This window comes from Hyaena hyaena, unplaced genomic scaffold (assembly GCF_003009895.1).
Source record: "Hyaena hyaena isolate Hyena2069 unplaced genomic scaffold, ASM300989v1 scaffold_1085, whole genome shotgun sequence".
In the NCBI taxonomy this organism is placed as follows: Eukaryota; Metazoa; Chordata; class Mammalia; order Carnivora; family Hyaenidae; genus Hyaena; species Hyaena hyaena.
Window position 1 is genome coordinate 399,380 of NW_024081718.1, and position 144,179 is coordinate 543,558.

The 144,179-nt window shown below is 35.3% G+C and overlaps 1 pseudogene; it reads left to right on the top strand.

Annotated features, from left to right (window-relative positions):
- The first annotated feature begins 17,700 nt into the window (after positions 1 to 17,700).
- On the top strand, positions 17,701 to 77,920 carry LOC120223992 (annotated as a pseudogene).
- The last annotated feature ends 66,259 nt before the right edge of the window (positions 77,921 to 144,179 follow it).

Genomic DNA, 144,179 nt, shown 5'->3' on the forward strand with positions numbered 1-144,179 from the left:
CTCACAATGGAAGTGGAGTGCTATTAGCAGGAAGAAAAGGCATACTCAAGCCCAAAACTATTGCTATCTTCCTGGGTCAAATTCATTATTTTTTCATGGATCCCAAAAACTTTAGAAAGGTTTGAGATTAGAATAAGCTTTCTGGAGTCGCTGAAGACTGAATTTTGTCAATTTGTGTCCATCCTAATTCAAGTACCAGAACTCTGAGCCAACTCCAGGTAGAGAGGTCACAATGCTAGCATTCTCCCTGGCTTCTGTAAACATGTCATCTTGTATACTACTCTGTGAAGGGTTCCAAGCACCTTAATTCCTTATTATTTTCTTCCTAGTTTTCATTTAAATTCCAGTTAGTTGACATACAGCATAATATTAGTTTCAGGTGCAGGATCCAGTGATTTCATCACCTACACACAACACCCAGTGCTCACCACAATAAGTGTCCTCCCCAATTACCCATCACCGTTCAAACCACTGCTGCCCAGCCCACCTCCTCTCCACCCCAGCTTATTCTCCATAGTCAAGAATCTGTTCCATGGTTTGCCTTTCTCTCTTTCTCCCCCTATGTTCTTCTGTTTTGTTTCCTAAGTTCCACATATGAATGAATGCCGGAGGCAGGCTCCAGCAAGCCCAGGGGTCCCTGAAGGATGGACGGTGTCGGGGAGAGAGAGAGAGACAGAGAGACAGAGAGAGACAGAGAGAGACAGAGAGAGAGAGATTGAGAGAGCCCCGAGATTCTTTCTGATCACCAGGCAGGCATCTCTGTCCTGTTGGTTTTGGTGTCTTTATTTATTGGCTAAATGATAACATGAGATCAGAAAAAGGAATTTTTACAATGGATACTCTGTGATAAGATGCTTTGGAAAGTGTACAGAAGCAGGTTTTACAGAAATATTCTTGCAGAACTACTACAATTATAGTGAGGTTGAGTAAATCTTATAACTAAGGAATTAACAGGGTATTCTTAGTAAAAAACAGGATAACATACATATTTGTTCTAAGTTAATAATGCTAAGGTTAGGTCATAGGTTAAGTGTATAGATGGGCTGAGTCATTCTATCTGGCTCACAAGAGGAAGAATGTTTTTAAACTGGTTAATAAGTTGTTTGTGGAAAACTTTTTGACTTAATGCTGAATGTGTAAACACAATGGAGGCCCTAAATGTGTTGACCTTTGTTTTTGGGTTATGTTTTTGCTACTCTTATCTATCATCATCCCAGCCACCCCTGTAAGGGAGGGTGTTTGTGGAAAGTAGGCCTTGGGGAAGGGACTGCCATACATCACCAGTTAGAAGAAGGTGTAAGTATTAACTTAAGTTCTGCCCTTATCTGTTCCTTAACTCTAAATTAGGCTATTTGTCAAGGGGCCAGGCTCAGTCTTAACTCTTGTGTTCTTAACCCCCTTTATTATCTAAGTCTTGGATCTGCAAGGCCCATAGGAAGAGCCTTTTGACAATCATCCACAGAGCTTTCATCTAAAATCTCTTTTGAAAAAGCAGGAATATGCTTTTCCTTATGAGGTATCTGTGTTCGGCATATGGGTCTGATATGGAATATTGTGAGGCCTGGTCAATACCAGCAGGCTTATTTCCAACATGAGACAGTAGTAGCAGAAAGAGATACCAGTTTTCATTTCTCATGGCAGGAGTTGTGCAAACACTGTCATTTCCTTGATGTGACTGCCATCCAGAGAGGCCGGTGCGGTTCCCAGCAAGTGAAATCATATGGTATCTGTCTTTGACTGTCTTATTTTGCTTAGCATAATACTTTCTAGCTCCATCCATGTCATTGCAAATGGAAAGATTTCATTCTTTAATGGCTGAGTAATATTCCATTGTGTGCGTGTGTGTGTGTGTGTGTGTACACATACTACATTTTCTCTTCTTTATCCATTCATCAGCCAATGGACATTTGAGCTCTTTCCATAATTTGGCTATTAATAATGTTGCTATAAACATTCAGGTCCATGTATCTCTTTGATCAACATTTTTAAAATCTGGTGGATAAATACCCAGTAGTGCAGTGCTGGGTCATAGGGTAAGCACCTTAATTCTATCTGAAGGCTATTACATTGGATTTATTTTTTTCAGTGACTTTAAAAGATGAAGTGTTTAAGTCAAACCTAGTTTACAAGTATGTGAAGATAATTATGTACCTATTTACACATGATGGAAGTAAAATCAGAATAAAGATTCCACATTCAAAAGTTGGTAATTATTTTATAAAAATAGGAATAATAAATTTTATTTATAGATTAGCTACTATATGCCAGGGACTGTGTTCAGTTCTTAGATGCATTAAAACAATTAACACTAGAATCTTACACACAACAAGTCCGCTGTGGATCTGGGTGACTCTTTAGGGCAGCTGCCCTTGATCTTTTCATTCAGTGATCCATTCAGACAAAAGGGGCTAGGAAAGAGGATCGTGTGTGTCTGTGAGCAGGGAGAATCATGGACACTGGTGAGCATGAGGAGTCTAACGACGCAGTTCTCAGTAAAGCTTGACTGCACCAAACTTGATTCCTTTGTAGGCATAGGGCTCGGCTGCTCACTTTTTGGCTTGCAACTTAGTTCTAACCATGAATTGGTGATCAATTTCTTTCCCAGCCTGCTTCATACACAATTTTCAGGCATAATCCCCCGGGTTCTTTATTCTCTTTATGTATATAAACACAAGGACCCTAGAAATCATATGTTAAAGATGGATCAGACTCAATATGGAAAAATTCTGGATCCCTGAGTCAGTTCTCAGATGGAACCAGCCACAGTGAGGAACACCTGTTACATACATTAGTAAGTGAGAAATACATTTGTATTTTGTTTCAGCCTTCATAACATTTATAGTTTATACAATATAGCTTCCTCATGTCATCAGATATACATATATTTTTTTTTCAAATTTAACACCTCTGAAATAAGGATGCATCTGACAATCAGAACTGTCTTGAAATTATTTGGTAGCACTAGCACTATTTCCTTCCTTATAAAGTATTATTAGTTCTCATAATCAATAATGTCTTATATTTCATGACATATGGTAATTCACAGGTTATCTTGATATTGAAATCCATGATCTTACTCATTACCTACATTATCTATCCCCTGAAGTGATGGACTGCATTTCATAAGATAACTTTCTGGTTCATGATATTTTTTGTTATTAGATTTTGCTTCAGAGTGTTTCTTCCTTCCTGTTCAGCAAATCCCCTGGAAAATAGAAACATTATTGTAGACATCTTTTCTAATTGCATTCCAGTATGTAGGTGCAAATTAATTTGTTGCATGTATTTTCTGCTACTCAGAAAATCCAAAGCCCATGACATAAACTGAAAATATTCCCCACATTTTCCAAAATTAAGGTGCCATGTGCTCCTTATTCCAAACGGAATAAGATTTGGCTTGAATTAAAATGATTTCTACCGTAGATTAGAGTTGAAGTACCCATAGTGTGGCCATAGAGTTGAAGGCCCATTGGTTAGCATGATAAGAATATGGACTTTTTCTCCTGCGATGTATTAGCTTTGTGAACTTGGAGGTGGTTGGCCACTGACCCTAGTTTATGGATCTATAAAATCACAATAATATTTATTTCATAAGATTATTGTGAGGATTAAACATAATATGTTAATAATAGTTGCCCAGAAAATGCTAAACCTTCCTCCCTATCCTTTTTGGTTTACTGGATTTTCAGTTGAACTTTTACATTTATCTGATTTATGACTTAAATAGATGAAAGTGAATGCAAAATTAGCTGCAATCTCACATTGCTTGCTTCAATGAAAAAAGTGAAAGCAAAACTAAACCTTTTCCTGTGTGCCTCATTAGCTCAGTAAAATCTAATTTTCTCTAATTTCTTTCACTTCCTATGGGAAAGACCAAGTGATCATTGGAATTCATAGTCACATTTCATGATCTTTTCATACCTTTATAGATTTTTGCTTTGTGAGACAGAACCTGAATTTGAGTTCAGTTTCAGACCACATAGGTGAGGGGAAAGTGAAGGTACATTTTGAGGAAAAATGACCGAAACTTCATTTCTCACTTGTGAAATTTTCTCAAAGTTGCTAAAATCTCACAAAGGAATTGGACACATTCTCATAGCTATGAACAAAGAAATAGGCCATTTCCAAAAGCAGAGGCCATAACAATTCCTCTGGGGCAGCTATCCTTCTATCTTTCTTACATGGGGAAAAATAAACTGCCAAATTGGATGGCCAGATATTTGTGAGAAGCCTCCTACTTACTGTGGGCTAGCAGATATAACTAGAAAATCCATTCTTACAAATAGTTATGATGCTATTTTCCCATAGTGCCAGCAGTTTACAACCATCTCAGATCCTATAATGCACTGGTGCTAAGAAATTTGGGAGTGGAAACATTCTTTTTCAGAATTTATTAATGGAAGAGCTGTCACAGAAAAATTTTCCACTGCAGATCTGGAGAGAGATGTCACTGTGTGCTGTGTCTGATTTAAGAGCAAAACAATGAATATAATGAGCCTTAGGAGGAGTGTTAATGTAAGGAACTATGTACATTTCAATAATACTGGAAGCAAGAAGCATTAGTAAAAGATGGCAAAGAGTATTATTTTATTAGATGAGGACTTGAGAATCTCACCATTTGGATATTAAGAGATGTAAGACAGTCAAAGACTGAAGAGGTTGTGCTATTTTTTAAGTAAAGTTACTATCAAAGCATAATATGTAAAATATATAACATGACATATAATAATTATGTATATAGACAATGCAAAAATTACTGTACAGATCAACTACTTTTCATGACTGAAAAGACTCCTGAAATCAACAATCAGATCAAGAAATAAAACATTATCAGATATCCTCCATTATCCCTTTTAGAGTCACTATCTCCCTTCAAAAAAACACTTTCCTGACTTTCACCTAGTTTTGCTAGTTTTCAACATCATGAAAATGGAACTATATAGTGTATACTATTTGTGATGATCTTGCTATATTCAATATTATATTTTGAGATTAATCCATTCAGTGTTTTTTCATACTCATTGATTTCTAATACTGCATTAAATGAACACATAATGCCATTATTCTATTATTAATAGACATTAGGGTTATTTCTGTTTTAGAGTCCTTACAAATAGTATTGCTATTAATATCCTTATGCATACCTTTTGGTGAACATATATGCACAATTTAGGAGTATTTACCTGGGAATAGATTACTGAGTCATAATATATGTGAATGTTTAATATTTAAATTTAAACTTTAAACAAAGTTTCAAAGTGGTTATATCAATTTGTACTTCCATCAGCAACAGGTTATCAATACCATAAAAAATTAAATGAAAACAAAACTTACTCAGCTTAATGGAAATGTGATAATGTATTTAATTAGGCTTTTATTTTGCATTTCCTAATGCCCTTTCTTATGCTAATTGACTTTGAATATACTCTTTTGCAAAGATCTTGTCCAAAATTTTAACCTATTTTCCTATTTTATTGCTGGCTATGTACTAACTGATTTGTAGTTCTTACATGTTCTAGATATAAAATTATGTTTGCGATTGGAATTTACTGACCACTTTAGGGAGATTGATATCTTTACAACACTGAATCTTTCAAATTATGATTGCAGTCCATGTTTTCACTTATTTTGGCTTTGTAAAATTTCTCTAATAAAAATGGGCAGATTTGTAGAAAGAGGCTTTGCCCATCTTTCATTACATATTCTTAAGTATTTGTGATCTTTTAATACTATTGTAAATGGTAAATACTATTGTAAATGGTAATACTATTAATGTAAATTAATCCCCCGAGAACTGTTGAATAATGGTAGGGAGTGCTTGTGTCTTTTTGGTCCAGTCTTTGAAAAATTCTTCCAAATTTCAGTAGAAATTTTATATTTCTTAATATGTAGAAATTTTTGTAGATATAATAATCAGGTCAAGGAAGTTTTTCATACTTCTTGAATGCTGTTTGTTTGTTTTAATATAAACGGCATGTTTATCAAATATTTTTATATCTATTAAGATAATTATATTTCTTTTTCCTTCAATATGCTTGTGACTGTGGTTCATTATGTTGGTAGATTTTTGACACCTAACCCAAAATTCTACATAAGAAATGCAAAGTAGTTATGGTGTAATCAGGTTTTATATATTATTGGATTCTATTTGTTTACACTCCACTTAAGACTTTGCATTATGTTCATAGAGAGCTTGGCCTCTAATTTTATATCTTTTAATGTCCTCATCAAATTTTGTTTTCAAAATTATGCTGGCCTCATAAAATGAGGTAAGAATTATTTTTCATTTTCCATTCTCCAAAACAATTTTTTAAAATATTTATGTTATTTGTACCTTAAATGTTTGACTAAATTATCACTGAAACTGTATAGGGCTGGTAATGTTTTATAATAATATTTATAAATTTAATTTAAGAGATATAGGATAATTATGGGGCTTTTTAATCCTGTCTTTGTTTTGGCAAATTAACTTTTTTTGCTTCTTATTTCTCTGTTCCTCACTGAGATCATGTTTTTTTTCTAGCTGAGAATTTCCTTTAGTATTTTTTTTTCTAAATGTTTTTATTTATTTCTAGGAGAGAGAGAGAGAGAGACAGCGTGAGCAGGGGAGGGTCAGAGAGAGAGGGAGACACAGACTCTGAAATAGGCTCCAGGCTATGAGCTGGCAGTCACCACAGAGCCCGACGCGGGGCTCGAACCCACGAACCGCGAGATCATGACCTAAGTGAAAGTCGGACGCTTAACCGACTAAGCCACCCAGGCGCCCCCCCTTTAGTATTATTTTAATTGTTTAAGTACAGTTCTGCTTTTTTCATTTTTTAAGAACTTTTTCTCTAGACATAGAATTATAGTTTGGTAATTATTTTTACTTAGCACTCTAATGATTGCATTATATTTTTCTCTGGTTGTGATAATTTTTGTTTAAAAGATAGTTGATAGTGTTATATGTTGATATTTTAAGGTTAACATGTATTTTTTCTCTTTCTCTTTCTGGTTTCAAAATGTTATCTGTCTATCTTTGGCTCTCAGAAGGTGGACTAGGGTTTGCCTAGTCATGATTTGCTTTTATTCATTAATGGTTGGAATTATAGATTTCTTGGATATATGAGTTGAAATTTGTCATTGGTCTTGGAAAATCCGAAGTTGCTATTATGTCTTGAAAAATTGCTACCACTTAATTCTCTGTGTCCTAGGAACCATATTACAGATACGTTAGTTATTTCATTGATACACATGCACGCATGCACACACACACACACACACACACACACACATTTAATGGTATTCAATTTTGCTTTCTATATTTTAATCTATATATTTTCTGTTGATCAGAGTTCTCTATATTCATTATTGAATTTTTCAGTTCTAGTATTTTAATTTGATGATTTTATATAAATTCCAGTTATTTGGGAAACTTCTATTTTTCATCTCTCTTTTCCATAGATGCCTCCATTTTTCTCTTTAATATCTTTGCCTGATAATTCTAAACTCTGTTTTATTACCAGTGGGTCTGTTTTTATTCTTTTCTATTGACTTTCAGTCATTTAGTCTTTCTCTTGGCATGTTTTGTTATTGTTTTGAGTGATACCAGACATTAAATAGAAAACATTTTTATAGCGTCTAGATCAGATTACTTTTTCTCTAGGAGATTTACTCTCTCCTTTGCTAGATGGATAAAAAGGAAGCTGACCACCGTAATCCAATTAAGCACTGACTTTGCTTGAATGTAAATAAATAGTAGCTTTGGTAAGACTTCCACCTCTGGTCTCCTCAACCTATTACTAGGTCACAATCTTTGAGAGGTTCTACCTTAGATGCTTGGTCTTTAAAGTGTCCTGTTTCTCTGGTGATCTCTGAATTATTACCTCTTAACTCTTCACAGCTAATCAACTGCTGAAAACTCCATCCACCTAGCTCAGTCAGGTTTGGTCTACAAATAAGCCCATCAAAGTTATCTTTCATTTCTGTTACAATGTTTTTTTTTTTATCTCTACCATTTCTTTTTGATTCTTTCTTATGATTTCCATCTCTCTGTTTACATTGCCCATCTGTTCCTGCATGCTGTCTACTGTAGCCATTAGAGCCCTTAACATATGAATCATAATTGTTTTTAAATTTCCAGTCTGATAATTGCAACATCCTTGTCAGTTCTGGTTCTGAGGCTGCTCTGTCTCTTCAAATTGTGGTTTGTTGGGTTGTTTGTTTGTTGCCTTCTGGTATACATTGTAAAGTTTTTCTTGATAGCTGGATATGGTATACTTCAGAAAAGGAACTGCTATAAACGAACCTTTAGCAATATGGTGGTGAGATGTTGGGGAGGGGTGGGTTCTACAGTCCTATCTTTAGGGCTCAGTCTTTTAGCCTATCTGTGCCTCTGGACTATGAACTTCACAAGTGTTTCTGAGGTTTTTTACTCCCTGATTAGGTAGGAAAGTATGGCTAGAATGGGTGGAGGCTTAGGTAATTCCCTTCCTTAGATCACTGGGGCTCTGATAATTTCCCAGCAGGTTAGGCTCCAGTTAACTAGTTTTCTTGTGGGCAGGCCTTGTTAAGAAGAGTGCTCTGGCATATTTGAAAATGGTTCTTTTTTTTCTGTCCCCCTGCCTGAAGCTCAAGGGGATTTTCTCTGATTCTCAGGCTACTGGAGGAAATTCTTGTGGGAACCCTCTTATGACAGGGTCCCCCTGGAGTCTTTAACTGTCAAAATTGTCTGCTTAGAGCTTCCAGCAGTTTGTCAGTTACAGCTCAGGTTTTCCAACCTGCTGCGCTGGCTCCCATTCTCAGGTCCTGAGTCTGTGCTCCAGGCAGTCCTGACTCCTGACATTCATCTGTCTCTCTCAAAATTTGGGAGCACTGGCTTGCCTGGGTCATCCCCTCTCTTATGGATCCAAGAAGTGTTGTGGACAGTTCAGTCTGTGCAGCTTTTTGCTCGTCACCATGGGGAGTGGTGACTTCCACCTCCTTCCATGCAGAACCAGAAACTGGAAGTCCTTAGTTTCTATAGGAATCCATCTTGGCTTTCTAGACCTGTCTCTGACTTTAGAATAAGCAAATTATCAAACATGGAAAAGTTGAAGTGTCTGACTCTGTCCTTTGTCTCTCCTTTTTCAGGTACAACCTGACCTCCAGCAGTCTAATGTGTGTTTCCTTTTTGTCATTCTGTCCCTGTGAGACTTGCTAACACTCAACTGTTTTCCAGACTCTTGAACGCTATGTCTTCCTTTGCGTGTGACTTATGCCCCACACTCAGACAGGAGAAAAAAAGAAACTCCAGAATGTTGCCATATTATCTCCAAAAGGTTTGTTTTTTTGAGAACTTGGTTCCCTTAAGTCTGAGGGTGTTTCATCTATCCTTTAATATTTTAAAACACACACACATGCGTTTAAGTACATTTAAAATTGTCTTTGACTTTCTAATCTTTGCTAGAAACATGGAATTGCGTTTTATAACTTTTAGAGATGGCTACTTAGATTATTTCTAACATGCTCATGGACACGTTACATTTTTTTCTCAGATTATACGTTCATTGTATCCAAAAAGTTCACCAAGTCTCATTTTCATTATACAGTTAAAAATATTTACAATTTCCATCGTGATTTCTTTTAGAGCCAGGCTATTTAGAAGGGTTTACTGTTTTTTAGTCATAGGAGGATTTTCTAGTCATCCTTTTAATATTGTTTCCTAGTGTTCTGCTGTGGCCAAATTATTCTTTTCTCCTCCTCCTCCTCCTCTTTCCTGTTCTTCTTCATCTTAGTATTATTATTTTAGATAGAGAGAAAGACCATGTGAGCAGGGGAGAAGGGCAGAAGGAGAGAGAAAGACAGAATCCCAAGCAGGCTCTGCACTCTCAGCATAGAGTCTGACCTCAGCAACTATGAGATCATGACCTGAGCTAAAGTTTTGGCAAATGTTCCAAGCATACTGGGAAAGAATACACACTCTTCCGTTGTTAATTGGTGGTATTCTTTTGTCAATTAGGTTCAGTTTTTTTTTTAAGTATGTCATATCATCTTCTATATCCTTACGGCTTTCTTTTTATATGTTTGCTCTATTACCGAGAGAAATATCTGAATAATTTCCACAGATTTGTGGTAGTTTCTACTTATCTTTTATTTCTATCAATTTTGGCTTTACATAGTATGAACCTATGTTATCATATGCATGCACTTTTAACTGATGATTCTGACAGATTGACCCTATCATCATGGTGGGGTAGCTCTCTTTAGCTCTAGTAATTCTATTTGCTTCAAAGTCATCTTTGATGCTAGCATAGCTATACCAACTTACTTGTTGCTCTTTTATTTAATTCGGTATAGTTCCCATACTTTTGCAATACACTGTGTGCTTTTTTAAGATTTTTAAAATTTAAGTTCCAGTCAGCACACGGTGTAATATTAGTTTCAGATATACTCTACTGTGATTTATTGCTTCCATACAACAACACTCGGTGCATTTTGCAATGATGTGGATGGACCTAGAGTACTATGCTAAGTGAAATAAGTCAGTCAGAGAAAGATAGATACCATACGAATATGCTCATATGTAGAATTTAAGAATCAAAACAAAGAAGTATAGGAGAAAAAAGGAGAGAGAGATAAACCAAAAGAACAGGCTTAAATATAAAGAAAACATGGTTTTTTTTTTTAATTTAAAGTATACTTATTTACTTTGAGACAGAGAGAAAACACAAGTGGGGGAGGAGCAGAAAGGAGGAGAGAGAGAGAGAGAAACTCAAGGAAGCTGCGCAGAGCCTGATGTGGGACTCAAATTCGCTGTGAGATCATGACCTGAGCCGAAATCATGAGTCATACTCTTTTTTTTTTTTTTTAATTTTAATGTTTTATTTATTTCTGAGAGAGACAGCGTGAGCAGGGGAGGGTCAGAGAGAGAGGGAAATTCAGAATCTGAAACAGGCTCCAGGCTCTGAGCTGGCCATCAGCACAGAGCCCGACATGAGGCTAGAACTCATGAACTGGGAGATCATGACCTGACCTGAGCCAAAGTCGGACACTTAACCGACTGAGCCACCCAGGAGCCCCTCACGAGTGATACTCTTAACCGACAGAGCTGCCCGGGCACCTCAACAATGTGTGCTTTTTAATTTCAGGTATGTCTTTTTAAAACTGCCTGTATTTAGATACTATTTTTTAATCCAGAGTGATTATCTTTTATTTGATTATTTATTTCCTTAGAATTACTGAAGTTATTTATGTATTTGGATTTATGTATATTTATTTTGCTACAATTTTTTTCTCTTCTTTCTTGCCTATTTTGAATTGATCAAGTTATTTTAAATTTATGTTTTTCCCTATGAGATTTTTAGCTGCAGACTTGTTTCCACTCCTTTATGACTCAAGAGACTACAATATGAATCTTTGTCTTTGTAAGATTTGCTATGTAGTGAGTACTTTCACTACTACCCTCAAGATGCTACAATTTTAAAATAATGTGGCATCATAGACCCCCTCCTACCTTTTGTTCTATTGTTGCTAAACATTTTAATTATACATATAATTCAAACAGCAAACATTATTAATACTTTATATATTTAGGCTTTGTATTGTTCTTGGTATTTTCTTGCATTTCCATGATTCTGTTCAGGATAAGAAAGAAAAGCTATGAATTCAACATAGGAGATAAATCAAAGAAATTGAGAAGGAAAGGAAAGAGTATTAAAACCCATTGATTTACTGCTACATGTCAGGGAGTATGTACTGTGTTAGTGACAATAAAATTAATCATTCATTTCCTGTGTACCATAAGCCAGCCACTGTCCTAACTCTCTATATTCAGTGCATTTTTAAAGCTTTAGAAACACCTAGAATTTGGTTTCGTCCCTTATGTATACATGGAAATAAAGAAAGTTCACTTTTCAGTCATTATATATATAGTGTGTCCTTTTATGTGCTAGGAACTGTTTGAAGTGCTGGGCATAGAGCAAAGAAGTAAACAGGCAAAATCCTGGTCATTCTGGTGGCTATCTTCTGGCCTCAGGAGACAGACAATAATAACAACCAAGTTGGTATATGAATGTATATGTCAGTATATGAATAAATAGTACATGGCATGAGGAATGATGGTAAATGTTATGGAAAAAAATATATACATTTGGTTTACTATTTTATATAGGATTGTGAGATCACCAAAGAGACAAAACTCTATTTAATCAAATTCATGAAGAAAGGGTTGCCTGGGTGGCTCAGTCAGTTAAATATCCACCTTGATCTCGGCTCAGGTCATGATCTCAAGGTTCTTGAGATTGAACCCCATGACGGGCTCTGTGCTGACAGTTCAGAGCCTGCTGGGGAATTCTCTCTTTCCCTCTCTCTGACTCATCCCCTGGCGCTCACTCGCTCTCTCTCTCTCTCTGTCTCTTTCTCTCAAAATAAGTAAATAAACATTAAGAAATTATATTCCTGAAGAAAATATCAAGCTTTAAAATACATCTGCCTGCCAATTCATATAGTCAATCTTTTCATGTTCTACATGAAGAAATAACAATACAGATCTTTTAAATTTAGTTAGGGCGCTTGGGTGGCTGAGTCAGTTAAGCATCTGACTTCAGCTCAGGTCACGATCTCACAATTCATGGATTCCAGCCCCTTATCAGCTCAGAACTTGGAGCCTGTTATAGATTCTGTGTCTCTCTCTTTCTCTGCCCCTACCCACTCATGCTCTGTCTCTTTTTCTCTCTCAAACATAAATAAGCATTTAAAAAAATTTAATTTAGCCAAAGTTCACTTAAGAATCTCTCTGTTTTCTTGTAATCAGAATCAATCAATACCAATTAAAAATGCATACTTTGATCACAAAGACCAGTGAACTTTGCTTTTATGTAGGGAAGTGTCAACCAATGAAAGCCCAAACTGCAAGCTGTGTAATAAAATATGTGTGTTTATCTGAGGTCTTAGGGATTGCAATCAAGGAGACACAGATTCCACCAAACTCAAAAGTGAGCTCCAGAGAGACACAGGAGGTTAAAGATTTTGAAAAGGAGGAAATTTGCGGCTGTTGCTTTGAATAAAATGTGAGTGGTATAGCTACAGTTAATACTAATCCATATGTGATTGGTTGCTAGGGCTACTGTTAGACACAAAGTCCATATCCATTTTAACACATAGCAGGTGCCTTGGTTTTTAGCCATGTTCAGTAAACTTCTGAGAATTTGAGACAGAAGACATGCATCACCCCTGCTTCCTCAATGTCCTCATGGTTTCATTTTCTATAATCCCTTGGGAAAAGCTTTTTCCATTTTTTTCTTTCTATTATCAGAAGAAATATAAATTGTGGGTGTTTTTTAAAGTTTATTTATTTATTTTGAGAAAGAGAGAGAAAATAGCCATGTGCTATCAGCACAGCTCCCATTGCGGGGCTCAAACTCACAAACTGAGATCATGACCTGAACTTAAATCAAGAGTTGTACGCTAAACTCACTGAACCACCCTGCTCCCTTGTAAACTGTGTTTTAAAATGTCTTCTATTGCTTGTATGTTTGTTCTCGATCTCTCCCAAAACCTTTTTGGAAAGTTGTTTGTTTATTTATTTTTTTAAAATATTTTACATGGAAAGAATCTTGTTGCTGTGGAGAGGCGAGAGAGGGCAGAACTAATATAAGAAGTGAATCCCATTGAAGAGTAATATAGTGTGCAATAGGGAGAGTTTTCAGATAAAATACAGAACACCCAGTTGAATGTATCAAATAATGAGATGAACAACAAATAAGTCCCAAATATTGCCTGGGACACACTTATACAAAAAAAGTTTTTGTTTTTATCTGAATTTCAAATTTAACTTAAAATTCTGGATTTCTATTTGTTGAATATGATAACCCTAGCAGTGAAAACAACTCATAAAATGACCCAGAAACTGAATCAATTTAGCAGAAAGAAAACTTAAGAATTAGAAGGAAAAGAGAGTCCCATGAAATGGGCCATCTTAGTACTTTCTGTAGCTTCAGGAGTTTCAAATGTCCAAAAGTACTAGATGGGATATTGGAGGTTTGGGGAGGAAGGGATGGACACAATCAAATCTAGCTTTTGGTTGTGAGGGCAGGAAATTTCACTTGAAGTTTGAATTATTTTTACATTAAAAAAAACTTTATAATAACATTCTTTCCTCTGAAAGCAGTATGTTGATTGAATTTCCTAAGTTTAATTAATTGATTCAGCTTTACTATCTCTCTCTTGTCTTAATCTCTTTTCATAAATACTTTGGGAGATACTTTCAGGTTTGTTTTTTTTCTATTTCTCAGAGGCACAAGTGCAATGTGCACATGACAAATCACCCTTGAAGACCACCTACCTACCTGATTTCCAAAAGATTCTAAATAGAACAATTTTAATAAAGATTGTTGATCATTGTGGTGACTGTTTTAGAATTTAATTATGATAGATTTTAATAACATGGCATTTTTAGAAAACATCCCATATATTTATCAATTGATATTTTCAAATATAAATAAATATATATGTATAAAACCATGCAGAAGTTATACACATTGAGTAAACATGACTTAATGATATTTGTGGGCAAACTCTTTCGTTTTTGAAACTATATGGTAGAATTATAATGGTATGTTATGTAAACAGAGATTTCAGGTTAAAAAGTGTTTATTGACATTGCTGAAGATGTAACAACAACACAAAGCAATAAGGAAACACAGAAATAATTTTACACAATTATAAGTGTATATTGATACAATGGTGAAATGACTAAAATGCTGGCACAAATTACTATGACATGCAGTATTATTTGCTAGTTAACTATTCATTGGATATATTCATTGATTATGTTTATCACTTAGTTTTACTGAAGATAGCTGAGAAAGGTGATCTAAATCTATAATTAAGCTTAGATTATTCATTTTTTATTTTCCAATGTCATAATGAATTTCTTATTTGTATAAAATTGTATCATATGAGTTAAGCATTTACATTTTTTCACAACTAAAATAAAAATACACAAAACGATAAAAACCAAAGTGACTATAATTATTAGTAACTGTCAAGTAGGCATTAACAAACTTGTTTTTACAGAGCAATAGAGGCTTTGGGTACACTAAGCTTGTCAAAAATGTTTAAAGGCAGTTTGCATTTATATTCTAGTGCACTGCTTCTAAAGGTCATTTTTCTAAAGAAAAAGACAAAAAGACAAAGAAGATCCATTTATTCGCATATTACCCTCTCATCAAAACCAGGACCGAATTGCCATAGGGGAATACGATATAGGTGACATTTTCTAAGGCAGTGATATCTATTTTACCTGGAACTTGAAAGTCTCAGACTTAAGAGGTAGAAGGAAAAATAATATCTAACATTTAATATTTTGCCTACTCTGTGCTTGTATCCTTCAGATTCTCCACAGGAAATAGATTTCACACTTAAACAGAGTATATTTGAAATATAGTTGAGGAAATATTGAGGGAAAAACTATTTACCAAATGTGGGCAGTTAAGGAACACCGGGAAGGCTGGCTGAAGCACATCAGGGCTAGCAAGAGATGTGAGCTGCTAAGACCCAGATCTGAAGAGGCAAGAAGATGAAGCAATTACTAGAATCTGGAAAGCATAACCGTAGTAGTAAGAAGGGGCTTTGAGGGAGCAGCTGCAGTGTTTAATAGGCTTTTCAGGAGTCAGAGGAATACATAACCCAATCTCCACTACCTCTTTCCATCACACCTTTTGCAGAAGTTTCCCACTGGTCACACCCAGCCCTGGGGCAAAGGAGCTCTTTGAAGCAGTCTATGTAGTTAACTTCCCAGGAAACAGAACAGGATGGGAGGGATGAGGAGAATTTAGAGACAAGCAAACAAAAATATCCAGCACCACCCACCTCTTTTGTTTTTCACTATCTGCTCTTGTTCTCTTTTCTTGATGAAAAATTTATGTACGCATACAATATGTTTCATGTTATCATATTTAATTACAGATGATAGCGCTATAGATATACTCCCACCTAAAATATAAAATTTTAGCCACGGCCATTGCTTTTTGTAAAATAGTTTTTTTTAAGTTTATTTATTTTGAGAGGGAGGGAGGGGTAGAGAGAGAAAGAGAGAGAGAATCTCAACGTCTGACAGTGCAGAGCCTTATGTGGGACTTGACACATGAACCATAAAATCGTGATCTGAGCCAAAATCAAGAATCAGAAGCCTTAACCGACTGAGCCACCCCAGCCACCACCACAGACATCTAGACACCCCAGGTATCCCAGCCATCACTATTTCTTAACAAAAGGAGGAGGGAAAAAAAACAATTAATATAAAATTTACCTTTAACTGTCATATTTCTGTAACTTCTATCTCCAACATGTGAGAGGTAAGGGAGCTGATTCATTTTCAGAAGTGTCAAATAAATGCTGTGCTGTCTAATTAAGTATAGGTTTACAACTATTGGAAATATATACAAACCTCACCCCACCCCCCCACCAAACCCCGGAGTCCCAAACCCTTAGACACTTCACTTCCTGGTTCTTCTTTGCCTCTAAGTTTTGTGGGAGTATTTTCATGAGCTTTGCAATGAGCATTCACCAAAGAACAAAGGGAGGAGGGACTGAAAGTCTCTGTATCACCTCAGTGGATGTACATTTTTTCCAATCAGACTACTTTTTACCTTCCAAGGGCAGAAACAATGTCCCGGTAAGGCTGTAACCTCTGCAGTACTCACCCAATATGGAATCAGGGGAGGGACTTGCACCCTAGTAGATAAATTGTCTGCTGTAACTGTGAGCGTGCCTGTCCGTCAGACACCCGTTCTTGTAAGAATGTTGATTAAAACCTCTCTTCACTCTGTTCTGCATCCCTCCTTTGATTGGATCGGTGAGCTTATTTCTCACAATTATCCACTTAAGGCCCCCCCTTACCCTCTGGAATTACCTAAAATGGATGAGATTCTCTACCAAATGGGGTGGCCCAAACCTTTTTTTCTGGGTTCAGAATTTTTTCTGTCTCTATCTTTATTAGACCACTACAGTGTTCCATTGACTGTTACTGAGTAAAGGGGCATGAAAAGGTACTAAAAGCCAGTGAATCTTCTGGTTCCAGACATTGTCTTCCTTATCCCATTGTGTAGCAGGCACCAATTTTCTCCTTGATAATGAAGATCAATCACTTCACCAGAAGAGTGGCCCTTTTTCTGCATGGCATGAGAAGCACAGAGAGCAATTTCAGTTTCTTATTTAAAGGAGTGTTACTGTGTTCCCTGGTACAAGCATTTCTTCCTTGGACATTAGGACATCTAAAGCCACTAAAATCAAAGTCACAGAGAAAAGAAGCAAAAATTTTTCCCGTGAGCCACTTTGTGTAATAGTGAGAACAGTCTCACCTCTAACCTCTTAGTTTCTACATCCCACGTATCTAGGTTTTTAGTGACGATAACATCATATAGTGGATTTTGCTTTCTGGCATATGCTACATGATGAATGAAGAATGCTATGACTTCCTTCCCAGCAATAACTGTAACTGAACTTTTAGCAACTTGTTTCACTATTCTAAAAGCTAGTTGTAATTGAATCCTAAGTATATGCTAAGTAAGTGAATTCCATGGATGCCAGCACATTGGTATGTGTAATGTCATAGAAAAGGATATCATGGATATGGATATCTGACAGTCCCTGGATAATGTCACTGACATAAGGTCTTACAAGCAGGAAGGCATGTTTGCATCCTAGAAATATATCTAGCCCTGTGTGGAGATAGATACGATGATAGGGGCCAATGTACTCAGCCTGCTACCAGTTGGCTGGCTTCTATCTTGGAAACTAATAGTGTATCAGGTGATCATAATTAACCTCTGGGGTCTGGCAATAGCCAACCAGATCAGCCTTGGTATAATCTTAAGCCATAGAATTCATGCATAGCCTTTGTGCTAACCTTCAGGAACTACCTGATATATGAATCTGTCAAGCAAGCAGAAAAATACCTGGGAAAGAATCAATGGCACCCATCTGAAAGATCATAGTCCTCATTCTTTTATTTAAAGCCTTCTCTGAAATGGATCTTTTCTGATGCTCAACTATAGTGAACCCAGTTATCTTTAACATTGATGCCTATACCCAGAAGTCCATTCAGTTACTTATTGCCCAGAATTATCACCATTCTGGGAAATTATATTCATTGCAAAGCTTTGATCCACCTTCCAACCCATTAGCCAGCATAGGTATTTTTCTCAGATGGTCTCTCTTTCCGCATGAAGGGGACACATCGATCCATGGCTCCAAGTTCTGCTCACTGGGAAGATTTTCCTTTATTGTAACTCTCAGGCTTTCCCTAAGCACAGCTATATTGCAGCAGCCAACCATTTCCAGGTAATGTCAACACGCCGTGCAGGTGTCTGTTTTTCCTGTGACACAGGTGATCATAGGGGACGCCTTGTGCAGTGTCAGTAGTGATACGAAGGTGAGGCAGTAAAGCAGAAGGATCAGCTACTGTGACTGTCTAAGGTGTCCGCTTGTGTAATGTACTTGCTCCTTCTGCTCTGGCTTTGTTATGTTCTTACACAGTTCATCTCCAATTTCCAGTAGATGTTGGAAATATATCCTCAATTTATGATTTCGTGAATTAGATAACACCCAAATCAACTTGGGCATTTTCTTTTACATGGCGCTTTATTATTAGGAGTTTGGATTCTAGAAACACTCCAGGAGCAGTTTTTCAAATGGCCTCTGAGGGTGGCAGGTGGGACATTTTATTTTATAAGGGAAATATGAAGATTACCTGAGTGAGGGGGCTTCTTGATGTTGAACCCTTGAAAACTTTTATTCCTGGGAAAAAAGAGCTTGGCCTTGTTTTAAACTTGAACCAGAGCCATAGTTTTTTCTTGAGGCCCACCAGAGTCTCCACGGCAAGTCCCTGGTTTTGTTTTTTGTTTTGTTGTTGTTGTTTTTCTACTCCAGGGAGTGGCAACTTTCTCTATAAAGGTACAGATATTTAGGCCTCATGGGATGGATATCCAATCTCTCCATCTTAGTTGTAGTACGAAAGCATCTGTAGACAATAAATAAAGGAAGAAGTATAACTAAATGCCAGTAAAAGTGGTTTTATCAACATGGAAATTTGGATTTCACGCAATTTTCGTGTCATAAAATTTTCTTCTTTTGGTATCTTCAACTATTTAATAATGGAAAAACTCTTCTTGATCCATAGGCCACACAAAAGCAGATGGGCCAGATTTGGCCAGCAGACTGCAGTTTGGCAACTCCGATCTACTTGGTTGTGAGGTAGGGCGGCTTCAACAGCAGGCTACACCTGCTGAATATGCTGCTCTTGACTCTCAAACTCACAGTTTTATAGGTTACCCTGTAAAAGTGTTGAATGAAGTCGCATACCAAAATGTGGTGTGAGTTGCCTTTAAAACTCAAAGACACCAGGAAGCATGGTGACTCTCTCTTGTTGGTAGATGATAGAACAACTTACCTCTCACTTAAGAAAGGATATTCTGCTATGACAAAGAACCATAGAATCTGAGCAGTTCTACCAATGTGGCAGGCCCCTAACATTTATAGAATTTATCTCCCATTCTCAGATATACATGAATCCTACTGAGCCATCTAGAATGTTTACTGCTCTCTGAACACCATATCTGTCTGGCATTGTATTCTCTATATAAGTGAGTAGCAGAGAGGATGTTCTGAGATATATCAAGAAGATCAAGGTCCCTCTAGACTATAGGAAACCAAAGAGCTGAAGAGCTGACGTAGGCTTGTGACAGCACAGTAAATGTATACTGCTGTCAGTGATTGCTGTCAGTGATTGCTTAGAGAAAAGAATTTCTTCAAATGCCATTTTATTAGCTGCACATCTGCTGATTTACTTTAGTGATGGTAATCTATCTGGAACTGCGGAAGTATGGCAGAATTTATTCATCTTCCTTTGTGTAATAGATTATATAAGCATCCAGGCATGATACAGTGGTTAAATAGGGTTAGGAACCCAGGTCTTTCCATGTGTGAATGGAATATTCCTGGGTGTTGGATATTTTTATATGGATAATTCACCACTAAGTCTGTATCTTATTTAGCAGGAAGAAGAAAGTGAAGGATATATCCATTCCTTGTAGTGGGATATGTTGGGAAATAAACACATTGCTTCTATTAATATCCCATTTTCCAAAACGTGGTCACCAGGGCAGAACTAGCAACAAGAAGGAAGGCTGGGTAACATATCTTTAGCTTGGCTTCCTATGTATCTAGTTTTTTGTTTTTATTTTTTTAACATGTATTCATTTTTGAGAGACAAAGAAAGACAGAGTGCAAGCAGGGGTGAGTCAGAGAGAGAGGGAGACACAGAATCCAAAGCAGGCTCCAGGCTCTGAGCTGTCAGTCCAGGGCCTGACTTGGGACTCAAACTCACGAACCGTGAGATCATGACCTGAGCCAAAGTCAGCCACTTAACTGACTGAGCGACCCAGGCACCCTAATTTATTTTTACATAGAAACATTTTTTAAAGAATTCCAAGTTCTTGTCCGTATAGTCAGGATTCATTCACAGATTAGACTAGGTTTTAACACAATAATTATATATCTTATTGGATAATAGAATATTAAAACTGGAGAAAATTTGATATGATTTAATCCTACATCTTTTGCATAAGAATAGAGTGAATCCCAGAGAAAAAGAAAAGTTATTTGACATAGCAGAACTATCTCCTGGTAGAACTGGGACTGTATCTCAGTACTCCAACTTCATAGTCTCTCCACTTGCTCCTGTTTCTCATCATGTTACACCCCTATTTTGTGTACAGATAAAAGGTGGGTGGTACATAGTCTGGCAGCTAGAGTCTAACCCACAGGAACCAATAATCTAATAAAAAAAAATGTATGCAATTAAGAATAAAGCAAAACATAATAAAATAAACAATTTTCATAAAATACAGAAACAAACAAAAAGTATTGTATTCCCATTTGTGAAGGATAGGATGTAAAATGCATGAGATATCTTTTGTATCAAGCACATCTTTGTAAGACTATATTAATTATAAGTTTAAAAATAAGAAACGAAAAACTACCTTTGTTCTCTAAAATATTTCAAAATATTTTACATTGGGCTACATAGTACAAGAAATGTAAGCACCAGATTTCAATAAGATAGAATTTGGGGTTCCTGGGTGGCTCAGTCTGTTGGGCGATCGACTTCAGCTCATGTCATGATCTCATGGTCTGTTGGTTTGAGCCCAGTGTCAGGCTCTGTGCTGACAATTCAGAACCTGGAGCCTGCTTCGGATTCTGTGTCTCCCTCTGTCTCTTCTCCTTCCCTACTTGTGCTCTCTCTGTCTATCAAAAATAAATAAACATTAAATTTAAAAAAAGACAGAATTTAATTTATAATAATGTATTGAAGACTCAATTAGCAACATGTCTTTATAGTCCTCCAAAAATGCTGATAGAGTATATTTACATGGTCAGCATCCACCATGGTCATGCACTATTCAAGGTACGAGTCTAAAATGGTGAATGCCACAGAATTTTATCTCCAAGGAACGAAATGGAGTTTAGAGACTTCCATGAGTCAATACACATTAAGTGGATATATTGTGACTGGCATATTGGAAATGCCATAGGAGTGTTGATATTTCAGTATTGTTTTTCAGTACTATTCAGTAGTATTGTTTTTCCTCATAATGAATATTCACATCTATACAATTTTGTTGGTTTTTGGCCACTGCTAATCATCAAGACATCCACAATGTTTCTTTGAGTAATGCTTATGTCCACATGTAAATTTTCTTATATGGATAAATATATTCATTCATTGGTCATTTTTTACTAACTTTTGTGTAATGGCAACTGTAAATATGTTATGGATTCTATGTACTTACAGCAGTCATATGGGATAGGGGGTTCATTATAAAATAATGAATTATAAAATGTTGTAAATACAGTGTATATCAGATTTACAGAGAAAGGTATGGCTAATTTTCTTTTGGGAATAAAATTTATCATATATTGTTCTGGAGTGTGGCACATGAACTGAAACTTAAAAGACCATCAGATTCTTGCCAGACACATAGGCCAGGAAAGGGAGGAGAGGGGTAGGGTGAGAGCAGAGCTTGTATATTCCACGGGATGAGGCAACACTGAGGAAAAGCACAGGGAAGCTTTAAATATTTATGGCATGGGATACTGTTCTGAACAGGGAATGCAAACCTGGTTCTTGAAATACCTTATATACCAAGGTAGGGAGTTTGATTGCTCCTTTAATCAAATAGAAACCACTTAATGGGGAGTAAAATGACAAGGCTTGTCCTTTAGAAAAATTCTATATCTGTATAAGGTAAAGGTTAGCGATTGGCAGAATTGAGAGCAAGGAAACTCATTACATGACATTATTGAAGCTTAAAAGATGAAAAGTCTATGAAGCAAGATAGTAGGCCCTGGAAAAGAAGATTTTCTTAAAGACACATATAGCGACCAAGTCTCAGATTGAATTTAAGACACATTTTCAGTTATTTGGGAAATAAAATATAAAGTGTAGGATATCTTATAGATAAATTTTGCTGCAAATTTGGATAAAAAGTAAATAAACAAATGCATATAGATGTATGTGTGTGTGTAGGTATAATTGCAACATCTTAAGGAGCCCTAATATATTTTATTTTCAACTATTGAGAGCATAGAATGTCTTTCAGTTTTGTCAAAATAATTTTTGGTATAATGTGCTGGCAATCTTTGATCTAAAACATATTTTATCTGATTTTCCTCTAGATTTTCATGATTCATGGCAAAGTCATTTCAGGTGTACAGTTATTGCCACTGATATTTAATTTAACATATTGTTAATGAATTTATTCTAAATGTTGAATAGTTGGATTTTGCCCATGGAATTGATAAGATATGACAAAGCAGGTCACAGTTGCCATCATTGTCATTGATCTTTAATGCTGACTTGAGGAATCTGTCCTTTTGGAGGAAAGAGAGATGTTCAGCTGAATGCTCATCTGATATTGGCATTTGTAAGAAGACCAGGTAACCACTTTGTCAATTACAGTCCACAGAAATACTTATTCTTCATAAATAATAGAAAATGTAGTTTCCAAATTCCCAAGAAATAGTCCCAGTATCCCCTCCTGTTCCTAGTTACTTTTTGATTTGACTGTATAGGAAATATATTGAAATATTTAATGAAAAATTACACTCTGAAATCTAATGTGGAAATTGGGGACCAAGTTTATGTGTAAGACTTTATTCAACAATCATTAAGGGGTGCCTGGGTGGCTGGTCAGGTAAGGCACTCAATCTCAGCTTAGGTCATGATCTTGGCTCAGGTCATGATCTCACAGTTGGTGAGCTCTCTGCAGAGCCTGCTTGAGATTGTCTCTCTCCCTCTCTCTTTGCCCCTCCCACGTTCACGCTGTCTCTCTTTCTCTCTCTCTTTCTCTGTGCCGCAAATTAAATAAATAGATTTTAAAGAAATTGAAATTGAATATTAAAATAGAAAAATGTCGTTTTCACCTGGGATATTCAAGGAAGACTTTATTGGATTAGATAAAATTTGAAATAGATTTTGGAGGAAGGAAGAAATTTTTCTAGGACACATCTCGTGTATAAATCATCCTAGAAGCTGAATCAATATGTAATAAACACAAGATTAAATCAGTTGGCAATATTTAATAAATTATAATTTTATTGTATTAGAGTGTTCAAAAGGGAAAATTTAGATAAAATTGGAAGAGCAGTGGAGATTAGATTATATAAGCTTTTGAATTGCAGACCTTAGAATTTTAATATTGTTTAGACAACAAGAAGTCTGAGTAGTTTTGTGAGCAAGGAGGCAACATGATTAAAGAGGCTTTTTAATATTATACTGGTGGTATTTATGCAGGATAAATTGATAGGGGAAGAAAACAGAGTTTGGCACATCTGTCCAGAGCATTTCAAATTTCCACATATGAAGAGATAGGGCCTAAACATAACACTTGTAAGAAATAAATGTTAAAAATAATTCAAAGCCGTCAAATGATATCATGATTAATGTTTACTGAAAATAAAATAAAGAGTAGGTGTTCAAGTATGGGTTTAAGGTGTTAAAACTGCCAGGCCATAGACTTTGTGCTTGTGAATAATGGTAGGAAATAAGATTATTTAAACATATTAGGACTGAGTTATTCACTAGAAATAAAAGTTAAAATGTCCTTAAGAATTGTATATTTAGAACTCAAATAAGTGGTACTGGAAATATTAAGATGAGAAAGTACTATGACATTTTTGTTGGGGAAAAAAAGGGTGTGATAAGCTGAAAAGAAAGAAATAATCAAGAAAAGAGGTACACTGTAACTGATCATTTTCCCATCCTCCAGGCTACTCAAGGAGTCTATATATTCATAATCAACAAAAGGCTTTTATTTTTGTTTTCAAATTCTTGTCTATCAACTCACATATAGTCATAATGCTCATAAGTCATGACCTCCAGAAGAAGGAAGAAAAAGACAATTATTCTTTTTTTAAATTTTATTTTTATGATTTTATTATTGAGACAGAGAGAGACAGAGCATGAGCGGGGGAGGGACAGAGAGAGAGAGAGACACAGAATCTGAAGCAGGCTCCAGGCTCCCAGATGTCAGCACGGAGCCCAATGCAGGGCTCAAACCCACAAACCGTGAGATCATGACCTGAGCTGAAGCCAGACGCTAAACCAACTGAGGCACCCAGGTGCCCCAAAAAAGACAAGTATTCTTAGCAGTTAATGAGGTAATGTGAAGTGAAGAAATAATCTGAAAAATAAGAAAATTAATTTGAAGTAAATAAATTAATATGCCAAAAGGCATAGTCATAAATGATTTATTTAGCAAAATATAGTGATGTCAAGGAAAAAATACTTCATTACAGTTGGTTTTCACATTCTAATACATTTTTGGTTGATTTATTTTAACAGAAGGTGCCTAAGTATGTTTATTTAGTGACAATTACTAAAAAATAATAAAATAACAAATCTTTTTTCATTCACCTTTAGAAGAAATGCAGACTCAATTTCGATAAATCTAATAAATAGATGATATGATGTCAACAAGAAAGGTAATAATAACAGAACCAGTCTTGTTAACAAAATACCAACTGATAAGACATTTGTGGAATGTGTTAGGTTTTTTTTTAACCCAAATTTAGCATCTTTAAACAATATCTATTTATTATTTCCAGAGTTCTGTAGGTCCAAAGTCCAAGCTCTCTTAACTAGTTTCTCTGCTAAGGCTCTCACAAGGCTGAAACCAATGCAGGTAAGCTCTTTTTTGGAAGTTCTGAGGAAGAATCCATTTTAAAGCTCATCCAAGGTGTCATCAAAATCCAGTTCCTTGTAGTTATAAGCCTGAAGTCCCTGTTTCTCTGTTGGCATCAACTGGTGGCATATATGAGCCCCCAGAGTCAACTTTCTAGTCCTTTCCATGTAGCCTTCTACATATTCAAGCTACCAATGGTATGCTTCGTGCAATTCCTCTGACTCGCTCTGCTAGAGAAAAGAAATTTTTAAAGGGCTCATATGGTCAAATTGCAACCACTTATAATCTTCTTTTTGATTAACTCAAAACTAACTGCTTAGTAACCTTAACTGCACTGACAATTCTCTTTGCCATACAATATAACATAATCACAGGCCCTAAAATTAGAGAGAGAAACCATGAGCAGAAGGCACATTTTGAAATTTTGCCTACCACGTGGAATATTTGTTTTACATTTATAAAAGACTTAAAACTTTCCAGATTTCTTGAATATAAGATTTTTATGCATTTTTATGACTTTACTAGGCATATTTGCCCTATTGGCTTTACAAACCCCATTATCTTAGGCGTTAAATCTTCTTCTGTTTCTTTTTTGCTTTGTTTGTTTGCTTGGTATCTCATGTCCTTGATGTTTTGCTATAACTCAGAGATTTATTGGATGTTTATTTCTGTTTTTGAAAATACCTGTGCAGCAGGTGAAAGTTATGGGGATGAAGGTAGTATCCGGTCTTCTGGGTGTTGACAGGCCCCCCTCAAGGTGGTTAGTACTCCCTTGGAGCACCACCTTCCAATTTAGTCCAAGCGTCTAACTCACTGCTTTAGTCTTTGGCCAAATGCCCTGGTCAGCTAAGCCTAAGAAAGGGAAAATTGTGTGGCTGCTCAAAAAAGTGGCTTTCTGTGGCTCCCGTAACTCTGCCTCGAGCCTTTGAGGGCTCCCAAACTTTCTCTACTTAAACACATTCTTCTCTTGCTTATGATTTTTCCCCCCAGAAGTGTTTCTCAATATATCCAACGTTACCAGCCTTCTAGCTTTCTGGAATTCTTCAACTGGTGTCCTTCCTTGTTTTGTTGAGATATGAGTTTATCCTGTCATTTCATAGGGTTTTAAAAGAGTAAGAGTATTATCATCTTGATCCTATTCTAGCGCTTTCACTTGGTAAAAAACAAGCAAACAAACAAAAACACCTTAATGTAGCAAGAGCTACAAAGATGTATAAGACATGATTCTTTGCTTTTGAAAGCAAAAAATATTAGGTAATTAATTCACTTGTTTGAGTCATACATTTAGTAAATACATACTCGATTTCAAGTTACCAGACATTGTGGTACTTAGAAAATGAAAATCAATGTGGGCACAGTCCCTGGTCAAACAGAGGTTACCAACTGAATCTGATATGCAAAAATAGACAAGTATTTATAATTAAGCAGGATAAGTATCATGATAGGAAGAGAGTAGCAAGCTACAGAAGTACACTGTAGATTACAATATCCTCGATGAGGTGGGGAGGGGATGGTTGCAAAAGAACTGCCCTCCTAATCTGAGATGTGAAAACAAATAAGAAAAGAGTTTGCCAGTCAGAGTGGCTAAAATGAGCAAATCAGAGAACTCTAGATGCTGGCGAGGATGTGGAGAAACGGGCACCCTCCTACACTGTTTGTGGGAATGGAAACTGGTACAGCTCCTCTGGAAAACAGTGTGGAGGTTCCTCAGGAAACTAACACTAGAACTCCCCTATGACCCAGCAATAGCACTGCTAGGAATTTACCCAAGGGATACAGAAATGCGGATGCATAGGAGCACATGTACCCCAATGTTCACAGCAGCACTCTCCACAATAGCTAAAACGTGGAAAGAGCCTAAGTGTCCATCAACAGACGAATGGATCAAGAAGATGTGGTTTACCTATACCATGGACTACTACATGGCAATGAGAAACAATGAAATCTGGCCATGTGTAGCAACATGGATGGACCTTGAGGGTGTTATGCTGAGCGAAATAAGTCAGGCAGAGAAGGACAAATATCATATGTTTGCACGTATAAGAGGATTAGGAGGAACTTAACTGAGGAACAAGGGGGAGAAGAAGGGGGGAAATGGTGGGGGAAAGGGAGAGAGGTAAACCATGAGAGACTCTTGAATGCTGACAAAAACTGAGGACTGATGGATGTGGTGGGGAGGGGGGTATGGGCATGGAGGAGGGCACTTGTGGGGATGAGCACTGGGTGTTATGTGGAAAACTATTTGTAAAAAAAAATAATAATAAATAAACACACGCACACACACACACAAAGAACAGAAAAGAGTTTGTCTGGTAAGGCTAATATTCTAGGGAGAGATGTTTTCTCTGAGTTGAAGAGCCATCCTTGTAGTTATATAAGTTTCTGTGACTCCCGCCTTACCATTTCCAAAGTAAACCTTGCAGTCTTCCAGCAGATTTTCAATTAACCCTCGGATGGGAACTATATTCCCATTCAATTAGGTCCATGCCAAAGAAGATACTGACATGCATGATATTGACTTCTCCTTAGTAATAGTGGTTCCAAAAGTGAACCCATACATTCTTTTAATAAATTATTAAGTACATGAGAACAATTATATGCTAAGTTTTGTGGAATTCTATGAATATGTGCTTATAAAAACATAAGAAAAAATACAAACAAAAAAGAAATGTTACCCCTAAAAATTTAGTCAGACAATAAATTATAATGCCTTAATTAATTCTTTTGCTTCACCTTCAGTTTTTAAAGAAAATAAAATTTCCGAAGATATTATAGAATTCACTGAGAGGATCACAGTAGTTCCCAAAGGAATCAAATTACATCCTAACTCTATGGCTGAAAAATAAAATCACAATTCTTTAGTAATCCAAGAAAGGAAATACCTTTATAGAAGAATTTCATCAAGTAAAGGTTTTCTTTCCTTATTGAATCTGAGCTGTATTTAATCAAGGCCTGCGCAGACTGCCAAGTTCCTTTTTTTATGTTTAACAAGGAAAAAGGCCTCCAAAAATAGACTTCTGTTTCTTAGTACACTCTCAGTCACTGACGTTTCAAAACTCAACTAAGATTGTACTCTAACGGATTTATTCAAGTGGAGGGCAGAATGAATATTCCATACAACTAAAAAAGATAACATTAATTTAACAAAAATGATCAGCTTACGCTCTCTGTATATTAAAACGGAAGAAAATAATAGGTCCTTTTAAATAGATTTATTGATATATAATTGATATACAAAGAACTGCACATATTTAATGTGTATAATTTGATGAGTTTGGACATATGCAAATACGTGTGATACCATCACCACAATTGAGGTCATAGATATTTCCTGGAGAGCTTTCTTTCCTTTGTTTTAAAGTTTTTAATTTAATTTAATTTATTTTTGAGAGAGAGAGAGAATGCAGAAGGTGCATAGAGAGAGGGAGACAGAATCTAAAGCAGGCTCCACGCTATCAACACAGAGCTCAATGCAAGGTTTGAACTCATGAGCCATGAGATCATGACCTGAGGCAAAGTTGGACAGTTAACTGACTGAGCTACCCAGGCACCCCCAGCAGAGCTTTCTTTCTTGTGTCTCTTTGGCTGTGTGTGTGTGTGTCGGGCAGGGGTCTGCCCTCTAAACACATTTTGAAATGAAACAGATCTGTTTTTTCATCTTTGTAGAAATAGAAGATCGCTCTAGATGATCCAATATCCTTATAACAGTGCAACCAACAGTTGGACTATCTCTTGATTACCTTTCATTGCCAAGTTAAACTGTTTCCCAGCATCCCACTAAGAGTATACTGGATTGCAACCGTTAGAACGCACCTAAATGAACATATGTCTGAATGAGCTCTGTAACAAAGACAGATCAGATATTGAGACTCACACAACAAATGAACTGCAGGTTTAACTGCCTGAAGCAATAGTACATATGACCTATTTGATGGCAGTTATATTTATGGAACCAATTCAAACATGAAATTATCCAAAGTATCTTTTTGAATGAAGAAATCACAAGAATAAATTAACATGTCCTCGGGATTTGGTTTAACCTTGCAAAAATGTACTGACTGTTCACAGATCATTTTTTCATATGAGAAATATATATGGTTAAGTAGGAATCAAATTTAAAATGCAATAACAATGTCATGGTTCTTCCCAAAAAGAATATAGTCACAAATAACACTACAAATAGCAAACCATCACCAAGAGAGAAACATTTGAACCACATAATGCTTTGGCAGATTTCATTTCATTGTAATTCATCTATCTTAAACCATTAATTGTAAGATGGACCATTATTTTGCCATTTATACCATCATTAAGGAAAAAAACTCTACCAATTAAATAATGGCTCAGTGTTTTAACAGTAGTCTTAGTTGACACACAAAACAGGCACATTAACTTTTCATCTATTCAGGGCATTTGGCGATGGGACCTGCCCTCACTGAGCTGCACTGATGTGAGCAATATTCCACTACCAATCTCAACAATGAAAGTTAAACAGCTTCCTGAGAGCATCTTTCTAAGATCCTATAAACATTGGGTTGTTGATGGCAAGAAAATGAGGAACTATAGCCATTTCTCTAATGGTAAATGTTCTGCGAGTATCAACTTTACTCCCCATTGATCACTTTTCATGCCTTCCTGAATACATAGTAACTTTTCATTTACTGCCAAATCATGGAGTAATTCTTTAAAGATATTTTACTTTATTTTTTAAATTTTTTTAATGTTTATTCATTTTTGAGAGAGAGAGAGAGCAGGAGAGGGACAGAAAGAGACAGAGACCGAGAATCTGAAGCAGGCTCCACGCTATCAGTGCAAAGCCTGACACCAGGGCTCAAACCCATAAATTGTGAGATCATGTCCTGAGCTGAAGTCACTCAAATGACTGAGCCACTCAGGCGCCCCTCTTTAAAGGTATTTTAAATGGTAATTAATCTTAACATGTATTGTAACAACATTGCACATAATTTTCTGTAAGAGCAGAATATGCAGCAATGACTAAACCTGTCCATGTACCAGTAATGAAAACATCATAACTGCTACCTGGTCAAAAGTGATTCTAAGCAATTATAATTCAGATGTCAACTTCATATCCACACACACGCACATCCACACACACATACAGACACACATCCACCTACGAAAAAAACTATTATGAACAAAATGTGTCCTGAGTTTCTTAATTTTGGTTTGTCTGAAGTTCTTTATTATAAATTTTCATTCTCACTCCTAGAATTTGTTATTTGGTTACAAAACCTTTATCTAAAACCCTGTTTTTCATTAGACAAGCATTGAGACAGAGCTGAGGAAGAAAACATTTTAAACACTTCCTAGACGCTGAAAGCTATTGGATATAAGGGGTTTTTTGTTGTTGTTATTGTGTTTTTGTTTTTGTTTTTCTCATTTTGGGGGGTTTTGGATTTGGCAACCAGGGACTGGATGGCTTAAACAAAAGAAATGTATTCTCTCACAATTCTGGAGGCTATAAGTCCCAAATCACAGCTTAACTGAGTTGGTTTCTGATGAAGATTCTCTTCTGGTTTGTAGGTGATGCCTTCTCTTTAAGTGATGTCCTCATTTTCCCTTTCATTGGTACATGTGCAGGGGAATAGAGAGAGAGAGACAGAAAGAGACAGAGAGAGCCTCTTCTTATCAGGATACCAATCCTATCCAATCCTATCAGATCACGGCCTCAACCTCATGACTTGTTTAACCTTACTTAGCAACTTCCTCAGGATCCTCATCTCCAAATACAGCCACAATAAGGGTTAGAGCTTCGACGTATGAATTTGAGAGGAGGAACACAAAATTCAATTCATTACACCACTAACAGTTTAAAATGTCTACTTCCCATGTAACTGTAATGTTACTTAATCACAACAAATATTGATATACTTCTAATGTTTAATAGGATAACTTTCTCCCAAAGCCAAATATTTATCTCAGCCACTTCTGCTTAGGGAAAGTAGAGCTTGTGAAGTTCAAGATCAAGTTGAAAGACTTTACTGTAAGACCCCACATGTTTGATAAAGGGACACAAACTGACATTTGCTTCTTTTAGACTTGCACGTGGCTAAGACCATCTAAGACCTGTGTTTTGTTAAAGTAAGAGCAAGACAGGGGCTTGGTTCTGAAAAAATTATGGCAAAAAGAAGAGAAGAATGCTCTCTTCCTCTAAGCGGTTCACTCCATGGAGAGAAAGGAAAGAGAAAATAACTGACTCACACATGCTAATTTCTCCTTCCAGCTTCATAAATCAGATAAAGGGATGAAAATACCAGAAGTCATACTATAGTGGAGATGCTTCCACATGAGAAGAAACATTAAGAGGGGGAAAAAAATGCATTCTTTCCAATAGACTGACCTCAAACAAAATGCTAAACATTTTATCTATAATGTTTTGCTGTCAATAATTAAGACAGAAACAAATTGCAATAGCAATATTACCAGATGAAGTAATATCACAGAGAATAACTGAACTAACATAAAATCTCTATATCACTCTGTTGGTTGATGTACCTATAAAATACCTATAAAATGTTCCTGTTGCAGAGGGCACATAATGTTTTGTTTTGTTTCGTTTTGTTTTGTATCCAACCTCTAGATTTTGTAATAGAACTCTTAATTTTCCTTTGGGAAAATGTCCTTCCCTCATGGCCTGACGTCTTGGAGACTGTCAGTTAAAGTGACCAAAATGTGCTCGTATAAATATGTAAATCAAATACCAAAGAGGCTCTTTTTAAGGGCTTTTGAATCTTGAGCAGTGTTCCACAAGTGGAAAGCAGCTATGAAGGGACTGCTACCCAGATTCATCACCTGTTCTAATTCTGGTGTGGTTTTTTTTTAATGTTTATTTATCTTTGTGAGAGAGAGAGGTGACAGAGGACCTGATGCGGGCTCTGTGTTCACAGCAAACAGCCCAGTGCAGGGCTCAAACTCATGAACTGTGAGATCTGAACTGAGCTGAAGCTGGACTCTTAACTGTGTGTGATTGTGTCCCCCAAGTGCCCCTAGTTCTGACGTTTTTCAAAGATAGGTTGTTTAGCTTTTGCTTTGGTTCTTTAATTATTCTGCAAATTTTAATTAATTTTTCAATTATTCCTTGCTTAAATACCTCTAGTGCTAGAAACCAATTATCTCATCTAATATTTATCTTTATAGGTTAAAGACACCCTCTCTCTTTTTGAACTGAAACTTGGACCCCATAGCTTCCTCCTTTAGTTTGACTTCTATCTTTTTAGGGATGGAAGAAGAGATCCAGATTTTCTTCATTGTTGCCATTTATTTAAATTATTAGAAACATGATCTTTTCTGTATTAGTTCCATATATGTCCCTAGAACACCTTATTATAGGAAATAATTTGTATCTTACCATCTTTTTGTAATATTTACTAATCTTACTGCTCTGAAAGTGAAGTGTGCAGAATTGACTATAATGGTTTATATAAAGTGCTCAATTGAATACATACAAAAATGAGACTAATACCAATTCCTTGTCTCAGGTCTCTCCTTCAGTGGGATTGTGCCCCAGAGTACAAGCTAAATTATGTTAGATGTTGGCTTTGAATATAATAATGCATTATTATTTCATAGCTACTTTATGTATAATTATTTTATAATATTTCAAAGATGTTATCAAGTGAAATGACTTGATATCTTCACGTGTGCAGTTATTTTTTATTCCTAGGTGACATAATTTTACCTATTCATTTGTACAGAAAATAATTTTAAGTTGGAATTTAACCAAAATATGAAATAAAAGAGCAAACTAGGTGAATGGGAAAATAGTGGTAATGAAGTGAGAATAGGAACAAATGAGGAGAGGCAGAGATGGTAATTAAGAAGTTTAATATAATAGACTCTATAAATATGTACTTGCTATTTCTTCTCTCATCATCCTTAAAAGGCTAAAATTATGTAAAGTAATAATTCTGACAATCTGTCATTAGATTTTTAATATATATGAATGTACTATGTATAACAATATTGGCATGGGTACAGAGTTAGTATAAATCTGAAGTAGATTCTGATGTTAAGTTGTATATGGTAAGCCATAGAACAACCACAAAGAAGATAACACAAAAAACATATAAAAATCATTAAATAATTAAAATTTTACAGTAGAAGATATTCATGAAATGCAAAAGAAAATAGTAGAGGAAATGGGGTGCCTAGGTGGCTCAGTCAGTTAAGCTTCCTACTCTTGATTTTAGTTCAGGTCATGATCTCATGTTGATCATGGAGCCTGCTTAAGATTCTCTCTCTCCCTCTCCCTCTGCACCTCCCCTGTTATCTCTCTCTCTCTCTCTCTCCCCCCCCACCTCTGTCTCTCAGGAAAAGAAAAGAAAAAAGTAAAGGAGAAACAGAATAAAAAAAAAAACTAATGAGATATAGAAAACTAGAAGTAAAATGGTGTGCAGTTTGGCAAAAAAAGAAAAAAAAGAAATAAAGGTTTCCAGATTGGAATGGAAGAACTAAAAATATTTCTATTTGCAGATGATATAATCTTACATACAAAAGATGCTGAGGAATACACACACACACACACACACACACACACACACACACACACCACTCTTAAAATTAATAAGTCAGTTCAGTAAAGTCATTAGTAAAATATAAATACATAAAATTCCTGTTTTTATACACTAGCAATGAACAATTCAGGAACAAAATCAGGAAAATAATTCCATTTAGAGCATCATCAAAAAATTAATTAGCAATAAATTTAACAAAAGATATGCAAACTCATATTCTAAAATTACCTCTGTAAAAATGAGCCTAGGTATGGTTCTCTTCGGATTTATACTGCATAAGATTTGCTGACATTCTATCTATCTATACATTAACTTTTTCATCAAATTTATGAAATTTACAGGGAAGACATATTCAAATATTTTTCTTTCCCTTTCTTTCTTTATGAGACTTACATTACATGCACTTTACTATGTTTAATGTTGCTCTGTTCATTTTTCTTCAGTTAGATAACAACTGTTGATCAAATCAAAGTCACTGATTTACTCCCCCGCTGTCTTATATCTGCTGTTCAGCAATTCTAATGGATTTTTTTTTGGCTACTTCAATTTAAACTCTACAATTTCTATGTTTTCTTAAGTATTTTTCTTTATTGTTAAATAATTCAAAAATACTTTAAATCAACAGAAAAACTACAGTGGTGCTCAAAAATATTTGTCTAACACAAAAGAACACAGTACAGAAGGAGCTGATAGAAAAAAGAAAAAATGAACATAAAAATCGAATGTGTTTTTGTAATCTGTAAAATTGCCAAAATAATAAACAATTCAAAGTATATAATTCAAAAATATAGTTTAAAACATCTATGGAGGAATTAGCACAGCACATTTATTTAACACCAAATGAGGCAGTAATGAAAAAACAGAGAGCTAAAAAACAGGAGATCTATACAAAATTAATACTAGAATGGCAGATGTAAACCCAACCATATCAATAATTACATTAAATGTGAGTGGACTAGTCATTTTAATCAAAAAGCAGAGATTATTAGATTAGATAAAAAGCATAACTTTCCTATATGCCATCTACAAATATACATGTTATATTCAAACACCGAATAGGTTGAAATGATAGAAAAAATATATATATTCTACATATAGAATCTATAAAATAACTGAAGCGACTATCACAGAAAATAGACTTGAGTTTCTTGAGAGAAATACTCCTAGAGAAAAAAAGAGGGACATGTCATAAAGATAAGAGTGTCAATATATCAAGAAAACATGACAATTATAAATATATATGCACCTGAAAATCTCATAAAATAAGAATTATAAATGTCTTCACACCTATATACTCCTCCTCTAGGGAGGAAATGAGATGGATTCTGCAATCTCTCTACCTATATGGCTTTGTGCTGTGAGCTCTTTACAGTGAAGGAGAATATTTTCCTTTGCTAATGTCTGACAAGTGTGATTTCCCATACAATTTGCTAAGCAAAAAGGATACAGAAGTAACTGAGGGTTGAAACTGTGTCCCAAAGTCGTAAGCATAAACGGAGAAACCATTTCCTTTTACTTGACTTGGAAATGATCCGTCCACATGGGGATCTTTTTGTATAATTTATGTGGAATTTTTAGCCAAGGGCTAAGACATGTAAAGTTTTTTGGTTCATGCATGGTCTTATCTTTCATTTTCCGGTACTAGGAGGATTCACTCTGCTTAAGCTGAGTCTAACTGTTCCAGGACAATTGTATATCTTGGCTTTTCATAATATATGGCACTGATTTTTTAAAGAGTTTATCCTTTTGTTCTCACGAAAATACCCAGCTTTTGAGATTTATAAGCTACATCATTTTGAGATCTGCCTGCCTTAATGAAGGAGTGTGTTTAGCTGATCTTCAACATCACGTGTTTTTGTGAAAACTAATGTTATTATGTCATTTTTCTAGCTAATTTTGGCAACTACAATTTTTAAAAAATGAAACTTACAGGGGGTGAGGTCTGATACAGAGTATAACATATTGTCAGAAGTCTGTTTTGAGACCCAGGAAAGTAATCTTGTGTTGTTTGTTCTATTCTCTTGATATGGAGCTAATTTTCTCAGTAATAGCTGCAATGGAAATAACAAATACAAAAGCTTCATTTCCCCATCCTTCAAAAAGTCTTTTAGCCTACTTTGAAATCCCCAAAGAATATCTAGAAAATATCTATCAACTGAAAAATGTCAAGGCTAATGCTCTGCTTCAAAATTAAAGCACAGAGAAAAGACCCGCAATACAGCTAACTTTCGTTTCTCTGGAGCATTCCTGTTTGTGTTAACTCACCAGGGCTCGTTCTACTGTTGAGGGTACTAACACAGTTAGCTCCCACTTCCACACACAGTGTATCCTTACTTGTAAGTAATGGAGGAAGAATATAGGAACTGGGTGCATGGAGTGGACACATACTCAGACCTCTGTTCCTTAAAATAAATTAAGAACTTTGAAAGTTGCATTGATAATTCAAACCAAGAACTATGGCTTATCTATGCACCTGAAGAGGTCACATGTTGAATACAATCTTACGGCTGTGAAGCATACATTCAAAGTAAGTGTCCCAGCATCCCCGGAAAGCTGATTATAAAACGCCAGATTTCAAAGCTAAGTAAAATAGTGACCATCTGAATTCTCTAAGCTTAATAAAACCTAACTTTATTTCTATTTCTAAGGCATTCCTCCTTAGAGTTCCCTAGTCATCTCTTTGGTGTTTCTGGTCATGGATGCTATCCATTCAAATTCTCAAAGTAGTCATGAGGGAGGAGCCAAAGGGAAGCATTTAAGAATTCTACCTTCCACAGCAGACTGTAAGTGGTAATGGTCCCCCACCTCTTGCTTATCTTAGCTGGTATACGTACAGTGTTGGTGCTCTGCTCAGAGAGCTTTGGATGTCTTTTTTCCCTTGTATATGGGGTATGGATAGGAGCAGGAGCAGGGCGATGGTCACATTTTGTCCTTTTATTTCCAAAACTCAGCATGTGCAATTCTTTTCTAGAGAACTGCCCTTAGGTTATGATAAACTCCTTTGCCTGTGTTGTACAAAGATCAGGAACCACCTGGGAATTTATATCTTCCTCACCTGAGATCAGAACAATGAGGCATAACTTACATTTCAGAAACTGCATGTAAGATCAGGCTGAAGCCACCCTTTGCGTGACTTTGCCTGCGATGGGACCTCATTTAGAGTTTCCATTTCATATCCTTCCCTGTCCTGCTTTACCTACTACCTGTCAGCATTTTCTGAATAAATGTCCCACTTGTCAATCCTCGTCTCAGGATCCGCTTTGGGGAATCTCAACCCGTGACACAAACTAGCACTTTGAAATTGAGCAAAAGAGCAAAGATGTTTTGGTGGAGGGTAGAGTAGGGGAAGAAAGGGCTAATGCTTCAGCTAGCTAAGGACAAGGAAAGTGCGAGGTCTTTTTCTATTGTGTATCTTACTCTTTGCCACATTCTTCTCCTGTGCTGTTTTTGTCCTTCAACACACTGTGCCTCTAAACTCCCCATAGAGTTCCCTTGTGGCAACACCATCCTTCCCCACCCCCCCACCCCCATCCCCACCCCCGGTCTCTTTTCATTAGGACTTAATTTGTTCACTCTTCTGGCCAGAGCTTTAGACACTCTCCCCTACTCTGATAAAGTAACTCTAGGAAAAGCCTATTCATAATTGTTATGTATTACTCATCTCATATATGTATAGGTACACAAAAATATCTATAACATATATTTAAAAAACTATTAAGATAAATAAAAATGACTCAGTGCTTACCCTAAAGAAAGGTAAGACATTTTTAGTATACCAAGATAAGTTCACAAAGAAGAACCTTTCAAATATTGTAAAAAATGTATGAACAAAGTGCTACTGAATGTTCAAAGATAGAGAGAAAAGGAACATTCAGTGTTAAGTTAGATAATATGAAGTACTGACTCCCACTTTCCATACATAAGTAAATGAACATACATAATGTAAGCACTTGTCTGAGGCACACATCAGGTACATACCAAAGCCAAGAATTATGGCAATACTTTTTGTGCCCAAAGGCAATGCTCTTTCCTCGACATTACTTTAACGAAGAGCAGCAAAGAATGCTTGAAATTTAGGAAGTTGGGTAGTGGATATTTATATCAGGCATTGAGCTACCTACCTTATCTATATTATTCATTTTGCACCAACCCTATAAGTATTATTTAATCCATTTAAAGATTTTTTTAAAAAAAAGAGGTGACTGGGTGGCTCAGTTCATTACATAAATAAAGATTTAAAAAGAAATTCAAATGAAGTAATACTTGCTAACACTCACACAAGTATTAAGTGACAGAGATAGCTTTTTTTATTTTTTAAAATATTTATTTATTTTGGAGAGACAGGGCACAAGTGGGGCTGGGGCAAAGAGAGGGAGACACAGAATTTGAAGCAGGCTCCAGACTCTGAGCTGTCAGCACAGAGCCCAACCTGAGGCTCAAACCCAGGAACCGTGAGATCACAACGTGAGCCAAAATTGGACAAAGATAGTTTTACTTCTAGGTCTTTCATCCCAAAACCTGATATTTTATCCAAGTTTGGAAGGTTATATAGAGATTGAAAGGAGAGTCTGCCAGACTTAGTGGAGAGTAGGGGCAAAAAAAATGAGAGCAGTCATACTCTGGTTGTATATATAGAGAGGGGATGTTACAGGTCGCCTAGGGTATCTCATAAATGAAGAGCAGGAGAATGGCACAGATGGGTAGAATGCTCTACAAGGGTTTAAAGAGATTGGACTTCAATTGATGAGCAACAGAAGGTCACTGAAGGTGTTAAAAAAAGAGACAACAGAACCAAAATGGAGTCACTGGGTAAGGCCCACATCACCAAACCAAGACTTAATACTTAAGCTAATGGCAATTTCAACTTCTCCCAGGAATGTATTCTTAACCAGTCAGTCTGGAATTTCCTGGTCAACATGAGCAAGGAAATCTGCCTGATAGACTCCTACTGTCCCCAAAAGGAAAGTGACCTTGCCTAAATCAATCCACTCTTTGAAGGAAATCTTGAATTATGAACATTTCTAACTCAATAATGTAAATTCAGGAGCATTGACCAATGAGATGTTTCAGTTTGTTTATAAACAGTTAAGAACACAATCAAGTATCTTAAGGGTGTTGCCTAATTGAGGATCTTGCGTGGCTTACGATGGTTAAGCATCTGACACTTGATTTTCCCTCAGATTAGCATCTCTCAGTTCATGGGTTCAAGCCCTGTGTCAGGCTCCACACTAGGGATGGTGCGGAGCCTGCTTGGGTCTCTCTCTCTCTGTCTCTCTGTCTCTCTGTCTCTCTCACTCTCTCTCTCTCTCTCCCCTTTGTCTCTGTTCCTCACTTGCTCACCCTGTCTCTCTCTCTCAAAATAAATAAATAAACTTTTCTTTTTTTAAAGAGGCACTGCCTAATTACACACCAGCCATCTAGGCTTTCAAGGCCCAAGGAAAATGATCACCACAGACAGAGGTTGTTAGAGATGTTCCTTTTTAGGCATAAACCACCCCTATTAAGGTGGCGTAGTTCATGGATTTGCTTGCAGGGATTGTAGCATTAATTTATTCAAGCCATGGGTCAGTTAGCTTTTAGCACACTCTAGTAGTAAATCTTCTAAACTGAAATAAAACGCTCTAAATTCCTTGCATGGATGTGTGCTGCAGGCTCTCTGTGACTGGAGACAGATATAAATTAGATAATCATAAGAACGTGAAGGTGTAAATGTACTATGATTTACATAGGTATTTGTGTCTAATTGGGTGACTGCAAAAAGAAAGGTGAAGAGAAGGTACGAGGTTTTCTGGCCATAAAATTTGGCCTCACCTGAAACAGTCCATTCTTTGCTAGAATAACTTGTTTGCCCCAGCTTCTTCTGCCCAAAAGTGCTCTATTTTTCATAGTTTTTCTTTTATTTGCTAGATAGTATGCTGTCCAATCATGAATCATTAAATAAAGCCAATTAGATCTTTAAATTTACTCAGTTGATTTTTTTAAAAGAAAGATTTCTAACCAAGAACAAAACATGATCAGAGATGAGTTTTAATATACTAACTTCTTATAGTTTTCTGGTAAGAGATGTATACATATACTCATACTAATCACAGAAATAAGTAATATTTACTATTTTAGTCAAGGTGTGTTTTTAACGGGGTAGATTGAAGGATCAAGTTCATTTCCTATCGCATCCTTTAAATCATACTATATAGAATATTGCTTATTTTATCTTTACCCAGGACAGGCTGTTCTTAACCCTCAGATGCAACTTTTTTTCCTGATGGCATCATGGCCGATAAATAGCAAAATGCAGCTGTGTCAAACTGCTTGTGTTTCCAGAGGATTTAAGCCAGACTCTAAGAATGAAAGCCCATCGACCAAACACAAACCACCATGTGGGAATTCAAATCTAATCTGTAAGCAAGGTTATCAATGACCAAAAAGCTTGAAGTTGAGCATTCTGGGCAGCAGTAACATTTAATGTAAGGTGAAAGACCAGATCATTGACAAGAGCATTTATTTACCATAAGGCCAAAATTAAGATCATTCTTGGGAAATCAACAGCCTCAGGGACCAGGCAAGAGTGTTAGATGTCCCAAGCCACTGGCTGGACTTAAGATGAACTTCCGGGTTCTTATCCCTCAGGTGCATATGGGGTAGTAGCTAGGGTGAGTGGAAGCAGTTAGAGGCATGAAGAAGCTTTAGGCAGACAATCTAATTAGAAAAGTCAGGGAGGAACATGGGCCTCAATATTGGAAAGAGGATAAGACAGCTATTATATGGTGCTCTGATCAGATTCAAGGTGCTGTTTATAAGACATAGAATTTGCTCCATGTGCAAAAAGGACATTTCCAGACCCAGATTTCACAAGAATATTTACTCTCATGCCAGGAAGGACAGACATAATCAATGGCCATGACTTTTGTAAAAGATACCGGGTCAAACAAAGATCTAAATCCATTTATTTATTTAAACTTTATTCATTCTATAAAAATGGATTGAATACCTACTATATACTAGGATTTCTCCCAGGTACTAACAATTCATCAGTCCAAAAACAAACAAAAAGGCAAACAAACAATGGAAGAGAAAGCTTTCTTCTCTCTGGAAGCTTACATTCCAGTAGGGAAGATAAACAGTGAACAACTATAGTGAACAAGTAAAGACGTAATGAATCTGTTACTGCTAAGTGCTTTGGGACATAGTAATTACAGTTACAGTGACATCCCTCGTTGGTACAAGAGGCCACAATGCACATGTGAGAGAGGGGGACAGAGGAGAATGTAAAATCCCCAAATGACTGGCACCAAGGTTGAGTGGAAAGAAAGGTCTTTAAATGTTTCTAAGCAATCCAGTCATCAAATCACTTGGGGAGCAGAAGGGAGTGTATTATATGTGTATCAGCATGCCTGCCTCACTGTCGTTTCTGAAGCTATAAAGGTACTGATACAGAGACCTGAGAAGGAATCCACTTCCTTCCCCTTAGGGACAGTATGGCAGGGTTGGTCAGTTGCTTTAAATATGAGTATTATTTCATTTTTTTGTGTGAAACTAAAGTTTATGGTATTACGTATCTAGATGGATAAAGGTTTGTTTGTTTGTTTGTTTTAGGCTCAATTACAGAGCCTAAGATTCCAAATTAATTGACGCTTATGGTAGGTTCATTAAAGTAAGATTAATTTTCACTGTGTTATAATCCATGTCTCTAGTTTTGGAATAATGGAAGCTCCTGGAAATTGCTATCAAACTTTTAAAGCATTATCTACTATTGAAATATGTATTTCTAAAGCAGAATCTCTGCCTGTTGAATGAGTTAGCCTTACCATATTACCATGAACCTTCACACATTGATTAAACACTAATGTGACCCCAAGGCAGTTTCAACTAAAAAGGTTTTTTTTTCTTTCTATAGGCTTCATGCCTCCAAAGCTATTAAGCTACTTTGTTCTTCTGTTAATTATCTGAAATGTTATTAATCTGAAGCCTAAAACTCTTAGAACTTCTTCAAAGCTACTCTACAATGACAATGGAATAGAAGTTAAAAATATAATTAAGAGATTGGAGAAAGAGATTCTCATTGTTAATTTCCAAACTTTTAGACCTTAATACGTATGCCATTGTCTTCTTTTGTCTGATTTTGTTCTTGTTCCTCCAAATCATTTTTAAGAGGTGAAATTACTGTCTTTTTCAAAAAGATTGGGAAACGGTCACTATTAAAATAACAAATAAATTGCTTTCATACTGAAGCTTACATTTTTAGCACTTTTGTGCAAAAATCTATATAACCTATAATTTCTATTATTACCTTCCCAGTGGAACCGTCACCCCACTGCCTTTGCACCACTAAAATTGGATGGTGCCCTCTATAGAGATGAAATTCTGGTGGCCCTGATACGGAGTTGTCACTCTCCTACACAGGTCATGAGTCTCAGGGAATGCAGAGATAAATAAAATACACATGCATTGTGTGTATTTGTCTCAGGGAGAGATAAAAATCAGAACAGTCAGAGATTCTGTTTATTTAGCTCAGAAAGAGACATAAAGAACAGGGAATGTGGATGTTCCGTTCCTATAAGCTATAGACTAGGTATAACATTTAGAGGCTAATTAATAGTTATTTTAATAGTCAACAGCACAACTTTTAACATAACAAATGGTCCTTAATGAATGCAACCAAGTTTTATGGGCCTAGTTTGGTTGGCTTCTTGTGTGCATGAAACCTTTAAATATTTTGACAGCTACCCATATTAACAAATGTTTCCAGAAAAGATGAATAGTCTTAGATGTGAAGGATGTTTTACTTATATCATCCTGGCCTCATAATGTATTAGGAAGATAGCCATTAAGTTCTAATCACTACCAAATCAGTTAGTAAACACAATGAACTTGACTTAAAGAAAAAAAATAAGGTGCTTGGATTCAGTTGTAGGGTCTGTCCCTTGTTATAAGGGTGACACTGAGCAATGGATTTCACCTTTATAAACTTATTTTTCTCATTCATAACATGGAGAAAATAAGAGTACTTATTCATGGTGATGTTATCAGTAAAAAATAAAATAATGCCAACAAAATGTACTTGGTACAGTGTAATCTCTTGACAGCCCCCTGTGCTCTCTATTCCAGTTAAATCCATTCTTTTTATTTCTCTGAATGGCCCATTCTTATTATTCCTCATTTGTTTTGTTTTGCTGTTTTGCACTATGAAGAATACAATTCTTTTCTATTGTAAACTCCTATTATTTATTTATTTATTTCTTCTTTTTTATTTCCCATACCCTTTTTTTCTAAGAGTTTAATAGTTTTAGTATTTACATTTAGGTCTTTTGTTCCATTTTGAGTTAAGTTTTTAACATTTATTTATTTTTGAGAGCCAGAGAAAGAGCACAAGTGCATGAGAGGCAGAGAGAGAGAGAGGGAGACACAGAAATGGAATCAGGCTCCACACTTGGAACTGTCAGCACAGCTCCAACCCATGAGCCCTGAGATCATGACCTGAGCTGAAGTCTGATGCTTAACCTACTGAACCACCCAGTGCCCCATGTAAACTCTTATTTGACAATGAAGCACCAAGTTACACATCACCTCTGTTATAAAACTTTTATTGAGTCTGCCTCCTCTTCCCGTCCCAACAGGTAGAATTGACCTCCTGCACACATACACATTCTTGGTGTGTTGCGCAGGTTTCCCTCATAGCAATCACAAGTTTGTGTTTCACTTTTTGTTTACATTTGTGTTTCCTTCATTAAATATAAACTGCTGAAGCCTTAGCAATACTTTATATTCATATGCTCTTTGTAAGAAAAGTGCCTGAAATATAACTAATATACAATAAATGTTGAATGTGTGGCAGCATGAATTTATGTGTATTATCAGCTTCTGCAAAGTCCAGTGAGTGCTCAGAGAGCTTACTATGCATGGTTACTGTGGCCAGGAGCTTCATAAAAGGCATGGTATGTAACCCACTGATACTTGTATTTATAGACAAAAAGCAAATAATTGAAAATTAGATAACTTTCTTAAAACCATGGCAAAATTGGGATTAGCATTGAAGGTTCCCATGGTTTAAAGCCTCTCTCTCTCTCTCTCTCTCAGTGAGAGAAAGAGAGAGGAGATATAGATACCTATACTCACACATAATATATATATATATATAATATATAATAATTATGTGATAATCTAATACATATTATGGACTGGATTGTCTCTCAAAATTCATATACTGAAGCCCAGGACCTCCAAGTACTTCAGAATGTGGCTGTATTTTAGAGATCACACTTTACCTTTAAAGAGGTTAATTAAAGTAAAAAGATGACATTAGGGTAACCCCTAATCCAATCTGACTATTGTCCTTACACAAAGAGGAAAATCAGATGTACAAAAAGCCATCATGGAAAGAAAAGACTGAGAATATAAGGAGAGGGTGCCATTTTCCAGTCAAAGAGAGAAACCTCACAAGATTCTAAATCTGGTGATACCTTGATCTCGGACTACCACCTTCAAAACTCTAGGGAAATAAAGTGATGCTGTTTAACAGAACCTAGTCTGTGGTATTTTCTTAGACAGTCCTGGAAAATTAATGTATTTACACACACACATGCACGCACATGCATGCACACACACGCACACATATACACATATATTTTTAATTTGTGTTAATATGGCATACATACCTGGTTTTAAACAGTCAAATAGTGTCACAGCACTTACAACTCAAATCAATGGATTATCTTCCTTACCCTGGATTTCTATTCCTCAGAGACTATCAATTTCAACTCTTTTAGCTGTTTCCTCTGTATTTTCTCCTTATTTCTAATAACCATGCTTATAATATTATCATATTATTTTCCACATTTCAGATGTAGACATTATTAAATTTATACCAGAAAAGATGGACTTTTCTTACATTCTTCTCTCATCCTTCTAGAATATGTATTCCGTAATTTTGGCTAAGTAAATATGCAGTGTTCACATAATTATGACTCCAGCAATGTTATTCTGGGCTTAGTTGCAGACTAGCAGGATACTAAGTAGCAATCCCGCAGACACTTCCATCCATGAGAATCAGCAACCTTTTCTTCAACCTGCAGAGGCCATGCCTGCCTTGCTTAAAGATCCCATAATGTATTTCCCTGAGACAGTTAGTTACCTTGCAGAACAAAGTAATTTCGCCTCATTTGTCCCTCCCAGTACGGTGCTCATTGGCTTTCAACTTATAATGTTAATTAGATCTCAGTATGTTTCAAGAGATCGATTACCAAGTTAAAACTACATGACAGGGTTACTAATCAAAAGTATTACAAGATTTTGCTAAATTGTATCATCATAAATCTGGAGAATAGGTGTGGGAAGGTATTTTCATAATACTGAATCAGAGAGGGGAAAATAATTTCAGAGATATTGTGGGTCAATCTACCTGCACACCCACCCCCTACCTCATGATAAAAGTCCATGAGAAAGTCTTTTCACCATGATTTTCAGAAATATATAAATCGGATAAGAAGAGAATTGTTGAGATGTGTATAATGGCTAATTTATGTAGACCAAGAGAGTAATGGGAAATACTGCTAATGAAATGGATATTTATTTTCGATAGTGATGCTGGAAGCATTCAAGAGGCAGCTCTAATTTATAGGATGAATATATATTTATTTACTCAGCACCAGAATGGTCTGAACCAGATCAATCTTTGGTGGTTACTTATTGATCATGGTGTCCTTAGCAATACATTTTATGGCTACTCAGAAAGTCTCTGGACATATTTCATGTGGGCCAATCAAAGACCTGATGTGAGCCACCACAATAGCCATGCCCAGGTACCCAATTCCCAAACTTGTATCAGATCATAAAATCCAAGTCTGTTGAAGTACTCTGGGTACACGTGGGTAAGGAAACTCCGCTAATATAGTAAAAATATACTGAAAATTTCTTTTCTAAACTTCTTGTGGCTATTTTCTGAGTTTACTGTATATTAAGTAAAATGCCCATACTATTTGAAGATGACTGAGTACTAATTCTGAAGTAATGCTAATTTTGGAGGATCCACAATATCACTGTGGACCACAAAGATAATGTGGTCTTATGGATGTCTGAGGATAAATGGATTGAATCAACAATGATCAGAATCCCTACAGAATTAGAGATGTTGGGACAAGAAGTGTCAATTAGGAATCCCTATGATTCTTCTTTCCTTCCAAAATAATAAATCAAAAGTAATAATGGGGGGGGGGTTACAGAGTGTAGCACTGGCATCAAAGATTTGAAAGATGTCAAGGACATGATTCCTAACCCTTTCCTCACTTAACTCCCGTTTGTGCAGAAGACAGATGTATCCTGGAGAATGATAGTTGGTTATTAAGAATGTAAACAAAAGCTAATTGCAGTAGTGTTGTCTATTCTTCCTGTTGTGTCTTTATGGTGGGAAATCATCAAGGACCTTTGTCTCTGTTACACTTGTTTCTATTACCACAAGGGAAAGAACACCAGTAGTTTGCATTCAGTCAACTGAGATAGCATTGTATCTTTGTTCTTATGTTTTAGAGCTAAATCAACTGTAGTGATCCATGCAATAATTCTATTTTACAGAGACCTGATCATCCCCAAATCTCAAAGTAAATGAAACTGGGCTATTGAAGGGATTGGTAAACTATGGTCTATTAACCAAATTCAGCCTACTAGTTTTGTAGGGCCTGTAAGTTAAGTATGATTTTCATATTTGTAAAGGGTTATAAATATACCCACCCACCCACCCACCCACACACACACACACACACACACACAAAACCATGTGACAGAAACTAAATGTGACCCACAAACCCTAAGATATTTATTCTCTGGTGCTTTAGAGAAAAAAATTGCCAACCCATGGTCTACTATATCAATAATGCCATAATAGCTTAATAAATAGGAAGTTTCAGTTGACTTATAATACAAACTTATGCCATGACTTATAAAATAAATCCCATGAACAAACAGGTCTGACAACTTTGTAAACTTTCAGTGTTTCTAATGTTCCGGGTATTTGGAAAATCCACTCTAAAGTGAAATATACTCATTAGACCTAAGAAAGATGCACAAAGATTTATAAGGTCCCTTTGGGTTTGGGACAAAACATTTGGTTCTAAACCGTTTGTTAAATAATCTCAATGGCTACCATCTTTGAGTAAAGTCTAAGGCAAGAGAACTCTCTTGGTCTTCTCCAAGTCACAATGCTACCATCTCTGTACTTGGCTCTATGAACCAGAAGATCCAAAGTTGCTTAAGATTTTGTGGAAGAGTGGAATGCTCTATGGAATCAGGGCAGATAAGGGCAGGATTGAATAAACCACAGGCTGTGGGGCATCTCTCTAATTTCATGAAGTTGTATTGGAACATTACCATGTCCATTTACTTACATATTGTCTTTGACTACTTTTGTGTGTTCTACAATGGCCAAATTCAGCTGTTTTGACTAAGACCAGAAGGCCACATATCTGAAGTATCTACCATATGGCCCTATAAGGAAAAAGAAAGAAAAAAGCTAACCTAGGATAGACAGATCATAGAGAATCCTTTTAAGATTTGGAGAAATTTACTTGTCAATATCACTCTCCTTTCAGAAAACAGGCTTGGTTTACTTTTAGTCTCTACTAGAAACTACATGATTGGATACCAAGTGACCAAGTGAACTAAGACGCCAATAATTGGATGTTTTTGGAATTGTTGGTCATAGTTAACTCAAAAATGACCAGTAGCCGACTATCATCAGGTGAAAGTGGCATCTGGAGGACTTGCTTCTTGCCGGAATTGAAGGCATGGCAAATTGTACTTGAATATGATCTATACTCACAATGCACCTGCTCCTGCTTCTCTGCCCACTTCCCCAATCCCCATCTCATTCTCATGGGAATTCCCCCATGACAAATTCACTAAGGAGAAAATGAGCAAGCCTGGTTAACAAATAATATGCTGGAAGGAGACTGCTATAGCACTACAGTTACAGGAACATGGGACCTCGAAGGAAAAGCAGAGAAGGAAATTCTTCAAAGGGAGGGAACTTAAGGAGGTAGGTTTTGTGGTTAATTTTTCCTAGATGAAGCATCTCTCTTCCCAGAAAGGAGATTTCTGGTGGAGATGCTTGGAAGGAGATATAATCTCATTTGTGAGTGGTGACTAATTGGGAGATATTCAGGGACTTGGGGAAAAGCATATATGAGATAACAAGGAGTTCTGAGAGTTACATGGACAGATCTCTCAGAGAGGGCCTGGAGTGTGATAAGTTTTAAGTCCAATTTTTTTTAACATAAGTCTAAGTTGCAAAGAACGTTTTCAATAAATAGATAAAAAGATTAACTCACCTGTGGATATCAGGGTTTTTTTTTTTTTTTCTACATCATGTCATTATTTGCTCAATTAGCTCACCAATGAAGTGGGCATATTGGCAGGGATGGAGCAGTTTCATAGGTCTTCAACTAGACTGTGCTCATCAAAGCTGAACTGACTGCTTTCCCTACTACCCAACACACCAAAGAAGTGATTAACTCTAAGCCTTGATATTCTGGAAGGCCTCTATATAATCAGGTATCAGATATACATATATCTAAATTTATACCTGATATCCATAGCTTTAACCAGAGATAGATATGAAAACATATATATCTGATATATTTTATATTTGTGTGTGTGTGTATGTGTGTGTGTGTGTGTGTGTGTAATCAGGCACTTATTATCAAGTACTATGAGAAAGGATTAGTCCTCCTTTTTTATAGGTTTTGATTTTCCTTCCCTGCCAGACATGTCTCCAAAGAAGACATCATGCAAACACATAGAGAGATGGAAGGCGACTACAAACAAAGAGAAGAAGTTTGGGGATGACCTTCCTTGCTGGCATCTTGATCTTGGGATTCCCAACTAAGAGAATGGGGAGAAATAAATCCCTATTCTTTAATACCTTTAGTCTGTAGTATTTTGTTATGGCAGCCTGAACAAGCTAGAACAACAGTTGAGGAACCTGAATCTTGGGAAATTCCTTTTTTAAAAATTTTATAGTGGGCTGCAAGCAAACACATCCAAAATTTGTCCCAAAAGGAGATATTATCTTTATTATATATAATAGCAAACAGACCTGTCTTCTGTTCAGGAGGGGCTACCATTTCCATCTTCCAAGACTTTTTGCTATACAAACATCCTAGATGAAATAGTCCAAAACAAAAGCTCTCAGTACTGAAAAAAGCAACTGTTCAAAAATGCAAATGATCTGGGAGAATTATCTTCCAAATACAACTAACACAAAAAATCTTATATTACAAATACTCCCACAGCCATATACATTCTATTTTCTCTCTTCTGTTACCTTTGCTCTTTGTTGAAACATACTTTGTCCTGCTATTCCCCAAAATAATTTTTGTCAATTTTTTAATTCTATTCATTAATGTCACTTTCTCAGGAAAATCTTTAGGTGCTCCTAAAGACATGGCACATCCTTAGGAAATACTAGTTCAATGAATATGTGAGTAACCTATAAATAATGATAAATTGTCTTCCACTGTTCAATATTTAAATTGATTCTCTCTTGTCTTTTTGCAGAGCCTAGAATTTCCATACTATTACAAGTGTTAGTGATTTTTTAAATTGATCCTGTGATTTGAAGGTCTGTAGTGTATATTTCCCGAGTATATTTACCATTGCTTTTAATTAGACACTTTCCTAAACTCTTCCTCTGGACTCCATTATCAATCATGACTAGTTGATAAATTAAGATCCAATATAGTACATTTCTAATTGTGTAGTCTTACATTCTTTGAAATCTTCTGACTGAGACTGCAATAAAATTTCAAGACTACTACTTTTTGTATTTCACTCTGAAAACTTATTTACACCTATCTCATGCAATAATTACATAAATTTATTGAGTTGGTTAATTTTATATGCTAACTTGACTGAGCCAGGGGATGCCCAGGTAGTTGATTAAACAATGTTTCTGAGAGTGATTCCGGAAGAGATTAGCATTTGAATCAGTGAACTGAATGAAGCAGATGGTCCTTCTCAATGTGGGTGGACATCAAATAATCCATTCAGGTTCTAATAGAACATAAATGTGAAGGATGGTTGAATTCACTTTGTCTAACTGCGTGAGCTATAACAGCAATCTTCTGCCCTTGGTGCTCTTGGTTTTCAACCTTGAGATTCAGATTTGCTGTTGTACCATTGGCTCTCTGACTCTCAGCCTTTCAAACTATACTATAAGCTCTCTGGATCTCCAGCTCACAGATGACAGATCATGGAACTTCTCAGTCTCCGTAACCATGTGAGCCAATACTTCATAATAAATCTGTTTCTGTATATTATAAGTATATATCCCCTACTGGTTCTGTTTTTCTGGAGTATCCTGACTATTGCATACATGATACCATTGCTAGCAAATATAATTATGATAATAAGAAAAATTTCCAAGGGCGGCAAGATGGCAGAGAAGTAAGGACCTTCATACATTTTGCTCACCCCTATTTCTCAAAAGGAGAAGACCTGAAGCAATAGGAACCCTTACAGAATCGCAGGAGTTAGGAAGGAAAAGGATAAGGAGACAGAGTCCGCTGAGAAAACAACCTTATAGGGCTACCTAAAGAAACAAGCCAAAGTATACATGGTGGAGAGTCCCAAACACCACTATGAGTAGGGAAATAAAATAACCAAAGACTCAACAAGAGAAACCAAGAGACACCATTCTAAGAACACTTCCTGAATTGACAGGCCCTTGTCAGTCAAAGAGCCTTCTTTAATATAGCAGTACTCGAAGGTGCAGAGTGCATAACAAGCTCTTAAAACTGACAAGACACAGAAAGCTAGCCAAAATGACAAAACAGAAGAACTTTCTTCCAAATAAATTCCAGGAAGAAATGACAGCTAAAGAACTTCTCAAAACAGATATAAGCAACATAACTGAACAATAATTTAGAAAAATAATCATAAAATTAATCACTGGGCTTGAAAAAGGCATGGAAGACATCAGCAAAACTATTGCTACAAAGACTATGGAGCTTAAAAATAGTTGTGATGAATTAAAAAATGTTATAATGAGATGCATAGAAAAATGGAGACTTCCAATGCATGGATTGAAGAGGCAGAGAGGAGAATAAGTGAATTAGAAGACATAATTATAGAAAAAGAGGAAGCCAAGAAAAAGAGAGATAAACTGATCCAGGAACATGAAAGGAGAGTTTGAGAGCTGAGTGATACAATCAAACAGAACAATATCTGTATCATAGGAATTCCAGTAGAGGAAGAAAGAGGGAAAGGTGCTGGAGGAGTCTTTGAACAAATTATAGCAGAGAACTTCCCTAATCTGGGGAAGGAAACAGACATTGAAATACCAGAGGCACAGAGGACTCTCTTCAGACATAACTTGAAGCAATCTTCTGTACGATATATCATAGTGAAACTGGCAACATACAAGGACAAAGAGAGAATTCTGAAAGCAGCTAGGATAAAAGGGCCCTAACATACAAAGGGAAACCTATCAGAGTGGTGACAGACCTATCTACTGAAACTTGGCAGGCCAGAAAGGAATGGCAGGAGATCTTCAATGTGATGAACAGAAAAAATATGCAGCCAAGAATCCTCAATCCAGCAAGCCTGTCATTCAGAATAGAAGGAGAGATAAAAGTCTTCCCAAATAAACAAAATTGAAAGAATTCGTCACCACTAAACCAGCCCTACAAGAAATCCTAAGGGGGACTCTATGAGGGAAATGTTGCAAGGAACACAAGGTACCAGAGACACCACCACAAGCCTGAATCCTACAAAGAACACAATGACTCTAAATCCATATTTTTCAATAATAACACTGAATGTAATTGGACTAAATGCTCCAATCAAAAGACACAGGGTAGCAGAATGGATAAAAAAACAAAATGCATCTATTTGCTGTCTACAAGAAACTGATTTTAGACCGGAGGACACCTTCAGATTGAAAGTAAAGGGATGCACAAATATCTATCATGCTACTGGAAGTCAAAAGAAAGCTGGAGTAGCTATACTTATATCAGACAAACTGGACTTTAAAGTAAAGACAGTAACAAGGAATGAAGAAGGGCATTATATAATAATTACAGGGTCTATCCATCAGGAAGAGCTAACAATTATAAATGTCTATGCACCGAATATGGAAGCACCTAAATACATACAACAATTAATCACAAACAAAAAGAATCTCATGGACAAGAATGTGCTAATAGCAGGGGACTTTAATACTCCACTTACAGCAATGGATAGATCAACTATAGAGAAAATCACTAAAGAAACAATGGACTTAAATGACACATTGGACCAGATGGATCTGACAGATATATTTAGAACTCTACATCCTGACGGCATGGAATTCACTTTCTCAAGTGCACAAGATAGATCACATACTGGGACATAAAGCAGCCCTCAATAAATATAAAAGAATTGAGATCATACCATGAACACTTTCAGACCACAATGCTATGAAACTCGAAATCAACCACAGGAAAAAGTCTGGAAAACCTCCAAAAACATGGAGGTTAAAGAAAACCCTACTAAAGAATGAATGGGCCAATCAGGCAATTAGAGAAGAAGTTAAAAAATATATGGAAACACATGAAAATAAAAATACAACAAGGCAAACTCTATGGGATAAGGCAAAGGCAGTCCTAAGAGGAAAGCACATTACACTCCAGGCCTGTTTCAACAAATTAGAAAAAGCACAAGTACAAAACCTAACAGCTCACCTAAAGGAACTAGAAGGAGAGCAACAAGAATACCCCAAGCCCAGTAGGAGAAGAGAATAATAAAAATCAGGGCAGAAATAAACAATATAGAATCTAAAAAAAACCAGTTGAACAGATCAATGAAACCAAGAGTTGGTTTTTTGAAAAATAAACAAAATTGACAGATCTTTAGCCAGGCTTCTCAAAAAGAAAAGAGAGAGCACCAAAACAGACAAAATCATGAACGAAAATGGACTTATTACAACCAATCCCTCAAAAATATAAGCAATTATCAAGGAATATTATGAAAGTTATATGCCAACAAACTGGACAACTTAGAAGAAATGGACAAGTTCTTAAACACACACTAACTACCAAAATTCACACAGGAAGAGATAGAAAATCTGAACAGACCCATAACTAGTGAAGAAATCGAATCAGTTATCAAAAACCTCCCAACAAATAAGAGCCCTGGGCCCAAGCGCTTCCCTGGGGAAATTTGCCAGACGTTTAAATCAGAGTTAATGCCCATTATTCTCAAGCTATTCCAAAAATTAGAAATCGAAGGAAAACTTCCAGACTCATTCTATGAAGCCAGTATCACTTTGATTCCCAAGCCACACAGAGACCCAGCAAACAAAGAGAACTGCCGGCCAATACCCTTGATGAATACAGATGCAAAAATCCTCAACAAGATACTTGCAAATCGAATCCAACAGCACATAAAAAGAATTATCCACCATGATCAAGTGGGATTCATTCCTGGGTTACAGGGCTGATTCAATATTTGAAAATCAATCAATGTGATACATCACATTAACAAAAGAAAAGATAAAAAGCATATGATCCTGTCGATAGATGCAGAAAAACATTTGACAAAATACAGCATCCCTTCTTAATAAAGACCCTCAAGAAAGTCGGGATAGAAGGAAGTTACTTAAACATCATAAAAGTCATCTATGAGAAGCCCTGAGTTAACATCATCCTCATTGGGGTAAAACTGAGAGCTTTCCCCCCCCGAAATCAAGAACATGACAGGGATGTCCACTCTCACCACTGTTGTTTAACATAGTGTTGGAAATCCTAGCATCAGCAATCACACAACAAAAGGAAATAAAAGGCATAAGAATTGGCAAAGAAGTCAAACTTTCACTTTTCTCAGATGACATGATACTCTACATAGAAAATCCAACAGACACCACCAGAAGCCTACTAGAACTGATCCAAGAATTCAGCAAAGTTGCAGGGTACAATATCAACATACAGAAATTGGTTGCATTTTTATACACCAGTAATGAAGCAACAGAAAGAGAAATCAAGAAACTGATCCCATTCACAATTGCACAAAAAACCCTAAAATACCTAGGAATAAACCTAACCTAAGATATAGGAGATCTTTATGATGAAAACTATAGGAAACTTATGAATGAAATTGAAGAAGACCCAACGAAATGGAAAAACAGTCCATGCTTATGGATAGGAAGAATAAGTCTTGTTAAAATGTCATTACTACCCAAAGAAATCTACACATTCAATGCAATCTCAATCAAAATTGCACCAGCATTCTTCTCAAAGATAGAACAAAATATCCTAAAATTTGTATGGAACCACAAAAGACTTCGAATAGCCAAAGTAATATTGAAGAAGAAAAACAAATGGAAGGCATCACCATCCCAGACTTTAGCCTCTACTACATAGCTGTAATCATCAAGACAGTATGGTATTGGCACAAAAACAGACACATAGACCAATAGAGAACTCAGAAATGGACCCATAAATGTATGGCCAACTAATCTTTGACAAAGCAGGAAAGAGTATGCAATGGAAAAAAGACAGCCTCTTTAACAGATGGTGCTGGGAGAACTGGACAGCAACATGCAGAAGAATGAAACTAGAGGGGGCGCCTGGGTGGCTTAGTCGGTTAAGCGCCCGACTTTCGCTTAGGTCACGATCTCGCGGTTCGTGGGTTCGAGCCCCGCGTCGGGCTCTGTGCTGACTGCCGGCTCAGAGCCTGGAGCCTGTTTCAATCTGTGACTCCCTCTCTCTCTGACCCTCCCCTGCTCATGCTGTCTCTCTCTCTCTCTCTCCTAGAAATAAATAAAACATTTAAAAAAAAAAAAAAAAAAAAAAAAAGAAGAATGAAACTAGATCAATTTCTCACACCATACACAATCCCAATCCCTGATTGGGATTCTCTCTCTCCTTCGCTCTCTGCCTGCCCCTTCCTTCTCCTGCTCATGCTCTATCTCTTAAAATAAACTTTAAAAAAGATATAAACTATTTCATGTGCTGGTTAATAATTAATTATTATATTTAATGTTTTAAACACATCAGAGTAGAGCAATATGCGAAGCATGGTGGTAAAATATACAGACAGGGAGACAAAGTGAAAAGACGTCAGTGTATAAACTTAGTGACTTATGAACACAGTATTCAAATAACATTGAATAAAATTCAATATTAAATAACATTAGGGATTCTCACAACAGGGAAATTGAGAAAATTCAAGAGTTTTGACTGTAATGCTTTTAATACAGAGGATGTGGAGTTCATTGGACACTAATAAAATTTTAGATGGCTAGCATACTCACACATACAGCAGTTGAAGCCAACACGAGAATGTATTCATAATGAGATTACCTTAAATATTTGAATTTATGACAGTGTTCAGGGCAGCAAGACACACCCATATCATTGAACTATGTGTGTATTTGTTAGTTTTATGTTTCAAAACCCAGTTATTTAATCAAATGCTAATTTAGAAATTCTGTAGATATGATTAAATAATCAGTTGACTTCAAGTAAAGGAAATTATTCTAGATAAACTGCATGGGCGTGATTCAATCAATTACAAGTTAAACTGCAGTTTTCCTTAAGAAATCTGACCTATGGATAGCAACTTACAGTCTGGAGTCTAAGTGTTCCTGCCTACCCTTCCTGGAGGCCTGCCCTATAGATTTCAGACTTGCTTCTCCAGCCCCTACAATCTCATAAGTTTATCCTCCACAATAAATACCTTAATGTAAATATCCTGCAGCTTGTTTCTCTGATAAAACCCTGACTAATACAGTGCCACGTGTTTCTGTGATAAGAATGATGGAGTGGTGTCTGTGTGTGTGCATGTGCATGTGTGAATATGGATGTATCTTCATTCACACACATCATACTCATCATACTGAGAAATTATTAACAAAGCTTTTATGTTTTGTGAAGTTCAGGGCTGGGCTATGAGCTAGAGTAAATATAAATTTAGTCTTCTTATCTCCATAATACACACAAGTTGAGGGTTTGTCAATATTCCAGTAGAGTCTTTTGAACATTTATCAGTCAGCATTGGCAGTTTTGACAGGCAAACTACTTGCTGAATGCCAAATGCAAAAGCACACAGTTGCCATTCTTAGACAGGTTATTACTTTGAAATGATTATTATTTAAGATAACTTCCTCCATATATTTAATTCAGACTCTCTACCATCTCAATTTTGAAGTGCTTTGATGTAAATTTTATCTGCATGCAGTATATGTAATATTAGTGCTTTTAATAAGAAGATTTTTGTATTCAAAGTATTTTTGATTATTCTTAAGACATCGAGGTATGAGATATACTACAATCTGTTTATATAGATGTCGCATTAGTTCTTTAACATGCCAAATGGAAATTCTTACCGTTGATGATTACATAGGCATAAAACATTTTTCTTAAAATATTTCTCCAAAATCCATTCCAAGTGTCATTTTAAATCAAAATTCAAACAATGTCAAGATTTTTCAATAATCAGGCTACAGATTTGGGGGTTTTTTGGTCTACGAGTAGAAAAAGCTCACAGCAAATTTTATTGAAAAGAGAGTTATAGAAAAAAAGACAAGACAACTGCAGGCACGCATACACACATACATAGAATGGAACTATCTCTACATCATTACATATGCATTGGCTTGATTCACCCTTGTTATGAGTTTGTATTCTTAAGCGAAAGATGAGAATAAACTCATCAACTAGTGAAAAAGTACATTTGCATGATATCAAATCCTGTAACTCATTAGAGTTTTCTTCATCAACTCATCTGAATAAGATATGATGATGATGATGATGCTGATGATGCTGATGATGATGTTGATGAAAATGAAGATATAAGACAGCAATAACTATTTTTGCATAGTAAGGCTAGTCTATAAGAGTATACTCCAAATAGATGGAACGGAAACATTTACTCCACATGATTTATTTATCTACACAGCTGCATGATGTTGATGGGAATGAGGAATGCCAATTTTATTGTTTGTTCATAATTTTAGGGCTGCCTCTGGTGATTGGAGCCCCAGTTTGATTTTCCCCCAAGCAAACTAGGATGGAATGTACTCAAAGATAAAGCGAAAGAACAATGGAAGATTTCTCAGCATAATTCAGAACTAAATTCATTTCTAAATAACTACTACCTGAAATGATATTGGTGAGCTTTATAAAGGAAAAAAATAATAAAACAAAAAAAATGTACATAAGAAAACAATCAATGTTTCTAATAAAAATATGAATTACTATACTGTGTAATGAAAAATTTAAAAATACATATATATAGTTGTGTAGGAAATGTATAGAGAATTTTTTTGTATAGAGAATTTTTTAAAGATGGCTTTATTTAAATCAATATCAATTGCCATACTTTAAAACCAGGAATTCACAAAATGCTAAGTATTTGCAATAGAAAATTGTAATCATCATCTACATCACAATAATTACGCAGATTGTAAGTCTACACTATGTCTTACTATATTTTAAACTAAATTGAATAAACAGACTGAAGAACAAACTAAAGTCAATAAACAGAAAGAGTTTAATTATCCCCTGTCCCCAAATAACAAGAAACAATAAATTCAGCAATATGCTTGGGTAGATGGGTAAGGGGAATGGCAGAATGGGTGAAAGAAGAGGAGAGTTGAGATTAGTTACCAACTCCTCACGGCAAAGATAGAGCATAAATATGGTCTTACATTCAGAAGGATGATGAGGACTTTACTCCACTAATAAATCTTTGCTCTATGTTAGTGATAGCCATCAGAAAATTCTTAAAAGATGCTTCAAGCAAGGGTTCTGGAGCAACTTGGAGAAGAGTGCAAACCTGAATTCCAAGCAAGGGCAGATCTGGGAGTGTTCCCTGGGACAGGGTGAAGACCAGATACCTCTATCAGCTGAACAGCATTTCACAATAGGACATTGGACCTTGAAGGATTCTGTTGACCAAGAAAGAATTCACTAAAACTTTAAACAAACAAGCATTTATTTAGGCCAGTAGAATTGCAATTTGGAAACATGGATTTAGGTAGGAGCCTGAATTATGTCCCAAGGAAGAGAAAAGGGACAGAGTCATAAGGGAGAAAGTTTAAAAGTATAGTTTTGTGTAGGTCCTCTATGCAAAACAAGGATTAAAATAAGGTCAATTGGGATTGGCTGGGTTAATGCGCAGATGAGGGACTAAAGCTTGTTAAACCTGAATGGCTTCTTTACAAGTGAAGAATTTGGATGTTCTAGTTGCCACGGTGAGGAGGAAGTCAAGTCCATGGTGAGGGCTCATGGCTAGTTTAAGGGTTCAAAAAGTTCAAAGCTCTTCTAATGAGGACATACTTAAGTTCCTCCTCCTCAACGGCCTTCCCGCCTGATTATTAAGAGACTCTTCTCTAGCCTTGCTTGCTCTCTTTTGAAATCTCTTTTTATAATTCTCTTGGACCTAATGAGTAGTTTGGTTTTCTCCTAAATACATACCTAAAATAAGCAGTGGTGCTTTAGGAAAAAGATGCATGTCAAATTTAAAGAACTGGAGTTTCATTCTCATTAGAACACAGATCTGCTTTGTGACCTTAGGCAAGGCAAGCCCTAGCAATCTTGTCCCTCAACAAATGGTGAGAAGCAGTTACAAAATTTGTCATTCAATGACACTACTGTGAAGATTCTAAATGCTTACTAGCAGAAAAATAAATGCCTTTAAAAAGAGATGGAATTACACTTCGAGACCTAGGCAAAACAGAGACTTTGGCATTTCTCTCAAAGCAATTACAGAAATTTCAAATTTTAACTTCTTTCAGTTCAAAATATTCATTTACCACACAACTAATACACGTTTTCTGTAGAAAAATAGAAAATACAAACAAAAATAAATTCACAAGAAATTCTAACACACAGAGCTACTTATTTTCATATATGTGTGCACATGTAATTATGTATATGCATGCACATTTATGTACAATATATTTTTTATTTCACTATATGCTTTAATAGTATTGTGTAATATATATTTTATATATGAAAAGATGTAATGTAAGCATAGCTTAAGGAACAATAATGAAAAAAATTCTTGTGACCCTTTCATTAAGCTTAAAAGTAGAAACATCTGTGTCTATAAACTGGTAAATGGCAGAGCTAAGTCCTTCCAAATATATCCTTATCTTGAGAAATACATGGTTTACCCTTTGCATTTCATACATATTTGAGAATCAGCTTATCACATCTTATAAAAAAACTCTACTAAAGTCATATTGGAAATAATTTTGTATCTAATATTTATAATATTGAGTCTTCCTGTTTAAAATGTGATATAACTGTCCACTTGTTCTACTTTGAAATTTTGAATATTTTATTTTTTCTCTCAAGATTTTGAACTTTGTCTAGGACTTATTTTTATTTTTAGCTACTGTAAATGTACTTATTTTAATTAAACATTTTATGTTGAGATGTTTATGGCCTCACATGCTATTATACTGAAATAATAAAGATTTCATGTGTTTTTTGCCAAATTATCCTTAATGCCAAATAAAGAGGAGTCAAGATACCTCACCATAAAGCATCCCCATGTCACGGTTTCCCAGCTTCGTCTAATTCATAACTTTGGCCAACCACTAACATGTTCTTCCATTTTTATAATTCTGTAATTTCAAGAATATTATATAAATAGAATCACATACTATATAAATCTCTGGGGTTATAACAGTTGCGTGTTTAATTTTATAAGAAACCGCCAAAACTTTTCTGATGACTGCACCATTTTTTATTCCCAGTATCAAAGGACGAGTGATTCCAGTATCTCTGCACCCGCGCCAGCATTTGCTGCTGACAACATTTTGTATTTTAGCCATCCTAATAGTAATATAGTGATGTCTCAGTGTGGTTTTAATTTTCATTCCCCGAATGGCTAAGAGAGTTGAACATTTATTCATGCCCTTATTTATCATCTGCAGTCTCTCCACTGAAATGTCTCTTCATATCTCCTACCTATTTTATAGTTGGATTTTTGGCTTTACTCTGGAGTTTTGAAGAGTTTATATATTTTCAATACTAGTCCTCTGTCAGATATGTGGTTTGCAATTTTTTTCTCCCAGTTATAGCTTATCCTTTTATTCTATTAACAGGGCTTTGTGGAGCAAAAGTTTTTAATTTTGATGCAGTCCAATTTATCAATTTTTCTTGTTATGGATCATGATGTTGGTGTCAAGTCTAAGAACTCTGCCTGAGTTCTTGATCTTGATGATTTTCTCCCTTTTTCCCCTACAAATTTGTGATAAAGTGGAAGGCTCCATTTTTGATGTTTGAATGCTGATAATTTTCAGACACACCACATCCATTTCTCCCTATGCTCCAGATCTGGGTAAGCAGTTTAAAAAGACCAGATGTTCCCTCCTTTGGCACTGAAATTTCAATCATACATCCACTTGCCTGGACCATGTGTGAGAATCTGCACCCCAGCACAATTTCCTAACATAATATATCTCAAGGGAGTAGTCCCTCCTTGCCACTTCCAGTCACTTTAGACCTGCACGGAAGCCTTCCCTGAGATGAATAGAAAGCTTGATTATGTGAGTATAAAACTCTACAATTTCTTCATGTGTGTAAGTAGCATTATTAGTCTGGACATCTAAACTAAATTTTAGGAAGGAAATTGTAGTGGCTTATATTATGTGTCAATCTGGCTAGGTCACAGTTCCCAGATATTTTGGTCAAATGTGTCTAGAGTTGCTGTGAAAGCATGTGTGGTTTATTTTTTTTTCTATGACATTCACATTTAATCAATAGATTTTGAGTAAAGAAGACTATCATCCATCAGGTGTGTGGCCATTATCAACTGGTTAGTTGAAGGCCTTAAGTAAAAAACTGATCTCCCCTAAGAGGAGGCTACTCAGACTGCACACTACCTTCAACCTCAAGCTACAACTCGTGCCTGCAGCCTGTGGATTTGTCCTACACATCATGGACTCGTTAGCCTCCTCAATCAAGTGAGTTAATTCCATTAAATAAATCTCTGTATTTCTCTCTTCATTCCTCTTCTTCTGCCCCCCATCTCTATTGGTTCTATGTCTCAGGAAAGCTCTGGATACTATAAAGTACAAAGGTCCATACGTTTATATATGAGTAACTTCAACAAAATTTTATAGCTTTACATTCAGACTTATGATTCATTTTGGGCTCTATTTGTATTAAGCATGAGATTCACTTTCTGGCCTATGTGTGTTCAGGTGCTCCCACCATTTATTCAAAAGGCTATTCTTTTACTACATTTGCATCTTAGTTAAAATCTAGTTGGACATATTTGCATGGATTTATTATTGAATTTCTTATTTTGTGTCATTTTGGTATGTTCTCATTTCTACACCAATGTCATAGTTTCCTCATCTATTAAGGCATGTAGTAGAGTTTCATGTGAAGTAGAATGATCCTTCCATTTTATCCCTCTTTTTCAAGATTATTTTAGTTATTCTAGGACCTATACTTCGTCACATACACTTTAGAATAAGTGTTGATATTTATAAAATACCTCCATAAAATTTTAATGGAATTATATTAAATCTATAGAACAAGTTGAGGTTGATCAATATCTTTCCTGAATCTTCAATTTTAGGGACATGATAAGTCTATTTATTGACATCTTCTTCAATTTCTCTCATCAACATTTTATAATTTTCAGCATCTAGATTCCACATTTTGTTGTTTATTATAAATTTTCCATTTTCTCTAAAGTGAATGCAAATGGTACTGTGTTTTTGTGTTTTTACTTCATTGTTAGTATACAGATATAAAAGTAATTCTTGCATGTGTTTTGTGGTTTGTGAACATTCTTCTGTAATTGTGTATTTTATCTGATTTTCTTATATATACAGATTTATTTTGACTACTGTTTTTTTAATCTACCAAGCTTGCAAAGTCTTCTAATTCAAATAATGTTTAAATAATTGGGGAGAAATTTTCTATGTAAACAATCTGGTCATTTGCAAATATGACAAGTTTTTTGTCTTTCCCATTTTTACACTATTATTTTCCTATTTTTATACTCTTTCTATTTTTTTCTACCTAGCTAATATGTATAGGCACCAATACACATTCAAACTGTTTAAAAGAATTGATAATCCAGGCATTCATGTTTTGATTGCTTTTTGATAATAGTTTCAGCATTTTATTATTATTTCTAATGTCATTATTGACTTTGTTTAAGGAATTCTTGTCTATTTCTTATTTTAAAAATTCTTTTGTATGTCTTGTTTGTTGAATTTTGTTAAGAAGTTCTATATTATTTCTAGTTTGTACATATTTTTAGCTATAAAATTTTGGATTTTGTGAAATGTTATGTTTGCAACTATGGACATGATCATATGTTTTTTCTTCTTTAAATGTTATTGTAGCTAATTACTTCAGTCTTTTTCTGATATTTGGTTAAGCTTGCATTCCTGGAATAAACTTTCTCATGGTATATTATCTTTTTAAAAATTGCTGTATTTTCAGGGCGCCTGGGTGACTTAGTCGGTTGAGCGTCCGACTTTCGCTTAGGTCATGATCTCTCGGTTTGTGGGTTCGAGCCCCACGACGGGCTCTGTGTTGACTGCCAGTTCAGAGCCTGGAGCCTGTTTCAGTCTGTGACCCCCTCTCTCTCTGACCCTCCCCTCCTCATGCTGTCTCTCTCTCCTAGAAATAAATAAAAATAAAAAAAATTGTTGTATTTTCTAATTCTTTGTTTGGGGTATTCCATATGTCCAGGAGCAGGCTAAATATGTAAACCCCTCCTTTTTTATTAGTCCTTACTTGGTTTCAAAATTAAGGTTTTATTATTCTCATAAAATACTTTGGAAGTGTATTTTTATTTTTCTCTATTCTAAAGGAATTTGTATAAATTTAACTTATCTGCTTGTTGAATACTTAGTAGAATATCCTATAAAGCCATTTAGGGAACACTAAAATTTAGATTTATTTTGCTTAAATGATTATGATTCCTTTGGGTTTTCTATTTCTTTTAGAGTCAGTTCTGACATATTACATATTTCTACAAATGTAAATCTCCAAGTAATTAAAAAAATTATTGACAAAAAGTATCCATCAATTCTTTTTATTAACTAGAGAACTTTGAATTATTATATAATATACATACAGAAAAGTGCATAAAGCATAAATATAATTTAATAATTTCCCAAAGCACACACTGTATATTCAAAACCTACATAAAGATAAAGAATGTTTCCAGCACCTCAGAGGCTTACAACTATAAATCCTCCTTCCTAGAAAACTTTATTACTCTAAATTTTGTGGTTATCACTTATTTTTCCCCATATACTCTTAACACCTAATTAAGAATTGTTCATCATTACAACTTAGTGATGTTTGTTTTTGAACCCTATATAAATAGGATCATACACTATATTTATCTCTGGCTTTTTTTGTTCAATATTAGCTTTGAGAGATTCAACCATATTTTTGGGTGCTGTAGTACTTCACAGTATTTCATTCATTCTCAATTCTGTATAGGATTATATTTTATGATTTTGCATAATCTGTTTATCCATTCAAATGTTGATCACAATTTGAGGTTTAGTTTTGGGGTTTTATTGACAGTGTTTAAATATTTTGTGTCAAGGAGAATTAAGTTGATTCTTAGTTTTGTCAACTTACTAGTTTTTTGAGTTTAATTGGTCACTTAATTTCTCTAAGCTATTCCATAAAATAGCTTATTTTATTTATTTCATTATTCAGACTGATTAAATAAGATAACATAATGTAAGATAATATTCTTTTTCATTATTATAATGTAGTGTCTTCTTTTATGCACTTACAAAGTGTATTATCTTTTGAAGATTTTTGAAAGTTTTTCTCTTTAAAGAACTTTAAAAATATGTATGTCAATATTATGATGTTTGGTTCATAAGGGAGTCTGCAATATAAATATGATCACCAAGGGGCGCCTGGGTGGCTCAGTCGGTTGAGTATCCAACTTCAGTTCAGGTCATGATCTCGCGGTTCATGAGTTCTAGCCCTGAGTCAGGCTCTGTGCTGACAAGCTGAGAGCCTAGAGTCTATTTCAGATGCTGTGTCTCCTTCTTTCTCTGTCTTCCCCTGCTCATTCTCTGTTTTCCTTGCTCTTGAAAAGAAAGTAAAAAAAATAAACAAATAAACAAACAAATAAATAAAATCACTTATTTCCAACTTACGTATCACTTTTCAAATGACTACAAAGTTACCCACACTTTTTACTTTTTCATTAGTTTTAAATGTTGCTAGAATATGACAATTACATGTTTGAAGATATTTCTTCTCTTTTAGAGTTACAGGTATGTAATTCTTCAGATCTTTTCTAGGTTTTTGAAATCCATTTTTCTGTAATTACATTTACCTGTCTATCTCTGAATAGTTTTCCTTTCTTTTGGAATCCCTGTGTACCTCTAAATCTCTTTCACTCCACCTCTTCGCCATCACACAAAACAAAAATGTAATCTCAGTAAAAATGCTGCATAGTCTTTGTAAATGTAAATGTAAGACTAGGCCCCTAGATCTAGAGTGACCACGTAGCTCAGTTATTTGGGATAATCCCCATTTATTTCTGCTGACCAGAGTTATTATGAATAATGCTTTTACTACTCAAATCTTCCAGTTTGAACAATAAATTACAGGATTACCCTACCTAGTCTTCATTTCAACATTTTGTTGTTGACAAACCTACTATTTTACTAGCTGACATAAAATGGCTACTAACCTCCTATGTCCTCTTGCTGTCTGAGATAAGTCTGGAATAATCGTTTTGATTCTATACTCCAACACACTAAAAAGTAATTAAGTTCGTCAAGAATCTAATGAGATAAGTCAGAGGTTTTATTATCCTAGTAAGAAAATGAATCACAGAGGAGCTGAGTGACTGTTGGCCAAGTTTAAAGTAGAAGAGAAGATGAATATCCTGATTTCTGATTTTTAGTTCCCTGCTCTTTCTACTAAAGATCAAGTAACACATATAACATTTGAAAATAATTGGCTGAATGAGTAGTCATTGTGCAGATCTGAGATAAAAGCTATACTTAAAGAACAAAGAAAAGATAATTCTCAACCATTAAGGCTTGGGTGAATGAATTATATTCTGTAGCACAAGCAGAATTATCAGTACATTTTCCATTTTTTAAATATTTACATTTGGTAACAGTATAAGATTGAAAAAGATCTTGGAGTCCAAATTGGCTACTCTAAAAGAAGGCTGCACTTACTTATGCTAATGTTAGTGAACATATGTTATGATTCAATAGAATGTTTGATTAAGCAGAGTTACCTTTCCATTAATTTATTGATTTTACCCATCGTCCTGTGTGCTACAGGACCAGTTTGAGGCATTTCTACCATCCCTTGCTCCATGTTCTGCCTCCTTAAATCCCAAGCCATACTTCCTTCATTTTCACCCAGTGTACTTTGTTATTATGATCTCTGTGAAGATATTCCCCTGTTTGGCACCTTATGCTTCTGTTCCTCTTTAGTTTTTTATTCCTTCAAGTTGGCTATTTGCCAAACAAAAAAATGTAGGAGGTTTTGCTTCCATACTTAGCTGATGATAGGAAATCTGCACCCCTATAAAACTGGACTATATGTGTCACAAAAGTTACCCTGACATGATTTATTAGGGGCACATATCATTTGAAAGGTGAAACATATAGGAGTAAAGCCTAGAGTTGCCAGATAAAATGCAGGATGCATAGTTAAATTGAATTTTAGATAAAGAACAAATAATTTTCAGTATGTCTCAAATATTGCATGAGACATACATATGTGAAAAAATCACTTATTGTTTATCTTAATTTCAAATTTACCTAGGTGTCCTGTATTTTTCTTTGTTAAATCTGACAACTCCAGAGAGATGTAAGGTTGTTAAAGTGCTCATAATGCTACCTTTGTTTGTGGAATAGAAGATTAAAATTTCTCAACACAAAAGTTAGTATAGTGGAGATGGGCAATTATCTTTTTTCTTCCTTTTCTTCTTTTCCCCTCTTTTCTTATTCCCCTTTGTCCCATTTTTTCCATTCTCCATCTCTCAGAAATAATAGTAATAGTGATAGTAATAGTCATAGTAACAGTAACAGTAATAGTGGTGGTAGTAACAGTAGCTGCAGCAGTACTAATATTACTAATATTAATAATGCCTCCCTTTGTATACTTTCAGATGTACTTGATTGTTAATGATTTAGTGATTTTTCCCCATATATATATTAGAATTGGGGGGCAAGGAAAAATAATCACAGAAATGTATTTAACATTTCTTTGTTTAGACCTATTCTTCCTGTAAAACTAAAACTTAAGTAGGGCAGGCAAAATGAAGTTGCGACATAAACCAGATTAATTCAGAGACCAGAGCTTGCTACTAATGATCGAACTTGTACAAGGGCTTCATTTCTTAGATGAGTCACTATACTGTCTTCATTTATTAAGTAAAAGGAATTTAATTAAATGTATTCACTCTGGCAAAGTATGGAGGAAATTAAGCAGACCATTCTTGTACAACTCTATGATGAACTGAAGAAGAAAATTGAGGCAAATGTTAGAAGTTAAACCATTTTTCATTTCCTGGCCTCTATGATTTTAGCAATATAGTTCAAAGTGTATGCAGACCTTAGGTAGCCATGTAATCAATCTTATTTATACTTTTAGTAACGGGGTAGTTCTCTTAAGTGTTTAGTCTTAAGTAATATTTCTAAAACATGAGAATTCTAGTAGATGATTGAGAATCATAATGTGAAACACACTGATGGATTTTGTGCTGCAAAGACAGAGTGATTTTTAAATGTTTATTTTTTATTTTTAAGAGAGGGAGAGAGGGAGTGAAGGAGGGACAGAGAGAAAGGGGGACACAGGAGCTGAAGCGGGCTCCATACTGACAGCAAAGAGCAATGTGGGGCCCTAACTCACCAACCCTGAGATCATGACCTGAGCTGAAGTAGGTACTCAACCAACTGAGCCACCCAGGTGTCCAGGAGAGTTTTAAATGGGAGATGTAAAATATTACTTTTGACAAGACTCATTTTGTTTAGATCTATAATTCTATAATATTTATTACACAAAATGTAAATGTGTCTAGCCTGTAATAAATGTTTTACAACGATTATTTTATTTTTATCTTCCAAAATAGTACCCTTAATATTTGAAGAAAGATTGATCCTAGAATGTATTACCAAGCGACTCAGTGTCACTCAACTGTAGACTAGTAAAGCTAGTATGTAGACATACTTGTGTTTATCTCTGAGGTATAATAAACATACAATAAGCTTCACATGTTTAATGAATACAATTTGAGAAATTTTGATATAGGTATATATCCATAGGAAAAACAATCATCACAATGAAGATAATGCGTATATCCATTACCCACAAACTTTTCCTCATGCTCCTTTGTTAACTGTCCCTCTTACCTCTTCCCACCACCCTTCATATCCTCAGGAGATTGTTGATCTGTTTCACGTCCTATTGATTAATTTGCATTTGCCAGAGTTTTATATAAATGGAATCATACAGTGTGCAGTATCTTTTTTCTGGCCTCTTTCAGCAAAAATATTTATTTTAAGATATATCCATATAATTATGTTGATCAATTCTTTCTCTCTTTCCTCTCTCTTTGTATTGCTAAGCAGTATTGTGTACCATATGGATATACCACAAATGTCTACCCAGAGTCTGTTACCAAATATTTGTGTTGTTTCCAGTTTGGGGCTATTATAAACAAAGTATTAAGAACATTTGAGTGTAAGTCATTTAATGGACACTGTTTTCAGTTTTTCTGAGTGAATCCAAAAGACTAGAATGTCTAGACCACAGACTAGGGGTGTTTTTAATTTAAAAAAATGTTTTAATGTTTATTTCCTTTTTGAGAGACAGATACAGAGAGAGAGAGAGAGAGAGCATGCGCAGGGGAGGGGCAGAGAGAAAGGGAAACCCAGAATCCCAAGCAGGCTCCAGGCTCTGAGCTGTCAGCACAGAACCCAATGCGGGGCTTGAACTCATGAACCATGAGATCATGACTTGAGCCAAGTCAGACGCTTAACCACCTGAGACACTCAGGCACCCATATTTTTAATTTTTAAAAGAATTGCCAAGCTGTTTTTACAAAGTGCTTGTAATGCTCTCCATTTTGACTAACAATGTTTTAGAATTGAAATTGTCGCAGCACTGGGTGGTCAGGCTTTCTGATTTTAGGCATTCAAGTAGGTAGGTAGTTGAGTCATTTACATTTTAATTAGAAAACCCTTAATGACTGACAATGTTGAATAAGCATCTTTACGTGTCCTTTATATGCTATCCATATAAAAATCCATAAAGCATTTTCTTTGGTAAAATAAAATGTCTGTTTGAAGCTTGTTCATCTTTACAGGATTAATTGTGCTTTTTTTAAATTATTGAATTTGGAGGTTTCTTTATATATTCTGACTAAAAATATTTTATCAGACATGTTTTTAAAAGTATCTTTCCCCAAATCTGCAGCTTGTCTTTTCATTCTCTTGGGAGATACTTTCTCAAAATAAAACTCCCCAATTTTGAAAAAGTCCAATTTATTCTTTTTTTAATCTTTCATGTGTCATGCTTTTTGTGTATTTAAGAGATATGTGTCTAACCAAAGCTCACAAATATTTCAGCTAACAGTCTGTTTCTTGATTTGTCTTTCTCTTTTTATTTTTTCCCTTTGCTTGTTTGTTTTGTTTCTTAAATCCCATATATGAGTGAAATCATATGGTATTTGTCCTTCTCTGACTGACTTATTTCACTTAGTATTGCACTCTCAAATTGTATCCATGTTGTTGCAAATGGAAAATTCATTTTTATGGCTGAATTGTGTGTGTGTGTATGTGTGTGTGTGTGTGTGTGTGTATGTATCACAACTTCCTTATTCATTCATCAATTGCTGGACATTTGTGCTATTTCCATATCTTGGTGATTGTACATAATGCTGCTCTAAACAGCATTTGAATTAAGATTCCTTGTTTAAATACTCAGTGGTGTCATCCCCAAAAGCAAGGGAATCAAGAGCAAAAATAAATGATTGGGACCTCATCAAGATTAAAAGCTTCTGCACAGCCAAGGAAACAACCCAGAAAATTAATAGGCAACCAACGGAATGGGAAAAGATAGTTGCAAATGACATATCAGATAAAGGGTTAATATCCAGAATCTATAAGGAACTCACCAAACTCCACACCCGAAAAACAAACAACCCAATGAAGAAATGGGCAGAAGACATGAACAGACACCTCCAAAGAGGACATCCAGATGGCCAACAGACACATGAAACGATGCTCAGCATCCCTCCTCATCAGGGAAATACAAATCAAAACCACACTGAGATACCACCTCACACCAGTCAGAGTGGCTAAAATGAGCAAATCAGAGAACACAAGATGCTGGCGAGGATGTGGAGAAACGGGCACCCTCCTACACTGTTGGTGGGAATGTAAACTGGTACAGCCCCTCTGGAAAACAGTGCGGAGGTTCCTCAGGAAACTAACACTAGAACTCCCCTAGGACCCAGCAATAGCACTGCTAGGAATTTACCCAAGGGATACAGAAATGCTGAGGCATAGGAGCACATGTACCCCAATGTTCATAGCAGCACTCTCCACAATAGCTAAAACATGGAAAGAGCCTAAGTGTCCATCCACGGACGAATGGATCAAGAAGATGTGGTTTATCTATACCATGGACTACTACATGGCAATGAGAAACAATGAAATCTGGCCATGTGTAGCAACATGGATGGACCTTGAGGGTGTTATGCTGAGTGAAATAAGTCAGGCAGAGAAGGACAAATATCATATGTTTGCACGTATAGGAGGATTAGGAGGAACTTGATGGAGGAACAAGGGGGAGAAGAAGAGGGGAAATGGTGGGGGAAAGGGAGAGAGGCAAACCATGAGAGACTCTTGAATGCTGACAAAAACTGAGGACTGATGGATGTGGGGGAGAGGGGGGATGGGCATGGAGGAGGGCACTTTGGGGATGAGCACTGAGTGTTATGTGGAAACTAATTTGACAATAAACTATTTGTAAAAAAAATAAAAAATAAAAAAAATAAATAAAATAAAAATAAATAAATAAACTAAATCTAAAATAAATAAATAAATAAATAAATACTCAGTGGTGTCATTGCTGGATCATGAGGTAGCTCTAACTTTTTGAGGAACATCCATACTGTTCTTCAGAGCGGCTACACCAGTTTGCAGTCCCACTAGGCTTTCTTTTCCTCCACGACCTCACCAACACCTGTTGTTTCTCGTGTTGTTGATCTTAACCACTCTGACAGGTGTGAAGTGATATCTCATTGTAGGGTTTTTTTTTAATGTTTATTTATTTGTTTATTTATATTTTGGGAGACAGAGAGAGACAGAGCATGCAGGGGAGGGGCATAAGAGAGAGAAGGAGACAGGATCTGAAGCAGCCACTAGACTCTGGGGTGTTAGCGCAGAGTCTGACTCGAGGCTAAAACTCATGAACCGTGAGATCATGACCTGAAATGAAGTAGGATGCCTGACCGACCGAGCCACACAGGCGTTCCAATATCTCATTGTAATTTGATATCTATTTTCCTGTGATGGCAAGTGATGATGAGCATCTTTTCATGTGTCAGTTGGCCATTTTACTTCTTCTTTGGAGAAATGTCTGTTCATGTCATCTGCCCATTTTTTAATTGGATTATTTGTTTGGGGGTATGGAGTTTTATTAAGTTTTTTAATGTATTTTGGATACTAACCCTTTTGAATTCCTATTTTAATTACTTGTCTGATGAATGGGTCATTTAGAAGTGCATTATTTAGTCCATAATTTGGGGGCTGTTCCAAACATGTGTCTGTCATTCTAATTTAATACCATTTTAATTTAAAAGCATATTTCTATTGCTTGAATCATTTAAAACTTATTGACAGTTGTTTTATAATTCAGAATATGACCTATTAAGGCAAATGTTTCATGTATACTTGAAAAGAATGTGTGGTCTGTTTTTGTCCAGTAAAGTATTTTAGAAATGTCAGTTAGTTCAGTTTGGCTTATAATGTTGTGCAAATGCATATCTTATGATTATTTGTCTAATCATTTTGCTGATTAGAGAAGATTAAAGAAGATTAGAGAAGATTAAAATTTTTTTTAATGTTTATTTAACTTAGAGAGAGGGTGTATGCATGCAAGGGACAGAGAGAGACAGGGTGACAGAGGATCTGAAGTAGGCTCTAGGCTGACAGCAGAGAGCCTGATATGGGCTCGAAATCACAAACCATGAGATCATGACCTGAGCTGAAGTCGGATGCTTAGCTGACTGAGCCACCTAGGTGCCCCAATTAAGAAAAGATTTTCTAGGGGTCCCTGTGTGGCTCAGTTGGTTGAGTGTACAACTTTGGCTCAGGTTATGATCTCATAGTTCATGGGTCCAAGCCCTGCATTGGGCTCTGTGCTGAACATTTGCTCAGAGCCTGGAGCCTATTTCAGATTCTGTGTCCCTTCTCTTTCTGCCCCTCCTTCACTTGCATTGTCTCACTCGGTCTTTCTAAAATATATAAATGTAAAAATTTTTCAAAAAAAGAGAAGATTTTTTAAAGTTTGTAGATTTGTACACGAAGATTTGTCTATTTCTCCTTGAAATTCTATACATTTTTGCTTCATGTATTTCTAAGTTAAGTTATTATTGGATACACAAACTTTTAGGTTTGTTAAATTTTCTAGATCAGTTTGCCATTTTCTCATTAAATGAATTCCTTTCTTTCTGATAATTTTCTTTCCTCTGAAATATACTTTGTCTGATATTGATAGAACCATTTTACCTCTCTCTTTTTTTAAAAAAAATTCTTTTATTTCTTTTGAGAGCGAGCGAGCACAGAGCAAGAGCAGGGGAGCAGCAGAGAGAGAGAGAGAGAGAGAGAGAGAGAGAGAGAATCCCAAGCATGCTTCACATTACCAGCACAGAGCCTGACATGGGGCTAGGTTCTATGAACCACCAGCTCATGAATGGAGCCAAAATCAAGAGTCAGACCCTTAAATGACTGAGCCACCAAGGTACCCCAATTTAGCTCTCTCTTAATCAATGTTAGGATTATATGTATTTTTTCTTAATTTTATTCTTAAAGTATTTTTTATATTTAAAATTATTTTCTCATAGGATAAATTGAATCCTCCTTTTTCAGTCAATCTGAAAATTTTTGCTTTTTAATTGGTGTGTTTAGAACATTTGTCTTTAACATTATTATTGATACGTTTTAGTGTCAGTTTACCATCTTGCTATTTTCCTCTGATGTCTTCTTTGTTTCTCTTTTCTTCTGTTCTCTATTGAATTAATTATTTAGTTATTATTTTATCTGATCTCTTTTTTCATGTGTGAGCTACAGCTCTTTATTTGTTATATTAGTGGTTTCTTTAGGATTTATAGTATACATCTTTAACATATCACAATACACTTTTACATTATATTATGCTGTTTAATGTATAGTAAAAGAGTCTTATAATAGTATTTTTCCATTTCATCCTTCTCACAGTTTGTGCTATGATTTTCTTACATTTTACTTCCCTCTATCCTATTACCCCAAAATATATTACTATTGCATTTGCTTTAAAAAAAATGATTCTGTTTGTAGGTATTTTAAAAAATAAGAAAAATTCCGCATGTCTACCATTTCCAGTTCTCTTTATCCTGTTGTGTACATCCAGCTTTTCATCTGCCATCCATCCCTTTTACTTGAAGAACTTTTTTTAAAAATTTAGTTATTTATTTTGAGAGAGACAGAGGGAGCATAAGTGGCGGAGGGGCAGCAAGAGAGGGAGAGAGTGAACCCCAAGCAGATTCCTCATTGCCAGCACAGACCCCGATGTGGGGCTTGAACACACGAAGCTGTGAGATCATGACTTGAGCCGAAACCAAGAGTCAGATTCTTAACTGACTGAGCCACCCAGGCTCCCCAAAGAATTTTCGTTAACATCTCTTATAGTGTAGGTCTATAAATGTTCAATTATTCACTTATATATATCTGTAAAAGTGTAGCTTTGAAAGATACTTTTGATGTGTAAAGTTGCCTACATTGAAAATTCTTTTCTTTAAGTACTTTAAAGTTTTTTTTCCCTATTTTTTTTCTAGCTTGTATTGTTTCTGACAAAGAAAAACTACTATTATCTTTATCTTTGTTCATTGGTATGTAATGTGTCTCATTCCTTTTGGAATTTTAATATTTTTTCTTTATCTTATGGTAAATAATTTTCTTATAATGTACACTGTTGTATTCTCTGTGCTTAGATCCATTTAATTTCTTGCATCTGTGGATGGATAGTTGTCACCAAGTTTGGGGGGAAATGTCAGTCATTACCTCTTCAAATAATTTTTCCACTTCTAATTCAGGCACTTCAATTAATATATATCTAACTTCTCGATTAGTCCCATAGTTCACTGAAACTCTGTTCTCTCTATCTTGGCTTCATTTTGAGTAGGTTCTATTGCTATTGTCCGAGTTCATTAAATACTTTTCTGTATGGTCTAATCTACTACTAATGACATCCAGGCCATGTTCATCTTAAATATCAGATCTGAATTTCTAGAAGTTGAGTTTAGGTCTTTTTCTGTGTCTTCTATTTCTTGAATTTTTTCTTTACCTTCTTAAACATATGAAAAACAAGCATAATAACTCTTTTAGTGTCTTTTTGCTCCAATTTTACTATCATTTCTAATTCAGTTTAGAGTGATTAACCTTTCTCCTCATTACAGATAGTATTTCCCTATTTCTTTGCATACTTGGAAATTTTTGTTTGACAGCTCAACATTGTGTATACTAGATGCTGAATCTCTTCATATTATTAAAATGCTATTGAACTGTGTTCTTGAACAAAGTTGTGTCATTTGAAATCAGTTTGCCCCCTTCAAGTTTTGCATATAAGGTTTGTTATGTAAGATCAAAGCAATATTTAAATGCTTATTAGCATGCTAAATAATGCTTCATAAGTTATCAAGCTTTCTACTCTGACTGCTTGAAACAGGCAATATCCCCAGTTTTTTTGATGTCCCATGTGCTTTTTATTTAATTCTCTCTTTCTTGTCTTTAGTATTTTCCTCATCTGCATTAGTTAATCTCTACTCAGCCAAGTATTTCAGATGGATCCTCTGAAGGTCTCTAGGTTTTCCTTCTTTATGTAGGTCTTTCTAGGCAGTTACCCTGAGCACAAATTTCCTTGGACTCTCAACTCAGGAAGACCCTGGACTCTAACTGGATTCCTCTCTCAAGAAAAACAACCTGGAAAATTCCTCCAGCAGTAAGATGTGACAATCACAGAGCACAGTAAGATGTGACAATCACAGAGCACACCTCATTTATTTATCATATGTTAGAGATCACTAGCCATTGTTGGATGATGTAGAATATCTTGAAAGTCATCGTAACATATATAATTGCTTTGATTTTTAGTTGTTTCATGCAAAAGAGTAAATGTGGTTCCTCTTAATCCATGTTGGATTGAAATGGAAGTCTTTGTGAGGCCAGTGTAAAATTTTTACATTAGGGCAATTTGAGCTATCTATTTAAGAAGGTGTAGCATTGTCATACGAAAAGCATACAATTGAAGGCAAAACTTAAGCATATCATGTGCACATGTGGTTTTGTGTTTTAGCTTTAGTAAAAGCTCTCAGAATTTATTTTTATATTTAGGGGAGTTTTTGTTTCATAACTTGTCATCCTTCAAAAAAGAACAAAACAAAATAAATCGTTTCCTTATATTGACCTTGTATCATCTATTTAAAGTGACTCTGTGCCACAGAGAAATGATGACTTGTTTTGTAATTAGCCAATTTTTTATCCATGCTATTATAACAAAAACAGCACCTTAATGGAAATACTATATGAGCATCATTTTATTAAAATATTATTAAAAGTGAGGGGTCCCTGGATGGCTGTTGGTTAAGCATCCAACTTCGGCTCAGGTTATGAACTCACGGTAGTTTGTGGTTTCTAGCCCTGCATCGAGTTCTGTGCTGACAGCTTGCTCAGAGCCTGGAGTCTGCTTCAGATTCTGTGTCTCCTTTTCTACCCCTCCCCTTCCCATGCTCTGTCTCTCTCTGTCTCTCAAAAATAGATAAATGTAAAAATTTTTAGAAATATTTTTAAAAGTGTACTTTTATGTTCATTTTCATATTAACAGTTATAATTTATGACATATATTCAAAGCCCAAGACTTCAGTTTCCACAGTAAACAGATAATTAATAAGTGATTATTTGTAATAAGGTCCTCCGTGGTTTTTCAATAGGTGAGAAGAAAAACTGAAATAACTGTTTGCATAAAGAAAGTTAAAAACAAATAAGCAAAGACAATAAACCTATTACTTGGGATCTTTCTAAGTAGGACAAGACCTTAAACTATTGAGGCAAGTCCCCATATAAACCAACTCGCAAATATCTGAGATATTGTCCACGTTCTACTTTGTTTGCATCTCCACATTCTTGGAGGGGATAAGGGAATTAAGACAAGTATCTGGATAATTCAGAAAAGAATTATAGGCCATGTTAACCGTTGTTAGTTAAGAGTTTCACATGGCACTTATAAAGCAAAAGGCCCATGGCAGACTAAAGTGGGAGATGAGGGCAATTATTTGATTTTTCACAATTAGGAAAGTAATGTTTCTACTGTTACCTTCTCTTTATAGGAAAACTAATGTATTTTAAAGTAACAGAAGGGAATTTATTTATGAGGTTGGTAATGGAGATGTGCTACTTTATTGACTTAGTTATCACAATAGAATTCTTAAAACTTTCTCTGATGAATTGGCATCATATAGCAGTGGAAGTTTGCTATAATGGGTGTGACATATCAGGTTTGAAAAGTATGAATAAAACAGTAATTCTAAAGACAATGGAATTGTATGACTTTTGTTAAATTCCATTGATATTCTAGATTTTTAAAAAATTACAAAAAGCTGACTAATTAGTAGGCAACTGAAAACCCCCTATGAAATCCAGAAGATCTCCTTGGTAGCATAATCTTCAAGAGAAAAACAGAGAAAGCTGCTTATCAGCATCAGAATTTAAATGTAAGAACTACTAAGGTCCAAGAAATGTAAAGGCATATCAGTTATGCCAAAGCCACAGCCTTGGTTGAGAAAGAATGGACAGTGAATATATGGGATAGGATCATTTGGATTAATCTCACACAATGTTGAATCCTTAGATTTTCCTGAACTCTGAGCCTATGGAAGTGACCTGTCCTCTCTTTCTTATTTTTAAAATTTCTTTTGTTTTTTATTTGTTTGTCTATTGATTTATTTTTATTTAGATTCATTTTAGTTGATACATAGTGTTGGTTTCAGGAGTAGAATTTAGTGTTTCAGCACTTACATAAAATGCCCCGTGCTCATCCCAACAAGTGCCCTCTTTAATGCTCGCCACCCATTTAGCCCATCTCCCCACTCACACCCCCCTCCATCAACCCTCAGTTTGCTCTCCATACTTACGGAAAGTTAATTCAGAACTCCTCTCTCTGCTTTCCCTGATTGCTGCCTCTCCCACTACAATAAAAGACAACACAGTCTTCCCTTGTGATCTGCCATCACCTCTCCTGTTGACTAGGTATAAATTTAGTATTTACTAAGACTAATTTACAGCAATATGACCCAGTCCAATATGTGTTAGTTCTGAAAACATAGGAAAAAGACTACTCCAAAGAAGCTGCAAGATCAAGTCAACATGTCCTGGCAGGATATGAGGGAACACAAATGTAATTATGTTCTAATTGCTTAAGCAAGTAAAACCAAGGGATTGGACAAGTGAAACTATTGGGAGCATTCTCCTGATATATAGGATTTACCTACCTCCCAAGAAATCAAAGAGATGGTGGGGACGCTTACTAAGATGGTTCCTAGAAGCAGAAGAAAAGAAAATCCCCGTGTAGAGTAAGGTAGAATGCTTAACTGGGGCACCTGGGTGGCTCAGTCAGCTAAGCGTCCAGTTCTCGGTTTGAGCTGGGAATTTACCAAGAAACTCAGTGTTGGCTGCTTTCTACAAGCCATAGCTGATGGCATAAGAGATTATACAAGTAGATTCCCAGATAAGAATGGGAATGGTTGAAAAAATGGAAGCCATGTGGTAATGATACCACCAGTCTTATCCAAAAGGATATTGTTTATAGACAATTATATACATTATTGAACATTGAGGAAAATGTAGTGAAAGATACCTAGATTTGTACAATTGTTTGAATATAGACAAATAAATATTCTGGGGAGAGATATGTCTGTAAGTCAGAAGAGTAAAACAGAATCTCTAGCTTCCTAGACATGCCTGCCTTATGAAGCCCAGAAGGTATAGAAACATGAAAGTATTCATGGAACACTATTGCTCAATTAGTATGTAGCTATAAATTTGGCAATTGTATTGTTTGTTATTTCTCTCATAAAAGATCAGAAACTATATTTATAAACAAACAACATTATACATTTATTCTCCTTACCTTTGTCATACTATAGTCAGAATATAGTATAGTTGGGGGTGTTCCACAGAAAATTATGTGTATCCATTATAATGACATCATGCTAACTAGGTCAGTGATCAAAAAAGCTATAGTACACTGGAGACCTTAGAAAAATACCTAGAAAGTAGAGAGTAAACTCTTTTCCTTCCACTGAAACTTTTGGTGTCACCATGGGCTGCTGCCTTTTCCCGGTTTTACCAGTAGTGTAAGAACGAGTTGTATCCAACGTCCTGCTTCTGCAGAAATATCCCTGATGCCAAGATCCACATTTTTGACCTTGGGCCGAAGAAGGCAAAAGTGGATGACTTCCCACTATGTGGCCACATGGTGTCAACTGAATATGAGCAGTTCTCCTCTGAAGCCTTGGAGACTAGTTGTGCCAATAAGTACATGGTGAAAAGCTGTGGCAAAGACAGTTTTCACATCTGAGGGCAGCTCCACCTCTTTCATGTCATCTGTATCAATAAGATGTTGTTCTGTGCTGGAGCTGACAGGCTCCAGGCAGGTATTTGGGGGGCTTTTGGAATCCCCAGTGTACAGCGGCCAGGGTCCACATTGGCCAAGTCATCATGTCCATCAGTACCAAGTTGTAGAACAAGAAGCAGGTGATTGAGCCCCTACAGGGGCCAAGTTCAAGTTCCCTGGCCACCAGAAGACCCACATTTCCAAGAAATGGGGCTTTCCTAAGTTTAATGCAGATGAATTTGAAGACATGGTGGCTGAAAAGTGGCTCATCCCAGATGGTTGTGGGATCTAATACATCCCTAATCAGTGGCCCCTTGAACAAATGGCAGGCTCTGTACTCATGAGAACCTTGGTACTGCCCCTCTCTATTCATGCCCACCAAATAAAAAAAGAAAGAAAGAAAAGAAAAGAAAAGAAAAGAAAAGAAAAGAAAAGAAAAGAAAAGAAAAGAAAGAAAAGAAAGAAAAGAAAAGAAAAGAAAAGTAGATAAAAGAAAATACTGAAAAAAGAAAAGAAAAGAGAAAGTAGAGTGTAACCACTGCAAATTTTTATGTCTGCCACAACAGCAAAGTGTTAGGTGGTTAAGGGGAGGCCAGAATATCCCATTCAGAACCAAATACAAATTATTGCATCTTGCACCTCACACCATGACAAAAGAAACATAACCCCTATTATGTTTCTTTGGGTTCCACAGCTAGTATATGCCGTGCCTGGGAATATCGCACCCACCATACACTGTGTGATATGAAAGCCTATCAGCTTTGATAGGTCCTAGAACAGAAATGGATTAGAGAACATGTCCAGCCACTTAAGTGATATACCCCAGCAGATCCTGAGCGATTAGAAATGTCAATGTTGGGGTGCCTGGGCGACTCAGTCAGTTGGGCATCTGGCTTTGGCTCAGGTCATGATTTCATGGTTTCTGAATTCAATCCCCATGTGGGGCTCTGTGCTGACAGCTCAGAACCTGGAGCTTGCTTCGGATTCTGTGTCTCCCTCTCTCACTAGCCCTCCCCTGCTATACTCTGTCTCTCTCTTTCTCTCAAAAATAAAATTTAAAAATAAAAAAAAAAGAAATATCAGTGTTAAGAAACAGTGCTATGTGGAGTTTATGGCAAGTCTGTCAAGTTCCACTAGGAAAATCAAAAGGTCAACTTCTGGTATTAGATTAAAACTATGTCACCTTCAGGGGAGAATTTTACTCTGCATTGTTTAAAACAAGTCCTGGCATGCTATTGTGTTCTGATAGAGATAGGCCATGTGACTATGGGTAGAGAATTTCTGTTCATGAGGTAGGTTCCAAGAGGGTGCAAGCCAGTTTATTCCCTCTTGGAGGGTACAAACGTGAGCAGGAAACCCATGCCTTCTGTTCTTGCTTCAACTGTGCTTCAACCTCAGCTCATCTTAAAGCCATATGAATCATCTTTTGCTACCAGGTAATGAAGAAGGAAAAAAAAATCCAAGCTCAGCTTGTAAAGGGATTGACCTGGTATATGAGTTCAAGCAAAAAATGAACACTAGCTGGACTATAACCTCACACATTAGTTGCTGTAAAATGAACTTGTGAAAAAATTTGACCAAAAAGCTCCCAAACATCTTCAGGAGGTGCAAGTGTTATCTATTTTGTGTGGAAAAAGAAGTAGCCTGACTTAAATGCAGTGGGGAATGCCTTGGTTGGAAACCTGAGAGGAGACAAATCAGAAGAACAGAGATAAAAAGGTCTGGGGTAGAAGATCATAGAGGTACAAATGCAAATGGGAGAATAAAGATTTTTGTGCCATATGTTAATGCCTATCAGAAATAACTTTTCATGGAAGAGGTACCGATCAACCACACAGACAAAGTCACTCAACTGGTTGAAATAATTCTGCTTTTGTCATTGACCATCCTATTGCTGGTACAATTGTATGAACAAAGTGACCATATTGGCAGAGACAGAGATTATGTATAGACAAATAGGCAAAAGGTCTTGCTTACTTGTGGCTGATAGAGCTACCAGGGCTGGCAAAGCTTCAATCTGCTAACAGAGATCGATGATGTGTCCTGATAAGGTACCATTCCTTGGTAACAACTAGTCAGTTGGTGGAAAGTTGCCTGTATTGGACCCCTTTCCTTTTCAGGTCATGAGACCTCATTTTACAGTAAAGGAGACATGAGAATGGGCTGATGATCATTCTGTTTACTGTCATATTACCCCCTATGCCGCCCAAAATCTGCCTGCTAGAGTATTGGAATAGCCTGTCAAACAAATAATCAAAATCCTAGCTCAGAGGAGAAACATGAGCTTAAAATACCATTATCCATAGACACCGGTCTGGCTCAGTCAGAAGAGTATGTGACTCTTGATCATGTGGTCATGTGTTTAATCCCCATGTTGGGTATAAAGATTACTAAATAAAATAAAATAAAAAATTTTGAAATGTCGTCATCACCATTCCAGTATATAGTATATACCTGGAATTAAAGACCATTAAACTGTGCTCTGTCTCCAACACAAAGAATATATAGGTCATAGAACCAATAGTAGAAGTAAGAGTAGCATAATTTACCTTCATTCTCAGTGAGTGAATTGGGGAATTTGTGTTTCCCAATCTTATAACTCTGGGTTAGAGATGCTATTATGCAAAAGCAGAGCTAACTTGGCACCCATACCCCACAGCATGAGTGCTATTAAACTATAAGCTAATGCTGCCATCTGGGTATTTCAGGCTTCCTGAATCTATGGACCAGTAAAGCTGGAAGGCAGTCACTATCTTGGCAGAAGCAATAATTGTTATCAGGATACTTTTCCACAATGAAGTCAGGAAAGAATATATGTGGAACCAGTTAATCCACTTGGGTGACTCTTAAATGACACTTAAATAATGTACTTCCTCATTTAATTTTGACTGGCAGGTGCCTGAAAACAGCAAAGATACCAGGGGCTCAGATTCCTCAGAAATAAGTGTCAAAGTCATGCTGCTAGATAAGGCATCAAGACAACAGAGGATGGACATTCTGACCACATATAAAGAAATGAAGCTGGACAGTGCAAGGATCGGGGGTTGTAGTGGATACAAGAGTTTTTCATCTGGATCCTCTTTCAGGAAAGATTTGTAGCTCCAGATGGATAGAGTGCTGACAGAGATATCCTTCACCTGTCAATAATTAGGCATCATCTCAGTGGCAAAGAACAGCTTTCTCCTCCACCTCACCAGTCACTACAAGTCCCCAACCCTCTGTCACATCACACCTTTGCTGAGTGGTCCAGATCTAATAGATGTGGTTATAAAGGCCCACCCATTTCTTCCCAACATGGAGCAATTCTGATAGTCCATTTCAGCTCCAAAGTTCCCCATGATCTTGGAAAAAAATTATTGTTGGGTTTGCATTACAGATTGATTTATCTAACCAACCCTGCTTTCTCTTCACAAATGCTGATCTTAAAAGATATTCCCTGCAAACTTACTCCACCTGGGAATCTGCTTCTGAGAGAGACCAACATACTACAGTGATATAACTGAGAAACCATACAATTTGTAGTCAGAGAGCTGAGTTTATAATCCAATAGCTCCATATCTGTAGACAAGTTACTTAACTCTGTAGACCTTAATTTCTACATATCCTCCTCTCTTTCATATAGCTTTTCCTTAAACAAAACAATAGATCTAATCTGTACATTATGGTATGGGAAGGATTGTCTAGTGTATCTCATATTTTGGATTAAATCTCAAGTACTGCACTTATGTTCAAGTATATGAAAACATCCTCTTTAAATGTGTTTACATATACACAACTGTACAAGAGTTTAACTAATTTCTTATGTTCAATATAACTGTTGTAATATTTTTAAAGCATTCATATAAAGTGGTTATGGTTTGAGTCTACCTCTCTCATGACTGTGTGGTGCAGAAGAAACTTCTCTTTATCTTGCCAGTAAATTGATTTACACATAAGCTAAGATAGGAAAGAAAAAAAATGAATGGAAGTATTTACAATTCAAATACTATCACCCAAATGCATGTTAAAATAGATGACTTCTGGGTAGTGTTAATGAACCAAAACTAATTCAGTTCACAAGTTGAAAGATTGGAATACTCATACATCAATTATGGATGAGTTGTACATTTCAAGCTAAGTTGTTTCATTACCAGTTACCAGACAAAAGCTAGTATTATCTTTTAGCTAGACTAAATTGCCTTTCATTATCCTCAAAGTATCTAGACATGCAAATAACTTTTAGTTTCAGGGCATAATCATCCTTAAAGTATTTTGTTTTTAAGTGTATCTTCCTTTGAACTAATGCCAGCTTTGTCTATATCACTCCCTTGTTGACTAATCAAATGACATTTACTGCTGTTGAGTGTTTTGTTTTATTTTTTTATCTTTCTATTATTATTTAACTTTTATATACTTAGTACTTACCTTGCTGGCAAAATTGTAGATATATTGAAGGCAAAGTCAGAGATTTATATTTCCTTGATTTTAATGCTATATACGGTAACACAATATTTTTAAAAAATTCTTTATTTTGTTATTACTCATAATGAGTTGAGATATCTGTCTTCAACTTCTTAAGTAGAACATATCTTACATGATTAATCAGATTTTAGACCATAGAGGCAATAAATGAGAGCATAAACTGCCAATTAGGAACCGTAAAATCAATTGACTCTCTTATGAGTAAACCTGTTTCAAAAATTCAAGTTAATATAGGATGTTTCTTATCAGGAGGTACTTCAGTAATACAATTGAGGGCCCAATATTATAACTGAAAAATGGAAAAGACATAAAATTCCACAAATATTGGGGAAAAATATTTTTATTTAAAAGCCACAATTAGAGTATTTGTCAAATTTCAGATATTCAGGCCACTGAGCAAAAACTAGGTAAGCCTTAAAAGCAAAAATAAGCAGAATGAGTTCTGAAATAAATTATAGTAATAAATTAAAGCACTTGACTTTTAAAGAATAATTTAGCCTTCAAATTACATTTAAGTTAAAAAATTCAATTCTGACTTTTCTTAAGAAAAAAATGTTATTCCTGTGTGGAATATTAACTGTCTATTAAGTAAAACAAAACAGTATAAAACAAAATTGATCTTTGAAAAAATGGATTCTGGATATGCTACTGATAAATATGATCATTTTTAAAACATTCATTTCAAAACTGGGACTTTAACCATTCATTCCATTATAGCTGTTAGCATTGTGTGTTTATTGATTGATGAGAACATACCTTCAAATATATTCCATTTACATCTGATTATTAAAAACATAGGCTTCTGCTTATGGGTTTTCATTTTTGTTTTTCCCTGAAATGGCTCATGTTGAATACATTTTAGTTTTAAAACACTGCTGTGATCCTATCACTGTATGTATCATAATTTGGTAGGTTACAGTGAATAAACAAATCAATGAAATGAAGGCTATATGACTACTACCTAGAAGGCAATATTAGCATCTTGGTATAAAAATTTTATTTCAACTTTTTAGAAGTATTATTACCTACTATGTACAATAATATCTAAAAGTGAAAAATTTGAAAAAAATTATATTGCATTAGAAGTTATTGCATTATCTCATAAACTGTAAAGGAACTGAGGAGAAAAGAAAGGGATATTTTTATCTGAAATATATATACAAATATAGTGATACAAGACGTGTACATTAGAGCACTGAGCAGATACAGGCACAGTGAATTGTCATCAAAAGCTACTTACATAACAAAGAACAGTCAGGTCATTAATGTGACCACTTTATATTCAAGTTTACACAAGTGGGATTTTATGAGGTATTCATTGAAAATTAAATGGGAATATAATTGGATTATACAACCATTAAGAGAAGAGGTCTTTCCAGACAATGACACATACATTCCTTCAAAAGGTGGCTCCTCAAATCAGCATTTATAACAGGAGAAAGTGGCCAGATTTAAAGTGATCTGAGGAAGGTAGAAACTTTGATTAGCTTTATTTTTTGTAGGACTGTGATTTTGAAAAAAGAATAAGCACTAAGTATGTAACTTCTAAAACAGTAAGGGGAGGGGGAGAGAATTCAGTAAAAGAAAGTTAAAGAAAACAGATAAATTCATGATAAATAAAAAGTAGAAGATAAGATAATTCAAATATATAATCTATATTAATAATGTTTAAAAGGCTTGAAAAACAATTGACAAACTGGCTTAAAAGATATATATCTATGCTACCTAGTTCTAGCAATTATAGAATTCATTTCCTTCTCAAACACACATTTATGAGAAAGTAAAACAATCTGTAGGCTTTAAGATAAATCTGAAAATCTTTCAAAAAATGAATCATATAGACTATGTTCTTTTATTCTGTTGTGACTATTTTTTAAATGAAATAAGAAGAGATAAAAGAAATCAAAACAATTTGTATAAGGACATGATGAACTTGTGGCTAGTCTCTGATATAGAGCTATGCTAATCCCCAGGGGCTCCTAGAAGTCTGCTACTGACCTCTGGCTGAAGTAAAGATAAGATAAAATGTACTAGCTAGTGATTAAGCCCATAATTTCCCTGGAGTCACTCTCTACTAACCTGTCTCTATTTACTGAAAATGTATAGACTGATTCTTTACACCGAGTTTAACCAGTTCCCCAGCCTAGTTTTAGGACCTGAGGTACAGAAGACCCTCTTTGGCTTTGCACCATAGCTCCTTGGAGGCTAAGGTATCTTTCTGTGCACCTTTTTGGTTAACAATCTGAAGATAAAGCATCCTGTGCAACTGAGAAAGGATGCTGGGAACTGCGCCTCGAAGTTTCTGGACCTCTCTCTGTTTACCTACTATATGGTACATTTAATAAAAACCTATGTGAGTATGTTTAGTAAAGTAGTACAGGTCCTGTCATGATCCCACTCTTACTGTAGCAGCTGGTATTGTGAGCACAATTATATGAAGGAGGTTTATGGGAATCTACTAATTCAGCTCCCACAAATGAGGTCAAGTGAAGGGAAAAGGTTAGCATTATTCATGAAAAAAAAAAGGAAACAGTAAAAATAAAAAGGATGAAGAAAATATTTGGACAATTAAACTGAATGGAAATGTTCAGATAATTCATTAAAAATTACCCAAATAAAGAAGGTGACAGATGGAGTAGCTGCTAACATTTTATTTATGTATTTTTAATTTTTTAAATGTTTATTTTTGAGAGAGAGAGAGACAGAGCATGAGTTGGGGAGGGACAAAGAGAGAGGGACACAGAATCTGAAGGAGGCTCCAGGCTCTGAGTTGTCAGCACAGAGCCCAATGCAGGGCTCAAACTCACGAACTGTGAAGTCATGACCTGAACCGTGAGATCATGACCTGAGCCGAAGTCCAACGCTTAACCGACTGAGCCACCCAGGAACCCGCTAATGGGTTGCTATAAATGAATAGATTATCTGGCTACTCCATCAAGCCCTCAAATCAAACTAGAAAAGGACCCTATTAGATTCTTTCAAATTGCCCTAGGTTTTATGAATATTAATAATCTGATAATGACACAAATAAAAATCTACAGCCCCTGGGACCAATGCTGATTAAAAATGTGTGAGATTAAGGAGAGAGCTATGATTCAAAGAAATATAATAGCCATGTTTTGTGTGCAAACTCTAACAGGGAAATCATGATCATCTGTATAGAGTTAAGAAAAGTCACCCAGGGAAGTGAAGATACATCTACAGGGATTGCTGGATATCAGTGCACAACATGTTGTCACAACCTAAATATACTGACAAAAGTTAAAGGTCAATATAACTAAATTAGAGAGATATTATTATGGTTATGATATGATTATGAAGGTTTACAAGTGAAAGTATGTCTCAGAAAAGGAATTTATTTTATTTTTCATGTTTATTTATTTTTGAGAGAAAGAGAGACAGAGAGCATGAGTGAGGGAGGGACAGAGAGAGCCATACAGAATCTGAAACAGGCTCCAAGCTTTGAGCTGTCAGCATAGAGCCGGATGCGGGGCTTGAACCCATGAGCCGAGAGATCATGACCTGAGCGGAAGTCGGTGCTTAACCAACTGAGCCACCCAAGGATCCCAAGAAATTTCTTTTAAAAACCTATGAATAATTGCTTCAGCCTACCAGTGTGCTTATTGAGATACTGTGTAAGAATGAGAAGCCAAACCACTGAGGAACAGAACCTCACACAAACCTACACATCATGTTTAAAATGGGCATTAAGATTGAAAACTTTAGAATTAAAGACTAATTAGATTTAATTTTAAAAAATGTAGAATACATGGAGGCATCAAGAAATTTTAAATTTAATTAAGAATATGTTAGACATCAATATATTTGTGCCTATAAATTCTTTAACAGTATATTATGGGGTGTGAGAAAAGCTAATGACCACTGGTGATTGATTGACAATTATAGAGATCCTAATAAAGTAATAGCCCCATTGCATCAATTATACCCAATATATTATTAAGACTTTAAGTTGTGCAGCTAGTTGCAGAATATTGGTATTCTGTGATCTATGTGGCAACTGCTTTTTAAAAAATTTCTATTTCTGGGGAAAATTCAAAATAATGTGCATCCATGGGGGACTGACTCCAGTAGATATTTACTGTGCTCCTGTATGGATATTTAAATTTTTCCATTTGTCATAACCTAGTAAAGATAGACTTAGATTTTATTCAACTGGGAAGTACATTTTAAAAACAATTGTAATGATAATATAATGTTGATGTTCCATTCAGAATATTAATCAAACACTGAATTTCAGATTCTGGTTGATCTGATGACCACCAGAGAGGTCCATCAAAAAATGTTTAATGGGTTTGTAATGAATTCATCTTTTAAATTTTCATCAAATTACAAATAGCAGAGAATTCCCTTAACCTGGTGAAAGTTATATACAAAACTTTAAAAGAAATCACATAAAAGAGTCACAAATTTCAATAAAAGACTGGACAAAGACTAAGGTGACTTCTAAATCCCAATTATTTCACATTGAACTTGACAGAAACACAAGGAAAAATATCTTAACGGGACACAGCACATAGTTATTTGTGGACTCTATCTCCAGGAAAACCAAAGAGAATCTATAAAGTATTAGAACTAACAAGAACATTCAGCAGATTTATTGTATAAGATCAGCAATTAGCAAATAACTAAAAAAATGTGGTAGTAAAAATTGTCTATTCACAGTTCCAACATAAGCTAAAATATTTAGGAGGAAATAGTTGGCACACATGTGCAAGTTCTTTATGAAATAAAAGATTATTAAGTGTTGCAGAACAAAAGAAGTTCTGAATAAATCAAAGTGTATAACAAGCTCATGAATGGCAGATTTTATAAGGCAAATAAGTTATTATCTCCACATTTATCAGTGTGATGCAATTAGAATGAAAACCTCAAAAGGGATGCCTTGTGAATCTTAGACAAACATCCTAAACTTCATGAGAATGACCGAAAATAGCAAGACAATTCTGGGGTGAAGAGTAAAAAAGAAGAATAAAACTTTCCTTTTTGTCAGATATCACAGATTGTTATAAATGTGATTAAGGATTAGAAAGAAAACACAGATGTGGAATAGAATAGAAATCTAGAAATAGGCCCAAGCAAATATAGGATTTTGGTAGACAGAACCTTACAAATCAGTGGGTTAGGGTAACACTATTAGGTAAGTGATATTAAAATGATCATCTTTGCACAAAAGATGGACAAAACATTTGGTCCTTATATTACGTAAAAGTAATTCCAGATGGAGGAAATAACTTGGTAAAAATACAACTTAAAGTATTACAATAGAATGTAGGAGAATATGCCCCATATATGGTAGTGAAAGATTTCTTAAATCCAATACATAAATAAATCTTATAAAATGAAGTTTGGTTAATGTGATTATATCAAAACTATGAACTTCTACATGACTAAAGTCACCATTAAAAAAGTCAGAAAGTAAGCTGAGGCTGACTAAGAAACAATACTGCCACTCTGTAGCAGATACATGATTTTTATCCATTAGCATTTTTGAGTTCAATAAGAAAAAAACATATAAGTCCCAATAGGAAAAAAAAATGAAAAGATTTAATGAAAAGCAATTCACTGAAGAGTATTTCATGAGTCCAATAAAAATATTAAAATAAGTCCCAAATATTTTTGACTATTCTGAGAAGTGTCAGTTTACAAAGAAAATGATATTTCTTACTTATACGATCAAATTCTTTAAAAATTTGATAATATCACATATTGGAAAGAGTTTGGGGCAAATTGTCATACATATTTATGAGAGTATAAAATTTTAAAATTATTTGGAGAAAAATCTGGTAATAGCCAGTTGTGAATTAATTCTATTTCTTTTGAATCAGCCATTCTATTGTACATATAAACTATTGTAAACATTGGTGCACAGGTGCACTAAACATATGTACAAAGATTTCCATTTTAGTTCTTTATGTAATAGAAAATAATTGGAAATAATTTTATATGTCCATCAACAAATGTAAGAGATAAGATGTGTTATCTACTCTATGGTGCATTGCTATATATTGAAGAAAAGGCATAAATTAACTACATAGCATGTAATGATATAATAGGCAAAATGATGAAGAAAGGAAATTGCAATATTATGCTCAATATTTAAATGAAACTCACATAAGGCAATATTATATATTGCACCCCCCCCACACACACACATCAAGAGATATACTGTACATTTATACAATGTGTGTTAAGCATTGCTTCTAGCACAACAGGGTACAAGGGAAGAGGAACACTCTAACTTTAGCTTTATCTACTATGTTTTATTTCATTAAAATAGACTTAGAACAAATATGAGGAAATGTGGCAAATACAGAAGAGCAAAAGGAAGAAGTAAATATTATTCAACCCTCCACCATCAAAAGAGTACTAAGTACCACCAAGACGATTGAAACTCGTGAACATTATTTCAGAGTTTTGTTGTTGTTGCTGTTACTTTTTTAATCTGAAAAGAAAAGGAAAATTAAAACTCTTGAAGTTATGGTAAACTATATAAAGTGAGACCCTACAGGGAAAAATATTTAAAATATACCTTATTATTATGATTCTGAATCTCTTTGCCATCAAAATCCTCTCATTATATACCTTCTTGTATGCAGCTGTTTTCCTAGGCCGACAACGTGCCGAAGACTATAGCACATTGAGTGCTGTGTCATATGATTCCAGCCTTTTTTTTCTATCACTGATCCAAAGTACCAGTATTCCTCACAACATAGCTGAGAAGATTCTACCTTAAATATTTTTAGCATTTTCTTTTAAGAATTGAAAAGAGAAATAGATTTTTTAACTTCTTTGTTCAGAGTATTTGTATAATTCAGTTTAAGCCTCACTGGTGATGAGTTGATAACTATTTTATGTTTGTTGAACATAATTTCTAACATACCCATGTATTGACTTCTTCAATCATGTGGTAGTGAATGAGATCTAATTACAAACTTCTGGCAGCAAATAAATTGTATGATTGATTTTTCTGATAAAAGAATAAACTATTTTGAACTTTTGAATCCACAAATCCATGGTTATGAAAAAACAGCAGGCAATATATGGTTCCAAGCAGAGTTTATGAAACATGAGTGAGGGAGGTTTGTTCTATTTTCACACTCAGAAATGTGCCTTACTATTACACCCAATAAAAAGGAAAAGATTTCAGTTTGCTTTGATGGCACATAATGGCTTTAATCGACCACATTTAAAACAACAACAACTCTTTAAGGCTGAACAAATGGGAGTACACCACACCCCCCTATACTCTCCAGATATAAATCACTTATAATTAACTTGTCGGTGAACAAAATACTTTTATATATGATCCTAATGTTTCTTTGAAATTAAAGAATCACCTGAAAATAAAGGCACTGCAGCTGCTTGAGTTCATGGTCGTGTGTGTGTGTGTGTAAAAATATAATATATATATATTGTATATATAATTCTTAAAACAAAATGCTAAAATTATTTAAGGCAGAATCTTCTCATCTATGTTGTGAGAAACACTCATATTTGGATCAGTGGTAGAGGAAAATCAATGAAATGGTATGACATAGTAATCCATATGCTGTAATCTGTAAAACTTTGTTGGCCTAAAAAAACAAGTTTTGCGTGTGTGTGTGTGTGTGAGTGTGAGTATACACACATTTTTTTATTGTTGCCCTTGTTGCTGTTTTCTGAAACACACTGTAATCTTGCTTCCTGGAAGTCATTTGAATAATTTTTCTACTTTGAAGTATTTTGGTCTTCAACGAACTTTCAGTGAGTATTCTTATATTCATAATTGGGTAATAGTTACTTCTTCAGTTTACTTAATATTAGTGCCATAATATTGATATTTCCATGTCTATGCAGATATAAGTAAAAATATGAAGTAAAATATAAGCATAAACATATAAGCAAAACATAAGCAATCAACATAAAAGTTGATTGTAGGTAACAATCAAACACTACTTCACTGCATTTAGGTTTACATTATAGATAGAAAATAATATCTGTAGAGAATAGTTCACAGAATGTCTTATACTAGCACTTGTCCAGGGAACTTCTTAGAAGCGTATTTGTTTATGAAAAATAAAATTAATATTATATGCAAGACTATATTAATGCATAATTTAGCAAATATTTGAGAATCTATGATATCATCACATCTGTTATGCTTTGCCATGTTAAAAAGTATAAAAGATATGATTTCTGGCCTTGAGATCTAAATGTTTTCTTTCTTTCTTTCCTTCTTCCTTTCTTTCTTTCTTGAAATGGAAGATTTTCACTACAAAGACAATGAGAAGGAAATACACATAATACCAAAAAAATAAAAATAAAAAGCAGCATGGCACAAATAAATATAACATAAATTTAGCAGGGGTCAAAATTGTTGGAGGATTATGAAAAACTGCATCTTAAACTTGTTTTTGTAATAAAGGGAAGGTTGGGATCAGCCAAGAAGAGGCATTCAGAAAGATGAGGACGTGGACATGTTATGGAAAATGTTTACTGTCCAAGTATGTCCTGAATTAAAACACTATCAGGAAAACTGAAGCACAGGTTAAGGAGGTTACCAAAACAAAACAAAACAAAACAAAACAAAACAAACACTAAAAAAGTAAAAAGAAAAAATGATAGAAGTGTTAAACTGAACAGTTATAAGAAAGCTTTGTGTGTGGGCCAAAGGGGGGACTGGAGGACAGGAAAAGGGAAGTGGAGACAGCAATATTTAAGCAATCGAGATGTGTTATTGAAAGGCATCAAGAGGAAGGTGTCTCTGGCAAGTAGTGAGCTAAAGGCTTTTAAACTAAAGGCTTCGAATCAGTAATTAAAAACCTCACATCAAAGATCGGGAACAGATAACTTCACTGGTGAATCCTATCAAATATTTATACCATTCCTTCTCAAACTCTTCCAAAAAATAGAAGAGGAAGAGACTCTTCCAAACTCAATTCATGAGGCCAGCATTACCCTGACACCAAAACCAGATAAGGATGTAACAAGAAAAGATTACAGGCCAATACCCCTGATGAACATAGGTACAAATATGCTCAATAAAATAATAGCAGATCAGGGTCACCTGAGTGGCTCTTGGGTAAGCATCTGACTCTTGGTTTCAGCCCAGGTCATGATCTCATGGTTCATGAATTCAAGCCCCATGGAGCCTAGTTGGGATTCTCTCTTTCTGTTTCTCTGCTATTCCCACCCCCACTTTGCTCATACACATGTGCACTCCCTCTCTCTCTTTCTATAAAAAAATAAACCTAAAAAATATTAGGAAATCAAATTCAACAATATATTATAAGGATCATACACTATGATAGGTGGGATTTATTCCAAGGATTCAAGAATATTTCAACATTTGCAAAGCAGTGTAATACACCCCATTAACAAAAGGAAGGATAAAAGTCATATGATCATCTCAATAGATGCAGAAAAAAACATTTGACAAAATTCAACATCTATTCATGATAAAAACTTGTAATAAATCAGGTACAGAGGGAGTATACCTCAACATAATAAAGGCCACATATGACATCCCCAGAGCTAATATCATAATCAATGGTGAAAAACTGAAGGGTTTTTTTTTGTAAGTTCAGAAAAAAAGGATACTCATTCTCAACACTTTTATTCAGCGAGGTATTGGAAGTCTTAGCCAGAGCAACCAGACAAGAAAACAAAAAAGGCCTCTGATTGGAAAGGAAGAAGTAAAACTATAACTATTTGCAGATGACATGTTATATAGAGAAAATCTTAAGACTTCATCAAAATATGTTAGAACTAATAGACAAACTTGAAAAAGTTGTAGGATAAAAAATTAATACACAAAAATCTGTGGCATTTCTATACACTATGAAATTTAGGAAAGAGAAATTAAGAAAGTAATCCCATTTGCAATTGCATCAAAAAGAATAAAATACCTAGAAATAAATGTAAACAAAGGATGTAAAAGATGTATATTGAAAACCACAAGAAACTAATGCAAGATATTGAAGAAGACACAAATAAATGGAAAGATAGTCTATTCTCATGGATTATAAGAGTTAACATTGTTAAAATGTCCATACTACCTAAAACAATCTACAGGATCTGTGAAATTCATCTCAAAATTCCAATGATTTTTTCACAGAAACAGAAAAAACAATCCTGAAATTTATATGGAACCATTAAAAAATTCTTGAATAACCTAGGGCATCTTGAGAAGGAAGACCAAAGCTGGAGGCATCATGTGCCTAGATTTCAAACTATGTTACAAAGCTATAGTAATTAAAACAGTATGCTGTTGACATAAAAACAGACATGTAGACTAATGGAACAGAATAGAGAGCCCAGAAGTAAGGCCACACATATATAACAACTAATTTATGACAAAAGAGCCAAGAACATAGGATGAGGAAAGGACAATCTCTTCAACAAATGCTGTTGGGAAAATTGGACAGTGACATACAAAAGAATGGAACTGGCCCACCATCTTACACCATATGTAAAAATTGACTCAAAATAGATTAAACACTTGAACACAAGCATGATATCAAGCTCTGAGAAGGAAACATAAACAGTAAGCTCCTGATGATGACTTTTTGAATCTGACACCAAAACCAAAAATTAATAAGTGGGACTGCATCAAACCAGAAAGCTCTGCATAGCAAAAGAAACCATCAATAAAATGAAAAGACGACCTACTGTCTGGAAGAAAATATTTGCAAATGGTGTATCTGATAATGGACTAAATCCAAAATATACTTAAAACTCATACAGCTCAATAGAAAAAAAAAAAAATTAAAAAATGGGCAGAAGATCTGAATGGGGATTTTTTTCAAAGAAGACATACAGATGACCAACAGGTACATGAAAAGATTCTCTGTGTCATTAATCATGAGGGAAATGTGAATAAAAATCACAATGAGATATCACCTCACACCTCTTAGAATGGCTATTACCAAAAAACCCCCAGAAATAATAAGTGTTAGCAAGGATGTAGGGAAAAGGGAATCCTTGTACACTGTTGATGTGACAATGTATATTGGTACAGCCACTAGGGAAACCAGTGTGGAGGGAAACCGGTGTGGAGGGTCCTCAAAAAACTAACCTTCGATCTAACATATGATCCAGCAATTCTACTTCTGGGTATTTATGTGAAGATAATAAAAACAATTAACTCAAAAGGATATATGTGTTTTATATCCATCGCAATATTATTTATTGTAGCAAAGATATTGGAAACAACCTAAGTATTCATCACTGGATGAAAGGATAAAGAAATTGCAGTGCATATGTACATATTTTAACCATAAAAAGAATGAAATCAGGCACCTGGGTGGTTCAGTTGGTTAAATGTCCAACTTCAGCTCAGGTCATGATCTCACAGCCTGTGAGTTTGAGCCCTGCATAGGCATCTGTGCTGACAGCTCAGAGCCTGGAGCCTGCTTTGGATTCCTGTGTCTCCCTCTCTCTCTGCCCCTCCCTTATTTGTGCTCTGTCTGTCTCCTTCTGTATCTTTCTCTCTCTCTCTCCCAAAAATAAATAAACATTAAAAAAATTTTTTTAAACGCAATCTTATCATTTACAACAGTATGGATGGACCTTGAGGGTATTATGTGAAGTGAAATAAGTCAGACAGGAAAAAGATAAGTACTGTCTGATCTCTATTATATGTGGAATCTAAAAATAAATAAATAAACAAAAACCAAGCTCACAAATTCAGAGAGCAGATTGGTGGTTCCCAGAGATATGGGTTGGGGTAGAGGGTAAAAAATGGGTGAACTGTTTTTGTACGTTTTTTTTAGTTTAAATAAATTGTTGAGAGAAAGAGAGAGAGAGAGAGAAGGGAGAGAGAGATGTAGCAGAGCTCTAAAAGTGGACAAAATTTCAGCCTCAGAATGTTTTTTATACAAAGTGAGGACCCTAATTAAGGTTACAATTCTAAAACATAGGACAAGGAAATTTGGGTCAGATTGTTTAAAGAAGATTGACCAAATTTCATTCCGTTAATGGAAAGGTATTCCTTGGCAGATTAGTATGGCAATGTCTTAAAAGAAGGATTCAAAGGGAAAGAAACTCTGTTTTAAAATAATCTTATGCTGGGGGCTCCTGGGTGGCTTAGTCGGTTAAGCGTCCGACTTTCGCTTAGGTCATGATCTCGCGGTTCGTGGGTTCCAGCCCCGCGTCGGGCTCTGTGCTGACTGCCAGCTCAGAGCCTGGAGCTTGTTTCAGTCTGTGACTCCCTCTCTCTCTGACCCTCCCCTGCTCATGCTGTCTCTCTCTCTCTCTCTCTCCTAGAAATAAATAAAACATTAAAAAAAATAAATAAAATAAAATAATCTTATGCTGTAATCCAGATATGAGGTGCTCATAAATATCAGGACAATGGTAAAGTTCAAATAAACCAAGACAGCCATATTTCTTATTTAATAAAGTTTACCGAATATTTGATAATAATATTTTGAAATTCTCTGTCAGAACTCTAAATCTGTAACCAGTTAAGTCCATTAAATCCAGTGTTTCTCTATTTTGATTAAAATGTTTACCTTCTGCTTTTATTCCTCTCTGTGATTATTCAAGATTTTTGTTGTTTTTGGGTCATTCAGTCCTGCAGGCAACAATTCTGTTCAATTATTTTGCGTTCTGTTGTTGAAATTACCTTTTTTTCAGTAATGATGCTTGTCTGAGATGTGAAACATCCAGATGCTATAATGATGAACAGCATTTAAGAATCTGAATAAACAAACTTATCTTAGGGCTATCAATTTTTCTTTTTGAAGCTCCCTGAAACATTTCTTAATGTATCACCCTTTGTTAACAACTTCATCATGTTTCTAATTAATAATGTCCCCTTCTGGGCCAAGAAGTATGCAAACTAAGTGTTTCTGTGGTTAGGGAAGGAAGTATAGAGAATGTTCCTGCAACTTTGATTTCTAGGTATCAGGAAGAAAAGCCTGAAGTAAACACCATGTCCTATATGCTTCTCATGTAAGGTAAATATTGATAAAGAATGTTTGCAACAGAAAATAGTATCTAGGTTTCTCTTTACACTTATACTCATCATATAAATTTCACTCACCTTCTGCACATTTTTAAAACTAATTCCTCATTCCAGACCTTTCATCTTCTGCCTTTGGCATTTGTTTGTCTCCATGATTGACTTATAAACTAATGACTGTTATCTTGTAAAGAGTTACTGCAGTTGGAACCAACCTTGAGTCTCCCATTTAACTCGTCCAATCTGTCTCTTTTTAACTGTTGGGACCCTGCATTTTATTTCCTGACCCAGTAACCATTGGAACACGAATCTTCCTCCAGATTCAGAGACATCGATGTCAGGCAAGGGTGACCTCAAGCATCAGTGTATTAAAATAATACATATATGTTCCCCAATATTATTGCACTGGGACAAAGCACATTGAAACCAGACTTCCTGTGCTCAAGTTGATCAAATTTTGCCTTAGACCTCTCCTTTATCAAAGACTTGAAATAGCCGAATGAATTTCTTAAAGGAATGGTCCTTCTCACCTTCATCAACAAGCCAATATAGCTTCTGTGGCATTTTTGGAAATAATACAGGAGACTTTGTAATGTTATTTTCTAATATTATGCAGCTGAAAAATATGACACCATTATCCCCAGGTTCTAGTTAGTTTGTTCTTACATGTGTTGCAGTTTACTTGTACATTCTCCTCTATATAAATTATTATCTATTATTTTATTATAAATTTATTTAAATTTTAATTGTGATAAAATATACATAACATAAAATTTACCACCTAACTATGTTTAAATGTACAATTCAGTGGCATTAGATATATTCATTGTTTTGTTACTGTCCCTGTCATTCATCTTTTATATGGCAGAACTCTGTGTCTTTTAAATAATAACTCCTCACCCCAACCCCAGCCCTAGCTTCTAGCAACCACAATTCCACTTGCTGTTTCTAGGCATCTAGAACTCACTCTAAGCACTTCATATAAATGAAACCATGCAATTTTTGTCTTTTTGTCACTGTTTTATTTCACTTGGCTTACTGTCCTAAAGATTCATCCATGTTGTTGCATGTTTCAGAATTTCCTTCTTTTTCAAGGCTGAATAATATCCATTATATGTGTATACTGCATTTTGTTTATCTATTCAACTGCTGACCAACATGTGGTTGTTTCCAGCTTCAGGCTACTGCAAAATATCCTGTTTTTTTAAACATTTTTCTTATTTTTTCTTAAGCTTATTTATTTAGAGAAAGGGAGAGAGAGAATCCTAAGCAGGCTTTCGGCTGACAACACAGATGCAAGTCTCAATCTCATGGGCCATGAGACTTGAACTTAGATCAAGAGTCAGATGCTCAACCAACTGAGCCACCCAGGCGCCCCCCCAAAATGCTGTTATTAATATGCATGTATTTATCATAAATTTCTTGCTTCTGTAAGTAATTTTACAAATTAGATTTGAAGCAATACTTCAGTAAAATCACCCCATCACAAATAAAAATGATTTTGAGGGTAGGGATTTTTTTGAGTGGGAGAAGGTATTGATTTTGACAATTGGATAATTTAAGAAATACCAGAGTTAGTGGAAACTGGATTTAAAAGTGGAGTGAAACAGTTTGGGAGATGAATATTATGACAGATGGAAAAGCAAAGGCAAAATCCTTGATGTAGGTTGGAGGCAGTAAGAAATCCAGTGTCAATGGAACAGAATATGCAAGGGAAAAAGCATAAGAGGCCAACCAAAAAGGTGGTCATAAAGGGAGGCTTAGGCTATATGTTGGACTTCATTTTAAATGTGATAAGGCTATGTGAGGGCTTTGAGCACAGGAGATACACAACTTGATTTATATATTCTTAAAGATCACCCTGACTGCTGTGTGAAGAATAGTTTGGAAAAGGGTGGGGGTGGGGGGACAGAGATAGCAAAGGAAGACCAAGTTATGGGAGAAGTTTAGGCCAAAACAAGAAACAAAATACATAGTGGCTTAGACTCAGCTAGCAGTGATGTAGCTGGTGAGGGCTATAGGGTTTAGAACAGTGTTTTGAAAATAGAGCTGCTGGCTCTTGATCATGGGTTAGAAATGGGATATGAGAGGAAAAGAAAACTTGAAGGTGACTCCAAACTTTTTCTCAAAGTTTAGTTCTGAGCATCTCAGCTAATGATATCTCCTTTACAGAGATGTGAGAGACTCTGAGAAATGTGGATTTGTGGAGGCAAATCCTGAGTTTCACACTGGACGTGAAAGTCTGAGATGCATGTTCTTGCCCCATGTGGAAATGTGAGGTAGGCGACTGGACAAGTGAGTATGGCTTCAGAGGAGAATCTCAGGCTTAAATCACAAATCTGGGAGATGGCAACATAATAATCATTTCTTAAAAGATAAAACTGAGTGTCATGAAGGAAAAAAAAAAACAAACAGATAGAAAATGAAATCAATCTGTGTCCTGAGCCCTGGGTCACTCTGTTATTTGGAGATGGGGAAAAAGAAGATCTTCGAAAAATAAGATGAGGAGTGGCCAGTGAGGGAAAAGTACAGCTGGAATAATTAAGTGCTCCAGATGTAAGGAAGCAAGGTTTCTGTGACAGAGAAAGTGATCCAGTATTCTAAAAATGGTACTGAATTTTAGAAGAGAATGGAGCTGACAAGTAGATTTAGCAACATGGAGATCACTGGATCCCTTGATGAGAGTATTTTTAGTCGAACGAGACTAAGGAAGATGAATTCTAATTGAGGTAAGTTCGAGAAAAATGAGAGTTGAGACAGAACAATACTTTCAAGGCGTTTTGCCAGAAAGGGGGCAGAAGCTGTAGGGTTTATGGTCACAAGAGTTTTTTGTTTTGTTTTATAGGATGCACTATAGTATATTTTTATCCAGACAGGCATTTGATCCAACAGAGAGGAAAATATGAATGCTGCACGACAATGGAGGTGTAATTGTGGGAGCAAAATCCAAGAATGGGAGAGAAAGGAGAGAATACACTTACAGCAGTGGAGAAAATAACCATAAATGGAAACAGGGATATTTTACCCATTGTAACAGAGAGAAAGGAGTAGATATAAAACATAGTTAGAGATATATTGGTAGATTTTTAGTGAGAAAATGCATACATTCTCTTTTCACTGCTCTATTTGTTAAGTAAAAGAAGAGGCAAACCTGTTAGTTGGGATTGGGCTGTGTACGGGATTATGGAGGTTTAGGAAATATGCTAATAAAGGAAATAGGTAGAGTTTCCAGGCATGGCTGAGGGCCCTGCTAGAGGTTTGTGATCACAAATTGAAAGTGGGGACCTCTGTACATTGTATGTTTCTCTGCTATCTCCTCATTATAACTGCTCATTTAAGGTAAGGAGTAGACAGGAGTGAACAGGAGTGTGAGAGTATTAAAAGACAATAAAAATGTAGTAGCCTTCATGGATTAAATTTTCACACATTTTTTATTTATTTAGTCCCCATAGTCACTGTTTCATCCTTGATGCCAATTACCCAGTTATGGATGTGAAAGCACAGAGAAATAATGACTGTCTTGTTTAGTTACAGTAACTGTGATAGCATGTCTGGTGATCCTAAACAGATTATGCACTGTATAAATACAGGTGTGCATACATACCTACGTTTATTATAGCAATTCAATATTCAAACAAAGGCAAATATTACATAAATGAATATAAAATTCAGGGACAGTAATTTTAAAGATGTGTGAGCTTTGGACCTTTTAAAATAAGAATAAACATGTTGAAAGTATATGACAATTGTTCTTTGTAATAGATCTACTATTTTTGTCTATTCCCAACATAAATTCACCAACTAAAGCTCCCTGAGCCTTCTCCTAAAAGGGTAAAATTTGCAAACAAATAGTCTTCCGGGACAATGTTTCTTTTAAATGATTGGCTGCACATGGCCAGCTGTTCCTCGACTTTACCCCAGAGTTCCTTAAAACCCTCAGGATGATACCATCTGGTCCTGGTGATTAATCCACATTTACTTTGTCAATTTTGTGAAACCATCCTGAGTATTGACCAGTATTTGATCTTGTCTATCCAACCTGCTCATTTCCTGGAACAATCTGGATTTGGGAATTTCCCTAATACCCTAATTAAAGTCTAAAGCAAAGCTCTAAATCAGTTTATAAGGTATCACATTTTTATCCAAAGTCACCCAAAGATCCCGGCGTTGGTATCCTACATGGAGTTATGTATTAGATAACACTGAAATACTGTTTATTGGCTTTTAATTCTTGCATGAAGTTTTCTTTCCCCAACTTGCTTGTAGTTTACATCCATGAGCTTCACCTTTCTTCTCATTCTGTCCATCTTTGCACCTTTAGCACATTTGCCAAGAAGTCTAGTTTTTGCAGGTCCTTGGTATTTTTTATAGTTGGCATATATTTCTGCTGTTCTCATTAAGGTATATGTCAATATTCTCCAGATATTTTGTACATGTTGATTGAAAAATAACCCCATACTTTTTTTTTTACAGCTTTCTTCCCCTTTTCCACTTAGGTGTTGAATTGAATTTTCACAATAACTATCACTTAAGATATTAGGAACAATTTTTATTAACGGGGATTTTTTTATTCCTTTCTCTAAATGCCTGAAACTCCTGACATTGTCAGTTGTTTGCTTAGATGCATGCTCTGTTGGGAAAATATGGAAGCGATGATTGAGCTCCTTGTATAACATCAAAAGAATGACAGAGAAGCTTCTGTATAGAGAGGGCCCCATATCTTTTCTGAAATTCCATTGAAAATTAATGGATTGCTGTTTTCTAAGTTGCCTTTACTCTGCTGGCAGATAGACTTGCTGGTGTTTTCCACACGACACCACAAAATATTCAATGCAGCAATAACCCAATAAAGCTCTTCACCTGAACAAAATCCAAAAGTCATTTTACTTTCAGCCATAGCCAAACCTTTATAAATATAGCAAAAATAAAACTTTAGTAATTGAGCAATTTCAATTCAGTATTCATCTGTTTAGAAGTGATTGCTTGCAGTGAGTCAACAACCAAATCTAATAAGTAAATGAAATTGGGAGACATTAATGAACACAAAGGAAGTGTTAGCTGTAGAGGAAACAGTGGAAACTATGATTTGCCACAGTATTCATTTCAGCCAGGTAAATAACTGCTTATTATACTCTCCCTAAGGGATCAATTAAAAGTGAGTCTCAGGTGATGAAATGTATTTTCAGCAATGGAGACAGACTCATTTTACTATCGCTCCTATTTTGTTTGCACATGTTTACCATTCATTAGCATAATAATATTTTTCAACATTACATACATTAAGTAATGCATGTAAAACCAAATGCAGAAAAAACACACACCAATTACATGCAGATATACACAAACACACAACCACCACACATGTATACTTTATGGCCTTGTATAGCAGACCTACCAGTGAATTTTCACCTTGGATCTATTGCTGACATGATGTACAGCTTTCGGCAAAGTATTTTAATGCATGACTTTTAGAAGTTTTTGGAAGCAGTTAAGATATTTCACCTGAGATCAATGCTACTGATTCAGTTATTAAACCACATTTGCAAATATTGAGATTTATGCTAGAAATGGATAAAAATTGATTTGGGTTTTCATAGTATACAGTTAATGGCACTTGGCTACCTGAGAGAATAGTCTGGACCATCTTTCTTTCTGTGGACTCGATAACAGACTCCACCCCATTGCCCTAGTTCTATTCCTCAAAATGAAAGTCTTCTGCCTTTTCATTTTGAAGCTAATACTCATTTCTGTTCAATCACTATTTGTTATAGCCTACTGCAACTCAGAAGTCCCCTCTACTTCCTGATTAAAATGTTTATTTTCACCTGGCTCCTGTGTCCTTGTGACTTCTGCACTCACATAGAAAATTTGTTACACCCTCCCAAATTTTTATACATATTTGACTCTGTTGCCAGAAGGCGCCATTTTACTGTATATTCCTCAGGTATTATTTATTGTGTTTGGCATCTGCTCTACTTTCACACCCAGAAAATATGCTTCACAATCCCTCTGGAACATTCTATCTCTCAAAATTATACCCTTTTCTTTGATTGTGACCTTTTTGGCCACGTAAGATTTTCCTCTCAACCTTAGTGTTCTATAAATAGTTGCTTTAATAGCACTGTAAATAGTGACTGAGACTCATTCCTCCCTCTAACCTTTTCTAGACTGAGAGTTTCTCTTTGGTCAAAGACCTTGTATTAGTCACCTGTATGTGTGCCTTAGAAGTGAGCATGGTGCTTTGATCTTGATAAGTACTCAATAAATTTGTGAAGTTCAACTGAATTGAGAGATGTTGAGAATTATGGAAGGAACTTATATTTCCAATGATAAATGCATATATTTATCACCTGTCCTTCCCCATATACCAGTGAAGTGATAAAATCATACTTTTTAAAGAATTAATATATGGCAGCTCCAGAAAATAAGAAAGAATTCCTCTAGCACATTAAAAATTTGAGGATATTTCTGTTTTTAATTTTAATTCCATGCAGTTAACACAGTGTTCTATTAGTTTCAGGTATACAAAATAATGATTCAGCAATTCCATATATTACTCAGCGCTCATCAAGATAAGTCCACTCAATCCCCTTACCTATTTCCCCCATCCCCTGCCCACTTCACCTCTAGTAATGCTCTATTTTCTATAGTTAAGAATCTGTTTTCTGGTTTATCTCTTTTTTTTTCCTTTGTCTATTTTGCTTCTTAAATTCCATATATGACTGAAATCATATGGCATTTGTCTTTCTCTGAGGGTCTTGTATCGCATAACATAATACTCTTTAACTCCATCCATGTTGTTGAATGAAATGGCAAGATTTCATTCTTTTTTATGGTCGAATAATATTTCATTGTCCCCACATCTTCTTTATCCATTCATTTATTGATGGACACTTAGGTTGCTTCCATAATTTGACTATTGTAAATAATGCTGCAATAAACATGGGGTGCACCAAAAATAATAAAATACTTAGTAATAAACATAAACCAAAGAGAAGAAAGACTTGTCTCTGTAAACTATAGAACAATGATGAAAAAAATTGAAGATGAAACAAACAAATGGTAAGATTCCATGCCTATGGACTAGAAAAACAAATATTGTTAAAATGTCCTTACTACCTAAAGCAACCTACAGATTTAATGCAATCCCTATCAAAATACCAACAGCATTTTTCATCGAACTAGAATGAGCTATCCTAAAATTTGTATGGAACCACAAAAAAAATTGGCTCAGACAGCCAAAGCTGTATTGGAAAAGGGATATTTCTATTAAAACAATAGTTTTAAAATGACGTTGGAGACATATCCAAAAAAACCACAAACCAAAAACAGGTGTAGAAGAAAGCTGCTACACATCTATATGTCTTTTCTCTTTTTGAGCTTGGAGAAACTCTAAGCTCAGAACCAGCAAGTACAAAGTGCAGTGATGGCCCCTGGAGCAACCAAAGAGCAAAGAGCGAAAATATACTAAAAATGCAAATATTAAGCGCCTGGGTGGCTCAGTTGGCTCAGCGTCCAACTCTTGATTTCAGTTAAGGTCATGATCACAAAGTCATGGGATCAAGCCCTGTGTCAGCCTTTGGTCACTCAGGCTTGCTCTTTCTCTCTCTAAATTAAAAAAATATATATATATATATATATGTATGTATGTATATAATATTATTATAGTTATAATACATATAGTTTTAATATGTAATATATAGTTTTATATATTTAATATATAAAAGAAGCCTGAAAATATTTATTTTTATTTAAATTGTAAAAATCATAACACTTTATTCTAGATTTGAACCAAAAGAACTTTCCATCTTTAATACATAGCTTTTATCTTTTTTGCCTTTTTTTTTTTTTTAACAATCTGTATGTATTTGGCAGACACAGCTTCCTGATGCATTTATTAACTTCTTTCATGCTAATAAAATCCAATGATCAATGTTGTTGGTCTTAACTAATAAAATCTCTTTCGTTCCCTAATTTCTAACCTTCTTTAGAAGATAGCATTTGGCCATGGAGTTTGGTCCTGGCCAAAAGAGCACTCAGAAGTTTCCTCATAAATTCTGATAAAGGGGACATATGACCCAGCACAGCCTACTTGTCATTGGTCCTGCTTTGAATGTAGACATGATGTCTGGGGTGATAGCAACAATTTTCATACAAGAGGAGACAAACATGAGTATAATATAGGAATACAACTGTCAGTGAAGGGGAAATGTCAGAAGACTTGGGGTTGCTGGTGACATTGTTTGCCTCTGCGAGGCTAGTTGTACCATACCTCCCTTAAGACTACTGGCAAGGGAGAAAATTTAATCATCATTTGTTTAATGAGTGTTTTTCTGGTTAACTGCTGAGTGTATTACTAGTTAATTACAATGGTTTTTAAGACAAAAATATAACCTGTTCCAGTTCTTCTGTTTTGTTTTGAGAGAGAGAGAGTCCATGCAGAGGAGGGAGAGGGACAGAGGAAGAGGGAGAGAGAGAATCTCAAGCAGACTCTATACCCAGCACAGGGCCCCATAAGAAGCTCTATCTTGTGACCCACAGTGACATCATAACATGGGCCTAAATCAAGAGTCACATGATTAACCAACTGAACATCCCAGGTGGTCCCCCGTTCCTCTGTTTTTAAAGTCTAATTGGACATACATGATGAACATAAATTGTAAAAGTACCTTACAGAAATACACAAAAATATACATCATGAAATAATATGGAATAAACTAGACCTAGCTTATAGACCAAGATGCATTGATAATTTTCATGTCAATTTACTATGAACTTTTTATGATTGGAAATCTTAAAATTAACATTTCTTTAATAACAAGGCTTTGTCGATTCCTGTCAAGCCCATTCAAGTGAAATCATTTGGTAGCATGCCACTAGGTCACTAAAATATTCCCAAATTTAAAAGAATGTCCTTTTTTAAAAATCTACTTAGCCCTAAGAGGAGATTCTATTATATTAAGATCCTGGACCTTCCAAACTTAGAGTCTCTGAGTAAATGGGCACTGTTGTAATTCAAAACACATAATGTTTTGTGACTCAGGAGCTGCTTCTTTGTTTCTGACAAATGCAGGCACGATCAAAAGAGCTGTCAGTTCTCTTAGATGTGTAATTTTATAAGGGGCTAATTTTTTCACACTGCCTAATGAGATTTTGCTAGCAAATAAGTGTCTAAAACATATGGGGATAATATTCATTAAATCCAAGGGAACTATTATCTTTAGAACTGTCAGAATTGAAATTTTAAAGGGACAAGACTGATTTTTTCCCCAAATTAATTGCTTTTGTCTACCGTTCAACACATATGTTAGAGCTAAAGAGAGAATTTGTGCTAACATCTCTAACTGTTTGACAATTCATTAAACACCATCATGTTTAGACTTTTTTTAGAAAACTGAAATCTATCCAGACCACCTGATTTTATGATTGGCAATGTTTTATATTAGGAAAACATAATGCATCCCTGAACTCCTGTCTTTCTTTGGGTCTATATTAGGCTTACAAGTATTATTTTTAGAGTTTAATGCATTTTTATGTATGCACTATCTCCCCAGATTGATTGTAGACCCCCATAAGAGAGATTATATGTCAATTTTAAAGGAAGACCATGTAATTGCTCTACTATACCCAGAAAAAGAATTCAATGTATATATCTGTGGTTGATGCTGATAATTATGATCATTAATGATAATTAGGACAAGAATAATTTGCCTGTGTTCAAAGAGTATTTATGAATTGCACATATCTACCTTTTGGTTGGCAATTTGCTTCAATCAATATATTCTATGTCATCTCAGAATAGAAAAGTCAGGTAGAAATCAGCTTGCACCTAAGTGCGCAAGTAAGTAACACTTGCATACCCTCACAGAAGCAGGCCTAAATGAGAAGTAGCCTGGTTGGGAAGAGTATTGGTCTTGACGTCTTAGCAATTATCATAAGAGAGTCTGGCTAGCAGAAAGACATCATCAAGAAGGACCAACTTCCTTAAGTGCAAAGAAAGTCTACAATAACTCTTTTTTCCCAAAGACCAGGATGCGGACAGCATGCAGTCAGGTATGCAAGCCTTTTTGGCCCTGAATCACAAGGCATAATTCATAGCCTTCAACACACTGACAATGAAGATCTTGTCAGGTCCTTTGAGACACCCAACCCAGGGCCCTTTCTCAAGTTATTTTTATAATTCTGTGTCCCCATCCAACTGTTCCTAAAGGTATAGTTTTCCCTGCTCTCCCAAAGTGGAGCTTCCCTATGGAAACTGTTGTAAGCCAAAATACTGTGAAGTGAAGAAGCAATTACCATTAATTTATGCGGAAACATTTTTGAGCATTTTAAAACTTTTCCATACCCACAAAAAGTAACCTCAGTTATGCCTTTTCTAATACCTTAGGTCACATTTTGCTAGATGGTGCGCGCACGCACGTGCGTGCGCACACACACACACACACACACACACACAAATGGAAATAAAGCACAGATGCTTACAGACACAGTTTGAAACTATGAGGCTTGAATGAAATGCTAAGTGTAGCTCTGAGGAAGGGGCTTGTTTGGACCACTCTCTCTGCTTGGGGTGAACTGAATGCCTATTTTTGCTTTTCACTTAAAAAACAAAACAAACCCAGAAATCTTTTTTGCATTTCTTTCTGTTAGTAAAAAAGGATGCTAATGTAGGCCTCTCATGAAAGTAAAGCGGACTAATGTGAACTTTCGAAAAGCAAGAGATACCTATATAGCAATTCGGGTATGTGCAGCGGGCTTACCTGTAACCAAAGGGGAACCATAAGTAATACTAGACACTTTATTTAGGGACATAAGATATCTCACCCTTGGACTCTTCATTCCCAGCATTCCTATCATCTTATGTAAATAAGACTTTCCAGTCTTCACTGGGTTTAGTGTGAGATAAATCCCAAGTGTCCCTTGGATGTAACTCAGCAGGTCTAAAATTTAGGTTAATCTGTCAGGGTTGGATGTGTGTTTGCATCTCCTGGTTCCTCTGTTTACTAAGTGTTCTTAGACAGATGATTTCACCTTTTGAGTCAGGATCCTCATTGGTTAAAGAGAGTTAAAACGACAATATAATTAAATGAGATAGTGTGCACAGCCTTAGGACAGTAGCTTACATTCTTTTGTCTCTCAGGGCATGGAGGAAGAGAAGTTAGTTGTTTTCCCACATTTACTGAGAATATTGAAAGATGGGATCAAAGTTATAGGTCAGATTTGGTCTTAAAATCAACACAATATCAAAAGTTGTAGAGTTGGGGCACCTGGGTGGCTCAGTCAGTTGAGTGTCTTACTCTTGATTTTGGCTGAAATCATGATCCCAGGATCACGAGATGGAGCCCTGATTTTGGCTCCTTGCTGTGCATGGAGCTTGCTTGGGATTCTCTCTTTCCCTCTCTATACCTCCCCTGCTTTTGCCCCAGCTCTCTCGCACTCAAAAACAAACAAACAAACAAAAAAAGTGGTAGAGTTAAAATCAAATAAAATTTCAGAGAAAGCACAATCATATAGTCACAATTATTTTCTTCTCTATCACACTGGTCATGAGTCTACCCCTTGGTTAATGTTTTGTCTTGGCTATAACCTCTACAATCAAAAATGCAAAGGCTTTTTTGTGATTATCCATTTATTTACAAGGATAGATTGCTATTCCTTTACCTATACTAAACTGAATATGCAAAACCTTATATTTTGTAGCATGCAAGCCTTCTTAAAAATTTCGAAAGTAAGATCTTTCAAGACTTAAAATGCATTCTCTCACTAGGACTGTTTTCTGCTTTAATTATAAATGTGGCTGTAAAATAAAAATATTGTAATCAAGTATTTATGGTTACCTATTATATTCTATTCAGAATATGAAAGTTTGACTTTTCTGGTTTGAGCATGGGCAAGTACATCTGAGTATGTGATTGTGTCTTGCACCTGTAAGCAATGAGTGGGGAAATTCACTTAACCTATGCCATGTAAAATCAATGGCTACTTCCTAATGAACTCAGAACTGAGTAATCAGCCTCAACACTGGGTAAGCTACAATTTATTTGTTTTCTTTCATGGAAGGTGAGAAATTCAGTCTTATTTCAATGTTTTTTTTTGTGTGTGTGTGTGTGTGACAGATAAACATGAATTTGGTTTACAGCTTCATGTTTGTATCTATTAACACCGTTCAAATATATTTAGAAGGAAATAAAGCCAACATTGATGGCATTGTTGGCCAAACTGATGTCAAGAAAATCTGATAAGAATATTTCAAAAATTGAGGACATAATAGAGAATAGTGAATTTTAAAAATCTCCTGGAAACATTAAGCGGTAAAAGAAACAGCACAGTAGCTAGGAGCAAGGGCACAGAGGGGGAAATATCACTTTAATCCCTTGCTAATTCTCACAGATCTGAGTTCTCTGTGGAAACTGAGATATGAAGCTCACTAGCCTTAGGCATATAAAAAGCATCAAAAGTGAAAAAGATCACACCAAGTTTCGGCAAGGCTTGATCTTTATGCTAAAAAAAAAAGTGTTTGGGGAAAGCCTAATCTTTTGCTAGCTCAGTATAAGATGAGAGATTTCCAGACAAATCCCAAATGTTAAGAAAATACTTTCAAAAACAAAAATAGTATCTTTGAAAACATGAAACTAAATGTAACAAAATAAAATTATTCAGGATATCAAGGAATACATGAAACTACACTACTAAAATAATTATTTTTAACATAAGCATATAATAATTACTGGAAAAATCAAACTTCACAACTATATTTAAAGATTTAGGTGATGAAAAATACCCTGCTGAATAAAATATAATCATGTAAAATATTTTATCAGTTAGAGTTTTATTTAAAAGGGCTTTTATGAAGTTGAATTGTTCAAATCAAGATATTTAATAGAGATTTAAATCAAGTAATGAAATAACTTTTGAACACTGAAAAATATATGATACTTAAGTAAGATGAAAATTACCTTTAATGGTAGCTAACTTATAGTTCTTAATCATAATTGACTGTTTATTGTATTCATTTCATTCACAGTATTAAAATTCTAAGTTGGGATGGATACAGAAAATAAAGATACCAAATGACAAAATCTTTATGACAGCTAATTCATCAGTGACTGTCTTTGATCTGAAGGATGACAGCAAGATAACAAGATGCATCATGGAGAAAGGTCCACCATGAGTTTTTGTTTTCATTTTTGTTTGAAATTTTTACTCCTATCATGTTAAAGAATGAATAGTAGCAGTCTTTGATACTCACAACTGCCCATGGCTTTAAAATTAAGTGCCACCTTAGATTTTCATGGCAGTAATTCTCAAATTGAATGCATCTAGGAATTACCTGTCTTCCTGATAAAAGTTAAATGCTCACTTCATACCCTGGACATATTGATTCAGTGGGCCAGCTGGAGGCCTGGAAACTATAATTTGAACAAGTTCTCCAGGAGATTGGGTTACAGTTGCATATTGGCTCTCAGTTTGTGAAACAGTATTCTAGAGGCTCAAGTAAAAACCCAATTACCTTATTTTCACTCCCTAGTAATAGAGAATCCTCATACCCTTTTGCAATATGGAGAAAAGACCACTATTACTTTGGAAATTTCAGGGAAGTCATGGCACGGAGGCTAGATGTCCACCAAAATTGATTCTCCTCTGTGTCCATATAAACCATAGCTGTGACATGATTGTCCAGTCTTCCACATTTGCAGACAGATGAATCACATGATAAGCTCTAACCTGTAGAACATGAATGGAAGTGATATGTCTTCTTTGTGCTCAGTGAATTTAAAAATAGTGTTATACTTCTTCTATACTCCTGCCCTTCTTCTTGAGGCTAAAATGGTGATGATCAGAGAGAACTTAAAAGTCAGGCTTTAAAGTTGGAAGAGCTACCATCAGCCTATTCCCAAATTGACTGCCCATTGTTGTAGAGCACCATCCCCAGACTGTTGAGCAAGAGAGAAATTCTTTGTTTTAAAACCTCTAAAAAGTTTTTGGATTGCTTATTAGTTATACTATCATACAAAATATAAAGGAAAATGTGATTATAATTTCATGATAATTAATATTATTGAGTTCAATAATAATATAGGCCGAGTACTAAGTTATTGCTTTAAACATCATTTCATTTCATCATCTGAACAAGCTCATGATATGACATTTATTTTCCTCATTTTACCAGTAAGGCCACTAAAGGCAGAAATAAGATTCCTACCTGGCTTCTGGTTACTCAGATAGGATTCTAATCCAGATATGTCTATTGAGACTTGTACTCTAACCACTATAAGTTCAGGGAAAAAATTTAATAACTGCATCCAATTCCATGGAAAATTTAGTGATTTGCTGTGTCTATAGACACTTATTTAAACTGATCATCTGAGGGGTGCCTGGGTGGCTCAGTCGAATCAGAGGCATCTGACTCTTGATTTCAGCTTGGGTCATGATCTCATGGCTCATGAGATCTGGCCCTGCATTGTGCTCTGTGCTGACCACTGTTTGGGATTCTCTCTCTCCATCACTGTCTGCCCTTCCCCCACATTCTCTCTCTCTCTCTCTCTCTCTCAAAATAAATAAACATTTAAAGGGAAAAAATAAACTGATAATCTGAAAAAAGACTGTCTCTTTCACTGACAGGGAGATTAATATTTCATTGGCAAAGAGACTTTAAGAGCAAACATCCTGAAGGAGGGATCTGAAATAGTTATCCCCAAGAGTACTCACTTCCTCAGAACATATACTAAAAATGGAATGATACAGAGAAGATTAGCATGGCTCAAGAGGATTGATCAACAGTGCATTAAATTGGGGATGGGGTGGGCATGAGGCTTCCTAGAACCACACAAAATGGATCCTCCAGGCCTTGCAAGAAGATTAAGCTACAGCTAAGAAAATTAGTCTGTCTTATTCAGCAAGAGGAAATAAACTGGATCTGATCTCTGGGTAAAATAAAAAACCTAAAAAAATATATTTATTTCCTCTGTTTTTTTTTTTAATTTATATTATTCTTATGATTCCATTTGTACTTGGCTGTATTTTGTTTTTAGGAATAAATGTTGAAATAATGATAAGGAAATAATTATCCACTTTTGGTCAGGCAAGGCTATAAAACATGAGAAATCCAAGCCCATTGTTCCCAGCAAAGTCCTACAGGGAAGACCCTGAAAAGCTGTTGGAGTTGGAAGACCCTTACGTTACAAACCACAAGAATTCAGGGTAGCAAAATCTGCTATTTATTCTTCATAGGATCAAATTTCTTAAAATCCTTTATGAACTTGAAATTCTGGTGTCCTGGGTATACACTGAAAAATTCCCTTCACTCTTTTTTTCAGGCAATATAGACAACAAATCAGACCCCCCCCCAAAAAAAAAAGGTGTTATGTTTTGACAAGACAATAAGTCAATGTCCCTTCAAATAGAATCATTCGAAATAATTGTTCACCATGGTTTTAGAAAAGCAGTTGAATAGTCTGGAGGAAAGTGGAAGAGGAAATGCTGAGGCCGTGTTTCAGAGCTTATCATCTAGCACAGAGAAAGTTATTTCAGAGGAATCTTGCCTCAGAAGGCATTTTCTGGGGGCACCTGGGTGGCTCAGTCTGTTAAGCCTCTGACTTCAGCTCAGGTCATGATCTCACAGTTTGTGGGTTCGAGCCCCACATCAGGCTCTGTGCTGACAGCTAGCTCAGAGCCTGGAGCCTGTTTCAGATTCTGTGTCTCCCTCTCTCTCTGACCCTTCCCTGCTCACTCTCTCTCTCTCTCTCAGAAATAAATAAAACACTTAAAAAAAAAAAAAAGAAAGCATTTTCTGGTGCATTTGGGAAATAGGTGAGGCTTTTTTTGACTATCACAGTCTGAAGGGAATAGCTGAAATTGGTTGAAGGAGTCATGAATAGTAATTTGCAATTAATGGGATCGATTGTCACCCAATGAGCACTTACTCTAGTCCCATGTCTTTACCGGTAAAAAAAAAAAAATGCATTTTTGATGTTCTGAAGTTACTTTTGCATGATTTTAAAAGGCACTAAATTCTTTTCATATAACTGATGAGTTAGAAGAAAATCTTAACACTCTTTTAATTAGAACATTACCAAAAGTAGTTTAACAATACAAAAAATTGCATACCAATGGTGGTGTTTGATTTACCATTTAAACATATCTATAATTTTTTACCATTGTATTCATGGTGACATATACATTTATGTTTATGAGGTAATTATATACACATGAGTGTGTACGAGTATGGGTATTTGGTAAGCCTGATTTCAACACATCAAATAAAGGGAAAATGTTGACAATATTCAGTTGAATATTTAATGTTGGGTTTTATTGCTTGGCCCACAAGTCCACAGTTACCAATTACTTACTCTGCTGATACATTTTTCTCTGCTGACACTTTTTTCTTTTCCTAATTAAACTATGGGTTGGCTAAGATTAAGTGTACATTTTACAAAGAAGCACACCATTGTATTTGACAAAATTATACTTCTCGTATTTAAAGTAATGTCTGGAACTATAATACTGCCCCTGGCATGCTTATAAATATTCTAATCAAAATGATAAAACACTCATTTCTTAAAGAATAGCAAAATGATAACAAAAACATCAAAAGTTAAAAAACATTAGAGAAAAAATAAATTTATCAGCAGCAGCAGGTCATTAGTTCAAGAAAGGAGAGAAATCTAAATCAAATTACTTTCTTCTATTGAATTAAGCAGTGAACCTGATTGAAGAAAAATCAATGAGATAGTGAAAGTTAAAAAAAAATCCATTTATGTAATGAACAGTGGATAAGCATCTTTTTCTTTAGAAGTGAATGAAAGCAGCCTGCATAAAAATAAAGTCCTACTGCTTAGAGATGTATGGTTTATCACTAATTAAAAAGTCATAGAGGAAATGTGATTTTCAGAATTACTAACGTGGCAGCCAGGGAAATGTGCTGCTCAGATCTGCTGCAGGGGGCACCGTTCCCCGACAGGCTCCGAGGGATGCATCTAGTCTGGATTTACCGTTGTGTTCACGCGGAGGCTGTGTCTCCAGTGGCTGGCCCATCGCCAAGTACGGCGTGGGTAGCAACCCAAATCCATTCCAACAGGGCCCTGGGCTTTTCCAATGGGTGACCTTATCTCGAGGATCTCTCTCCTGCCTTTTCAAATTTCTCTTACAGCTGTTCTCTAGTCCAAGGTTCTTCCCCTCCCATCACAGGTGTCAAAGCTCTCTGCAGCACTCTGAAGATACTCCTTGCCTTCTTTTGTTTCTCACCTTTTGTTCCTCACAGGCATTTCCCCCAATACATATTTGGATGTCTCATCTTACTTTGGTATTCACCTCTTGGAGAGCTGGAACTTGGAGAACTGTCACACCAACAATAAGCATAAAGAAACTGACACGTTTTATAACCTTTATGTACTAAGGTTTGCGTGAAAAATTTCCTCTCTCCAATCTCACTGCCGATGAAACAGACAGGGCTACAGGTATGGTTAGTCAGTAAGGTGGGTTCAACATCTCATTTTAAAAACTGAATGAAGTGTTTTAGCAATTGCTTCTCTATTCATCAATCGCACCTAGTCACTGAGCATTTTAAAGACTTTACAAACTGAAGATCACTATCAGTGATATTCATATAATTAATGTAATCCATCCAGTGATAAATTTCATAAACTGTGAAAAGACAATAAAGAAAAGAACAATTGATCCTAAAATTATCTTAAAAGTATTTAGCTTGCTAATTTATTCTGTTGCAGAATTGTTTTAGTTAATCAAATAAAAATTGAATACCAATGTTAAAATATTATGAAATGATGTGACATATTTTAATATGTATGTGAAAAGATAAATGAGGTCCTTCTTATGCAATAAAATAAAAAGAGTATTAGTAAGTTTAGAAACAATCATATACGATTTTAAAACTCCTTGCTTGCCAAGAACTTTCAGTTTCTATCTTTGCAGCAGTTAAATAAGGATAAGATCAGGCATACAAAAATGGAACTATACTGCTCTCATTTGTGTTCTATTTAAAAAATATAATGTTTAAATTCAAAAATCTGTATGAACATGCAATACTAGATTGGATGATTAACCCATTTGAAATGAAGGTGAAACATGTTAGCCAATAATTCAGGAAGAATTAATTAAAAATGATTTTGAAAGCCAAAGCGAGATTTAATATATCTAATTATGATAAGTTTTAAACACAATTAAAACTTACATAACTCACTCCTTGAAAAGAACTAAATTTATTATTAGAGCATTTCCATCTACATATTTCAATTAAACCAGGCATCTGCATGCAGTATATAGATATCAGAATGCAACCAAACCAATCACAAATGTTTAAGAAAGAAATTTAAAACTTGTTTTTTTTAACAGTGGAAGAACCAAATTCTACTTATTTAGCAGAGATGCATGAAATGCATTGATCTAAAGTGATTTAAGCCATGTTTTATATTCACTTACTATTATTTGAGAAAATCATACATTAAAATTGTTTGTTAGAGGCATTTTCATTCTGATTCAGTCCTACACTGACATAGTCCCTGGGGGTCTATTCTATATCTCTAAAGCTTTTTGCAGTATTCTTTTTTTTTAAATGTTCTATTTTTCTTCTAGTTCTCTAAGATCTTTTTAAATAATGGAAACTAAATGTTTGTCTCAACAGAGGGTGTGCTTTGGGGACAAAACTGCCTCTTCCTTTGAGTAAGAGATCCCCCTTTACTTTAGCTGGTCACATGATCACATTACCAGTCCACAGGGTCATGTGGCTAATTAGGTCTCAGTCAATGGCATGAACAGGAGAGAGTGTCTGCAGATCTGAATCATCTTCTTAATAACAGAGCCCCGTATCCTGGATGTCCCTTCCCCAGTCGCTTGTGGCTGTGAAATCGTGATGCTGCTGGCACCTTGAAAGCCACATTTGGCATTAGTGAAACCATCCATTCTGCCCTGGCTGTGTCCTTCAAGATGTCCTTCTAGACTGTATCACAGGTAGACTATATCATACGTAAGCCACCAAATTGGAACCTGTTAGCCAATTTCTTAATAATGCATATTTTAAGATATGGTTTGCTTTCTGTGACACTTGTTACCACTCCATTCTATGTCATTACACAGAATTATTTTGACATTGACTTATGTTTAAAGGCAACTTATTTGTGAGAATGCTTTTTCCTCATTGTCTCACCTTCACAGACTGTCATTTGTCTTGGCATATCATTCCTATACCCACTAGTGTCATTTCCTTATATCTCTCATCAAGTACATAAACAAAGAAAACCAAAACCCAGCCTATTTTTACTCATCCTAATTGCAATTTTCTTCAGGATTTTCCACTATTTATATAGATAGTCTTTTATATATTTTTTTTTACTTTTCTTAAACCAATATTTATTTGTTATAGGTGGGTCTTGGCATCAAGATGTTTTATTATGTCTTCTTGTTTAATCATGTCCAAGTAACTGACATTGAAATGCAATATTTTGTTATCAATTACTCTTATTTGCCTTTATATTGCAGTGAGAAAATATATGTAACTTGGAGGAAATTTTGTGTTTACTTAGATTATGCTATCCACAAATTTTATCTCAGGATAGTAAGTGGGTATGTCTTATAAAACTATTATTCTGTAACAATATATGCTATGAAAAGTAACTTGGTGTCATGGCTCTGTCATGTCTCTCCTGGCCCAGATGGCTTATGGAAGACTACCTTACAAATATGTGTATTATTTCTCCTGAAAGGAAATATGGCCAATATAGTTCACCTACTCCAGCAGATTGGTGCCTGATGGGTTGAGACTCATCACCGGGCCTTATCTAGGTCTTTAGATTATTCAGCTCTGAAGTATCTACAAAAATAAGAAATGTTTCTAGGAATGTACCTCATGGAAGAAGCTAGATTTCACTTAAGGTGAAGTGGTGGAAGCAGTATGGAATGCCAGTGTGGGTGAGTGGGTGATGTTCGGGAATTTGTTCTAGAAGAACAGAGGTACCGCAAGAGCACAGGAACATAGCCCCTGGGGTAGGATAGATACATTTAGAATGGGGTTTGGAGTCTCATAAGCAGTTATAAAGATCAAAAACTGGAAAACAAAGGAATGAAAAAAATTCAGTTCATGAATAAGAACACAGGAAAGATTCCCATGTATCTATTAACATAATTGTGTTATAGGTCTTTCACAGATTGGAGTAAGTATTAGAGGGAGAATGTGAAGAAAAATAATTCATGATTCTCATTAATCTTGTAGTATAGTGATTAGAAATATGAACTGGATTGACATTGAGATGGTGAATAGCTACTACTTTCTGAAAGATTATTGTATAATATGCAATAGACAAGGCAGTTTCTATACATTTTCTCATTGTCAATATTCATTGACTTACACACTTTAGATTATACATTTTATTGTGTAAATTAGACTTCAATATCCCTGATTACAAACACAAAGAAACACCCTCCATGTATACTAATTTAAATGAAACTCTATTACCAGAATCAACTAGAGTATATTTAGTTTTCAATTTGATTAATTCTTATGCTGGGAAAAACACATGAGCGCATTTATTTGGGGAAGGAATTACAATATTCACGAGCTTTGATCTGATTGCAAATGATGGTGAAAACAAGAAATTATGTTGCACAGTTTGGAAGAAGGACAAATACTAAAAGGGTATGATATAAGTGAGTATGTATACTTTTCAATTTGCCTGAAGCTGTCCCTGAACAGACCATTCTGAATCAAGAACACTAATTTTGATTCTATTCCCTCTAGACTTTATTTGCATACATTTATCTTACACTGCATTTAAGAAAATCAGACTAATTGCTATAAACAAATATACATGAGAAGCAATATTTGGACAGTGATGATCATCTTAAAATGTGACTGCATAAAGTGATTGGAATTTCATTAAAATTAAAAATTAAAGTACCTGAGGAAGAAAACTTATATATGAATAAACTTGATTCTTTAATATTACATTAACTGAGCATGTTATTATTATAGTAGGAAAGGAATACAGTCTGTTACATGCACATTCAGACTGTTTAATATTCTCTTAATGGAGTAAAAGAAAGGGAAAGTGCTTGGTGCATAGATGGTTTGAAAGTGTTTATTTTAGTACTTTGTCTTGGTATTAAAGAATTATCATTAAAAATCATTATCACAATCTGAAAGGTAGTATTACAAAAGTAATTTCTCTCAACATATTAGATGAAATGTAAACAGTGATATTTTAGCAAATTTTAGGAAAGTACATTAAAATAGATGATGAAATAATCAAATAAACATTTAGTGAATTTATTTTATGCTTCAAGCACTTACCCTACTAGACATTTCACCTCTTCTACTTTTCAGGGGGAAAAATAAGTAGACAAAGTACTTAAACATTTCCAACAAATGACTCTAGTCATTATATATACAAATATACATTAGTTTTAAGAGCGATCTTTTTTTAATTTTTTAAATGTTTTTTAAAAATTTATTTCTGAGAGAGAGAGGGCGAGATAGCGTGAGCAGGGGAGGGTCAGAGAGAGAGGGAGACACAGAATTCGAAGCAGGCTCCAGGCTCTGAGCTGGCTGTCAGTACAGAGCCCGAGGTGAGGCTCGAACCCACAAACCGTGAAATCATGACCTGAACCGAAGTCAGTCACTCAACCGACTGAGCCACCCAGGCGCTCCAAGAGCTTTCAAAGTAAATAAAAACAGGGAATTTTCAGTACAAGGAAAATAGTGCCTTAAATAGACATATCTGGACCAGCATCCTATCTGAGTAGCCGGAAGCCAGGTATGAGTCTTCTTTCTGCCTTTAGTAGTCTTACTGGTAGAATGAGGAAAATAAATGTCATATCATGAGCTTGTTTAGATGATGAAATGAAATGATGTTTAATGGTACTTGGCCTTTATTATGAGTTCAATGATATTAATTATCATGAAAATATTATAATGATACCACTCCCTTTATATTTTGTGTGATAGTGTAACTAATAAGTGACCCAAAAACTTTTTAGTGGTTTTAAAACATAGAATTTCTCTCTTGCTCAACATTCTGGGGATGGTGCTCTACAACGATGGGCAGTCATTTTGGGCATAGGCTGATGGTAGCTCTTCCACCTTTAAAGTGGAGATACCCTTATCTTGTCAGTGGAGAAGGCTTGGATTCCAACCTGCACAACAGGCATACTTTTGTTTACTGTTCTTTATCTGATAAACTCCCATAACCAACTCTCTCTACCCCCAACATCTTCTTTGTCTCTGGCTGGAGATGGTATTTAAGGTGACAGTGTGGGCCATTTCAGGGAGTTATCCAGTTTTCCTGGGTATCTCCTATGCATAGAAGTATAAATGTTATTAAACTTCTGTTTGTTTTCTTCTGTATTTTATTACAAGAGGATGTCAGCCAAAAAGCTGGAAGAGTAAAGAGAAAATTATTTGCCAGCCCATGCAAAGGTATTTTGTTAGAGAATTATTATAATAGTTGGAGAATCTATTTTTAATTTAGTGGCATTCTGTTCAGAGCAACCCTTCCTTGTCCAGAATTTTAAATTATATTCCACTAATTAATTCTAGTCATATAATTTATCACAGCTTTAGTTATATTCATTAGAGAAACTGTATCAAATGTTTACTAGCATATTGAAGTGGATACACTGATGACTAAGACAAAAAATTAGCCTGTCTTCATGAAGCTACTATTTACAGAGTATTTTTATTTGTATTTTTTTTCTGTTTCTTCATTTAATATCAATCTTCTTTTCTACATTGTAAACCTATGAAAATATACATCACATCCATTTTGTTAACTATTTACATTTGGCATATAACACAATACTTGGCATATAGTAATTATTCATTAAGCATTATTAAATAAATGGAAGAACAAATAAAATAATGTATACTTCAAAAGTTTAACAGTATTGCTAAAGTAAATAGTAATGGCCTAAAAGCTCAGAAACAAACCATTCTATTATGTTTTTTTATTCAGTTTTTCTTCAACTGCTCAGAGACAAAACATAAAAGCATAATACATGGCATCTACACTAAGCAAAGATAGAAGTTAGTGGATAGAGACAGACTTATAAGCAAATGTTTGCTCCAACACATTATAAATCTCTGAAGAAAATAATTCAAGGTGATGGCTGACTTAATCCTTAATAAATGAACACCAGGCTCAAGAAGATTTCTTTCCTCATCTTTCCTCCTTTTCTTTCTTTCTCTTTCTTTTCTCTCTCTCTTTCTTTCTTCTTTCTTTCTTTCTTTCTTTCTTTCTTTCTTTCTTTCTTTCTTTCTTTCCATAAAAAACCCAAGAATGATCTAGAAGCAATTCCTAAAATACTTCTTTTCCCCTCTGTTGTAATTTGGGATGATGCCAGTTTTATTTCCCACTATGATTGGCATATAGTACTAGGTATTCAATAAGTTGGTGAATTTTTAATGAATGTCAGTATGAGAAATGCTCCAAAGTATAAACAGCACACTGTTCACCAGATCAATTGGTATTCATTTTAGTCATATGTTCTTTGGACCACTCTGTGTAGAATGTCTGTGGTGATATATTTAGCTGCTATTTATTGGGTGTAGGGGACAGCAGGGAGGACCATAAATATTAAAAGTCACCTATTCTAAAACCCCAAGTACATATTCCTGCCTGAATGGCAGCAGTAGTAGAATGGTGGGGAAAATAGGAGGGAGGACAGAATATTGGAAAGTGTGACAGTCTCAAAGCGCTAATATTATTTGGCCAAATGGGTTATAATATACGTCTTTATGTGTAGTCATTATTTAACACTTATACAAAAGAGGAATTGTAATAATATATTATAAAGTCAAGAATCAGGAACATGTTACTGTTTGTTTTCCCAATGAAAACTGTTCTACAAGAGAGAAGTAATAAGACATATATCACTATAAACATGAAAAATTTTATTTGAGCCAGTATTTACATGTTCAATAACCTTGGGGAGTTATACAATTCCTTTGAGGCTCAGTTTCTGCCTACTCTCCATCTTTATGGCATTCTTTCCGTTATATGAATTTCAATTATAAAAGTATTAGAAGCAAGGTAACAAATGGAGGTATTCCAAAATGTAGTAATCCATAAAACCCAAAGAATTAAGAATACTGCATGTTCAATGTTAGTGCCCAATATAAAGTAACTTCACTAGTTAAAAAAAAAAAAAGAACAACAACAAAACAAAATGCGTATATGTCCAAATAAAGATAATTTTATCGGAAACATTTTCAAGAAGAACTAAAACCATATAGGTGACAATATTGCACTTCATCTGAGCCCAGAGAACAGTGATGGATAAAAGATCCCATACTCTTTTGTGTTCCAGAAAAGGCTTCCCACAAAGAACCTTTGTTTCATATCATAAGTTATACTCCGTCCACCCTTTCTCATGATTCCCATGAAACTGACAGATAATTCCCTCTTTTTTTTTTTTTTTTTTTTTTACCTGGGACAATGTCAAATACAAACCTTTCCTATTTTGCCTGAACCTCCTGCAATGTCAGATACAGATCTTTCACTCCCAAATTTTGTTTCAAGAATGATTCGCTGACATTAGAACTGTTTGTCCCCTAGCAGCTAGCTAGACACAGGAATAAACTTTTCCTGTTCAGCTGACTGAGACATCTCCTGATTGCGAAAGCAATCCCACCTTTAACTTGCTTCTCCTCCCTCGTGAAAATGTAAGGTAAAACCACATGCCTCAGATATTGACTTTCATAACTCCCTATTGCAATAGCCTAAATAAAATCATTTTTCTTACCTATTTGGTTTTAGCCAAAAAGACAGCCATGTGTATATCAACCAAATATTTACTGAGTACCATTCCTTGTTGATCTCTGTTCCAAGTTCTGAAAGTGTATTGGTAAGGAAAACAAACAAAAAAATTGTCCTGGTCTCATGAAGCTTATATTCCAGTGTGAGGTAAAAGAAGATAACAAAATGGTAACAAATAAATATTTCTGTGCCAGGCAGTGACTGGTGTTATGAAGGAACAATATAGCAAGGTAAGGGATGGTAGAATGAGGGCCCCTCTGTGAACATGCTAATGTTTCAGGAGGTCAGCCACTAGATGAGCTGAATGACTGGAGAGACTCATCATGCGGCTAGCCGGGGAATTTTCATTTTAGGTAGAACGAAAGATAAAATGCAAACCTGGGAGTGTGATTGGTCCAGAAACAGAGGAGAACCATGTGACGAGAATGTCAGGAACAGGTTCAGAGGACTGGAAATAAGATACAAGATATTGGAGCCTACATCAACTGTGACGTTGAGGTACAGGGGAAGGCATTAGTGGGTTTGAACACAAAAATCATAAAGCTTCACTTAAGAGGGAAAGACTTTTGTTCCTATTTCCTAGAGAAAACTATTGTAAACAAAAATAGCAAGACAGAGACTATTTCAGATTCTTTTGCTAAGATCGGGATGGAGAGAGTTTGGGAAGGGAAGCAAATGATTGTGACTTCCTTAGATTTTGGAGGTGAAAATGGTAAGATGTGAACAGATTCCAGATACATTTTCACAGTAGAGCCCACAGGGCAAGCCACTGAATTGAATATGTGATGTTGTAAAAAGGAAAAACGAATGGATTTATGACAGTAGCAAGTTATTTTTTTCTTCAGTTGTTTGTTTTTAATTAGTACCCACAGAGATAGTAAATAATGGAGAGGAAAATATTAGGGTAGGATGGAGTAGAAGTCAAGAGTTGTTTTGGGGATATGTTCAGTTTAGAGATGCACATTTGACATCTAACTAGATATCTCAAATGGAAGGTTGGGTATATTAGTCTGGGGGTAGAGAGTGGAGACATACATTTGGCATTACTCAGTGAAGCAATATTACTTAATGTCATGAGACTCAACAAGATTTCCCAGAGGAGCCTGTGAGCCAGGAAGGAAACAGGCTTGGAGGCAGAACAGAGCAGTGGCCTCAAACTATTGCCCTGTTTCATAAAATGATTTCAAAACAACTTGGTATAGCTTTGCACATTTTAAAATTGATACCGAGATTTTTCATGATGAGCCCAAGTTGTTATAAAGAACACAATTTTAGTGTATTATAAATATTGACATTTTAAAGGTTTAAAATAACACTGCTCTATCACCTTTTAAATATACTTAGTAACTTTAAGACCACATAATTTGATGGTCATGGTCACCTTATTCATCTAAAAATACCTGACCAAGTCTTCTTTAACACTATGAAATTTTCATTTTTTTGAACTCATTATTTCTATTCTACTTCTTTTGCAACATATATCTAATATAATATAGTAGTATGCTTGAAAAAAAATTAAAGGTCATCCACTATAACATTTCTCTGACAAAAAAAGTCTATATTTTTAAATGTAAGTTTCTAATGTCTTAAAACCATTTGGAGATAAGACTTCTCTGCAAAATTTCCATAAACTTCTATATGTGAAAATTATTTTATTATCAAGTTATTGTTTTAACTATTAGTAGTATATTATACATAAAAACAGAAATATAATATTTGAGTATAAAGCTCTCAATGAAATAGAGTTTAGCATCAATTTTATTAATATTTTTCAGTGTGTGTGTGTGTGTGTGTGTGTGTCTGTGTGCATAAAAGCACCCAAAAGACTTGCTCACATAAGTAGATAGATGGGAATCTGTGGAGTCACTTGATTTAAAATTTTTTTAAATGTTTTATTTATTTTTGAGACTGAGAGAGACAGAGCATGAGAGGGGGAGGGGCAGAAAGACAGGGAGACACAGAACCTGAAGCAGGCTCCAGGCTCTGAGCTGTCAGCACAGAGCCTGACACGGGTCTTCAACCCACAAATGTGAGATCATGACCTAAGCTGAAGTTGAAGACTTAACCGACTGAGCCACCCAGGTGCCCCCAATTTTATTTACTTATTTTATTTATTTATTTATTTTACAAATAGTTTATTGTCAAATTAGCTTCCACATAACACTCAGTGCTCATCCCCACAAGTGCCCTCCTCCATGCCCATCCCTCCTCCCCCCCACATCCATCAGTCCTCAGTTTTTGTCAGCATTCAAGAGTCTCTCATGGTTTGCCTCTCTCCCTTTCCCCCACCACTTCCCCCCTTCTTCTCCCCCTTGTTCCTCCGTCAAGTTCCTCCCAATCCTCCTATACGTGCAAACATATGATATTTGTCCTTCTCTGCCTGACTTATTTCACTCAGCATAACACCCTCAAGGTCCATCCATGTTGCTACACATGGCCAGATTTCATTGTTTCTCATTGCCATGTAGTATTCCATGGTATAGATAAACCACATCTTCTTGATCCATTCGTCCGTTGATGGACACTTAGGCTCTTTCCATGTTTTAGCTATTGTGGAGAGTGCTGCTATGAACATTGGGGTACATGTGCTCCTATGCCTCAGCATTTCTGTATCCCTTGGGTAAATTCCTAGCAGTGCTATTGCTGGGTCATAGGGGAGTTCTATTGTTAGTTTCCTGAGGAACCTCCGCACTGTTTTCCAGAGGGGCTGTACCAGTTTCCATTCCCACCAACAGTGGAGGAGGGTGCCTGTTCCTCCACATCGTCACCAGCATCTAGAGTTCTCTGATTTGCTCATTTTAGCCACTCTGACTGGCGTGAGGTGGTATCTCAGTGTGGTTTTGATTTGTATTTCCCTGATGAGGAGGGATGCTGAGCATCGTTTCATGTGTCTGTTGGCCCTCTGGATGTCCTCTTTGGAGAAGTGTCTGTTCATGTCTTCTGCCCATTTCTTCACTGGGTTGTTTGTTTTTCTCAGGTGCCCCCAACTTTAAAACTCCTAAGTTTTATGCCCAAAGCATAGAAGTTTTGAATCATGATATCATATACCCAAAACTAATATAACCCTATGTATTATGCTGGAATTAATATTTAAAAGTTAATTGAAAAATAAATAGTGATCTGTAATCAAAGATTGTTATTAATGGGTAGATGCCAGATCCTCAAATATCATCAACGTAACCTAGTGATAAGGCAAAGATGACTTTCTTGCTTAGCTCGGTAAGTGAGAATGCCACCTAGTCAGAGCATCAGTAGTGTCTCACAAGCATGGCAAAAACATAGGGTCAGATTTTATGGAAATTTGAACTTTGATTTCAGGCAAGAGTTTCAGGTCAGGCAAGAGGGCGGTAGAGGGGCTTATTTAGCATTGGGTAAGGATCACGCTTGTAACAAGTTTATAGTTATTGGAACCCGAATATAACAGTTATACTTTCTTTTGCTATTTTCTATTGAAGAGTTGATAAGTCCTTCTAGAAGTTTCTGTATTGAACAATTAAGTTATTTGCCTCTGTTAACAGTCTCTCTTGAAATAATAAACCTATAACTTCTTATAGCTTTAACTCCTTGAACATTGGCATAGTAAAGCCGTGTTAATTTAGGCCATAAGATGTGTGTATATTGGTGATAAGGCTGGAGATATGGTAGGTAATTTTGACCTTCAATGTTAAGACATATGTGGTTGGTGTTTGGTTTCTGGTTCATATAAGCTTTAACCAAACAACTTAGTAGGTTCTCCTTCAATCTTATTAAAAATAAAAATTGAAAAAACCTGGTGAGCCCTGATTTGCACAACTATTAGTCACTCAGTCATTATACTTTTTCATTTTCTTAGCATCGACATTGGCATCTTTGTGGAACTTTGATGTTTTTAGGGCAGTACACCAAGGCAAATTTCAGGAAAGGTGAAGGTGCATCCATCTTTTGCAGGGCTCCATCTCACAAGCCATGAGGTAATGACCTGCAAGGAAATCAAGAGTCAGTTGGTTAACCAACTGAGTCATCAAGGCTCCCCCAAAAGTCTTTGTATACCTCAATTTGTATGTACTCATAAACTTGAAAATCACTGCTAGAGAAGAGAAGGCCTCAGAGAAGGAGAAACAGCTGAGAACGGTGTCCAGAAAGTGATTTCAAGAGAGAGTTTTAAGAAGGGGGAGGCAGTCAATTGTATCAAATGAGACTGCTTGTTTGAGTAAAATGAGGATTAAAGTATTAACAACAGGATACAACATATAGGCTATTAATAAGCTTGATGGTGGAGTTTTGATATTGTAGCTTAAGAAAGAATAAAATTAAAGTTATTAGAGTTAGTGAAACTGTAGGATTTCAAAGGGAGCAGAGACATAAGACAAAAAAATTGAAGGAAACCAGAAGCAAAGCTTTTTGCTTTTGTTATTCTTCATGTATAGCATGTATACATATATACTATATTTGTGATTTTAATTATAATGCATAACTATAGCATATACATGCATGCAGAGCATACAAACACACATATACATACACATATATGTACATGTGTATAGTCAGTACTCATTGTTCACAGATTCTGTGTTTGCAAATTCACCTACTTGCTAAAATATATATTTGTACACTCCAAATCAACACCCATGCCTTCCCAGTCACTTGCAGACGTGCAGAGTGATGAAAAATTTGACTAATTGGATACGCACATTTACAGTTGAGATCAAAAAAGGCATTCTGTCTTCTTGTTTTAGCTCTTATACTGTAAAATAACATTCATTTCACCATCTCTTAGTGCCACTTTTTTTTTTTGGCATTTTTGTGCTTTTTGTTAATGATTTCCCTGTTTAAAATTCCTCCAAGTACAATACTGAGGTGCAGTTATCTAGCACTCTTTGGCATAGAGGGCCATGATATGCCTCATGGATATGTGTGTTAGATAAGTTTTATTTGATCGTGAGTTATAATGCCATTGACTGTGAGTTCGATGTTAATGAATCAACAATATGGTCCAATCAGAAAAAAAGGAAGAGAAAATTCAAGGAACTGTAGGTGAGGCACTCTAGAAAGTGATGAAGTGACATCCGTAGTGTACGAAAGAGCTGTGGTAAAGATGGGAAAATGCCTAACTTGTTGGATTCATGAGATGACAACTAATTAAAAAAGGCACAATGCACTATATTATTGTGAGGCTGAAAGGCAAAGAAATTTACAGTCACATCCGGATTCAGGAAAATGTGAGACCCATCTCAGCTGGTGCTGGTCGGCTTACACATTTCAAAAGGAGATCAGGCATGACACTGTTAAACTGGAAGCCAATGCAGAGCCCAGAGGTCAGAAGACTGTGGGAGAAGTTAATAAAAATACTAAGTGTCATAGTCCTGCTAAGTGTCATACAGGAACAGAGTTACATGAAAGAGTAGGTTTTTAACACTGATGAGAATGGCTTCTTTTACAAGGACACTGGCAAACAAACCTGTATAACACAAATAACTTCCAAAGCTCCTTACTTTACATCATTCAAAGACCATGCAATTAATTATCTGTAAGAAATATATATATTAAATATGGCATTTAAATAGAAACACATGTAAAGTCAAAAAAAAATGTGACCTGAGGCTCTCAGGAGCTTAACTCTATAATCTGGTAGGAACAATAGTTCCATATCTGTCAGTTCAGTATTCCCAGCAGAATAGAGGACATAACTAGATTAAATAATGGGAATTGAAATATATACACATGCACACACTCTATAAATTAATGAGATATTAGAATCCATTTCATAAATTGAGGTACTGTCATTAGATTGTGGCAGTCAGCCCATCCATTGTAACATGAGGAAAGACAAAATATATATGTACAGATAAAGTTGATGTGGTACACCATATAATTGGAAGCATCTGGAAGTTTCCCAATTTCTCTATTAATGAAAAGCATGATTAACAACTGAGAGGAGAGAGAAGAGGTTGTGCGGTTTTGAGGAAGGAGGAGTAGATGAGAAGGAGTTGAGTGATAGAGCAGATCTACGAGGGAAATATAGAGCAGGATTGCCCGGCAGAGCCAAAGTCCCTCTGAGGTTTGTAATCATGAATTTAAAGTGAGTCCAGTCAGCATCTTTACGGATTTTCTCAATCCACTTTTCATTGTTCAGGTGCAAGCAAGCAATATGTGTAGAGTTGCAATTAACTGTTGAAATTTTGCTAGAAGGAAGACTGTTAATGTTATGACTTAAATATATTTTTAGAATTTTAGGCTTGGAAGAAACTTTAGAAATTTTTTATTACCTTTGGGAGAAAAAAAAAATTCAGAACACAGATTTTGAAGCTGGGTGAACTTGCTTCCAAATGCCAGGTACATCTATTATTAGACTTAGCAAATTACTGAGGTTGTTTAAAGTAGTAAATGGGAAACAACAACATTTTTTGCAGAGTAACTTAAAGATTATAAGACACAAATATAAAGAAAGTATAGATATAGGGCCAGGCACATAATTTGTGTTTAAGAGATGTCAGTTTTCAGGTTTCCTGGGTGGCTCAATTAGTTAAGCGTCTGACTTTTGATTTTGGCTCAGGTCATGATCTCATGGTTCATGAGTTTGAGCCCCGGCCATCAGGCTCTGTGCTGCTTGCTTGAGATTTTCTGTCTTTCTTTCTGCCCTTCCTCTGTTTGTTCTCTGTCTCAAAACTAAATAAATAAGTAACAAAGATATGTTAGTTTTCTTCTACCTTTGTTTCCATTCACAAATGATAGGCTGAGGATGTTTAGAAACAATTTTAGAGGCTCAAAAGTATTTATATAGGTTTTTTATTTCTTTGCTGTTGCTAATTTTTTTTTGAATTCTTCAATGACCTAGGCTAAAAAGAAACTTAGTAGGAAAAGTAAAGTTCTCTGACTCTTCTTAATCAGACGAAATTTGCCTTTAGTTAAGGCCAGAGGGTGAGCAGCATGTGTTTTTAGTGCTTTGTCTTTTGGGATTTTGCTCATTACATCTCTTCTTGACCAATATTTGCTATAAAGCAAAAATCTTTCTCTGATGGCAGTTTACCATCAACTGAGAAAATAGCAACTTGGAAGTCCCTTCAAGAAAAGCATGAAGCTCTTAAGAGAACACTCCACGGCACCTGAGTTAACATCAGAATATATGTGTCAGCACAGGATTTTTCATAGTTAACTGATCCCCTATGCGTGGTCATCCTTTCTATAGAAAAGTCTACATGAGTCCATTCAGTTCTTGGGTTTCAGGTTTTAAAATTGTCCCACTACACTATTCTGGAAATATAAATAAGACAATTATGCCTGCTGCTAGGACTTTTCTGATGTCGCACCTCAATTCTATGCACGATTCTTGTTCTAAAATTAAGCTCACCCCCTCCCCACCCTCGTTCCTTCTTATAAGGCATTACTAGTCAGTAAATGACCAGGCACTGTTGTCTCATCCATATGGTTCCTCCCCCAGCCCCCACCTGCAGCACTCAGCACAGCAATCATGGAAACATTATTTTAATGAGAACACACTGTGTACAAGGCATCTTACTAAGCACTTTTCTTGCATCATCTACTTATTCTCATAGTAAAGGCTTCTATTATAACAATTTTACAAGTGTTGAAGAAAGTTAACTTGTCCTTGCCCCCTTGAAGCTAAATTCCAGCAGTGGAGATCATTTAAAAATAACAACAAAGCTCATCAGTAAACTATAGTGATGAGTGCTGTGACAAGGCCTGATATGCACCACATACTGTAGACCCAATGATTCAGGGGAGCCTGGAAAGTCAGGGGAAGTTTCCTTGGGGGAAATGTTAATTGAGTAACATCCCAAAGAGTGAGCTGAAATTAACTCTGGCAATGGGAGTGGAGGAGAAGGATGGCCATTTCAAGGAAAAAACATCTTTCCTGAAGACAACGCAGAGCAGACTGAGATAAAAACAGAGAGACTGGAGTGCCAAGATAGAAGGAAGAGAGGTGTGAGATGAGGCTAGAGAGCAGAAGCCAGATAGTGTAAGACATTAAGGCTGCCCTAGAACTTTGTCATTTATCCTTAAAACCAGGGGAAGTCCCTCTGAGGGATCTGGGGAGATTGAAAAAGAGAGCAAAAGCAGAGACACCTGTCTGTTAAGAAGCCATGGAAGTATCCCAGGTTGAAGCAAGATGGTTTGCTGCATCAAGTACTATGGTGGCAAATGGGATGGACAAAGTGAATGGGTTTAAGAGAAATTTGGTAGGGGGAATCAGCTGGATATTATGACTAAATTAATTTTAAGGGTGAGGGTGATAAATTAATGCCAGCCCGCTAAATCAAGATTCTTAATGACACACCATGAATAAACCAGAAAATCTATACTTATTCACCCTATAGGAGTACAGGGGATATATTTTAGAATGATTACCTTTAACAGTGTTTAAAAAATACTCTTACCTGAAAATATGTCTCAGGGGTTGGAAATGTTTCCTTCCATGATACACCTCTGTCACCTGGGGTTGAGAAACAGAGAACAGGCCTAGATTGACAGGCTGAGGATGGAAGTTTAGCTATTGGGAGGACCCCGCAATTAGGAGGCAAAATGGTCAAAGATCAAAATCAAGGGTTTGATTATTTGGCAATGTGGCTGTAGGTATTGAATAATTTATTGAGAACTCTATCTTATTGACACCTCTGGGTAATATATATTATTTATGAACAGTGCAATAATATGATCATTACTATGCATTGAGTGTCTACTTTCTTTTTTAAAAAAATTTTAATGTTTATTTATTTTTGAGAGAGAGGGCAGAGAGATAGAGAGACAGAGCATGAGCAGCAGAAAAGTGAGAGCGGGAGACACTGAGCTGTCAGTACAGAGCCTGATGCAGGGCTCAAACTCATGAACAGCGAGATTATGACCTGAGCCAAAGTCGGACACTTAACCAACTGAGCCACCCAGGTGCTCTTTGAGTGTCTACTTTGTACCAGGAATATGTATGACCTAATTTCATCAATTCTTATGCTAACTCTCTGGGTTCGTGTTCTGAGTGGTCCAAGTGGTCCTTCCAAAGTGAGAAACACAGTGAGTGGCAGAGGTAAGACATGAACCTGGGTGTGTGTTGTTCCCCGGCCTGCCCTGAGATGTTCTGCATCATATCAAAGCATCAAGAGAAAGAAAGTCTGTAAACAAAGTCCATCCACTCCCTCCATTGCTGCCTCTTCTACCTCAGAACTAAAGTCTCAGTTGTGAACCAAGTCCAGTTAAACTCCAAGATGAGGTTTTCAAGAGATCAGAAATCCTCTTTTCCTTTTGATTCGAGTTTCACCTTCTGATTTGTCCCACAGAAAATGGGTTAGGTGAGTCCATTTCTGCCTATTATCCAAAGCTTTATACAGGGAAGAGTGGGTGTGGGTAGAAGATGTATTTGAGAAAACTATGGCTGAAAAGGCTGGGTGCATTTTGGGAAGATAGATAGGACTGTGCAAAGTATGAGGCATTATAGAAGTGCCTGACACTAGTTTAACACTTGCAAAAGTATCAGGATGAAGGCACAGTCATAGTTTGTTTTACAGTTACTCTAAAATTAAATCCATTATTCACCAAAAAAGAAAAATCTCTAGTTTCTTTTCAGATATAGAACACTGAGATTCTTTGTCCCTATTGTATCAGTGTTCAGATGACCATATCTTCCAAATCCTTTTTTAGAGTTGCTTCAATGACAATTTTCTTCCTCCTAGAAGATTAACCAGATCCTGTTAAAATGCTGCTTTAGCCCACAAGATTCTAAGGAGCCAGGATTATTTTTGACACTACAATTTATGGCATGATCGTTCGATGTGTCTTTATAGTTTACTTTTCTTGGTGTAAAAACTACAATCCGATCCTGTCTTTAGGTAAGTCTGCTGAGTCCGCTTTTGTGTACACCGCTGTCCCTAAGTTGTCTGGATGCCTGAATGATGGGTGCAGAAACACAGTGGTAAAACTTGGAAGCACTTTCCCTGCCCTTCGTTAAAATTTCTCGTGAGCTGTGTGTGGCACCACAGGTAATGAGTTCCATCTGTGTGTCACCATCTTCACCTGCAGAGAAAGAACATTCTAATATTCTGAGTCAAGAACTACCTTCAGAGAATATGTAAAAATGTGTCTCTAAAAAAATTAAGAAGCTTATTTTTGGAGCCCAGCAGTACTCCCTGCATTCTGACAGCTTACCTCATTCTCCACTAAATGAAGCCCTTCAGAGGAACTAATAGAGAAAGCCATCCAACTCAGTAGCTCATAATCAAAATCCAAAATAAAGGCTTTTCCTATGATTTTCTCCAACTTACCTTTATTTCATGTGTGATGGGGTCAGAGACTCCTATAATGAGGAAACTAAATCCATTTCGAATTTTTACATGCACCATTAGAATCACAGAATTTAGAGCTGGAAGAGCAAAAGCTGATAAAACTTAAAATGAAGTCACTCTGTTTAACACGGGTAAATCAGCAGTGGTGAACGATTTGCCCTTGGGGAAAGCTTGGGTCACGTAGGTGAGTCACAGCTTGAGTTACGATGCAGAAAGAAATTAATATAAGACTACATAGAGATGATTGGTATTAAAAAGAAAAGCAGTTGGGCCAAAACACTGGGATGAAACTTATTGCAAATAAGCTGTAGCAAGCTAATTTTCTGGTTCCCCCAAATACCATCTAGGAGGAAATGTGCTTAAATTACAAAAGATATTTGGGTCAAATAGAAGAACCACAAAAATGTGGCACTATGCTATAGTTTAGGGACTTTTTGACTATAGAGTCTGAAGTGTTTTCTTATAGATTGCCTCATGCATTTGTGCAGCATCGTAATGAAGATGCAATTATCCTTGTTTTACAGATGGAGAAAGCACAACACACAGAAGTGTTATGTCTTCCCTGGTATCAAAAAGGCTTTAGCAGAGTCTCAGAACTGAAATTCAAGAATCTGGGTTTTTCATTTAATACTTTTAGTCGTTAGATTTCAATGTTTCCTGACCTTGGCCTTACGTAATACCTGAATGTATTATTAAAGTGATCTGTAAGGACTTCCCTGAGGATCTCTAAGAACAATCCACATGGCTGTTTTCCTTCTGGTACAATCCTACTCAGAAGGTGGCGAAATAGTATTTTCCTGCATTTTAGGAGCTGAATCATTCTATCTCAAAATAGGTCAACAGAAAGCATGCAATTCACTAATATTGGAAGCATTTCAAATCACCCACAGTGGACTTGAACTTCTGGAATAACAGTTTTACATTGGCCTAGTTCAATTTTATTTTCCCAAATGGCCATAAGGCCCATTGTCGAACGGTTTGTATGGTGCCAGTATACACGGGTCTATAGCAAACTCTCTTTAAGCTGACATTTCAAGCACCAAATAACTTCTAGATCTGTGGTTATTTTGTATGCATTACATCATATTGAGAATAAAGCACAGACTGATCCAGACAGATCATATTAATGGAAATCAAAGATCAGCCGAATCTCAGGACCAAAGGATCTTGGAGGTCATCTGTATCAATGCTGCCCCTAACTTTGGCTCTATAATATAATCTGGGAAATTTTAAAAACATTTCCAGAGTCTCGTCCTACATAAATTGAATTTGGTCTGAAGTAGAGAGATTATATCGGTACTTTTTTTTTTTTTTGTAAGTTCCCCAGGTGACTTAATATTCAGGCAGGTTTGAAAGACACATACTTACAGGAACTCTGCCAAGTTGAAAAGGGAAAAAAAAAAGGGACAATCTAGTTTCTAGGAGAAAAAACAGTATCGTATGGGCTGGTGAAGTAGTAAGGGTACCTCTAACAATCTTCTGCTCCTGGAAGGAGAGACCACAGGGTTTTCAGACCATCAGGGTTTGGAATTTATACTCTCAATCCCTGAATCCTAGCATTTAAAAACTGAAAATTTCACTTAAAATAAAAGTAACTATAGTCCTATTAGAAAACATTTTTTTCTTTTTGTTTTTAACAAAACTGAAATGCTGAAAAAAAAATCCAATGCAACATTACACAAAATAAAATTTTTTGAAGAGCATCAAGAAATACACACAAAACATAGTCTTTAAGGAGCATCCTGTAGTGCTGGATGCTGAAAAAAATTCCTATGTCAGTAATAACTAATATTTAGCTTAAAATAATTACATATAGTTACACATAAAAACATTTGTAGGTAAGTGAATATACATGCCCAGAATATCTTCTTGCTCTGTCATTTAAGAGGTCTTGGAAGCAGTGATATCCCAGTTTCAATGACCATACCTGGTATCGAAAACTTAGAGTGCCAGAAAGTAAGTACTAAAAACAAACAAAATTCAGAATAAAACAATGGAAGGAATATGTCAAAGAGCTACAAGAGCCAACTAATGGCCAAAAATAGACCTGTTTGATTGAACAACAAAATAAGTAAAATGGTATTGAATTATAACTCAACGCAGATATTCATGACTCAGTTATAAATAAATGATGGACTAAGTAAATAAATGGAAAAGAAACAAATCTCTAGTTCAAAAGAATTCTAAATAACTGACATAGATGCTTTTTTTTTTTTTTTTAAGGAGGTAGGGCATAAGTCCCACTCCATAAGTACAGGCTATGCATAGTGACTTTCTTTCAAATAATACAGTGTAGAAAGAAAGGAATTAAAGGTAAGTGTACAGGGAGAAAATGGACAAGCATACCTCAAGTCAAGTGATAAAGGTGATCATCAGCGGTAAGTCATATCAGTCATATGCATCCTTGATATGATGTGAAGAAAATGGTCTTCCTCCAAGAAATACACCCCCTCTCAAAAATGTATCATGAAAAAATACTAGACAAATCCCAGTGGAAGAATATTCTACAAAACACCTGACCAATACTTTGCAACGTAGTCAAGATCATCAAAAACAAGGAAAGTCTGAGAAATTGTAACAACCAGGAGAAACTTCAGGGGACATGACAAGAAAATGTCATTCAGTATCTGGGATGGGATCCTGAAACAGAAAAAAGATGTTAGGTAATCACTAAGGGCATCTGAATAAAATATTAATGTTAGCTAAAAGTAATGTAATAGTTCATTGTTCATTAGTAGTGACAAATGTACTGTTCTAATGAAAGATGTTCATAATAAAAGAAACTGAGTGTGGGGCATATGGGAACTCTTGCACTGTTTTCACAATGATTTTGCAACTCTAAATCTGTTCTAAAATAAAAAAATTTATATAAAAAATTTACCTTCCTTTATGAAAAAATGGATTACTATCCTTTTCTTTGTTCTTTCACACAGTTATACATGATTCCTATCATAGAAAGTAAAGGTCATCATGGTCTCTATTTGGAGTTGCCTTGATATTATCAATAATTTCAAAATCCAATCATGGAGAAATTTTTCCATATTAAATCTGAAGCCAGCCATTACAAATAGTATCTATGCCATCATAGTTTCACATTACTGGGGACTAGTTACATATTCTATGGAGCATAATTCATATTTTTAAGATAGAAAAGCTCCAAATATTGTTCTCCCACTAGTAATGAAGCCTATATTTTTTCACGGTCACTAGCTCTGCCAAGCTATTTTTCTCTTGGATATTCTGATGGATTTTTTTTTCCAATGGTGGCTGCTGTTCAAACTTACATAATAGAATTGTCACACTTTATAAACTGTGTTGAATATTCTGATCCCTTTCATTTGAAGAGGTCCTCTATTTCATGCCCAACTAGCTTTGAGGTCCTTCCGAGATAATCAAGTAGTCATTGGCACCTTGCATGTAATAGCCACTGCTGCATGAAGAGTCCATAAATTCAATTCTCTGTGCAAAAGCCATGGAAAACAGAGCCTTCCAGCTTAAATCACTGGCAAGCTACTCTATTAGATTTCTGAGGCTGACCCTGATAAACAAAATTTTGGAGGAAATCTTCTATTATTGATTGCACAATATCAGGTGGCTTGGATGTAAATTTCAACAACTGCTTCTCCACAGAGTAATGTTATATGTTGGTTTTTCAGGCTCCTTTTTATTATATTGATGCTATTTCAGTGACTCGGCTCCATAATGATTTGTGATCACAATCCCAGCAGCCGTAGATAGACCATTGTCCTGATTCAGTGTAATAATATGATCTACTTTGAGAATTCAGTCCACGCCATTATTCCTGCTACACATCAGATAGTGGGTTGCTGTTGCACATCCTAAACTAGTTACAAGTTAGAATTCCATCTAACTAGTATAGATTGCCATGTATTTATAGCTGACCTGAGGCAGTTTCAGAAGCAGGTGACTCTCTTTAACTTGTTCTAATTGAAGTCTTTCCATGTTCTCTGGAAAAGAAATTATTACAGACTCAACTTCTTCACTACCATGAACATTATAAATCTCACCCTAAAACCTATTCTTCCAACATGTTTCAGTTAGAAATATCTTTTAAAATATATATATATTTCTACTTTATCAGAGCCATATATCTTCCCTTATCAGTATTAAAGCACAACAGCAGGAGAAAAATGTTCTCATTCTCATCTTTTCTTTTTTATAATGATGAAAGATTGTATAACATCACTAAGGTAGCCTAAGCAGATATTAAACAAAAACAAAAACTTCAAGTTCTCTGAGGACAAAATGAAAATAAGCATAACTAACATGCATATATGTATGTCCATAGCTAATGCAAACATACATATATAAATTCCCGAGTCACAGAGATTTCACATAAAACGAGCCCTTTTTTTTCCTTTATTTTTCATTTTAAACAAACCCATTAAACTTAATGATAAGGATGCATTTAAAATTCAAGGGTAAATAGAAGAAAGATTGCAAAAAAAAGGGCGGGATTTATATGTTGACTTATTCCTTCTCATCAAACATTGCTGGTTTTATTCTGATAGCAATAGAATTCCTAATCAACATTTTTCAATATTTCCTATTCCTTTATCAGTCTCAAACTTAGTCTTTATTCTCATCAGGATCACCACAAATAGTGTAAATAAAAAACAGTTCTCCTTTACAATTAATTGGGGTTCTATTTTTACAAGTTATCTATTTCTGTTATCTTCAATAATTAACAGTATATCTAATATACACAAAGCATAGCAACATTCTCAAATCATTCTAAATTATCCATTAAAATTTATTTTTAAAAAGATGCACTTGGGCTGCTCAGTCGGTTAAACGTCCGACTTCGGCTCAGGTCATAATCTCGCGGTTTATGGGTTCGAGCTCCGCATCGGACTTTGAGCTGACAGCTCAGAGCCTGGAGCCTGTTTCAGATTCTACGTCTCCCTCTCTCTCTGACCCTCCCCTGTTCACACTGTCTCTCTCTCTCAGAAATAAATAAAACATTAAAAATAAAAAAATAAATTATCGATAAATTCTAATGTTTATGTACCAAAGGCAACCTTGCTAACACTAACACAATATAAAATATTTGTATTTATCAAGTATCTATACAGTGATCAGTTCATAGCTCATCTGAATACAAGACAATTAGTTTTGTGTCTTTTTGCCTTCCTCTTCACATTATACTGGAGAGAGCTTTAGACTTACTAGATTTTCATTCCTTTCTCCTTTGAACAAATATATATTAATCACCTTGGCTATGTCAGTCACTGTGCTAGGCATTACTTCAGTGGTTGATAAAAAGAGAAAGGGACTCTACTTCAATGTATCTTGCATTGAAGTGCAGACTATTTACCTGTGTGACCTTGAGCAAGTGTCTAAAATGTTCTTTTGCTACAACTTCTTCATTTGTTAATAGGAAATAATGACTTTAATATCACAAAGTTGAAATTAAATGAAAACATGAAGTATAAAATTGAATTGCAAACTATAAAACATATAGAAAACTGATGTATTATTGTATGTGTTCAAAAGAAAGAAATATTTACAGTTGCTATGACATTAACAGGAGAAGACAGAAAGCACTTGGTATTTCCCCAAGAATTTCAGGTAAGAGGATGAAATAACTTACCAAATTTATAAAATAAAAATACTTCCCATGCAGTTAGATTTGTATATGGGAAATTTTATTCATGACAAAACTCACTGACCTGTAAGTATAAGCAAATGTCAGGGATGGGTTTATTCTGTTCTTCTTTGTGTATTCTTTGCACTATCCATAAAGCAGTATGATGTTACTTAAAAGTGGACATTGATTACTTGTAACTGTATATTACAAGCCCTAGGAAAACCACTAAAAGGAGTTTTTTTTTTTAAAGTAGAATTGATGTATTAATAAAAAAGAGAAAATCAAATAATGTGAAATGTCCAGTTATAACCACAAAAGGCAGAGAAAGTGTAAAGGACAAAAATAGAAACAAAGGAAAAGGGCAACAAATGGAAACAAATATGGTAGAAACTAATCCAACTACATCAATAATCACTTCAAGTATCAATGTTCTAAATATACCAATTAAAAGATAGATTGTCAGAGTGGATCAAGAAACAATGTTGTCTATCAGAAACCTACTTTAATAAATGACACATATAGATTACAATTAAAGGAATGGAGAAAGATATACCATGATAACACCAATTAAAGGAAAATAGGAGTATCTACATTAATTTCAGACAGAGGAGACTGTAGAGCAAAGAAAGTTATCAGGGATAAAGAGGGAAATTATATAATGATAAAGAGGTCAATACTCTAAGACATAATAATCCTTAATGTACATATACTTAACAATAGAATGTCAAAATACATCAGGCAAAAACTGGTAAAGCTGCAGGAAGAATAGATGAATCTACCATTATAATTGAAGACTTTAAGGCCTCTCTGTCAGAAATAGACAGTTCCAGCATGCAGAAAATTAGTAAGGACATAATTGAATTCAAGATCACCATCAATCAACTAATGCAATTGACATCTATAACCTACTTCATCCAACCAAAGCAGATTATACATTATTCTCAAGAACATGTGAAATATTCACGAAGATAGATAACTTTCTGGGCCATAAAAGACCCGTTTACATATTTTAAAAATATAGATAGCATACAATTTCTGCCCCAGGACCACAACAGAGTTAAACTTGAAGTCAATAAGAGATAGAATGCTGGAAAATCCCCAAATACTTGGAGATTAAATATGACACTTCTAAATAACACACGGGTCAAAGAAGAAATTCAAGAGATATTTTTAAAAATATTTTGAACTATATGAAAATGAAAACACAACTTATCAAAATGTGTGGGATGCAGCAAAGCAGTGCTTAGAAGGCACTTTATAGCATTTAATAGATATACTAGAAAAGGAGAAAGGTCTGAAGTCAATAACCTAAACTAAAATCTTAGAAAATTAGAAGAAGTAGAGCAAATTAAATCCAAAGTAAGCAGAAATCAATGAATATAAAACAAAAAATCAAGAGAGCTATTTTTTTTTTAAAAATGAATACAATTGATAAGCCTCTAACCAGTCTAAGAAAAAAGAGAAGACACAAATATCAGAAATGAAAGTAGGGATATCATTACAGACATTAAAAGAATAATAAAGCAATATTATCAATAATCCATGCCCATAAATTTAATAATGTAGAACAAATGAATAAACAAATGAGCCAATTGCTTGAAAGAAACTATCTGTCAAAACTTATACGAGAAAAAATACAAAATCTGAATAGGCCTATATCTATTAAACAGAATTAATAATTAACAACCTTAAAAAAAAAAAGCACTAAGCTCAGATGAATTCTCCAATAAATTCTACCAAATATTTAGGGAAGAAATTATACCAATTATCCACAATCCCTTCCAGATTATAGAAGCAGAGGGACTACTTCTGAAATCATTTTATGAGGGCAAGGTTACTCCAATACAACACCAAATACATTAACGGAGGAAAGAAAACTACAGATCAGTATCACTTCTGAACATAGATGAAAAATCCTCAACAAATATTAGCATGTTGAATCCAACATGCATAAAAGAATATTGCACCACAACCAAGTGAGATTTTATCCCGAGTATGCAAGGCTGTTCAACATTTGAAAATCATGACAACAAGCTAAAGAAAAAAAAACAAACATAATCATGTCAATAGATGAAGAAAAAGCATCTCATGAAATCCAACACCAATCATGATAAAAACTCTGACCGAACTAAGAATAGAAGCAAACCATCAAACTGATAAAGAACATCTACAAAAAACCTACAGTTAACATCATACTTAATCGTGAGAAGCTTAAAGTTTTCACATTAAGATCAAGTATCAGGCTAGGTTACCCCCCCTTTCACTATTCTTTTTCAACATCATAATGGAATTTCTACCTAATGCAGTAAGACAAGACTAGGAATTAAAAGGTATACAGATTGAGAAGAAAGAAATAAAACTGCCTTTGTTGGATGACATAATCATGCATGTATAAAATTCTAAAGAATCAACAACAAAATCTTCTATAACAAATTATTGAATTTGTGTGGCAAGATACAAATTTAATGTATCAAAGTCAATCACTTTCCTGTATACTAGCAGTGAATAAGTGAAAATTGAAGTTAAAAACATATTATTATTATGTCAGCACCCCTAAAAATGAAATACTTAGAAAAAGCTCTAACAAAATACGTACAGGATCTATATAGAGAAAACTACAGGGGCAACTCGGTGGCTCAGCTGTTAAACATCTGACTTTGGCCCAGGTCATGATCTCATGGTTTGTGAGTTCCAGCTCTGCATGGGGATCTTTGCTATCAGCATGGAGCCCACTTTGGATGTGCATGCTTTCTCTCTCTCAAAACTAAATAAACATTTTAAAAAAGAAAAAAAGAAAACTACAAAACTCTAATGGAATATATCAAAGAAGAACTAAATAAATGGAGAGTCATTCCATGTTTATGGGTAGGAATGTTCAAAATTAACATCAGTCCTTTCCAACTTAATCTATAGTTTAATACAATCACAAAAAAAATCCAAGCAAGCTGTTTTGTAGACAAATTGATTCTAACTTTTATGTAGACAGACAAAAGACCCAGTGTAGGCAACTTATTATTGAAGGTGAGAAACAAAGTCAGAAGACTGGAACTGCCTGATTTCAAGATGTATCATAAAACAATGGTAATCAAAACACTGTGATATTGGTAAAACAACAGATGTACAGAGCAACAGAATAGAATAGAAAGCCTGAAGATACACTCACAAATATAGTCAACTAATCTTTGTCAAAGAAGCAAAGGCAATATCATTCTATTAAATATATACTTATATATAATATATAACTTCATATATATTATAGATGTTCATATTAATAAATATATTTTCTTCATAAAAACATAATAATAGACATAAATCCTACTTTGAGTAATATAATATTTAAGAAGTAAAGGGATGAAGAAATCAAAACAAAGGAATTATTGGAAAGTAACAATAAATTCAAAATTTATAAGTTTAAATTTATATGTGTACAGATGTAAATGCATACATGAATATATACATATATACACACATATACATATAACAACTTTTTACACAAAAAATATACAGCGAAAATACTTTTTGAGACTACATGAAAAATGAACCATGTACTAAACCAAGTTATAAAGTTTCAATAAGGCCACAAAGCACAGGTTATTCATTTTTTTTGCAAAAAACAATGCAATTAGGAATCAACAGTAAAAATTAATTTTGTTATGTGTGGTATCTGAAAATAAGAAAAAATAACTCTACATAACTTTTAGCTAAACACTTCCTGAAAAATATTACAAAATATATAATAATGACAATGAAAACACTAAATAAAATTTGGAGCATATAATTAAGGCAAACTTAGAGGGAATTTTGTATACGTTTATCTACAAGGAAATAAGAAAGACTGAAAATAAATGAGCAAGAAGAGTGAAAAGCAAGAGAATAAACCTTAGAAAGGCAGAAAGAGTAATTTTTAAATGGCAAGATAATAAAAACTGATTATGAAAAACAAAGCTGATTCTTCTCATAGATAGATACATAATCTAAACAAAAGAATGAAAAAGCTGATACCCAAAAAGCAAACAATAAGTCAAAAAGATAAAAAGCCAGAGTGCTAAGGACAGAAATTAAAGATAAAACAAAGAAGAGTTACAAATTATTATGAACATCTCTATGTCAAACTTAAAAACTATACAATATGTGTGAATGTTGGAAGGAATAGACTTGCTTTGTACCAATAGAAATGATAATTTAAATATTCTTTAATAATGTAAATTTCAAGCTCTGACACAAGAAGCATTATTCTTTAAGGTCATATCAATTGTAATATGTTTTGATTTTTATAAGGTGATTTAAAGAAAAATTTTAAATGTGTTTATAAATAAAAACCAGGATTGAGTCATTTGAATTCATTTTACCCTTTGTTTTCTGAAGACAGGACATGATTTGTGCATCTTTGCATTGCTAGTGTCTAGCTGAGTAATATCTCACACATAGCATGTGCTCAATGGATGATTATTGCATAGATGGACATAGCGAAGTCAACAGATGAATGGATACCATTTATAAACATAATAATGTGATTAGCAAAAATATCTAGTAACTACTCAGAGATATTGATTACAATGAGATGTTTATACTCCTGTGATAGGAGGCATCTTATGTTTAATTGAATGACTAGATTCTCTTCTGTTTACAGGAAATTTGCAAATGCATGCTATCATTTTAGGGTATCAGAACTTACATTCAACCATGACAATGGGTCAAGTATATCCTCACCTTTTCCCTTTGTTTCTTTTCTGACTGATAGAGGAACTATATTGGTCATTAGATATTCTGGGTATTATTATTTTTGTAGAAAACTAATAAATATCACTCTTCTCTTTCCAGGTTTAAAATTGGGGGTGCGGATGGGGGTAGAGATAACACATATCAAGTCAACAGTTGAAGATCATGGTATCATTTTTATTACTATTAAATCTGATTGAATACACAGCTTTGATTCTTTAGTCAGATGGTTGCGAATATACTTGCTTGAATTACCCATATTTACCTAGCAGAATATGTTATAGGAACATAACTCGTCCCAGTAAGCCTCCCACAAAGTAGGAAGCAGGCCAGGACATAGTTTCCCTGCCGATAATTGTACTCAATGGGAAGAGGGAAAGAGTTAAACATAACATATACATATTTTCCATACATACCACAGATATGTGTAGGAAGTTAGGAAAGAAGTCAGGAACGGCACGCAATGGCTAATGAAAGTCACTCCAAAAAGAAAAGAAGTCAAGTAAAAGGGAAGTTCACCCCTACCAGTGAACATAGTCTTCAGGGCATTTTGGTTTTTTATAAGATATACCAAATTTAGTATTCTTATCTTTTCTACATACACAATGAGGTATTATTCCATGTTTCCAGATTAAACTTTATTCCACAAATAGGAATAAAGATCAGATGAAAAGTTATTCTTACCTATCCAGATCCATTAAATTCCAAAACCAATAATATGAAACAGGCCCTATATAGACATGAAAGAAACTAATCAGAAAAGTTGTGAATGTCTAAAGAGCAAAAGTATACTAACCTTTACAGGAAGAGATTTCATTGATGTGAAATGTTTATTTCCACATAATGCCAGAGAAGTAAACCATTGTTTTTCTCCAGAGCCAACAAAACCTCAAGCTCTTCAATTCTGTAAAATTAACCATCAGGATTTTAAATGCATTCAATTCTTTGTTGCCTTAAGACAAATAAACATTTGCTTTATCGTCTGATCATCGGTCTTCCCCACTAGAAGGATGGGAATTTTTGTCTCTGTTGTTTCTTGTCATGTCCTCAGCACCTAAATTAATGCTGGCACATACTACTTGTACGATAATTTTTACTTCTGACTTATAATTCATGAAGAATAAAGGAGCATTAAAAGCAGATCTTGTGATATCAAACTGCAAAACAAGTATCAACTCCCCACACTTTTGCTATTAATCTATCTTAACTCACCTGAACACCAAACTTTCTAATTGAAAATCCGCTTCTAACAAAATTTATAAAACATGAATAAATAAAATGATAGCTAATCCTAATAGAATAAACAGTAATAAAACTCTTTGTTCTTTGCTTTGTTTTATTTTGTCTTTCTTTGCTTTACCATTAAAAACAAAAACCGAGGTTTTCCCAAGGTATAGGAAAAGAAAACAAAAAAGGAATAGATGGAAAGATTTTCTTTCAAACTTATGAACTTTGTACATGAGTTACCTTATACAAAACGTATGTGAATATGACAAGAAACTTTACCTGAGTTTACATACAATAGTTTAGGGCTACTTTTTATGATACACAAAATAAGGTGTAAGATACCCCAAGCAACACAACTGATTAAAATTATTGTATTAATCTAAAAAACGTATGGTTAAAATAATAATTTACTAAATCTCTAAAATATTCAGGTTATCCAGCTATGCACATATCTACCTAATCTCATTTAATATCCACAACACTCTGTATGACTTTTCTATTGCTGGTGTGACACATCACCACAAAATTAGTGGCTTAAACAACATAAATTTATTACTATAGTTCAGTAGATTTCTGACCCGGGTTCCACTGGTATAAAATCAAGATATTGTTAGGGCTGTGCGAACTTCTGGGAGCTCTAAGGAAGCATAAAAGTTGGAGTTAAATGGAGCACAGGATTGAAGCCATGTGTACTCTTTACCAGAAGGACGGACAGCTCTGGGCAGATTATCTACAGTAACTTCATATATGCAATGAAGATAATAATTCCATAGTTGTAGTAATTTTGTGACAAAGAAGACATTATGTGTATAGAGCCTCCGCCACAACGACCGACCCATAATAATTACCTACCCACATTATGAACTACACTTATGCCAATCTGGACCAATACACTTAATTTCTGGATTTTGGTTTGTTTGCTTTATGATTTCGGATAAACCACTTTGCCTCTTTGATCCTCGTAAAAGAGGAATTTAAAAAAATTGATTTGCTGTGAGGATTAAATGAGATCCTGAATATGAAACCACCTGTAAACTGTTAAGATGATTCATTAGCATTATTCAGGGGCTACTGGTTTCAAGTTCAGAAATTCTTAAATCTTAAATGTTTATCAGTGTTCCATATCTAGAATATCAAGGGTCAATGGGCTATCTCATTTTTAATCCCAGCATTGCATAACTATTAAAGCAAAACCCAAGAAACATTTCTGAGCCAAAATTCAAAAGTTTTCCCTAGGCTCCTAACGCCAATTGTCCTCCTGTGTAATACACTCTAACAAAGAAAAAAAATTCTAGGAACTGTTCTCCAAGTGCATGTCTGCAATTTCAAATAGACTCACGCTGCCATCTGCTCCTTCTGATAAGAGACTCATCTGTCTGCTGCGAAGGTAGGGAAAAGGCTCACTAAGAAAGAATAATGCGACTCTGCAACCCCTACAGCCTTGCTGGGTGGCTCATGGACATGCACCAACTAATTAGGGGTCAAACCAACATTTTTAGGATGTATTTGGATGAGATTTGAATTCATTGTAACTGCACTCTAAACAACATTACATACAGCTACTGGTATAATTTGGACAATGAGCCCAGCATCTCCTACCTTTCAGCAACAATGCATAATAAGAGAGAAGTGTGATTAAGGGAAGCCACCTCCCTCAATGATTTTTATGATTTTTAAAAGCTGAAATGAGAGGCATTCCTACACAGACAAGGGAATATATATGTATGAAGGAAGAATAATTATAATGTAGCTTCTCATAGTAATGAAAACCCTAAAATTAAACTTTTTGAAATAATCTAAAATAGAAAGTATTCTCCAATTAAAAATAATTAGCAAGACTTTAGTTATCAATATGGCATATTGAATTATATAACCTATGTGTGTGTATACAATTCATATTTTGTCTACACTGGGTTTATTGTAAGAGAGTAAATTGAAGATATAGGCCTGCATAGGCACAGAAAATTCCTCGAGGCATACATGCAAAAAACTGTTAATAACACATACCTCTAGGGAGTTGAATAAAATTTTGGTTGGTAGGAAGTTTGGACAGGAGAAATTTTAAGTTTTTACCAATTAGCTTCCAGTAGTCTGATTATTTTAAAAACCTAAACCTCTATTACTTAATATAATTAAAAAATTCTCACCTAATTAACAAAAGAGAGTTGGAAATTAAATCTAATTTGAACTAATCAGTCTAATTTGAAGTAATTTTACACTTGGAATCAAGTTAGTTCTTTCTCTGCTACTAACAATACTAAAGTTGATATTAAAAGACATCATCTAAATGATCTTCCTTTCTTATTAATGAAATTGGAACAATATAATCTTATCTAGTCTATATTTTCAAGTTGTGTTATGGCTAAAACCAGATTTCCTGTAATATACTGAATTATTAGTGTTATCATGGTAATAAACTGTGGTCAGGTGTCTAGCTTCCAAGGAAAGAAGGCAATTTTGTATATAATTTAGAAGAAAATTTCCATTTGCTTGAATAATTCAGATAATGCTGCCAACAAAACTATTCATTCACA